At 47.1% G+C, this 131,945-nt stretch overlaps 1 protein-coding gene across 1 annotated transcript; it reads left to right on the top strand.

The window, feature by feature from the left end:
* Positions 1–25,397: 25,397 nt before the first annotated feature.
* GATA5 (GATA binding protein 5) lies at positions 25,398–80,659 on the top strand. Its single transcript, XM_060230621.1, is given in 8 exon segments — positions 25,398–25,631; positions 35,019–35,698; positions 62,737–62,906; positions 71,921–72,046; positions 76,692–76,779; positions 78,239–78,328; positions 78,331–78,362; positions 80,027–80,659. Coding segments are annotated over 7 exon segments (1,197 nt in total). The 5' UTR covers positions 25,398–25,631; positions 35,019–35,163; the 3' UTR covers positions 80,183–80,659.
* The last annotated feature ends 51,286 nt before the right edge of the window (positions 80,660–131,945 follow it).

Here is a 131,945-nt window from a genome sequence, read left to right as displayed (position 1 = left end):
AGATCACTTGAAGCGATGGTTTTGCTTCATTCTGCTCTGGTAAAACCTCACCTGGAGTCAGGGACGTAGACTTTTCATTTTCTGGGGGGCATTTCATTTTCTGCAGAGGCATTTGATCCAGTGACATCATAGGGAGGAGTCAGTGACATCACAGGGAGGTGCCTCCGTTATCACTACCTATGAATTTATAGAGAAGCTCCCTCCCCATACATTTAGGGAGCACCCCTCCCCAACAATGCCCTTGGACTGGGCCAAACCCAGGAAAAGGTGGGACTTTGCCAGTGGTTCTAGTGGTATCTCAGAGGTCTCTTGCTGTGCCCTGTTTTTGAAATTCACTTTTAGAATAGTCACTTTAAGATCTGCAAATATACATATCATGCGCATAGGACAAACCAACGGTCACAAATTCGACAGAAAAAGGCAGTGCAGAAAAGCTTTAGGGGAATATTTTATAAGTTTCCCTGGACGTTCACTTACAGGTGTCTTGTTTCTGCCTCATTAATAAAGTACAATTGTACTGAAATTGACAAAACTATGGCATCACAGATACCTTTGTTTGATACATTCATGGGCCTCTGACCCAGGGCAGAATACAAAACAGTTTCTGGGTGCTCAATTTCTGAGCAATGTACAAAGTTCCGAGTTAGTGGCAACGCTCTTCTCACTTCAAACTCATATCCTACAAAGTGAGTACAAGTACATTTTGAGGCAATTCAGAACAGGGCCCATGGCCCATGACCCCCTACCACCTAGGATTTTATATACCTTGGCCTCTTAGAACACTGCTTCAAATTCCATCTTAAAAACACAGATATTCAGAACAAATCATTAATGAAAATCACATGATTCAATCTATGGGAAATGACTGCATTCCTATGCAGGGTATATTTCCGCTCTTCGGGTTCAACTTGCAAAGCACATCGGGCTTCAACAAATGATCTTCAGACAGCTGAAATACAACTTTAACTTTTAATTAAAATGCAAACTGTTTCTTTAGAAATTACACTACAATCAAATATTCTCCCAACCCCCGTTACCCCTTCTGCTACCACAGCATATGCTACAGTTTACAGCTGCTGTTGACACCTAAATCATTCAGTTTTCACTTAAACTCAGAAATCAAACTTTCATTTCATGTATTCAACATATCCTGCCCTACCCACAAAATGGGCTCAGGATGGCTCACATCATAAAACCAACAGCAGCAAAACAATAAATAAGATCAATGATTAATAGCAAAAAAAAAGGCTCACGTCAGATAAAATAAGTCTGTGTGTGTGCAATCGAAATGAAACAGTGTACATGCACACAAAAGCTGATGCTCAGAATAAAACTTGGTTGGTTCTTAAAGGTGCCACTGGTCTCAAATGTTGTTCTTAAAGGCCTCCGATCTTCATGGCCACACTCAATCTCACTTTCCCCCCCAAAAGTAAATTGGAACCAAGCAAGTATTTTGAATCTGACGGTTGGTACATTAAAAGTGGGTGTAGCCACCAACCAGGCTTTATTTCCCAACAGACACCAAACTTATAAGGATTGATATGTGCCGGATATCGATACTTTAGTAATTAATCTTTGAACAGTTCTTTGAACAGGGACTTTGAACAGTTCCGCAGGGCCTTCGCCAGCTGAAACTGCCAAACTGCTAAGCAAACTTGCCAGCGATCATAGCACCAAATACACTAATGTTCTTTTTTAGAATTTTAATAGATTTTAATCAATTGTAGTTAAATGTTATTTATTGTACAATGTATTCATTAAGTTCTTGTTGTTAGCTGCCCTGAGCCACTTTGGCGGGGAGGGCGGGATACAAATAAAATGTGACTGACTGACTGACTGGCTAATCCAGAGAATCCAAAGATACAAGTGAAAACTTTTGCAGATCTCCCAATTACCTTACAATATCAAGAGAGTCCGTCAGCACTCTAGACCAGCGGGATGGGTCTCAGAGAGGTCTGTATCTCATGTGTGCTGCGAGAGCTATGATCTCCTCCCCCTTGACTCTGGTCTGCCAATGTATTGATTTACCAAATTAGAGTTTACCAACACTGGTTAATCTGCATATTGACACCTAGCCTCTGGCGTGGGGGAAGTTCAATTCGCATTTCTAAGGAACTGAGGTTGGGTTGTAAAGTCATTCATAAAGTCATTCACGGACTTTGAAGCTCAGAGGGAAAATCACACACAGCCTTTATCACCCCATTCATGCCTTTGAAGCCCCAAGTCCTGTGTTGGTTGCCCACTGGGGGCTTAGCCCCGGGTGGGAAAATCCCAGGGGGGCTGCAGCCTCCCAGTCCCCGCATACGTTACGCCTATGCCTGGAGTATTGTGTTCAGTTTTGAGCAGCATATTTTAAGAAAGATATAGACAAGCTGGAATGGATCCAGAGGGGGGCGATGAAGATGGTGAGGGGTCTGGAGACCAAGTCCTATGAAAAAAAGGTTGGAGGAGCTGGGCATGTTTAGCCTGGAGAGGAGGAGGCTCTCGATCCAGAGACGCAAAGCTACCTCTTTAAAGCATCATAGGGGGAGACAAAAAGGTCTACAAATCAAAAGAGGAAGGAGGGGGGCTTCTAAGGGCACCACCATGTCTCTCCTAAGGACCATGGAGCGGGGGGACTCACCTCCTCAATGCACCCACCCACTCCCCGGTGTGTATTTTGGTTGCCCTGCTGTGGATTATTAATCCCTACGACTGGGAATTTTTTTTGGGGGGGGGGTTGCACTGTAGGGAGATTTACGGTAATTGCAGTCCTTCCTCTAGTGCTACTTTGTGAAAGTGAACCACAGAGGGGAGGGGCTTTTTAAAAGACACTGTGCCCTTTTTTCCCCCCACAGCAAATTTTAAAAGATTTGATACGTAGGTATTTGAGTCCCTCTATCCCAGTTTGATTGTGGGAAAGGCGCTTTGCAAAGAGAGGAGTCAGGACGCAGAGGTATGATGCAAAGCTTGATCAGCGCAGAGGCAAGAATGCTTCAGGACAGAAAATTAGCATTTGTAAGTGAGATAAGAATCTTATCTACTGACTACTGAATATTGAATATGGAACACCGGAATGCTGAAGACAGTATACCGAATCAGTATTTGAAGTTGAATAGAGTGTAGCTTCACAACCGCTGTCTGATTTTTAATGATATGTATATTTATAACAAATGTTGGATTTTAATGATTTAATATGAAATGTTAATTTTAAAGTGTAATTTATTTTTATGTTAGTTTTACATATGTTGTGAGCCGCCCTGAGCCACTCGGTGGGAAGGGCGGGATATAAATCCCAGATAAATAAATAAATAAATAGATAAATAAATAAATAAATAAATAAATAAATCTCTTTATCCCGTGCATGGGGCGGAGGTTTTGAACTTGTGAATGAACTGAGTTCCGCATCTCACATTGCAATCTCCCCTTGAGGTTTCTGTGCACCAGGGCTGCCACTCTTAAATCAGCAACAGAATGAGCTGGAAGACTGAAATCTTCCCCTGCTGGATTTGGACTGTTGCACTTTTTAATGTTGGATTTATGTTCGTCGGAACCTGAGCTAGCATGGCTGGTGTTGTTAGGTCCAGTGATAGTGCTGTCAGAGGGAATAGGGGGACAGAGTTGGCATCCTGATCTGTTGCAGGCCCTGGTCCCAGTGTCCTTTCCCATGGGGAGAAGGAGGAGGAAGAGGAAGAAGAGGAGGAGAAGCAAAAGAAGACTGCAGATTTATACCCCGCCCTTCTCTCTGAATCAGAGACTCAGAGCAGCTTACAATCTCATATCTTCTTCCCCCACAACAGACACCCTGTGAGGTAGGTGGGGCTGAGAGGCCTCTCACAGCAGCTGCTCTTTCAAGGACAACTTCTGCGATAGCAAGAAGCTGACCCAAGGCCATTCCAGCAGCAGCAAGTGGAGGAGTGGGGGATCAAACCGGTTCCCAGATAAGAGTCCACGCACTTAACCACTGCATCAAACTGGCTCTCATTTCTGAGGGCGTTGTGGATGAGAAGTGGCTTGAGGTGAGGAGGTTAATCCTAACAGGGAACAGAACAGAAGTACTTCCTTTTATCCGTTTTAACCTGACTGCTCGGCAATTTCATCAAATACCCACGAGTTCTTGTATTGTGAGAAAGGGAGAAAAGTACTTATTTCTCTACTTTCTCCATCCCATGCATTATCTTGTAAACCTCTATCATGTCACCCCACAGTTGACGTTTCTCCAAGCTAAAGAGCTCCAAGCATTTTAACCTTTCTTCTTAGGGAAAGTGTTCCAACCCTTGAATCATTCTAGTTGCCTTTTCTGGACTTTTTCCAATGCTATAATATCCTTTTCTGAGGTGCGGTGACCAGAATTGCACACAGTATTCCAAATGAGACCACACCATCGATTTATACAGGGGCATTATGATACTGGCTGATTTGTTTTCAATTCCCTTCCTAATAATTCCCAGCATGGCGTTGGCCTTTTTATTGCAAACGCACACTGTCTTGACATTTTCAGTGAGTTATCTACCATGACCCCAAGATCTCTCTCTTGGCCAGTCTCTGCCAGTTCACACCCCATCAACTTGTATTTGTAGCTGGGATTCTTGGCCCCAATGTGCATTACTTTGCACTTGGCCACATTGAACCACATCTGCCACGTTGACGCAACTCCTCGACGAGCTTACAGTAGGCCCTGGAAGAAGAGCCCTGGAAGGACACAAACACAATTAAAGATTTTTTTTTAAAAGCACCTTAAAAGATTAGTACTTTTGCGATATTTTGTTTAACAGTTTCTGATAACTGACACCTCTTGTTCTGAATTATTGCATCAAATTATTGCATCAAACCCTCTGAATCATTGCATCAAAACCTGCTGGGCACTCCATTATACCCCATGGAGACCAATTTCCATAGGGCATAATGGAGAATTGACCCGTGAGTATCTGGAGCTCTGGGGGGGGGGCTGTTTTTTGAAGGAGAGGCACCAAATTTGCAGCATAGCATCCAGTGCCTCTCCTCAAAACACCCTCAAAGTTTCAAAAATATTTAACCAGGGGGTCCAATTCTATGAGCCCCCGAAGAAGGTGCCTCTATCCTTCATTATTTCCAAATGGAGGAAAGGTGTTTGAAAGATGTATAGTCCCTTTAAACGTGATAGCCAGAACCCCCTCCGGAGTTCAATCCTGCTTGTCACACCCTTGCTCCTGGCTCCAGCCTAGTCTCCTGGCTCCACCCCCAAAGTCCCCAGATATTTCTTGAATTGGACCGGGCAACTCTAGCCAATGAAGAAAAAAGAGGTTTTGCTCTGTAGCTCTTGTGCAATTGAACAAGCCAGACAGAGCCACGGCCAGCGTGTGAGAGTGGGCCAAGTAGGCGGACGCCTGAGGTGCCACTTGGCCTAGGGGAACCACAAGGTGCCCCCCCTCCCCGCACCCAGTGCCCGCTGCCGTCCTGACTTTGCTGAGGCTTCCGGAGAATTGGACGGCCTCAGCAAAGTCGGGGGGCATGGCAGCGAGCGTTCTCTGAGCACGCCCACTGCCTTTGGGACTTGGCCGAGGCCTCCTGAGGCTCGAAACTGCCCCGTGGCGCAGAGTGGTAAAGCTGCAGTACTGCAGTCGGAGCCCTCTGCTCACGACCTGAGTTCGATCCCAGCGGAAGCTGGTTCAGGTTGCCGGCTCGAGGTTGACTCAGCCTTCCATCCTTCCAAGGTTGATAAAATGAGTCCCCAGCTTGCTGGGTGAAAAGTGTAGATCAGGGGTCCTCAAACTTTTTAAATAGGGGGCCAATTCACTGTCCCTCAGACTGTTGGAGGGCCGGACTGCCGTTACTGTACAAGGCCGCGGGCCATCAGTTCTCCGTCTTCTGCATCTCTCTCCCTTCCCCACACCACACCCCCCGGCCTGGGAATTCACCTCACCTCAGTATCACCTCACACTCTGTCTCCGCTGCCTCAGCCCAGTGCCGGAAGTGTGCGTTGCTAACGCGAGTTTAGGTCGAACGTCACTTCCGGTCTGATCTTGCCATAACCCGGCGGGCCGCATAAACATCCTCAGCGGGCCGCATCTGGCCCGCGGGCCGTAGTTTGAGGACCCCTGGTGTAGATGACTGGGGAAGGCAGTGGCAAACCACCCCGTGAAAAAGTCTGCCGTGAAAACATGAGAGCAACGTCACCCCAGAGTCGGAAATGACTGGTGCTTGCACAGGGGACCTTTCCTTTTCCTTTCCTGTAGAGCTATATGGGAATATATTGTTTATTATTATTATTATTATTATTATTATTATTATTATTATTATTATTATTATTATTATTATTATTATTATTATTATTATCACCTTTAATTTATACCCCCAGTATTGTCTACCCAGACTGGCAAGCGGACTCAGGGCAGCTAACAATCAGTTCTAAATTTCAGACAATAAATACAATTAAACGATCAAACTTCAAACAATAAACACTATTAAAACATTTTAAAACTTTATATCTCTGCTCTGCTTTTATACTGGGCTCTTTAATTTGGATTCATTTAACCTTCTAAGTTCTTAATTTATTCTTTTGGGTTAAGTTTTCTCCCCCCCCTTTTTTTTTTGGGGGGGGGGTCATTTTTAGACTAATATCCTCCAACCTTCTTGAGATATAAATTATACTGAAATAATGAAGACTAGGGGCACCTTCTTCGGGGATCATAGAATTGGGGCCCCTGGTTAAATATTTTTGAAACTTGGAGGGTATAATTAATATCTCAAGAAGGTTGGAGGATATAAGCCTAAAAATGACCCCCCCCCAAAAAAAAGGAGGGAGAAAACTTAACCCAAAAGAATAAATTAAGAATCTAGAAGGTTAAATGAATCCAAATTAAAGAGCCCAGTATTAAAATAGCTAAATATAAGTACATAAATGTAGATAAATTATACAAATATACATGGATTTACAGAATAGTTTAGAAACACTTATAAAGCCCAAATATGAACATATGAAGCTGCCTTCTACTGAATCAGACCCTCGGTCCATCAAAGTCAGTATTGTCTACCCAGACTGGCAGTGGCTCTCCAGGGTCTCAAGCTGAGGTTTTTCATGCCTACTTGCTTGGATCCTTTTTAGTTGGAGATGTCGGGGACCTTCTGCTTACCTTCTGCTTCCTTCTGGGACCTTCTGGGACCTTCTGCTTACCAAGCAGATGCTCTACCACTGAACAACTTATCTCAAGAAGCAATTGAAGGTAGATGCTGGGGATTGAACCTGGGACCTTCTGCTTCCCAAGCAGATGCTCTACCACTAAGCCACCGTCCCTCCCCGCAATAATTATCTGCAATAATTCAGAACAAGAGGTGTCAGTTATCAGAAACTGTTAAACAAAATATTGCAAATATAGCCACTATTCAGATCAAAATAATACTATAATCTCAAACATAGACCTTACGCAACCCTGAAGGAATGTGTTTCAGCCTAATAGCTTTCTTCAGTGGTCAAGCACAGTTATTGCACATTAGCTTCAGACATTGTGATAATATTCCAATAATTAGTCAATAAAGGGCCAAGTTGCAATTGTCATCTAATCAATATCTGTGTCTCAAGGCAGAGAGGTACTTAAGAGACCTCATTTGAAATCACCTACAGTACGGAGTCAAGGTAACATGGTAGCGCATGCTGCATTTGGAATTGATTTTCTTTGGACCAGAATGGGAAGGTACACAATTGAATTGCCATTCACAATATGTGTACCTGACCAGGCCAGAAGGTGATTTCAAATGAGGCCTCTTAAGTACATATCTGCCTTGAGTCAAGGATGTTGATTAGATCACAATCCCAACTTGGTTCTGCATTGACTAATTATTGTAATATTAATTGCAATGTCGGGAGCTAATGTATAATAACTATGCTCGGGGGGGGGGGGGTTGGTAGAAAAAGCCCAGCAGAAACTCACTTGCATATGAGGCCACACCCCCTGACATCACCATTGTTGCACACAGGGCTTGTTAGTAGGAAAAGTCCAGGAGGAACTCGTTTGCCTATTAGGCCATACCACCTGACATCACCATTGTTGCACACAGGGCTTGCTAGTGGGAAAAGCCCAGCAGGAACTCATTTGCATATTAGGCCACACACCTCTGACATCACCATTGTTACACACGGGCTTGTTAGTGGGGAAAGTCCAGCAGGAACTCATTTGCATATTAGGCCACACCTCCTGACATCAAGCCAGCCAGAACTGTGTTCCTGTGCTGTGTGGTCCTGCTAAAAAAGAAGCCGTGACTATCTTTGACCACTGAAGAAGGCCAAAAGAGGAGGAGTTTTTTACATTGTTATTGTGGTCCTTAGATCAGACATACAAAAGGAAAATGCAAACATACAAAGTTTCCAGGATTTTAAAAAACTTAAAACAGTTTAAAATTTCATCTAACATCTATTTCATTTCATCTACTAACTGCCTATTTTCTAACTACCATGCATTTTCCGTAACCTGAGTAGCACCATGCAGAAACTGGCTACTTGGTAGGTGATCTTGGTGTATCTATCAGATAGAAGGAATTCATGTTTAGCTTTTTTTTTTTTTTGAAGAGTTGGATTTATACCCCATCCTTCCCAGAGTCTCAGAGAGGCTTACAATCTCCTTCCCCTTCGTCTCCCCACAACAGACACCCTGCGAGATAAATGGGGATGAGAGAGCTCTGAGAGAACCGCTCTGGAGAGAACAGCTCTGAGAGAATTGTGACTGACCCAAGGTCGCCCAGTTGACTTCATGTGAAGGAGTGGGGAATCAAACCCAGTTCTCCAGATTAGAATTTGCTGCTCTTAAACTCTATTGGCGTTAGGCCAAAACATGTTTGATCAGGGTCACATAAGGTCTATATTTGAGAGTACTGTGCGATATTAATGTGAATTAAGGCTATATTTGGACCTGTATGGGTTTTTTAACACTATTCTGTAATAAATACATGGGGTTTTTTTAAATAATTGATATATATTTATGTTCTATATTTAGCGATTTTATTTGTGGGCCCTTCAGTTTTGATGTATAAGCCTAACGTCAGAAGATCTTGCAGCACCTTCATGACTGGTTGACTGTGCCATAAACTCCCCTGGACTAGAACTCTCCGTCCGATGTATGAAGTGTGATTTTCACTCGGCAGATAGATGGCGAGACGTGAGTGAAGAGAGAAATGTTTTTGCATAGCAGAGGAGGGTGAGCGGATCCTAAAAGAAGCGAGAGAGGCTGAAATCCATTTACTCAGAGCGGACCTCAGATTCCAGCAGGAGCACAGCTCCTGAACCTTTCTGACAGTTCCCCCTCCTCCTTCCCCTCTACCTTGTCCATTGAATAGTAGGTGCAGCTGCATAACAATCCCTGGCTTAGGAGAGCGGGCAGCCAGCCAGTCACCAGGGGCTTTGCCATGCCCCCAGCAGCCCTCCTTAACCCCTGGAGAAGCCCACACCACCCTTTCTCCACTTCTGATGTGATTTTGGGCAGTGGGTGGCTTGTTGGGCTACGACTGGGGGAGGGGGGGTGGCCAAGGAGAGCCCCAGGTGAGCGAGGCCTGTTTGGGCTGATTGGATCTCTAGCCTTGCCCGGGGCTCTCCTTTCTTGCGTCGGGTTGCTTTTGGCTAGGGGGCGGCAGTATATGTTAACGAGATATGCTGATGAGCTCCACCACCTGTTTTTCTACAAAAGGACCCCTGCTCCAGAGAAACGGCATTCCAGCCAACAGGGAGGGCTTGGTGCTGCAGGAACTGGGGTTTGCCACTTTACAAAACAATCCAGAACAGATTTCCACTCTGGTCAACAATAACACAACAGCCTGGTTCACACAGATACGAATCTCGTTTGATTTACCCACACTGCAGGAAACCGTGATGAAGCCGCTTGACAGACGGGAGGAGATGACTGACAGCACAATGTATGTAGCAAAAGGGATGAGATGGGAAGAGGCGGGAAGTTTCTAGAGAGCCGATTCCCAAATGCAATCTGTCCTCAAGCGAGGAAACTTGCATGTATGAACCAACAGATGCTCAGAGGTGTCAAACTCATTTGGGTCCGAACCTGACATAAATGAGACCTTGTTGGACTGGGCCAGGTCGGATCATATTGGACTGGGCCATGTGTGTACCTATTTGAGATTAGGTAGCAAAGACATTATAAAGGACACAGGCACACATAATTAAAGGGTTTTTTTTTAAAAAAAACAAAAACAAAACATGCTTAAAAGATTAGCATTCATTGGTCTTAAAGGTGCTTTCTTTGTAGCATGGGATCCAGGGAACTGGGCAAAGGAAGCTCTGGCTCTTTCCTTCCTTCCCCAGGGGATGAGGAGGAGGAGCCTCAGCCAACAGAAGGAAGAGAGGCTTGACTCAGTAGCTCTGCTTTGCGATTGAGACAGCCTGGCAAAGCAAGCTCTCCCTCCCCCCTTCCTCCCCCAGGGAGGAGCCTCAGCCAATGGAGAAAATAGAGGTTTTGCTCTGTAGCGCCTGTGCAGTTGAGCAAGTTTTGCAAAGCAAGCTGTTATGCAGAAGGAAGTAAGAGAGAGGGAGAAGGAAGCAGAAGACAGCCAGTTGCCTGAGGGCCTGATTCGTCCCCCAGGCCGTATGTTTGTCACCCCTGTTCTAGCATTTAATAGAAAGAGCTGGCTTTCTCATTGCATTAAGTAAGGGGGGTTTCTGGCAGCCGAATCCCTAGCTTAATACAACAAGAAAGCCAGCTGTTTCCAACAGCTGGCTCATGACCAGGGCTTTTTTTTTAGCAGGAACGCAGCGCCGGCTGGCTTGGTATCAGAGGGTGTGGCCTAATATGCAAATGAATTCCTAGTGGGCTTTTTCTACCAAAAAAATCTCTGCTCATGACAACTCATAAAGTTCACAGCCAACTCATGGCAACCTCACTAAGCTCCACTTTTCTGGGTTTTCAAGGCAAGAGATGAGCAGAAGAGGTTTTCCCTTGCCTATCCCTGTGGCTTTCTAAGATGTTTAGAGCAGGGGTGTCAAAGTCATTTATGATGAGGGCCGGATCTGACATAAATAAGACCTTGTTGGGCCCAGGCCAGGTGTGTCATAAAATGTAATCCCAGGTAGCAGAGATAGAAACAGTTGGAGAGCCAGTTTGGTGTAGTGGTTAAGTGTGCGGACTTTTATCTGGGAGAATCGGGTTTGAGCCTGCTTCGGCGGGGGAAGGGGGATATAAATAAAATTTTACTTACTTACTTTACTTACTCCTCCACTTACAGCTGCTGGAATGGCCTTGGGTCAGCCATAGCTCTGGCAGAGGTTGTCCTTGAAAGGGCAGCTGCTGTGAGAGCCCTCTCAGCCCCACCCACCTCACAGGGTGTCTGTTGTGGGGGAGGAAGGTCAAGGAGATTGTGAGCCGCTCTGAGACTCTTGAGTGGAGGGCAGGATATAAATCCAATATCTTCATCTACCTCACAAGGTGTCTGTTGTGGGGGAGGAAGGTAAAGGAGATTTGAGGCGCTCTGAGACTCTTCGGAGTGGAGGGCAGGATATAAATCCAATATCTTCATCTACCTCACAGGGTGTCTGTTGTGGGGGAGGAAGGTAAAGGAGATTGTGAGGCGCTCTGAGACTCTTCGGAGTGGAGGGCGGGATATAAATCCAATATCTTCTTCTTCTTAAGCAGGCCTGTAGCTACGGGGTGGGGGGAGGCCACTCCATTCAACCCCCCCCCCTTCAATCTCTGTGGCCCCTCCATTGGGCCGAGACCCAGCTGAGACTCCATTGGGCGAAGACCCCAAGCAGACGCCCCCCACTGCACCCCAGCTGATCAGCTGAATGGTGGGTAAAACGCTGCTGCTTCTCCTGAGGGAGTAGAACGCGGAGAGGCATGGGCCAAGTCTAAAGGTAGGGCCGATTCTAGCCACACCCAGCACACACACAGCCACAGAAGGGGAGGGAGAGAGTGGCAGCTGCGGAAAGCAGCATTTTACCGCCAATCAGCTGATCAGCGGGGGTGCTTTAAAGAGGCCGTGAGAGCCTCTTGTGACATCATTCTGGCCCCCCCCCACCTAAAAATTTATCTGCTGGGCCCCCCCCACCAAAATTTTTCTGGCTACGCGCCTAGGTATAAACTTTATAAAGAACACCGGGAAACACAATCAAATACTTCTTTTTAAAACTTAAAAAATGCTTCAAAGATTAGCACTCTTGCAATATTTTGTTTATTCAACAGTCTCTGCTAGCTCTCTTGCTCTGAATGATTGCATCAAAATCTGGAGATAGTGTCTGTGCTGCAGCAATCTTGAGTAGGCTGTTCAGGTGTTGTTCAGGGGTGTGTCTGTAAGCTGCAAACCTACTTTTGATTTATTGAGATTCATTACAGAAAACTCATGGTCAATGCTTTGAGCCTAAAACCCAGGGGCAAACATGAAATGGCTGGGCATTGCGAGCTTTTGTACATAAGTAGCTTCATGCGCTGGTCAGCCAATGGAGAAAATAGAGGCTTGAGCAGGCCTGGCAAAGCAAGCTGCATTATAGAAGGAAACAAGAGAGAAAGAAGGAAGTTGTGAGTTTCTCGCGAGCCTGATAGGAGCCCTCCAGGAGCCTGATCTGACCCTTGGGTTAGTTGCCCTGAGCCTGCCTCGGTGGGGAGGGCGGGATATAAATAAAATGATTGATTGATTGATTGATTGATTGGGTAGTACATTTGATAACCCTGCATTAGAGGAATTTCCAGGGAATAGGGTAGAAAGCACAGTCCAGTAGCACCCTTAAGGCTAACAAATTTTATTATAGCATAAGCTTTCGAGCAACACAGTTCTCTTTGTCAGATGCAGGGGATAGGGCTAATTGATACATTACAGTTTTAGCCGTCCCTCTCCTAGGAGCCCAGAGCAATTAGTAAGATAACAAGGGGAGGTCCTCCTGACTGTCTATCAAAGTAGTAGAAGAAGAAGACCGTAGATTTATACCCCGCCCTTGTCTCTGAATCAGAGACTCAGAGCGGTTTACAATCTCCTTTATCTTCCTTCCCCACAACAGACACCTGTGAGGTGGGTGGGGCTGAGAGAGCGCTCACAGCAGCTGCCCTTTCAAGGACAACCTCTGCCGGAGTTATGGCTGACCCAAGGCCATGCTAGCAGCTGCAAGTGGAGGAGTGGGGAATCAAACCCGGTTCTCCCAGATAAGAGTCCCCACACTTAACCACTACACCAAACTGGCTCTCAAAGTAGCTCCTCTGATAAGTATACGAGAAACGGGATTTTCAGCAGCAGCTCCACAATTAAGGAAAACCTCCCTAGAGAAGTGGTGTGCCTGGCCCCTTCATTCTCAATCTTCAAGAGGCAATGGAAGGCAGTTTTACTTAGGACCTCGTTTGTTGGCATTGCTGGCAATGGTGGAAAGTGTTGTCAAGTCACAACTGACTTATCAAGTAAACCCAACTGACTTATCAAGTAAACTCAACTGACTTATCAAGTAAACTGACTTATCAAGTAAACTCACCGTGCTAGCAAATTATTACATCTATTAAATAGTATACAATTCTTTATGGGAGGGGTAAGGAACCTTTTTTTCTGCCAAGGGCCATATGGATATTTATAACATCATTTGCGGGCCATAAAAAATGATCAACTTAAAAACAGTGCTCCGCCGAGGGAGAATGATTCAGGCCAGCAAAATTAATGCAAATAACTGTTTTTCTATTTGAAGTCATGTGGGGAGAGCCTAATCTGGCACGCACACACACCTGGCCCACCACCCTAGGCAAATGCATAGGTCCAGGGCTTTTTTGTAGAAAAAGCCCAGCAGGAACTTAGTAGCATATTAGACCACATCCCCTAATATTAGCATATTAGGTCACACACTCGTTAGCGAATTAGGCCACACCATCTGGGATAATCAAGTGCAAACTGGACTGTGACAGTAACTTTTCCAGGCCCTGCAGCAATTCTGGCCGGCCAGCCAGGCCCCAGGGAGGCTGCCGCACTGTACATCTGGGCCCTGTGATCCCTGTCTGGCCCTGGGGAGGCTGCTGTACAGCATGGCTGGAGCACACGATCCTCGCTGGCCAGCCAGGCCCCAGGGAGGCTGCCGCACAGTGCATCTGGGCCCTGTGATCCCTGCCTGCCCCTGGGGAGGCTGCTGCACAGCGTGGCTGAGCCCCATGATCCTCGCTGGCCAGCCAGGCCCCAGAGAGGCTGCCACATGGCTTGGTTCGGCCCAGCAATCCCCAAGGGCCACACCAAGGGTCCTCAAGGGCCATATACGGCCCTCGGGATGGAGGTTCCCCACCCCTGCTTTACGGTTTTATAAACACCTCAGTATTTTACAGCACGGCTTTTGGATAACACCGGTGTAACGGACACTTGACAATTGTTACAAACAATTTTCCAAGAGCGCTGTGACAATGTTACATGAGCATGTGACTTCAATGTGGTTGCTGTGCTTGCAGAATTCTCTCGGTATTTGCACTGAGTATTTGTACTGAGAGAATTTTGCAAGCACTGCAGCCACATTGAAGTCACATGTGGCTCTTTCGCACTTTTTGTGCGGCTCTCCAAGCCCTCCCTGCCCCGTCAGCTGACTTGGTGTTGGGTATTCTTAGAGAAAAATACTATTTAGCAGAGTGAGAAACGAGTAGCACAGCAGAGAATATGCAGAGATCATTTGTGCGTTTAAAAGAATATGATTGCTTTACTTAAAACTACAAGGGAGGGTAAACTGGGAGTAAAGAGAGCCAGTTTGGTGTAGTGGTTAAGCGTGCGGACTCTTATCTGGGAGAACCGGGTTTGATTCCCCACTCCTCCACTTGCACCTGCTGGCATGGCCTTGGGTCAGCCGTAGCTCTGGCAGAGGTTGTTCTTGAAAGGGCAGCTGCTGTGAGAGCCCTCTCCAGCCCCACCCACCTCGCAGGGTGTCTGTTGTGGGGGAGGAAGGGAAAGGAGATTGTAGGCCGCTCTCTGTCTTTGAAAGGGCAGCTGCTGTGAGAGCCCTCTCAGCCCCACCTACCTCACAGGGTGTCTGTTCTGGGGGAAGGAGATAAAGCAGATTGTGAGCTGCTCTGAGGCTCTTGAGTGGAAGGCAGAATATAAATCCAATGTCATCTTCTTCTAAAATAACAGACGCTAGCTTCTACACCTTTACATCTTGAGAACAAAAGTAGGAATGGCCTCTCTTCCCCAAACTTAGACAAAGGCAGAAAGAGTTGCCATAAAATGCAGAATAGGCAATACATTGATTTCCAATCACAGCACTCAATTACTGGTCATTTAACTGAGACCTCCTACAGACTTTTGCAGGCTTTCTCTCTAGCTAACAGATAGGTTACAGTAAAAACACGTGACTTCCTGTTGACTAACAGTACCAGCAAAGCTAACTCTATAATTTCTGAAGTGTTGCAGACGTGCGAGTCCCAACACTTGGAGAAGGCATTTGTCTCTCTAAATCGCTCCTCCAAGCCAAGCCAGCCAGCAGCTTGGGAAATGCATTTAAAGTTAAAGTTGCTTTCTTTCCTCCTCTCCCTCTCTGCTCCCTCTCCCCGTTTATTTGCTTTCTTTCAACTTTTATTTCATTTTTTCCTTCCTTCCAGCTCTCAAACATCTGACATTCATCCTATGTGGCTCTTTCATTAAGCCAGCTTGGTCACTCTTACCTTATAGAGTTGGCTTCTCTGATTCTACCGTAGAATGTCTGTTTGGGGACAGGGCTAAACTAGGATTAAAGGTCTAGTTTGGAATTAGTCATGTCAGTGAACAACACAATAAGACGAGGGTTGTAGAAACAAAGCCAAAACTAGAAACAGAACTGAAGCAAAAGCATCAGGGGACATTAACAGTGCAATCCTAAAGAGAGTTACTCCAGTCTGAATCCACTGAAAAGAATGGGTTAAGAGTGGAGTAACTCTCTCTAAGATTGCGCATTAAATGACGCGAAAAACTACATAGCAGGATTCTTACATACCTCAAACTATACGCAGTAGCATAGAACAGACCACAGTCCCTAAGAATTTATTCAAGTAACACTGTGAAGCATTTATTTTAGTATAGTGCTGCCCAATTGCTCGCACAGAAAAGCCCTCTTGGGTATTTCAGTTTTGCATCGTTTGCAGAAGGGCACTGCTCGTTTTCACACTTTTGAGCGGCTGAACTTTTACAGTTTTAATTCGGATAGCCCCCGTTTGGCGTTTCGGAGTTCCACGGAAGTCGCTGGCAATGACTTAGGAGGCGATTTTGCAGAGGGTCGACCTGCGAGGCTAGGCACCGGGCGGGCCTCAGGTCAAAAGCATCGATCTGGCAGAAGGGAAATTGACGCGGCGCGCGGGTCTGTTCAGATCAGAGATTCTCTGCGGACTTCTAGAGGGCAATTGCTCTCCGAGCATCACAAGAGACAGGATCCGAAAGATTCCCCCACCCCTTTTTAAAGTCTAGTGCCGATTTCGCCACATAGAATAAACGTCAGATCTTTTAAGAGCCGCAAGTCATGAACATCAGATGTAGGGAGGGAGGGAGGGAAATAGTTGGAGGAGAGAGAGGTGGAAAGAAAGCAACTTTAACGTAAAATGCATTCTCCAAGCTGCTGACTGACGAAGAGTTTAGGGCAGGCGAGATGGGCTCCCTTATTTTATCGTCATAACCCTATGTAGGGTAAGCTATAGAGCAGGGGTAGCCAGACTTGCTTCACATAGCCAAATAGAATAAACGCCAGATGTCTGAGAGCTGCAAGACATGAATATCAGATGAGGGAGGGAGGGGGGAAGGAAGGAGAGAGGGAGGAAGAAAGGAAATAGATGGGGGAAAAGAGGAGAGAGGGAGAGGTGGAAAGAAAGTCAATTTAACTTTAAATGCATTCTCCAAGCCACTGGCTGGCTTGGCTTGGATAAATGATTTAAAGAGAGAAATGCCTTCTCCAAGTCAGTCCACGGAGCAGTGGGGGCTTCGAGAGCCACACAATATGTGTGAAAGAGCCACATGTGGGTCCCGAGCCACAGTTTGGCCACCCCTGCTTCAGACCAGCAGGGTTACTCTTCTGAGTCAATAAAGAGCTAGTTCTCATAGGCTGGGATCACACACACTAAACGGTGCGCTTTCAATCCACTTTCGATGCATTTTCCAACTGGATTTTGCCTATTAATCTGGTAAATTCAGTGGGAAAGGGCATTGAAAGTGGATTGAAAGTGCATGACTGAATGTGTGCGATCTTGACTTAGCTTCTATAAATGTTAAAAAGTATCTGCGTGCACCAGTCAATTCTTTGATTGGCCCTGCAATATCTGAGAATACCATCTCTAGACATTGTTCGTTGTGTACAGTATTTTTGCCCATGTATCTTGGGGCAGTACCTTTTGCCTTAAACATATATCACAACCAGATTACATTTGATCACAATCAATAACATCAACAGTACATTCTTTCAACAATTTTTGCACACTTTGCACACTACGGTGCCCCATAGTTATATGCCGTTTAAGAAGACATGATTTATGCTTACATACAGATTGCATTGTATAATACACTGGCCCAACAGCATTTGTTACATCAGAAACATTTTCAGCATCATTTTGTACATCATCATCATCATCAAGCTTTAGATAATGAAGACCATCAACTACATCAAGCATAAGTTCAGTTCCAGATTCAGGATCAACAATACTTCCATTTTCCTTTCTGAGTACAATCTCATGATTTCTTCTGATAATTCTTTTTGTTGAAACTAGGTTGCTGACTGCCTCAGGGGCATATGCACACTTTGTTAGTGTAACCTTTTTAATTTCTTGACTTTCATCCATAACTTTTAAGATTACAGTCCCACTTCCTTCAACTTTCAGTATATGTCCATTGGCTTGCTCTAATTTAGGGCAGTTGTTCTCATCCAATTCCACAAAAGATTTCTTATCTTTACAGACATGAAAATAAGTTCCAGAATCTATCATCCAATGATTCTCAAGATTTGCATTTCAAGAATTGCATATGTAGGATTCCTATCAGACACATTCTTAGCCTTGGTTGCTGGCTTTGCAGATTTAAATTCATGTTTTTGTTGGTTGCTATTCTTCACTTGCCCATTGGGTGTCGCTGCTCCAGTAGAAGCATTTGCACTTTGATTTTGTTTGAATTTCTTTCTACAAGAATATTGATAGTGTCCTTTTAAGCCACAAAAATGACATAAAATTTCCTTTTTCCCAGGATGCACTCTAAGTACAGACATCTTATTCTCAGTTTCAAAAAGTTCCCTTCTTCTGGCCTCATCTCCCAAGGATTCCAGAATGCAGTCAAGTTCCTGTTTCTCTCTCATCCTCAAAAAGGATGCAGTACTTTTATAGCTTTTAGGAAGAGATTTAAATAAAGCAGCTATTACTTCTTCATCTTCCACTGTGGCTCCAATTCTCTTAAGCTCTGAAACCACTTCCATTATCTGATTCAGATGGGTAGCCATTGAATCTGTATTTTTCATCTTAAAACTGTACAGCTTTTCTCTGAGAAATATTCTCTGAGTCATAGAAGGCTTAAATGATTGCTTTTCTAAGAATTTCCACATTTCTGCACTTGTCTTACAGTCCAGGACCAGAATGGATTCCTGTTCTGATATGACATTCAAAATTATTAATTTTGCACGGTTATCTTTAATATCAAAATCTGAGATTTCATCCTTATTTTCATTGAAAACTGCTTCAAAGCAATTTTTTTCATGAAGGAGCAGTTGCATTTTAATCGACCAGAATCTAAAATTGCTTGCATTTAAGCATGGAATTTTAACATTAATCGGATCAGTACTCACGACATGTATCATTGCGTTTCCTTGGGCGTCGGTCATTCCTTACAACAGCTGATGTTGTTGGAATGTCCTCTTGTGTGTCAGACATCTTTGAATGCAGGCTGCAGCAGGTCAGAAGAAGAAAGCGGCCTTTGAGGAATGCAGTGTTTCCAGCTTCTAATTGAAATGCAGATTTTCACTCAGTCGGCATCGAGCAAGGGAATTAGGCTCTAGCAGATCCTTTGTTCCTCTCCATCGTTCCGGTAGCAAAAAATACAACCTTTTCAAACAGCTTCTGGTCACTTTAAAATACTTTTCACTGTCTTCCTGTTCTGTCTTTAAAAAATCACTTTTCAATATGCCAATCTCCAATATAAGCCATCCTCTGCTACCATTTTGATGGGAAATACACGTTAAATTCAGAGGCGTGGAGTGGCAATAATTGGAGACAAGGCTTAAGCTTATCAAAAGAAAAAAAGTTTACTAGAAAACATCAGGATAGGGTACTTGGGATAAAAAAAGAAAAACAATTTAGCATACCAGCTAGTCTAACTATGTCTGTCCTCTCCATGGCTACATTCTAGCAACTCCTTTGTCTAACAGTTCTCCTTCCCAAAGAGCATTTCGCCACGAAGAAGAGCAATTCAGCTTGCATACAAGATCAAAGCATTTCACACCTAACATCCTTTCTGACCAATGTTGTGTTTACATCTTTGGCGGGTAAAGAAGATTCCGCTCACAATTGGGTTTAGGTTACAATACATCATTTCCTCTTTCAGGTAAACAGTTTATAATGGCTGGAATTTAAATAACTTGTATTCCAACAGTAAGGCTACAATTTCGCACTAGACCTTTAATCCTGATTTAGCACTGTCCCCAAACTGACATTCTACACTAAAATCATAGAATCAGAGAGTCATAGACTTGGTTTCTTTGATTCTATTATTCTAGTGTAGAATATCAGTTTGGGGAAAGTGTTAAACCAGGATTAAAGGTCTGGTGCGAAATTGGTAATGTACCAATTTCGCACTAGACCTTTAATCCTGGTTTAACGCTGTCTCCAAACTGACATTCTACACTTGAATCAGAGAATCGCAGAAACCAACTCTATGACTCTCTGATCCTATGATTCTAGTATGGAATGTCAGTTTGGGGACAGGGCTAAACCAGGATTAAAGGCTTAGTTGCACTTCTAATCCACTTTCAGTGCACTTTCCAACTGGATTTTACTGTGTGAGCTGGCAAAAACTAGTTAGAAAGTGCACTGAAAGTGGATTGAAAGTGCATTACAGTTGTGGCATTCCAGGCCTCCGAGCCGGGAAAGCTTTTGCACCCGGTAAATTCAGTAGTCTTTGAGCAGCTTGGGCTGCTTGCCACCTCACAAGGTCACCACCCTGGAATTCCCCATTCCTGCCTGAGAGAGCCTTCTGTTTGCATGCAGAATTCCCCACGAAGCTCATGGAACTTCCTTTCAAGGGTCTCTAGCAAGCAGTGTGCCCTTGAAGCTGAGTTAGTGTGAGCTAGCTCACAGTATTTTAGCCTCTTGCTCACAGATTCTTAGTCTTAGTTCAGGAAAAAATGGCCCCAGAGCACACTCGTTTACGCAGGAGCTCACAACTGTCTCATTACATATACTAACCCACCTTCCATTATATTTTAATGCACCCTGTTTTTCTAATGGCTAACTTACATTATTTCTGATACGCTTTTAGAACAGTGTATCGGAATATTTGGGTTTTTGGGGTTTTTTGTATTGACATACTCAAATGGGGGATATTGGCTGCTTGTCTTATTGCATATACCGACCCATCCTCCGCTGTATATTAATGTCTTCCTTTGTTTCTAATGGCAAACTATAATAGATGTTATAACCTCTTGAGAAACCATGCCCTCTATTTAAACTAGCAAAGCCAGAATGTTACCTATATTTATGGCACTTCGCACCTACAACAGCAGTCTACTTTTTATCACCCTCCAGTGTTGTTTCAGCCCTGCTTTGTTCTAACACTAACAAACACAGATCCCTATTTGTGATTCTTTTAATCTGCTAAAAACATTCCCATAATTCTACGCACCGACTCACTGCCCACTTATATTAAGAACTGCTGCTTGCCATTCCCATTTTGTCTGATGAAGTCTGCTTAGAGCATACGAAAGCTTCCATCCTAAATAAAACTTAGTTGGTCTTAAAGGTGCACTTGTCTACTGCTTCTATAACTTTAATGCCCATAGCTCACAAAGTAGCGTTTTTACTCACAAGACTCCACAGCTTAGAGGGAATATTGCTAGCAAGTAATTGTAGCTGTGAACAACTCATTTTTAAATTCTGTTTTTCTGTGGATTCTTCCCCCCCCCCACACACACACACACAGTTTAAGGACAAACTCCCTCCCCCCCCCCAAAAAAAAAAGCTTAGGGACAGTCTAACAGGCTGGATGGCCATCTGACAGCAAGGCAGATCCTGTGAATTTAGGGGGGGAGGGCGGTATTTGTGAATTTCCTGCACTGTGCAGGGGGTTGGACTAGATGACCCTGGAGGTCCCTTCCATTAATCAAAACGTGTCCAACTCAAAATTGGCTTCTAGACAAACATCAGGGTACAAGTGCTCTCAAAAGAGCTGGGAACACACACCCCCTGGGGGGGGGGGGAGAAACGAAGTGAAAAGCAAAAGCAAAAAAAATGCATACAGATATCAGGGGATAAACCGAGACCAGTCCTGCACTAGACCGTTAATCCTGGTTTAGCCCTGTCCCCAAACTGACATTCCACACTAGAATCAGAGAATCCAACTCTATGACTCTCTGATTTTACTGTAGAGCGTCAGCTTGCGGGGGGACAGGGCACCTGGCTTGTAGGCGTTCCTTCAAATATGCTGGCTGCTTGGCCTAACACTTAAGAGAAATTGCTAAGAGGATTGTTGCAGCTTGAAGAAGCTCACGCGAAACAAGGGTTCAGTACGACCTTGTCCTTGGAAACTTGGATTATTGGCTGCATCTTTGGACAGGCATTAAACGTCTGGAGTACCACACCAGGATTGCATGGAATGAGATGGGAAGTTTTACCATAGGATGAAAAGGAAGACTCTTGGTGTTATTGCTTCCTTTTCTATGAAGGACTAAAAGTTATGGTTGTTTTGTAATTTATGATGGTGGAATTTGTATTTATTTTTGTTGACCTTGTATAATTTAATAATAGAAGCTGGTTTTCACGGTGGGTTATGTACCTTTGATTTTTTTTTTTTTTTTGTCCTTTTGCTGTGTTACTCTCTGTGTGTTGTATAGCCTCCAGACAGGGCCTGGAGATCTCCCCCAACTGATCTCGAGAAGACAGAAATCAGTTCCCCCGGAGAAAACGATTGCTTTGGAAAGGGGAACCTCTGTGGCATTATACCCCGCAGGGATCTCTCCCCTCCCCTCCCCAAACTTCACCCTTAAAACCTCCAGGTACTTTGCAGCCTGGAGTTGGCACCCCTATTACTTCTCTCAAAGTAAATCCTCCCAATGGAATTCAGATGGGTTTAACTCCAAACCGACGTGCGTCGGTCTGAGCGGGCCGTGTAAACGGCTGGCTCCTGGAAAGCAGGTTTCATTCCGAAGTCCTTTCCAGCGTGTTTTTTTAATTAGAAGGCAAGGCGAACAATAAAACATAAAACGCTAAACGATGGCATCAGCTTGACACGCAGTTGATTCATAATAAATATTAATGGCATGGGTTGGGTTGATCCGACCCTCCTCTCTTGTTATATAAAAGGAAATGGGATTTGCTGGTTTTAAAACAACGTCAATCTTGTCCTTGCGCCCCCAGCGCATTGTCGCCAAAATCTTTGGATTTCAACCCCTTGAAACCAATGGGCCGCACTCATTCAGTGCAATCTTGTCCGTGTATTTACGTTATGTATAGTCCGCCTTTCTCGCGGGGACTGAAGGCGGATTACAATACAAACGACGGTTGGGACACCCAATGAACGATGCAATAGCCTAGGGTTAGCGTTGTAGAACCAACCGGAGGTCTACTGCAACTGGAACTGGAAGCAAGACATGAACATTAACAGGACACATGAAATGATGCAAAAATTACATCGCCCGCGGCGGGATCCAAATTAACTGCCAACTGTGCCCAGTTGCATAGACCCGATAGGTTACGCATTAAATGATGCTCAATTCTGTAGTAGGGTCCTTGTTTCAGCAAACTATACGCGGGAGTATAGACCACACAATTCCTAATTCCCCCCCCCGTCCCCCAAGATAGATCCAAGCGGGCGGCGGTGTTGGCATGAAGGAGTAGAACAGAGTACCTTTAAGACCAACGAAGTTTTATTCAGAACGTCAGCTTTCGTACGAATGCATCAGACGAAGGGATAGGGTACCTTTAGAATAATTTAGTGTAGTACGATGGATCGGTTACCTTTTAACTCTCTCTCTAGCTCCTTTTAAAGAGATCCTTTTAAAAAGAATAATAATCTTTTGCACCGTTGTTGTTGGAAAGGAGAGCGCCAGCCGCTTCGGGCCCTCTGGGCTTTTGAAAGAGGTTTTTGAACAGCTCTCAAAGTCTGTCCTTGGTGGCTCCCAGTTCCAAAACGGGAAGCCCAATAGAAGATACCAATTGTAAATGATATATAGATTGAATTGTGATTGAACCAGACAAGAAAGAAAATGTAAGTAGGAAATACATTTGTTCTCTTCCTCCAACCCTGATTTTCCCATAATTTCCTATAGAATCTTCCCTTTCCCCTTTCCTATACCTGAAATTCAATAAAACTTTTCTTTGAGAAGCAAAACGTCAAGCCCAGAACAGCCGGACTGAAATTGACACGTTGCTTGAAATCGACATGTTCTTTCCCTCACCTTCGAACCGCAGCTACTGCGCCCTTGGCCTGGCTAACCGGCTGAGGGAGGGCTAACAGTGGCACATTAATATCGGATTTTTATTTCTTAATTAAAAAAAGAAGAAGTATGACAGAGGTGTCCCTGTGAAGAGGGAAGATGATCAGCAGCCGGTCAAACGGGAAATATGGATCCAGGATGAAACAGCAGATCAAAATTCTGCTAACCTTTGCACGAGCCTTCTCCATTGCAGCTCCGCACCTATGGAACCAGCTCCCGGAAGAAGTGCGGGCCCTGCGGAGCCTCGAACAATTCCGCAAGGCCTGCAAGACCTTCCTTTTTGGGATGGCCTTCGCCTGACCGAACGACTGATGATTCGCCTTAAGTGATTCCGCCATAGTATTTACACCTAACAGAGTAGCACTGGGAATGTTAATTTTAAGTGGAATGTTTTTTAAGTGAATGTGATTTTAAAACCCGTTGTATAATTTATTGTATGGATCGATGTTGTTAGCCGCCCTGAGCCTGCTTCGGCGGGGAGGGCGGGATATAAATAAAATATTATTATTATTACTAACATTTTTTTAAATAATCAGAGTCGAGCGTTTTTCTCCACTAAATAATAATAATTTTCCCCACTGAATAATAATAATTTTTAACAATCCAATCGGCCATATTACATATCAGGCTTCCTTCATTCTTTCGCCTAAGAAAATATATTACTTATGTGCCAGATGGACGAGAAGACGCATATAGGTGCCCAGGAAGACTGGTCGCTTGTTGACTATTAAAACGATTTCAAGTTTAACTTTCAGTGAGCGGGAAACAAATCAAGTTGTGAATTGTTTCTATGAGCACTGGAAGAAACGGGCGCTTTTTCCCCCTTTTTTTTTTGCTTCCCTTCGCGAAACAAAACTTTTGGAACAAACCTACCCATTTTAAACTTTTAGAAGGGACGGGATTGGAAGAAAATATCTGGAGAAATGGATGGAGCTTTTAAAAAGGACATGAAAACACCGGAGAGGGGAAAACGAAAGAAGGAAGATGAGGAAGGGAGAGGTGGAAAGAAAGCACCTAAACGTTAAACCAAAACCAGCTGGTTTGGCCTGGAGAAGTGATTTAAAGAGGAAAATGCCTTCTTCAAGCCGGCCAATGGAGCCGTGGGGACTTCGAGAGCCACACAATATATGTGAAAGAGCCACATACGTTTAAATAGACTGGCAGAAGGAAGGAAGGAGTTTGCGCCGGATCCTGGCTCCAATCCTTCATGCCAAGGCGACTTTCAAAGAATCCTGCCCCCAGTCTGATCCCCTATACATCAGCTGCAAACCCTGCTGATTTGAGTAGGACCTTTCCCACGTAAGGACACGTAAGGAGCGCACTCTTCAACTGTCTCCAGCCTGGAGATTTTTTAAGAGAACGCCGATCTCATAAACGGAACCTTTGGACGGACCCAGCAGCCGCTGCGATTCTCGAGCAGAAAAGTCCAAGCGGGGCCCTTCAGAAACCGTCGAAGCGAAAGACCATTTCTAATTGGCAGCCGAGTCCTAATGATTAACCATACCCCACCCCCACCCTCCAAGAAAAAAGGCTCCCAACCAAGCCATCGGCCAAGGGGAAACTACCACCACCCTTTTAGATCCACAGGAAAACCAAAGAATCGCAGACCTTTCCTCTAAAGGGGGGGGGGGGGGGCCGCCCCACGGCTCCTTGGACTCCAACCCCTCCCTTCGAGCAGCCACCCAGTTTTGCTGGGAAGGGAGGGGGTCACGTGACGCAGCCCCATTCTCTTTCCACCACCACCCCCCGTCCCCGCGGTAAAGGGGCCGAGCCACAGATGAAGGGGATCACTTTAAGGCCGAGATTAGGCGAGAGAGGAGCTAGTTAAGACCAGATAGGAGAATCGGGTCAAAAGGAGCTATCAAGGAAAAGGGGGTGGGGATTGGCGATAACAGGGCGCAGAAGCCGCCGCGGGTCTCTGGCTTCAAAGGGCGGGGGGGCGCTTAAAAGCTTGGCTTGGGGGGCGGCTAGAAATTACCCCCCCCGGTCTATTTTTTTTTTTTTTACTTTGATTTTCTGGTTGGAATTTTTTTTTTTTTTTAAAGAAAGGCGACCCACCTCAACATGCAAGATTTCTCTGCTTGTTCACTGCGACGTAAGTATCTGTGTGTGTGTGTGTGTGTTGCGAACTTATCTCTTTTCCAACCGGGTTTATCTGGCGAGATAATGACCCGCTTGGGAGGCGAGGCACGGTGCGGGGGAGAGATTAGCTTTCCGAAGCCCAGCCATTGATAACCGGTCCTGTGTGCGATTTAAAGGGTGCCTGATTTAAATCCCCCCCCCCTCCCTTTATAACAAACAACAGCAAACGTTTTTCAGAGAGACCCAGGTGGGCAGCCGTCTCGGTTTGAAGCAAGAGAACGAAGTTAAGAGTCCAGTGGTAGACTCAAAAGACCAAGAGAGTTTAATTTTGGGTACACGCTTTCTTTCTTCCCGGAATATTTATCCCCAAAATAAAGCTTTGCAGGTTTGAAGATTCAAACTGCGATCTTTTCAGATTGCTTTGGCAAAACAGGGGGAGGTTCTCTTCTCCCGCCCTTCTATGAAGTTAGTTAACCGTTGCATCAAATATCTTATAAAATCCCTCTCTTTTTTTTTTAACAAACAACAACAAAAAAAAAAACCTCTTTTCCGAAAGTCTTTCTCTTCCACACGCAGACCTTACGAGCAAAGTGTTATCCTACCGAAAGGGGCTTTCGTTCTAGAATGTGGTTTAGAATTGCAGGCTTTCCCTGTGTTGAAAGACACGTCGGAACGTGCAAGTCTGACCTGGGTTTACTAGTCCCAAGTAAGTGCACAGCTTCCCCCCTCCCCCCCCCCAAAAAAATCTTATTTCTCTAAAAGGTTTTCCCAACAGGGGGATTTCCAGGGAATTCTAATTGCCCTCTTATTTCTCTAAAATCCCCCCCCCCAAAAAAAATCTTATTTCTCTAAAAGGTTTTCCCAACAAGGGGATTTCAAGGGAATTTTGATTTCCCTCTAAACGTGCGGTTCCATACGAAACACGTTTACGTAGAAGACGGACCATTCGAAAGGATTTGCTGGGAAGCAATCCCGGAGAATTTCTTCCCAGAAATCGTGCGTTAGGATCGGGCCCTAAAACCGGTTTCGATTCTGCTGTTTCCGTCTTGGGAGGTAAACGTCGATTCAGGGACTTTTTCGCCGCGCGCAAGGTTATAGCCAGATCCGAGTGGGCAGCCGCGTTGGTCTGAAGCCGTAGAACAAAGCAGGAGTCAAGCCCACCTGTAAGACCCAACAAAATTTTATTCAGAATGTAAGTTTTTGCGTGCTCCAAGCACTTCATCAGACGAGGAATCGGGTCCAGTGAGCAGGGCTGCATCTAGCCGGTAGGCAGCGGTTTAGAATGCAAAATGGTGCAAATTTATGCTCCAGTGACAGAATAGCAAAATTGACAAATCGAGCAAACCTTTGATCTGGGTAGCCCTTTCTGAAACCAAACTGACTCCCAACTAAAAATGTTTCTCTATCAGCTGCCCGAGGGTACCCCAGGTCGCAGGAGAACTTCGCAGCCCCTTGGGGGAGGGGATGTCGCAGATGAGAAGGTTTACTTCTGAGTAAGAGCCCCTTAAAGTAAGCAGGCAGCTCTGAGTTCCAGCCCGCCGGCCCCGGTCCCCTCTTTCCCTATCTACCCCTGGCGCGGAGCTCTTTGGCTGTTTCTTGGAAGTCAGTTTGTAATACTTACTCGTAAGCAATGCTCCGTCTAAGCTGTGGTGTCTCGTGAGCAAAAATCCTACTCCAAGAGCTACTGGCGTTAAAGTTGTGAGTTACTGCAAAAAATGAGTTTGCTCTAGGGCCGTTTTTCCTGAGCGAAGACAAAAAACCGTGTGAGCCGGAGGCTAAAAAACCCCCTGTGAGCTGGCTCACGCTAACTCAGCTTAGAGGGAAGCAAGAGTCAAGGTGCGCCTTTAACACCAACGAAGTTTTATTCAGAATGTAAGCTTTCGTGCGCTAGAAGCCCGCTTCAGCACACCATAGGATGGAATGGCAAGCTGTCCTTCATATAGGGAAAGTGGGCAGTGAATTAGTATGGAAATGTTTGTTAGCCGATTAAAAGAATCACAATTGGAGGTCTGGTGATTGTTCCTTGATATTGTTAACTGGGCTGCGTCAACAAAGGGGCAATATAAATCAAAATAGCAGATTGATGTGTATGTCATTAGGTGCGAAGTGCCATAAGTAAGAGTCTGTGGTAATGTTAGCTCTGGGTTTAAAATGAGGGCGTTAGGTTCTCAGAGATTTAATTTAAACATATAACACGCATATAAACATCATTCTAGTTTACCATTAGGGGTGGGGGGAAGAATACATTAAAACATAGCGGAAGATGGGTTAGTACATGTAATGCGATAAACAGTCAATATCCCTTATTTGAGCATGTCAATACAAAAAAAAATTATTCTGATACGCTATTCTAAAAGAGAAATACATTGAAATACTGTGGATATATAGTTATACTCGGTGAGAGTGGGTTTAACATATGTAGAGATTAAAGAAACCAATATCCCTGTTCGGTCCTGGGGAGGTGTTTGTTCCAAGTTTCATAATAATTTGTAATTCAGCATTTTCTCTCTCCATTGTGTTCTTGAAGTTCCTTTAAAGTTGTGACCTACTGCAAAAAATTAGTTTGCTCTGGGGGGATTTTTTTTCCCCCTGAGCTAAGACAAAAACCGTGTGAGCCGGAGGCTAAAAACCCCTGTGAGCTGGCTCACACGAACTCAGCTTAGAGGAAACACCGCTCCAGAGGCCTGTGAGGAACGCCTTTAAAATGCGGTCTAAAGTTTTACAAAGTTTTTTAGGACGGCTCTTTCTCTCAGGTTTATAGCTCGCGCGACTCCGTTCGAATCCCTGGTTTAGGGGCGACTTGCAACAAAATCGCTTTTTGGTTACTTGTCAGTTCCGCGTGTCTCTCTTTAAAAAAAGGAAATGTGTCTACATGGATCTTGACGAATAACTTCGTGGTCCCGAATTTCCACCAAAGCGCTCGCAGCCCTGGCCTTCTCTTCCCAAGGGGGACCAATTTCGCGCTAGACTTTTAATCCCGGTTTAACTCTGTCCCCAAACCGATATTCTACACTAAAATCAGAGAGTCACAGAGTTGGATTGATTCTAGTGTGGAATGTCAGTTGGGGGCCAGAGCTAAACCAGGATTAAAGGTCTAGTGCGGGACTGGTCTCGGTCCCCCCCCCCCCGATATCTGTAGGCATTTTTCTGTTTTTGGTTCCCCCCCACCCCAATCGTGCTTCCAACAACGCCCTGGGATAGGCTACGCCTGAAGGGGGTGAGCGGGATTAGAAGTCGGGTCTTCGCTAGCCCCGTGGACTCGGGTTCTTTTTCTGTCCGAGGGCTGCTTGGGACCGGTTGGAAGTTTTTGTTCTCCATGGTCTGACTTGATATATAGAGCCCGCTTCTGGGTTCCGTTGGAAACAGAGGCTACAATCGCGCGCACTAAAAAAAACGCACTTCCAACCCACTTTCAATGCACTTTCCAACTGGATTTTACTGCCTGAACGGACAGAATCCAGGTGGGAAGCGCATCCACAGCGGGTGGAAAGTGTGTTACTTACCTTTTTTTCCTGTTTGAACAAAGCTGGAGTCAAGCAATTGGTTGGCCTTAAAGGTGAAGCTTGACTCCTGCTTTGTTCAACTGCTTCCGACCAACACGGCTGCCGGCTTGGATTTGTGTGTGTGTGTGTGTGTGATCGCAGCCCAAAGGGGAGATCACTGAAACGCGCTTCTTCGGGGATCTGTTATCTTCCAAACGACCGCAAGAGAAAACTTTCTGCACAGGGCAAAGGAAAAGGCGACTCTGGACTGCGTCGCTCTGTTTCTTTTCTTCCCTTTTTAAAATTTGCTTTGCCTTCTAACTGCTCACCCAGTAACTGGCTGTGACTTTGAAACTCAGTGACTTTGAAACAAAGACCGCCGCGTTCAGAATGTTTGCTGTACTCCTAAGTGTGTTAAGGATCGCAGCCCCCGGGACATTGAGGTTAGAGTCGGCCTCATTACTTCCCTCGTAGACGTACCTAGAATCGGGCCTTGAGACATCTTACGCTGGGTATTGTAGCCAGCTTGCTGGGGAGGAAGTGTAGAGGACTGGGGGAAGGCGATTGAACAAAGCAGGAGTCAAGGGGTGCCTTTAAGACAAACCCATTTTTATTTAGGACGTAAGCTTTCCTGTGCTCTTAAGCACACTTCATCAGACGAGGAAGGCGATGGCAAACCACCTCGTCAAAAGTCTGCCGAGAAAACGTTGTGAAAGCAAGGTCACCCCAGAGTCGGAAACGACTGATGCTTGCCCAGGGGACTACCTTGACCTTTTTTATTTTAAAAATTGGAATTTGTGCCGATCTTTCATGGAAGGAAGGAAGGAAGGAAGGAAGGAAGGAAGGAAGGAAGGAAGGAAGGAAGGAAGGAAGGAAGGAAGTCCACTCCTGTGACCTTTTAGGTCACGATGTCCAACGTTTACTTCTGAGCAGGGGGTCAAAAAAGAGGTGCCGGAGCTCATTGGCACAACTCATTTGCATATGCCACGAGTCCCTTGACATCCCCAGAAGGTGGACTCGATTCTGTGAACTCAGCGTCTACCTTCAAAGGCTTCTTGAAGTGGAATTGGCATCCTAAAACCTGACTCGCATCGTACTTTCCCCAATAACTTTTCTCCTATGTGGCCACAGTGGCACCAGGAAGGTTTCCATCGGCCTGCTTGACATGTTTTGGTTAGAGAAAGTCATTTTCTAGCCCTGCTCCTAAATAGGAAGAAGAATTGCAGATTTATACCCCACCCTTCTCTCTGAATCAGAGACTCAGAACGGCTTACAATCTCCTATATCTTCCTCCCCCACAACAGACACCCTGTGAGGTGGGTGGGGCTGAGAGGGCTCTTACAGCAGCTGCCCTTTCAAGGACAGAGAGCGGCCTACAATCTCCTTTCCCTTCCTCCCCCACAACAGACACCCTGTGAGGTGGGTGGGGCTGAGAGGGCTCTTACAGCAGCTGCCCTTTCAAGGACAACCTTGATGACGTTGGATTTATATTCTGTCCTTCGCTCTGAATCTCAAGAGTGATTCACAATCTCATTTATCTTCCTCCCCCACAACTAACACCCTGTGAGGTGGATGGGGCTGAGAGAGCTCTCACAGCAGCTGCCCTTTCAAGGACAACCTCTGCCAGAGCTATGACTGATTCAAGGCCATTCCAGCAGTGGGGAATCAAAACTGGTTCTCCCAGATAAGAATATGTGCTCCCAGATAAGAGTATGTGCACTTAACCACTACACCAAACGGGCAAATGGGAAGGTCTTTCCCGTTCCTTCAGTGGTATACAGCTTCTGGAACTGGAGGTTTGATTTCCCTATTGTGACCAAACATCACTGAAGGTGCGTTCATACTCCGCTAAATAATGCATTTTGCATCCAGATTTTCAACTCTGTAAGGTCAATTCTGCACTGAGAGCCACTTTGGTGTAGTGGTTAAGTGTGTGGACTCTTATCTGGGAGAACTGGGCTTGATCCCCCACTCCTCCACTTACAGCTGTTGGAATGGCCTTGGGTAGGCCATAGCTCTTGTAGGAGTTATCCTTGAAAGGGAAGCTGCTGTGAGAGCCCTCTCAGCCCCACCCATCTGACAGGGTGTCTGTTGTGGGCGGGGGGAAGAAGATATAGGAGATTGTAAGCCACTTTGAGTCTCTGATTCAGAGCAAAGGGTGGGGTATAAATCTGCAGTCTTCTTCTGCAGTCTATCCTGGTTCATTCAGCTCTGTCCCCAAACTAGCGTTCTGCACTGAAATGATGGAATCATAGAAATTCTCCAAGTTTATGATTCTAGTGTAGAAAATCAGTTTGGGGACAGGGCTGGACCAGGATGAAAGGTCTAGGACGGAAAAAGCAAAAGTCCTGATGTAAGATGCATTATTTAGTGTAGCATGAACTCTCGCCGTAAAAGTCCTTACCTTCTTTGAACGCGTCCCATCTTTTTAAAAAAACATGGCTCTAAGACAGTGCCTGTTATCAACCGCATTCTGGGCAGTGCAGGGATGGAATTCTAGCAGGAGCTCCTTTGCGTATTAGGCCACACCTCCCTGATATGTAGCCAATCCTTCAAGAGCTTACAAAAAATAGCCTTGTAAGCTCCTGGAGGATTGGCTACATCAGGGGTGTGTGGCCTAATATGCAAAGGAGTTCCTGCTAGAATTCCACCCCCGGGACAGTATATTCTGTGATGTGTAAAATATTCCTCTGTGCCAGTCCTGACTGTATTGGGGTGAAATTAAATTTATTTCGTTCATTTATGGGGATGCAAAGTGGCTTACACTGTTCCCTTCTCCGTTTTATCCTCCTCATAGCAACCTTGTGAGACTGAGGCTGTGACTGGCCGAAGGTCACCCAAGCGAGCTTCCATGACCCAAGTGAGGATTCAAACCTGGGTCTCCCAGACCCTTAGTTGGTCTCTCTTACTACGCCACTCTGGCATAAGGCAGGGGTGTCGAACTCCTAAGGGCCGGATCTGACGTAAATGATACCTTGTTGGGCCAGACCATGTCAGGTTGAACTGGGCCATTTAAGATCGGGGAGCAGAGAAATAAACTTTATAAAGGACACAAACACATACAATTTATATATATATATATATATATATAAAAACTCATTGGTCTTAAAGGTATATATATATATAAACTAATTGGTCTTAAAGGTGCTTTTTGTATTTCTTCCATGGGATCCAGGGAATCGGGCAAGGAATTTCTGGCTCTTTCCTTCCTTCCTCAGGGGACTGGGGTGGGGGAGCCTCAGCCAATAGAAGAAAGAGGGACTCAGTTCAGTAGCTCTGCTGTGCAACTGAGACAGCCTGGTAAAACAGACTCTGCTTTCCGCCCCCCCCTTCCTCCCCAAGGGAGGAGTCTCATCCAATAGAGAAAATAGACGTTTTGCTCTGTAGCTTCTATGTGATTGAGCAAGCCTGGCAAAGCAAGCTGTGATGCAGAAGGAAGCAAGAAAGAAGGAGAAGGAAGCAGATGACAGTCAGTTGCTCAGAGGCCTCATAGGAGCCCTCCGGGGGCCTGATTTGGCCCCCGGGCCACATGTATGACACCCCTGGCATAAGATATTGTGAAGATATGCCCTAGCCCTGTTGTATCCTGTGCATTCCACCTGAGTTACAGCAAACATGCTTCAACACTCAAATAATGGGTTTTCGCTTATCGGAGGCCCAGGAGAGTAACTCGCAGAATCACTGGGTTTCAGTCAGATAGCCTTTTAAAAAAGCAGCTGGACCTCAGTGTCCCAAAGACACTTCCTTGGGATAAAGTCCAGTTGCTTTAATTTGGTCCTTCTTTTCAGAGGAGTACGTCTTTAAAGTCCCTGGCTTTCCACTGTGGTCCTGCGCCTGTTTTGTAGGAAATGCCCCATGCCAGAAACTTGACGTGTTCCAGACGGATTTTGGTCTATTGTAGGAGAGACAACAAACAATCTGTTTCTCCTCTCCCCCCCCCCCCAAATAAATCTTTCAGGCTTTTATCTGTTGTGGGTTTGTTGGACTGATTGATTGACATCATTCATTGTCCACTTTTCTGATTTCCCTGATCTACTGAGACTTCTGGATGTGCAAAAACAGGTATAATCTTCTGGATGTGGAACAGGCTTCTTCGAGAGGTGGCGGGCTCTCTGGCCTTGGAGGTTTATAAACAGAGGCTAGATGGCCTTCTGACAGCGATGAAGATCCTGTGAATTTAGGGGGAGGGAATTGTGAGTTTCCTCAGTGGAACAGGCTTCCTCGAGAGGTGGTGGGCTCTCCTTCCTTGGAGGGTTTTAAACAGAGGCTAGATGGGCCATCTGACAGCAATGAAGATCCTGTGAATTTAGGGGGAGGTGTTTGTGAGTTTGGTTTTTTTTATTTTTCGTATTTATATCCCGCCCCCTCTGCCGAAGCAGGCTCAGGGCGGCTTTCATGCATTGTGCAGGGGGTTGGACTAGATGGCACTGGAGGGCCCTTCCAACTCTATGATTCTATTGTTCTACATACTTGAAGGGCTGTCATACAGAGGAAGGTGCAGAATCATTTTCTGTTGCCTCAGAAGGTAGGATCAGAGCCGCCCTGAGTCCGCTTGCGGAGAGGGCGGGATATAAGTCGAATATAATAAATAAATAAATAAATATTCTAAGTACTTGAAGGGTTGTCATACAGAGGATGCTGCAGAATCATTTTCTGTTGCCTCAGAAGGTAGGATCAGAACCGACAGGCTGAAATCGAAAGAGTTTCTAATTAAACATTAGGAAGAACTTCCTGACGGTTAGAGTGGTTCCTCAGTGGAACAGGCTTCCTCCTTGGGAAGTGGTAGGCTCTCCTTCCTTGGAGGTTTTTAAACAGAGGCTAGATGGCCATCTGACAGCAATGAAGGTCCTGTGAATTTAGGGGGAGGTGTTTGTGAGTTTCTTCAGTGGAACAGGCTTCCTCAGGAGGTGGTGGGCTCTCCTTCCTTGGAGGTTTTTAAAAAGAGGCTAGATGGCCATCTGACAGCAATGAGGATGCTGCGAATTTAGGGGGAGGGATTTGTGAGTTTCCTCAGTGGAACAGGCTTCCTTGGGAGTTGGTGGGCTCTCCTTCCTTGGAGGTTTTTAAACAGAGGCTAGATGGCCATTTGACAGCAATGAGGATCCTGTGAACTTAGGGGGAGGTGTTTCTGAGTTTCCTCAGTGGAACAGGCTTCCTCGGGAGGTGGTGGGCTCTCCTTCCTTGGAGGTCTTTAAAAAGAGGCTAGATGGCCATCTGACAGCAATGAGGATCCTGTAAATTTAGGGGGAGGGATTTGTGAGTTTCCTCAGTGGAACAGGCTTCCTCAGGAGCTGATGGGCTCTCCTTCCTTGGAGGTTTTTAAACAGAGGCTAGATGACCATCTGACAGCAATGAGGATCCTGTGAACTGAGGGGAGGTGTTTGTGAGTTTCCTGCATTGTGCAGGGGGTTGGACTAGACGACCCTGGAAGTCCCTTCCAACTCTGTGATTCTTATGGTAAGCTATGGCTCCCACCCCATGGCTCTGTTAAAGTAGAGTAGGAAGGATGAGTGGCAGTATACGACTTCAACAGGAGCCAATTTTTAGAAACCGTAACTGGTGGTTCTTCAGCTTTTACAATTGGTTAATTTATCCCTGCCGGGTTCCAAGGAGCACACTGTGCAGACGCCGTCCATTTTTGCATTTCCTGGGTCTGTAACAGTGAATGCAAAACCGTCCGGGCAGCGTCTGTGCTCCATGGAGCCTGCTTTCCATTGTGGGAGGCAGGCTCCAAGGGACACACATGCTGCATGTGGGGAGAGGAGGCATCCGGCGGCACCCCTAAGCCAGACGGCACCCTAGGCAGCTGCTTACTTGGCCTATTCCCACGCACCAGCCATGCTGGGACATGCAATTTGGAGGAGGACCCCCCCCCCCCTCAAGCTCAGAACCTGATTTCTCTGCTCTCCATTTTTCAGGTGCTTGAAAGTTGCCTCCACGGCAACCGCCCCCACCCCCCAAGAACCTGCTGAGCTCTCAATGTCCTGCTTCCTGGACTCGCCCTGATTGCACCCTGGCTGCTGCGGCTTCGCCCTCTCCAGCCCCTGCTTTGAAGGATACAAAATGTACCAGAGTTTGGCTCTTGCCCCTAACCCCGGCCAGTCGGCGTACTCCCACGACTCCAGCAATTTCCTGCATTCGCCGCCCAGCCCGGCCGTCTACGTGCCCACCAGCCGGGTATCCTCCATGCTGCAGAGCCTGCCTTACCTGCAGAGTTGTGAACCTGCCCATCAGAGCCATCCCCTGAGCGGCCACCCAGGCTGGGCACAGGCAGCCGGAGCCGATGCATCCCACTTCAATGCCAACAGCCCTCACCCGCCGTCAAGCTTTTCCTATTCGCACAGTCCCCCGTTGGGTGGCAACGCTGGGCGGGAGGGGAGTTACCAGAGCTCGCTCTTGCTCGGCGCCGGCGGCCGCGACCAGTATGGCAATGCCCTGGTGCGCTCCGTCAATGGATCCTATTCTGGTCCTTACCCCGGCACCTACGTCAGCCCCGCGGAGATGCCGCCATCTTGGACAGCGGGGCACTTTGAAAGCAGCGTCTTGCACAGCCTCCAGACACGGCAGGGGACCTTGCCTTGCAGGAGATCCACGTTTGGTATGTACTGGTCCGCTTTTTAATAGACTTGGGGTTTTGGGGAGGGGGGTTGTCTGCACCTGGTACTCACATTGACCTCTACTGACCCCTACTGGAGGCCTAGAGGATATTCAGAGAGGTGGCGGAATAAAGCGTGCCCTGTCCTCCTGACTGGGTATTTCAAAGAACTCTCCCATCTGAGTACTAACCACAGGTGACCCTGCTTAGCTTCTGAGCTCTGATGAGACCAGGCTTGCCTGGGCTATCCAGGTCAGGGCTGGACAGGTCCTCCTTGAAAGAAGGTATTCCAGCTTCTTTTTCCCTCTAACTTATCAGGGATCATAGGCTAGAGCAGGAGTGGCCAAACTGAGGCTCGGGAGTCACATGGGGCTCTTTCACACACCGTAAATAAATGTATTGGGGTTTTCGGAGAGCCAGTTTGGTGTAGTGGTTAAGTGTGCGGACTCTTATCTGGGAAAACCGGATTTGATTCCCCACTCCTCCACTTGCACCTGCTAGCACAGCCTTGGGTCAGCCATAGCTCTGGCAGAGGTTGTCCTTGAAAGGGCAGCTGCTGTGAGAGCCCTCTCCAGCCCCACCCACCTCACAGGGTGTCTGTTGTGGGGGAGGAAGGTAAAGGAGATTGTGAGCCATTCTGAGACTCTTCGGAGTGGAGGGCGGGATATAAATCCAATATCTTCATCTAACTCACATGGTGTCTGTTGTGGGGGCGGAAGGGAAAGGAGATTGTGAGCCGCTCTGAGACTCTTCGGAGTGGAGGGTGGGATATAAATCCAATATCTTCATCTACCTCATAGGGTGTCTGTTGGGGGGGGGGGAAGGGAAAGGAGGTTGTGAGCCACTCTAAGGCTCTTCAGAATGGAGGGCGGGATATAAATCCAATATCTTCATTTACCTCACAGGGTGTCTGTTGGGGGGGGGAAGGGAAAGGAGATTGTGAGCCGCTCTGAGACTCTTCGGAGTGGAGGGCGGGATATAAATCCAATATCTTCATCTACCTCACAGGGTGTCTGTTGTGGGGGAGGAAGGTAAAGGAGATTGTGAGCCGCTCTGAGACTCTTCGGAGTGGAGGGCGGGATATAAATCCAATATCTTCATCTACCTCACAGGGTGTCTGTTGTGGGGGAGGAAGGTAAAGGAGATTGTGAGCCGCTCTGAGACTCTTCGGAGTGGAGGGCGGGATATAAATCCCATATCTTCATCTACCTCACAGGGTGTCTGTTGTGGGGGCGGAAGGGAAAGGAGATTGTGAGCCGCTCTGAGACTCTTCGGAGTTGAGGGTGGGATATAAATCCAATATCTTCATCTACCTCATAGGGTGTCTGTTGGGGGGGGGGGAAGGGAAAGGAGGTTGTGAGCCACTCTAAGGCTCTTCAGAATGGAGGGCGGGATATAAATCCAATATCTTCATTTACCTCACAGGGTGTCTGTTGGGGGGGGGGGAAGGGAAAGGAGATTGTGAGCCGCTCTGAGACTCTTCGGAGTGGAGGGCGGGATATAAATCCAATATCTTCATCTACCTCACAGGGTGTCTGTTGGGGGGGGGGGAGGGAAAGGAGGTTGTGAGCCGCTCTGAGACTCTTCGGAGTGGAGGGCGGGATATAAATCCAATAGCTTCATTTTCTTCTTCTTGAACCAGCTTTTTGTTTCCCCCCGTACGGGTCTTCAAGGTGGTTTCCCAAAACTACCAGTCTATTTCTATTTATTTATAGTCTGCCTTGTTCACTGCAAATACAATGGCAGACCACCTGTCTGGCATGCAGAATGTCCCAGGTTCAATCCCTGGTATCTCCAGTTGAAAAGATCTGGCAGTAGGTGATGGGAAAGATCTCTGCCTGAGACCCTGGAGAGCCACCGCTGGTCTGAGTTGACAATACTGACTCGGATGGACTAAGGCTCTGTTCCAGCATAAAGCAGTGGGTGTTAAATATAAAAAGGTAAAGGTAGTCCCCTGTGCAAGCACCAGTCTTTTCCACTCTGGGATGACGTTGCTTTCACAACGTTTTCACGGCAGACTTTTTACGGCAGGGGTGGGGAACCTCTGTCCCGAGGGCCGTATGCGGCCCTCGAAGTCACTTGGTGTGGCCCTTGGGGATTGCTGGCAGCCTCCCTGGGGCCTGGCTGGACAGTGAGGATCGTGGGGCTCAGCTGCACTGTGCGGCAGCCTCCCTGGGGCCTGGCTGACCAGCCAGAATTGCTGCAGGGCCTGGAAAAGTTACTGTCACCGTTCAGTTTGCACTTGGTTATGCTAATAAGTGTGTGACCTAATATGCTAATATTAGGGGATGTGGTCTAATATGCTACTGAGTTACTACTGGGCTTTTTCTACAAAAAAGCCCTGGACCTATGCATTTGCCTAGAGTGGCGGGCCGGGTGTGTGTGTGTCAGATTAGGTTCTCCCCACATGACTTCAAATAGAAAAACAATTATTTGCATTCATTTTGCTGGCCTAAATCATTCTCCCTTGGTGGAGCACTGTTTTTTAAGTTGATAATTTTTTATGGCCCGCGAATGATTTTCCATATGGCCCTTGGCAGAAAAAAAGGTTCCCCACCCCTGTATTACGGAGTGGTTTGCCATTGCCTTCCCCAGTCCTCTACACTTTCCCCCGGCAAGCTGGGTACTCATTTTACCGACCTCAGAAGGATGGAAGGCTGAGTCAACCTGGAGCCGGCTACTTGAACCAGCTTCCGATGGGATCGAACTCAGGTCGTGAGCAGAGGGCTCCGACTGCAGTACTGCAGCTTTACCACTCTGCGCCATGGGGCTCTTTACGTGTTAAATATAGCCCATTATTAATTTAGTAATCCTTTCCAACAGACTCGTCTGAACAGTGTTCTCCCTGAAAGAACAGTTGCTTGATGCATGTTTATGTTTGTTGTTAATATTAATGGGACATGCTTGCTTGTTAGGTCTGTGCATTCATTTGCTGGCTCAGCATCTCTTTCTGTGCTGTCTCACCAGCCCATGCCTTTGTAGCTTTCATAACAAGCAAACTGGGAGGGGAGTTGGGAGATCAAATTTTGGAATGGTGGCAGGAATTTGGCCTCACTTTGTGTTGGGTGTGGAACTGTTCGCAGAGACGCAAAGAGACTCCCTTCTTACTGAGTATGCAGCAGCATTTCAGCGACCTCCCATCAGTCCATTAAAAATGATTTTTTTAAAAAAATGATGAAGCAATTAAGTCAAGAGGACTAGCACCTTTGGAACCTGTATAGATCCAGCTCATCAGGTTGCAGGACCTTATCAATGTTTAAGCCCAAGTGCTGTAAGAACGTAAGAGAAGCCCTGTTGGATCAGGCCAATGGCCCATCCAGTCCAACATTCTTTGTCACACAGTGGCCAAAAAACCCCAGGTGCCATCAGAAGGTCCATCGTGGGGCCAGGACACTAGAAGCCCTCCCACTGGGCCCCCCCCCCCCAAGCACCAAGAATACATAGCATCACTGCCCCAGACAGAGTTCCATCAATACACTGTGGCTAATGTGCTGTTGTTAGCCGCCCTGAGCCTGCTTGGCGGGGGAGGGCGGGATATAAATAAAATTTTACTTACTTACTTACTTACTAATAGCCACTGATGGACTTCTGCTCCATACGTTTATCCAGTCCCCACTTAAAACTGTGTGTGCTTGCAGCAGCTGCCACCTCCCGTGGCAGTGAATTCCACATGTTAATCACCCTTTGGGTGAAGGACTTCCTTTTATCCATTCTAACCTGACTGTTCAGCAATTTCGTTGAATGTCCATGAGTTCTCATATTGTGAGAAAGGGAGAAAAGTATTTCTTTACTTTCTCTATCTCATGCATAATCTTGTAAACCCTATCACGTGACGTCACCTCTCTGAGCCAAGGTTTCTCCAAGCTAAAGAGCCCCAAGCATTTTAACCTTTCTTCATAGGGAAAGTGTTCCAACCCTTGAATCATTCTAGTTGCCCTTTAAGTCAGGTTTCAAGTGCCAAAAAAAGGTTGAGTACAGCGGCACCTTTAAGACCAACAAAGTTTTATGCAAGGTATAAGCTTTCGTGTGTGCGCGCACTTCTTCAGAGACGACACTTCTTCAGGTTTCAAATGAGAGTGAGATGGCAGTCAATTTCTTTCTGGAGGGGAGGCCATTAAAGAGAATCTTGGGAGAGAGTTTTAGCTACCCCGTAACACTTAATATCTCAGTCGTCGCCGTCAACTACCCATCAAATCCAGGTTGTAATATCAATATAGAACCTGTGATGTTCTTTTAAAATTATGAATGGGGTTTTTTCCAAATGCTTAATAAAAATAGAACAGCCTCCGGTTTCTTTAAATGTATCCATGGCCTTCTGAATGTATCAGGGAGTAAAGGAAGGATTTTCCAGTTTCAGGGAATCTTTCATGCCTCTTCGTGTTTTCTTTCGGCTAGCTTCTATTGTGGGCTTCTGCTTTTCTTTTTTCTACATCTCTTTTTGAAGACTCTGATCTGTTGGGTGAGGAGATGGCTGAGGAGTTTTAAGAGCCCCGTGGTGCAGAGTGGTAAAGCTGTAGTACTGCAGTTCGAGCTCTCTGCTCGTGACCTGAGTTCGATCCTGGTGGAAGCTGGGTTCAGGTAGCCAGCTCGAGGTTGACTCAGCCTTCCATCCTTCCGAGGTCAAATGAGTACCCAGCTTGCTGGGGGGGAGTGTAAAAAGACTGGGGAAGGCAATGGCAAACCACCCCATAAAAAGTCTGCGGTGAAAACATGGTGATGCGACGTCACCCTAGAGTAGAAAACGACAGGTGCTTGCCCAGGGGACTACCTTTACCTTTTTTAGGAAGGGAAGACTGGCAATTCCAGAAGGAGGTGCTAGTCCTCAGGGTTTTGGGGTTAATTTTCACACATACCCCATTTGAACGTGCAAAAACTTCAGTCTCTCTTTCTCAGCTGTGAAATCTATGCATAGAACGGGGGCTTTTTTGAGCAGGAATGCACAGGAACACAATTCCGGCGGGCTTGGCATCAGGGGGTGTGGTCTAATATGCACAAGTTCCTGCTGGGCTTTTTCTACCAAAAATCCCTGTGTGGAACAATGCTGATGTCAGGGTGTGTGGCCTAATATGCAGATGAGTTCCTGCTGGGCTTTTTCTACCAAAAAAGCCCTGCATAGAGCAAATTCTCTCAAGTTCAATGGAAGTTACTTAACGGTGCCTGGGACTGCACTCCAATAGTTTACTGAGATCATATTCCTTGGGCCTTTAATCCATTCCGCCCCCCCGCCCCCCCCAAGAAATGGCCATTTTTGGATGCTTTTAAAATACGGTTTTCCTGAAAAGGTAAGAAAAAGGAATGTTTGTTCGTTTGAAATGGGTAGCCCTATTAGTCTCTGTAGCAGCAGCCAGGAGCTAGAGTTCAGTAGCACCTTTTAAAGACTAACAGGATATGTGGCAGGGGAATGAGCTTTCTTGACTCATTGCTCACTTCAGATACAGCTAGAACAGGGGTGGCCAAACTTGCTTAACATAAGAGCCACAAGACATAAACATCAGATGTTGGAAGGAAGGAAACAGATAGTAAGAGGCAGTAGGAAACCAATTTAAATGCATAGGTAGTAACTTTAAATGCATAGGGGAGGTAAAAAGAAACCAACTTTAAATGCATGCCCCTAAATGCAACTTTAGAGCCCCATGGTGCAGAGTGGTAAAGCTGCAGTATTGCAGTCCTAATCTCTGCTCACGACCTGAGTTCGATCCTGGTGGAAGCTGGGTTTTCAGGTAGCCGGCTCGAGGTTGACTCAGCCTTCCATCCTTCTGAGGTCGGTCAAATGAGTACTCAGCTTGCTGGGGGGAAAGTGTAGAGAACTGGGGAAGGCAATGGCAAACCACCCCGTAAAAAGTCTGCCGTGAAAACGTTGGGAAAGCAACATCACCCCAGAGTCTGAAACGACTGGTGCTTGCACAGGGGACTACCTTTACCTTTTTAAATGCAACTTTAAATGCTGCCAGCTGGCTTGGCTTGGAGAGGAGATTTAAAGAGACAGATGTCTTCTCCAAGCTGGCCAACAGGGCAGTGGAGGCTTCAAGAGCCAAACAATATGTTTGAAAGAGCCTGAGCCATAGTTTGGTCACCCCTGAGTTAGCATGTGAGTCCATCTATTCTTACAATTGGAGAGTGGAGTGATTTCAGATGCTGAATGGCAACAGCAGGCATAATTGGATTAGGTGTGATATGTAGAGGGGGTAGCAGGTGTGGAGAAATCAGGACTGGCAACCAGACAAGGGGTACATTCACACTACACTAACAAATGCATTTTACATCTGGATTTTTACTGATGTGAAATGCATTCGTTAGTGTAGTGTGAATGCATCCAGGAAACCTAGGTCTTGATTTGATCCAGGAGGCTGCGTTGGTTTTGAGCTTCATTATCAGGTGCAATTCGGTCGTCTCTCTAGCTCCCTTTGCTACTCTTCGGTCAGCAACCGAATGTCCTGGAAGGTTAAATTGTTTCTTCATTTAAATCCAGGCGGGTCGCTGTGTAGGTCTGAAGTGAGAGGGCAAAACTTGAGTCCGGTAACACCTTTCTGACCAAAGTTTTCTTCTGGGTATTTGATTTGTGCATGTACAATGAAACTTGCGGCTGTGGCCTAATTAGTTGTCTCCCACCTGAAATGTTTTATTGTTTTATTTACTTCTAATTTTATTGCCTATTGTTATTTAAGTCTGTTGTGATCTGCTGATGTGAAATGCATTCGTTAGTGTAGTGTGAATGCATCCAGGAAACCTAGGTCTTGATTTGATCCAGGAGGCTGCATTGGTTTTGAGCTTCATTATCAGGTGCAATTCGGTCGTCTCTCTAGCTCCCTTTGCTACTCTTCGGTCAGCAACCGAATGTCCTGGAAGGTTAAATTGTTTAATTTCTAGGGCGCACTAGAAATTAACATAAATAAATAAACTTCTGTTGGTCTTAAAGGTACTACTGGACTCAAAGCTGTCTTACTTTTTTCTGACTTTCTGTCTTTCTTTGACCAATTTCGCACTAGACCTTTAACATTGGTTTAGCTCTGTCCTCAAACCGATATTCTACACGAGAATCAGGGAATCAGAGAAACCGACTCTATGACTCTGTGATTCTATGATTTTAGTTTAGAATGTCAGCTTGGGGACAAGGGCTAAACCAGGATTAAAGGGCTAGTGCAAAATTTGTCTGTCTTTCTTTCTCTCTCTCTCTCTTTCTCTCTCTTTTTCTCTTTCTCTCTTTTTAGATCCAAGTGAGCAGCCATGTTGGTCTGAAGTAGCTGAACAAAGCAGGAGTCAAGTGTCACCTTTAAGACCAATCAAGTTTTATTCAGAACGTAAGCTTTCATGTGCTCTCTAAGCACACTTCCTCAGAGCAGTGGATCAGGTATTGAGAGCCAGTTTGGTGTAGTGGTTAAGTATGCGAACTCTTATCTGGGAGAACCAGGTTTGATTCCCCACTCCTCCACTTGCACCTGCTAGCATTGCCTTGGGTCAGCCATAGCTCTGGCAGAGGTTGTCCTTGAAAGGGCAGCTGCTGTGAGAGCCCTCTCCAGCCCCACCCACCTCACAGGGTGTCTGTTGTGGGGGAGGAAGGGAAAGGAGATTGTAGGCCGCTCTCTGTCCTTGAAAGGGCAGCTGCTGTGAGAGTCCCACCTCAGCCCCACCCCACCTGTTGTGGGGGAGGAAGGTAAAGGAGATTGTGAGCCACTCTGAGACTCTTCGGAGTGGGAGTGGAGGGCGGGATGTAAATCCAATATCTTCATCTACCTCACAGGGTGTCTGTTATGGGGGGGGGAGGAAGGGAAAGGAGATTGTGAGCCGCTCTGAGACTCTTCGGAGTGGAGGGCGGGATATAAATCCAATATCTTCATCTACCTCACAGGGTGTCTGTTGTGGGGGAGGAAGGTAAAGGAGATTGTGAGCCGCTCTGAGACTCTTCGGAGTGGAGGGCGGGATATAAATCCAATATCTTCATCTACCTCACAGGGTGTCTGTTGTAGGGGAGGAAGGGAAAGGAGATTGTGAGCGGCTCTGAGACTCTTCAGAGCGGAGGGCGGGATATAAAGCCTATATCTTCTTCTTCTGATCTCCTCGTCTGATGAAGTGTGCTTAGAGAGCACACGAAAGCTTGCCTTCTGAATAAAACTTGATTGGTCTTAAAAGTGCACCTGACTTCTGCTTTGTTCAATTTCTTTCTTTTTCTCTCTCTCTCCCTCTCTCTCTCTCCCTGAATGCACTTTCTATCTTCTTGGTAAGAAACCTCCAGGACAAATCACAAGGAGGGGTAATTTCTCCGCGCCCCCCCCCGCCCCCTCCAGTCTCCAAATTCTCAGCCTGTTGAATGCGCCCTCCCCCCGCGGTACCTGCCTGCCTCCCCTTCCGACAATGTCCGCGTTGTCCTGGGCTTCTATAGGGAGGCTGGTGTTTAAACCAAACGGGCAGATTTATAGCCGGGGTGGCTTTTAAAAGTAATTTATGGCGGCAAATGAATTTCAGTTCGAGGAGAGACTCCGGGGCTCCTAAGTCGCCTTCGCCCAAACAAATCCACCCCTCCACCCACCCCCGGGGTGGAGGGGAGGCTGGCTATGGCATCCATCAACCGAGACACTCCAAAGCGCCCATCAAGAGCCGCTTCGCTTTGGCTTTCCGAGCAGCGCGCCCGGCCTTTCCCACCCGGCTGGGCCCAGGCGAAGGGAATTCCCACGCGGGCCCGACGAGGAGAGCTGTGACTCTCGAAGGCTTATGACGCCCTAGCCCCCAAATCGGGTTTGTCTCCCAGGTGTTCCCGGACTCGAGGGTAACCTTAATAATTCCCGAAGTTCCTGACTGGATAACGTAAATAACATGTAACAAAATTGATCTGGTTCATGGAAATGGAACAGACTTTCACGTGGGCCTAACTTTTTTTGTCTGTCTGTCTCTCTCTCTTTCTGTCTCCTCTTTTTCTCTCTCTCCTCTGTCTCTCTGTCTCTTTCTGTCTCTCTCTCTCTCTGTCTGTCTAGTTCTCTTTCTTCTGTCTCTCTTTCTCTTTTTCTGTCTCTCCCTTTCTGCCTGGTTCTCTCTCTGTTTTCTACTCTCTCTCTTTCTATCTCTCTCTCTCCTTCTCTTTCTCTTTCTCTCTTTTTCTCTCTCCTTCTCTCTCTTTCTGTCTGGTTCTCTCTCTGTTTTTTTACTCTCTTTCTATCTCTGTCTCTCCGTCTCTGTCTCTCTTTCTCTCTCGTTCTCTCTTTTTCTGTCTCTCTATCTCGTTCTCTCTGTTTTTTACTCTCTTTCTGTCTCTGTCTCTCCTTCTCGCTCTCTTTTTTCTCTCTCTCTTTCTATCCTGTTTTTTTACTCTCTCTCTTTCTGTCTCTGCTTCTCTCTCTCTCTTTCTCTCTCTCTTTCTGTCTCTCTCTCTGTCTCTCTCTCTCTCTCTCGTTCTCTCTGTCGCTCTCGTTCTCTCTCTCTCCTTTCCTTTCGAAAACCCTCTTTAAAATTAACGAAACCGTCTCGCCTTTCCTTAGGCCGGTCGGTGGCCTCCCCTCCCCAAATCTCTTATCTTTATAACAAGAACAGAACTCCCCCCCCCCGCCCCCGTGTAATCTTTTCTGCTGTCAAACCGCGGCGGACAGCCTCGTAGCCTTTTCTCTCCACCCAAGAGCCGGGGCTTACTCTCGAGTAAACCTCTTGCCGTGGATGGACAGGCTTGTTCCGAAAGGAAGGCTGCGGCTGACTTGCCTTCGGGACCGCGGGTCCCAGCTTTCAGCTCCCGCCGGACTGGGAGGGGGGGAAGGGAGAAGAGTTTTCTGTATGAAATGCCACCACCCAGAAACATAAAGTTGCTTCTTAGGATCTTTCCCCTCCTCTTCTAGTCTCCTCCACCGAGCGCAGCCTGTCTGGGATATCTAGATGGACAGCCGTGTTCAAAGTTCAAAGTATTTTATTGTTGTAGCCACGGGCCATAACAACCCAGCAACCCCCTCCCCCCTCCCCACGTATACCGTGTACTTCTAGCTACAGAAATTAAAACATTTTAAAAACATAGTAAAATACAGAACTATGAACAAGATTTAAAACGTAAATAATAAAACAACGTGACAGAATGAGACTATAACTTGGTCAAAATTCTTGTAGGGTTAAGGGTCTGGTGTTGGCCTGAAGCAACAGAACAAAAGTTCAGAGTCCAATGACACCTTTAAGCAATGTTCTCTCTAAGCTGGGGAGCCCTGTGAGCAAAAATTCTCCTTTGTGAGCTACTGGCATTAGAGTTGTGAGCCACTGCATCAGTTATTGTGCTCTGGGGTCATCCTTCCTGAGCTAAGACAAAAATGTGTGAGCAGGAGGCTAAAAATCTGTGGGCTAACTCATGCCAACTCAGCTTAGAGGGAACACTGCCTTTTAAGACCAACGAAGTTTTATTCAGGGTGTGAGCTTTACCTTTATCGTTTTGTCTATTAGTTTCTTTGACCAGTGGTCTTCTCAAACTAAAACAAGACCGGAAAGACAAAACAAATGACAAATCATTTAAAACCGAGCAAGGAAAGAGAACCACTCACCATGAGCACAAGAATAATTAAAAAACAGAACATCTAATCTTAATCTAAAATTCCCTAGAACTCTTTAACGTTATAGAATTCGACTTTAAAATCTCAGGACATAATGACAGCACAACGAATTTCAGAGGTGTTTTAGAGAAAACGCTATCGACGGATATTTTGCCACTGAATAAGTTATTTCAGGGTCCACATCTGCCAACAGTAGGGTTGTCACTCAGGATTCCAGCGGAAGTGGATGTCTGTGTAAAACAGAAGCAATCCAAAAGGATCTGGGCAAGGTCCACTGCTGGCAGAATAACACAAGGCGAACTAATGTCTCTATTTATACCTGATGCACAGTTTGGTGAGTGCCAGTTTGGTGTAGTGGTTAAGTGTGTGGACTCTTATGTGGGAGAGCCAGGTTTGATTGCCCACTCCTCCACTTGCACCTGCTGGCATGGCCTTGGGTCAGCCATAGTTCTGGTAGGAGTTGTCCTTGAAAGGGCAGCTGCTGTGAGAGCCCTCTCCAGCCCTGCCCACCTCACAGGGTGTCTGTTGTGGGGGAGGAAGGGAAAGGAGATTGTAGGCCACTCTCTGTCCTTGAAAGGGCAGCTGCTGTGAGAGCCCTCTCCAGCCTTACCCACCTCACACGGTGTCTGTTGTGGGGGAGGAAGGTAAAGGAGATTGTGAGCCACTCTGAGATTCAGAGTGGAGGGCAGGATATAAATTCAATATCATCATCTTCTTCTTCACACCATCGGTCTAAATAAGGAATTTTAGCAAAACGCCCCCCGCAAAAAATGCTGTCGGTCAAATCAAGTTTAATACGGTCAGAGACCCATCCAAAAAAAAGAAAGAAAAATAAGTTAACAAGTGGCATTAAAAAAAACCCCAAGGTGTACAATTCAGCTTGGGCAAAGTATAAAATATGATCCATTTCAATTTCCATTTCTAATTATAAAACCAAGTCAATTGAAATATTTCATAGACTTTTAAAATATTTTTTTTATCAATTAGTGACGGGATGGGGTGGGAAGGGAGAAACAGAAGGGGAAGGCACTGATAAGGCAAGGGAAAAAAAAAGTAAGGCTGAGAAATACTGTCGGACTTAAAGGTGCCATTGGACGCAACCTATTTCTGGGATCTGTTTTTCCTGTGGAGGGGAGATCATCTTCTTCTTGTGCTTTCACACATGCTGGATAATGCCCTTTCATTTCACTTTGGAGGCACTTTAGAATTGGATCTTGCTGTGGGAAACAGCAAAACCCACTGAAAGTGCGTTATTCGGGTTGTGTGAATAATTTCAGCTTGATCTTAATAAATCAGTGGTGTAAGGTTTCCAAGCGTGAAGCAGGAGACTGAGGCTAGGGTCTCACCCATTGCTTCAGAGGAAATTGACCGATTGGTTTCTCTTTGGAGTAAAAAGAGCAAAAGGTTGGCTTGCCCAGCTTGCTGCTTTCTCTTTAAGATTTCCTGGAAATCCTAGCCCCTGTTTTGGCTGATAGTTTTTTGAGTTGGGGAGCAGGAGTTACATATATCAACTCCCAGGCACACAACACCTCCCCAAATAATTGCTTATAGGTACTTACAGATACTTAAATTGCTTGGCAGGAAGGTTTCTTTAAATAAGGGCCCTATATAAAAGCAAGTCATATTAGCGATGCGATATGGTGTTGGCACACTTACTCTCGTGGTCATTTCGTAGAAAAAGATGTGCCGGAGCTCATTAGCACAACTCATTTGCATAAGTAATTTGCATATGCCACACACCCCCTGACATCACCGGAAGGTGGACTAAATTATATCAGCTCAGCATCTGCCTTAAAATGTTTCTTGAATTAGAATGGTTATAATTAAGCCTTACCCCCATCATACTTTTAAAATGATTTTCTCCTATGTGGGCACAGTGGCATGATGAAGATTTCCACCTGTCCGCTTTCTCTGTTTTGGTTATTTTCTCATTTTTCGTGGGGGAAAATATTAGAAAGTTTGTCAGATCATAGGGTTCAGCGAAACTCTCACGGGGGGTGGGGGGGTTGAACCATGGAGCCCAGAAGCAAGTATTTGGAAGGGGTCGGGGGGAGAGAGAAAGAAAGAACACAATAAAATTTAGAGGTTTCGGAGTTCCTGCCCAAAATGAGGCCTGTTTATATCAAACCCCATCCTCCTCCAACACACACAACACCTCCCCAAGTAATTGCTGAGAGGTAGTTTACTTAAATCGCCTAGCATGAGCATTTCCTTAAATAAGGGATCTATTTAAAAGCCAGTTATGTTAGCGATGCATGCAATATGGTGTTGGCACACTCACTCTACATCTCTAAGCCTTGAAATTGTCAGAAAGTGGGTATTGTCTTGTCTTATCTAACTTTTTAGTTGAAAAACGTACTACAACATTGTACTGAGTGGGACAGGGGTTATTTCTTTCTATAGTTCTGTAAGGACTAGATTCAGAGACAATTAATGCAGAAATCCTAATGGTGAGCTAGGTCATTGCATGAGCAGAACTGGGCCAGCTTGGGAAACATACTTAGAATTTGTCTGCAGTCCAAATATATATATATATATTTTCGTTATTTATTACAGTCCACCTTTCTCACCTGGAGTCAAGAAACATTACACTAAATGAGTCCATCCAATTAACTGGATGGGACAATGAGTAAGCAATGCAGTTGGATTAGAGCTGTGGAACCAATCAGAAGTCTAAAGAAGTCGAGAGCCAGTTTGGTGTAGTGGTTAAGTATGTGGATTCTTATCTGAGAGAACCGGGTTTGATTTCCCACTCCTCCACTTGCAGCTGCTGGAATGGCCTTGGGTCAGCCATAGCTCATAGGAGTTGTCCTTGGAAGGACAGCTGCTGTGAGAGCCCGCTCAGCCCCCCCCCCCACCTCACAGGGTGCCTGTTGTTGGGGAGAAAATATAGGAGATTGTAAACCTCTGTGAGTCTCTGATTCAGAGAGAAGGGCGGGGAATAAATCTGCAGTCGTCTTGTTCTAATTACAGAGTTCATCTGTCTTCTGATATCAAAATGTGTCTTAATAAATGCATATTTCATTGAAACCAATGTGTCTGGGTTTTAACAGATTCAGTCCCCATGGTTTTTAGGTGGGGTTGAAACTTGAGGGTCTCTTTCTGCATTGAACACCCTTCTGATGTTGGGAAATCTGTAAATGGAATTTGCCTCATCCCTGAAGAGTTCCTCCTTGACTAACATCACTCTTCTCAATGATCTTTCATCTGCTAAACCTTAGAGGGGATTAAATAAACATCTGGAGCAGAGGGCTATCAGTGGCTCTTAGCCACAAGGCATAGATGGAACACTGTGTCTGGGGCAGTGATGTTCTGTATTCTTGGTACTAGATGGGTAACCGTGGGAGGACTTCTGGAGTTCTGGCCCTGCTGGTGGACTTCTTGATGGCACCTGGTTTTTTGGACACTGTGTTTTGCACAGTGTTGGATTGGATGGGCCATTGGCCTGATCCAACATGGCTTCTCTTATGTTCTTCTGCCTCTGCATCAAGGGTCCATTTGAGAAGTGTCCTTCAGAGTGATGCGATCCTCTTCCCTAGCTCTTCTAGGAAGTTAAATTTGGGCTATTACTGTGTAGCAAAAAGTATCTTCTCAACAGAAGGCATTCTACTGTTATTTGGCTTTAACCCCTCAAGTAGAGTAGCAAGCTGGTTGGGGTGGGGGAAGATCCTGTCCCTTGAAGACAGCCTTGATGTAGTATGTGTAAAAAGGATCTAGGGGTCTTAGTGGACCATACACTGAACGTGAGTCAACAGTGTGATGCAGTAGCTAAAAAGGCAAATGCTATTTCGGGCTGTATCGACAGAAGTATAATGTCCAGATCATGTGAAGTGATGGTATCGCTTTGCTCTGCTCTGGTAAGACTTCACCTGGAGTATTGAGTTCAGTTTTGGGCACCACAGTTTAAGAAGGATATAGACAAGCTGGAAGGGGTTCAGAGGAGGGTAACAAAGATGGTGATGGGGCTGGAGACCAAAACCTACAAGGAAAGGTTGAAGGAGTTGGACATGCTTAGCCTGGAGAAGAGGTGGCTGAGAGGTGATATGATCACCATCTTCAAATACTTGAAGGGCTGTCATATATAGGATGGTGCAGAATTATTTTCTGTGGCCCCAGATGGTAAGACCAGAACCAATGGGTTGAAATTACATCAAAAGAGTTTCCAGCTCAACATTAGGAAGAACTTTCTGACTGTCAGAGTGGTTCCTCAGTGGAACAGGCTTGCTTGAGAGTTGGTAGACTCTCCTTCCCTGGAGGTTTTTAAACAGAGGCCCGATGGCCATCTGACAGCAATGCGGATCCTGTGAATTTAAAAAGGTAAAGGTAGTCTCCTGTGCAAGCAACAGTTGTTTCCGACTGTAAGGTGACGTTGCATCATGACATTTTCACAGCAGACTTTTAATGGAGTGGTTTGCCATTGCCTTCCTCAATCATCCACACTTTTCCACACACACACACACACACACACACCCAAGCAAGCTGGGTACTCAATTGACCGACCTCGGAAGGATGGAAGGCTAAGTCAACCTTGAGCCGGCTACCTGAACCCAGTTTCCGCTGGGATCGAACTCAGATTGTGAGCAGAGAGCTCAGACTGCAGTACTGCAGCTTTACCACTCTGCGCTGTGGGGCCTGTGAATTTAGGGGGAGGTATTTGTAAATTTCCTGCATTATACAGGGGGTTGGACTAGATGACCCTGGAGGTCCCTTCCAACTCTTTGATTCTATGTGTTGGTTTGAGGTTTTTATGACAAAGAGGTAAATAATTTATTATTAATAACATTATGTATAGTCCCCCTTTTTCACTTGGACTCAAGGGGGATTACACAAAATGAGTCAATCCAGTCAAGGATTACACAAAGTGAGTCAATCCAATAAACAATGCAGTAGTGCCAGGGTTGTAGAACCAACCGGAAGCCCACAAACAGAAGGAACGTGTAAGTGTTCACATGACACATTAAATAATGCAAAAAAAAAAAATCCATAGTAGGGTTCTAGCTTCAGTAAGCTCTTCACAGTAGTATAGACCTCAGCCCCTAATAATTTACCCAAGTAACTTTTGTGAATCATTTAGCACATAAGAGAAGCCATGTTGGATCAGGCCAATGATCCATCCAGTCCAACACTCTGTGCCACACAGTGGCCAAAAAACTCAAGTGCCGTCAGGAGGTCCACCAGTGGGGCTAGAAGTCCTCCCACTGTGCCCCTGCCAAGCACCAAGAATACAGAGCATCACTGCCTCAGAAAGAGAATTCCATCTAGACCAGGGGTTGGGAACGTTGACTCTCCAGATGTTTTTTGCTTACAACTCCCATCAGTCGCAGCCAGCATGGCCAATGGCTGGGGCTGATGGGAGTTGTAGGCAAAAAACATCTGGAGAGCCAACGGTCCCTACCCCTGATCTAGACCTTGTGCCTAATAGCCACTGATGGACCTCTGCTCCTTATGCTTATCCAATCCCCTCTTGAAGCTGTCTATGCTTGTAGCCACCACCACCTCCTGAGGCAGTGAATTCCATGTGTTAATCACCCTTTGGGTGAAGGACTTCCTTTTATCCATTCTAACCCAACTGCTCAGCAATTTCATTGAATGCCCATGAGTTTTCGTATTGTGAGGAAGGTACTTCTTTCTCTTCCTTCTCTATGCAACTCTATTGCCTGCATAGGAAAAGCCCTCTTGTATAATTCCATTTTGTATCCTTTGCAGAATGCCAGCAGTGTGGGAGCCTTTTTGACCTCCTCAGGAAGGCCATTCCACATAGTGAGGGCCACAACGTAGAAGGCATGTTTACAGACAGTTGTTGATTTTGCATTCCACGCCCCCCCCCCAGCCCTTTGGTAACCCTGCTTTCAAGGAAAGCAGCTACCAATCAAAATTAAATTGCTGCCGAGTTGGAATTCTGTTCCATTTGCTAAGAAGAAACCCCTCAACCCTTGGATAATTATATGCTATTTACAATTTTAATGGCTATAGGCATATAAATATTTGCAGAAATATCTTTTGATGTCAAGGATAAGACACTCTTTCACACCCAGAAATAAGGCCAGTCTGGAAACAAGAAATTAAAAACTGTTCTATGTATTAAAATTACAGGCACTTGGTTTTCTTGGCCACTGTGTGACAGAGTGATGGACTGGATTGGCCATTGGCCTGGTCCAACATGGCTTCTCTTATGTTCTTATATGGAGCAGAGGTCCAACAGTGTCTATTAGCCACAGTGTATTGCTAGAACTCTCCGTCCGGAGCAGTGATGCTCTATATTCTTGGTGCTTGCAGAAGGGGCACAGTGGGAGGGCTTCTAGTATCCTGGCCCCACTGATGGACCTCCTAATGGCACCTGGGTTTTTGGCCACTGTGTGACACAGAGTGTTCGACTGGATGGGCCATTGACCTGATCCAGCATGGCTTCTCTTATGTTATTTATTTTTATTCACTGACACTCTTCCTCTCCCCCCAATGTGGAGCTGCCAAAGTGTCTTATTTTGTCAGCCTCCATTTTCTCCTCACAATAACCTCTGAGGTAGACTGTGGGAGTTGTGTTTGGCCCAACTGAAAACTCAGAATGCGTGGACAATACTTAATTCAACAAACGCTCATAATACATGATACATAATTCAACAAACGTTTGAATCAAGTTTCTTTTTCCAGTCGCGTTTGTTGAATCATGTATAATGAGCATTTGTTGAATTAAGTATTATGAGTAGTTAACTAGTTACTAATGATGACTATTGATATGCATGTATTTTGATAAATGTAGGTTGCTTGGGAGGACAGCTATGGCAAACCTGGGCAGTAAAATAAAAAGTAGAAACATCACCCTGCCAACAAAAAACCGTATAGTCAAAGTGATGGTATTTCCAGTAGTAATGTATGGCTGTGAGAGCTGGACCATAAGGAAGGCCGAGTGCAGAAGAATAGATGCTTTTGAACTGTGGTACTGGAGAAGAATCTTGAGAGTCCCTTGGACTGCAAGAAGATCCAATCAGTCAGTCCTAAGGGAAATCAACCCAGACTGTTCACTGGAAGGTCAGATGCTGAAGCTGAAGCTCAAATACTTTGGCCACCAAATGAGAAGGGAGCGCTCACTGGGGAAGATCCTCATGCTGGGAAAGACAGAAGGCAAAAGAAGAAGGAAACAGCAAAAGAGGAGATGGCTGGACAGCGTTACTGATGTAACAAACACGAATTTGAGCAGACTTCGGAGGATGGTGGAAGACAGGAGGGCCTGGTGTGACTTGGTCCATGGGGTCGCAAAAAGTCGGACTCGACTGTGCGAATGAACAACAAAGGTTGCATATACACTATTTGTGTATAAGTGTTACTGTCATTCTGGTGATTTTGGGCTTAATTATTTTCTCCAGGGAAGCTGATCTCTGCCAGTTGGATATCAGTTGTCAAAGCGGGAGATCTCCAGACCCCCACCCTCCACTTTTGTGTATATGCACATTATCTATTGTCCACTTATTCACCAAGATTACATAGAGTTAGACAATATAGCCCACAAGATGGGACAAAAAAAATGAAATAGGATTTGGATTGTAGAACCAACCAGAAGTCTAGGAAACAGAACTGCGGCAAAGTGTGTTAACATGATGCATTGAATCAGGGGTGGCCAACGGTAGCTCTCCAGATGTTTTTTTTGCCTACAACTCCCATCAGCCCCAGTCATTGGCCATGCTGGCTGGGGCTGATGGGAGTTGTAGGCAAAAAAACACCTGAAGAGCTACCGTTGGCCACCCCTGCATTAAATGATGCAAAATTACCCAGTGGGATCCAATCCACAGCAAAGTAGCCCCTGCAGTTCAGACCACGTTCCCCAGTAGTTTATCCAAGTAACTTTGTGAAACCCGTTGTACAGTGCTACTCTGTTGCACACATAGAAAAGCCCTCTTGAATAATTCAATTTTGCATAGATTCAGGTGGGCAGTCGTGTTAGTCTGAGGCAGCAGAACACAGTTTGAGTCCAGTAACACTAAGATCATGGCATCTGGCTCTATCACTCCTTGGCAATTAGAAGGAGAAGACATGGAAGTAGTGACAGTCTTTGCATTTCTGGGATCCAAGATCACTGCAGGTGGTGACAGTAGCCATGAAATTAAAAGATGTTTGCTCCTTGAGAGGGCAGCTATGGCGAACCTGGGCAGTATAATAAAAAGCAGAGACATCACCCTGTCAACAAAAGTCCGTATAGTCAAAGTGATGGTATTCCCAGTAGTAATGTATGGCTGTGAGAGCTGGACCATAAGGAAGGCTGAGCGCAGAAGAATAGATGCTTTTGAGCTGTGGTGCTGGAGAAGACTCTTGAGAGTCCTTAGGGTTTGTAGAATCTTTCGGGCTCAAGTGCCGTGTTCTACTGGAGAAAGTTTTCCTTCCAGACGTTTCGTTCTCAGCTGCGGAGAACATCCTCCCACTCAATGCACAGCAGCCAAGAAGGTCAGAGCGCCTGCTCCGGCTGCAACGCCACTGAGGATGTTCTCCACAGCTGAGAACGAAACGTCTGGAAGGAAAACCTTCTCCAGTAGAACACGGCACTTGAGCCCGAAAGATTCTACAAACCCTAATGATGTTACCAGCTGTGAAAACCTGAAATCTTGAGAGTCCCTTGGACTGCAAGAAGATTCAATCAGTTAGTCCTAAGGGAAATCAACCCAGACTGTTCCCGGGAAGGTCAGATGCTGAAGCTCAAATACTTTGGCCACCCAATGAGAAGGGAGCACTCTCTGGAGAAGATCCTCATACTAGGAAAGACAGAAAGCAAAAGAAGAAGAAAACAGCAAATGATAAGATGGCTGGACAGTGTTACCAATGTAACGGACACGAATTTGAGCAGACTTCGGAGGATGATGGAAGACAGAAGGGCCTGGCGTGACTTGGTCCATGGGGTCGCAAAGAGTTGAACTCAACTGTGCGACTGAACAATAACAACAAAGCACCTATAAGACCAACATAATTTTATTCAAGGTAGAAGTTTTTGTGCAAAAGCTTAAACCTTGAATAAAACTTGTTGGTCTTAAAGGTGCCACTGGACTCAAATTTTGTTCTGGTTTGCATTGTTTGCAGAAAGCCTTCCTAACTTCCTCAGCAGGCAGATATATTTTGATTCTCCAGCGTCATGCCAAGGAATGAGGGAGAAACAAATTCATGCGCCCTTGGCACACAATTCTCAACAGGCATACCAATCAAATCTCTGTTTGATGAATCCAACCGATTCACAGCTTGGAGCACTAATGCTTTCTGCAGATGATGAACAAGGTAGGAGTCAAGTTTCACCTTTAAGACCAACAAAGTTTTATTCAGAATGTAAGCTTTCGTATGCATGCAGACTTCTTCAGACAAGGGAACGGGGTACAGTGAGCAGAACTACATATAGATGATGGGTTAAGAGTGTAAAGTGAAACAAAGTTAAGATCAAATGGCAAAATAGTGTAATAAATTGGAAGACCATTTGGTCTGGATAGCGTTTGCATGGGAAACCAATAAAAGGTAATGAAAATTACCTGTTAATTGCTCTTGTTACACGTCTAGGTAAAGCAAAAGGACATGTATTTCCTAGTGATGTTTTTGTCCATATAATTTATAACATGTAACATATTCTAACATCATTCCATAAATTATAAAAATTATTCTAGTTTGGCTTTAGAAAAAAAAGAATACAATAAAATATAGTGAAAATGGGTTAAGTATATGTAATGAGAAAAACAGCCAATATCCCTTATTTGAGTATCTCAATACAAAAAATATTATTCTGATACACTATTCTAAAAGAGAAATACAATGGAATACTTTGGATACATAACTATACTCAGAGATATTGGGTTTAGCATATGTAATGAGATAAGAAACCAATATCCTTGTTCAGTCCTGGGTAGGTGTTTGTTCCAAGTTTCATAATAGTTTGTAATTCAGCAATTCCTCTCCCCATTCTGTTCTTGAAGTTCCTTTGCAGTAAAACAGCTACTTTGAGGTCACCCATCGAATGCTCTGGAAGTGTTAACGTGTTCTTCCACAGGTTTCTCAGTTCTGTAATTCCTGATGTCAGATTTGTGTCCATTTATCCTTTGGCGTAGGGTTTGTCCTGTTTGCCCTATGTAGAGAACCAAAGGGCATTATTGGCATTTAACGGCATATATAATGCTGGAAGACAAACAAGTGAATGAGCCTGAGACGGTGTAGTTGATGCTGTTAGGTCCAGTGACTGGGTGTATGCGGCAGCAAAGTTGGCCCTGGGGTTTATTGCAAGCTCTGGTACTGGTGGCAACACACATTTCCTTCTGATCCTTCTCTCCAAACCCTGTGTTCAAGTTCTGTGTCTTTGATGGGGGTCAGGGTTTGGCCGAAGTTAAAGCCGTAAAATGGACTTGGAGAGAAGGGGTGGGGGACGACCCCCTTTCTCCGCTGCGAGTCTGTCGTTTGTCAGCTTGGAGCTGTAGGAGTGATTGATAACTGGCCCGACTCTATCTCCCCCCTACCCCCCAACCTTCTCCATCAGCCAAAGACATTCCAAGCGGCCTGGCCCAGTCTGCCTGTCGCCACCAGTCAACGAGCAGCGCTGTTTGATTGAAATCAGGGAAGTCTCCTCGTCCTCCCCCACCTCCTCTTTTATCATCTTACAATAACATCATCCCCAATCATTTATTTTTACAACCATTCCGGGCTGCACTTCTTTGGCCTGGCTGGAGTTGCCTCAGACGAGGTTTCTGAGGGATAAATTTAGCCAGGCCGAAGCCTCCAGAGAAGTCAGTGGCCGTTTAGTTACTGCCTCATCCGTCACCTTGGTATTTTATTATTCCTGATTCAAGAAGAAATTGGTTTAAAAATAAGTGTGTGGGTATAGGAGAACATTTTCTAGCTTCTAGCCCCACTGGTGAACCTCCTGATGGCACTTGGGTTTGTTTTTTTTATCACTGTGTGACAGAGTGTTGGACTGGATGGGCCATTGGCCTGATCCAACATGGCTTCTCTCATGTTCTTATTTTCTTAGGTTGTCTGGTTCAGGGAGGTCGGGGGAGAAGAGAGATATAAGGAATTAAATATATTTATGCAAAGATTCGTCCATCTATGTGTGCGCCTCATTCCTCTTGGCATTTTATTCTTCTTAGGCTTTTTTAAATAGCAGGAACACACAGGAACACAGTTCCGGCTGGCTTGGTGTCAGGGGTGTGGCCTGTTATGCAAATGAGTTCCTGATGGGCTTTTCCTTTTAAAAAGCCCTGTGTGAAACAATGGCAGGGTTTTCTACTCCCCCCCCCCCAAAAAAAAGCCCTGATCATATTTATGTAATTTCTGCACTGCTTACCATGTCATGTGAATACTTATGCAACACTTCAGTTATTTCTTCCAGTCTTCTAAAATCCTAAATGCACTGGTTATTGAATGCCCAGTTTAGTTGACTGTACTGGTTCACAATCTGCTTTGACTCCCTGTGAGAAAGGAGGACTGTAAAAATAATGCAATAAAAATAATAAAAATGGCTAGATGTTTATCGTATCTCCGTTTGTTTGTTTTTTTGAGATTGGGGGAGGTTAGGCCATCAAATCACAGCTGATTTCTGGTGAACCTTTTCAAGGCAAGAGAGGTGATCAGAGGTGGTTTGCTATTGCCTGCTTCTGCGTAGCAACCCACTGCTTCCATGGTGGTCTCCAGGAGTGGAATTCTAGCAGGAGCTCCTTTGCATATTAGGCCACACACCCCTGATGTAGCCAATCCTCGAAGAGCTCACAAAAAGAGCCTTGTAAGTTGTTGGAGGATTGGCTACATCAGGGTGTGTGACCTAATATGCAAAGCAGCTCCTGCTAGAATTTTACCCCTGAGCATCCCATCTGAGCACTAACCAAGGGCAACTCTAGGGTTGCTAATTCCCCTGCAGCTAATGATGGGGGACTTTTTCTCGCTTATGTGCAGTGTGATGACATCATCCAGAAGTGATGTATCATGCCGGGCACCTTCCACGGGACACTCTAGGAATTCACTTGAAACTCTATGGTTTCACACGGGGATGCTCTAGCAAATTGGGGGAAGATCTTTCCCCAAATTGCTTGAGCATCCCTGCACAAAACCATAGAGTTTCAAGCAAATTCCTAGAGTGTCCTGTGCGACATGCCCAACGCAATATGTCACTTCTGGGTGATGTCATCACACCGCATGGTGACAGAGTGCAGATTTCCCCCTGGCAGCCTCCTCCCTCCTCCCTCAAGGACAACTCCTAGGAGAGCTATGGCTGACCCAAAGCCATTCCAGCAGCTGCAAGTGGAGGACTGGGGAATCGAACCCAGTTCTCCCAGAGAAGAGTCTGCACACTTAACCACTACACCAAACTGACTCTCAGGAAGAAAAGGAGATTGTAAGCCATTCTAAGACTCCAAGTGAAGGGGGGGATATAAACCCAACTCTTTTTGCTATGTGTAAACTCAAGATGTGATCTAGATGTCTGAACTCTAGACGCAGTTGTTCCCCTCATGTACCCCTGCAGGCTATGCCTCAATCTTCTGCAGCAGGCATGATTTCTGTAGTAGGATAGGGTTCAAGGTGGGGCGGGTCTGTAATCCACACTTTGTCTTTTATTGCTAGGCTCTCCTTTTAAGCTGCCCAGGGCATTTGGTTGATTTGTCTGGGAAACAGCCAGGGGTGGAATTCTAGCAGGAACTCATTTGCATATTAGGCCACACACCCTGATGTAGTCAATCCTCCAAGAGCTTACAGGGCTCTTTTTTGTAAGCTCTTGGAGGAATGGCTACACCAGGAGGGTGTGGCTTAATATGCGAAGGAGCTCCTGCTATAATTGCACCCCTGGAAACAGCACAATGGATCTTCAGTCAGATCCAGCAAGTTCTATCTACTTTTCAAAGCTTTTATTTAAAAAAGTTATTTAAAAAGTTATTATATTATATGTGCTTACTTCTCAAGAATATCTACATTTCTGGTTTCTATCATGAAGGGATGCCATCCTCCAGATAGAACCTGGAGATCCCCCGGTGTTATAGTTCATCTCCAGATTATAGAGATCAGCTTCTCTGGTTTGGAGATCAGTTCCCTTAGTTCAAGGATGTCAAACGCATATGTTATGAGGGCCAGATCAGACATAAATGAGACCTTGTCGGGCTGGGCCATGTCAAGCCATGTCGTGTGTGTTCCTATTTTAAGATTAAGTAGCAAATATATAAACTTTATAAAGGATGCAGAGAACGCAATTAAAGATTTTTTTTAAAATACTTAAAATAAAACCTGCTTAAAACGTTAACGCTCATTGGTCTTAAAGGTGCTTTCTTTGTGTCTTTCCCATGGGATCTAGGGAACTGGACAAAGGAAGCTCTAGCTCTTTTCTTCCTTCCCCAGGGACGGGGGTGGGGGGGGGCCTCAGTCAATAGAAGGAAGAGAGGCTTGGCTCAGTAGCTCTGCTATGCAATTGAGAAAGCCTGGCAAAGCAAGCTCTCCCTCTCCCCTTCCTCTCCAAGGTAGGAGTCTCAGCCAATAGAGAAAATAGAGGCTTATTGCCCAGTGCCCCACTTTGCTGTGGCACCCCTGGGCCACCCCCCCTCCACAGAAGCACCCCTGGTCCACCACCTCCCCTCTTCTCTGTGGTGCCGCACTCCGCCCCACCACCACCACCACCACCACGCATGCACTCAGAGGGGTGACACCAGCCTTGTGCTTACCCGCTTTGGCGGGCTTCACAATAGAGCATTCTCTCTTAATAGAGAGCAGAATGAGGCTTTGCTCCCCCTCCCTTCTGGTTCTGGAAGAGAGGGGGGAGCAAAGTCTTGTTCTGCTCTCTATTAAGAGGACGACGACATTGGATTTATATTCTGCCCTCCACTCCGAATCTCAGAGTCTCAGAGCGGCTCACAGTCTCCTTTACCTTCCTCCCCCACAACAGACACCCTGTGAGGTGGGTGGGGCTGAGAGAGTTCTCACAGTAGCGGCCCTTCCAAGGACAACCTCTCCCAGAGCTATAGCTGACCATAGGCTATTCCAGCAGCTGCAAGTGGAGGAGTGGGGAATCAAACCCGGTTCTCCCAGATAAGAGTCCTCACACTTAATCACTACCCCAAACTGACACTCAAGAGAACACTCTACTGCGATGCCTACCAAAGTGTGTAAGCCCAAGGCTGGTGTCACTCCTCTGAGGGTGCCGGGGGGGGGGGGTGGTGGAGATGACCTGCTTGCTGCTGTTGCCTTATTGCCATTGCCAGCCAGTGACCGCGGCTATTAGGCATTTGCCTTGGGTGCCGGGGGGGGGGGGAGAGCCCAATTCAGCACCCCCCTCCTGGGGCCCCCCCTCCCCCGGCAACCTAGGCAAATGCCTAATTGGCCTAGTGGGCAAGCCAACCCTGATGATGAGACCAGGCTTACCTGGGCTATCTCGGTCAGAGCTGAGCAATACTCCCTCTAAGCTGTGGAATCTTGTAAGCAAAAATTCTAATGTGTGAGCTACTGGCATTAAAGTGGTGAGCGACTGCATAAATTCGTGTACTCTGGGGCCATTTTTCCTGAGCTGAGAGAGAAACGTGTGAGTAGGGTTGCCAATCCCCAGGTGGGGGCAGGGGATCCCCCGGTTTGGAGGCCCTCCCCTCGCTTCAGGGTCGTCAGAAAGCGGGGGGAGGGGAGGGAAATGTCTGCTGGGAACTATGGAGATTTATTCCCATAGAAAATCATGGAGATTTGATCCGAGGGTATCGGGGGCTCTGGGGGGGCTGTTTTTTGGGGTAGGGGCACCAAATCTTCAGTATAGCACCTAGTGCCTCTCCCCAAAATAGCCCCCAAGTTTCAAAAAGATTGGACCAGGGGGTCCAATTCTATGAGCCCCAAAAGAAGGTGCCCCTCTCCTTCATTATTTCCTATGGAAGGAAGGAATTGAAAAGGTGTGCCGTCCCTTTCAATGTGATGGCCAGAACTCCCTTTGGAGTTCCATGATGCTTGTCACAGTCTTGATCTTGGCTCCACCCCAAATGTCTCCTGGCTCCACTCCCAAAGTCCCCAGATATTTCTTGAATTGGACTTGGCAACCCTACGTGTGAGCCAGAGGCTAAAAAACTGGGAGCTAGCTCACACTAACTCAGCTTAGAGGGAACACTGGGGCCAAGCCCCTCGGTTTCTTGGCACTTTCATCTTCTGATCTTTGTACCATATACTCAGTTGAACGTGTGCATGTTATTTCTTCAGTGTCTCAACGGCTTGGTTTTCTGGGATTCCGAGTCTCTGATCACACACACTAAGTAATGCACTTTCCATCCACTTTGAGTGCACTTTCCAACTGGATTTTGCCAGTTCACACAGTGGACTAAAAGTGCACTTTTTAGTGTGTGTGAATGAAGCCTGAGAGCCACAATCATATTTTTCTTGCATTAAGGGAAACAAGACAAGGGTTTTGAAGATCGTGACAAAGATAGCATTGTGCGGGTATTCTTGGAGGCAGTTCCAGTCATGAGGAGGAACACTGGGGAAAGGATGAAGTTATGAGAGCATAGGAAGCCAAGGTTGTTGGAGATGGAGGGTGAAGACCACAGGGAGGAAAATATTAGGCTATCGAAGTGGAGAGAGAAAGGGAAGCAAGCCATACAGGTCCTTGAAAAGTAAGAATGAGGTGTTCATGGAAGATGGTGGAGATATAGGGTGACGATCACTTGAAGGGAAATATTACGCTATGAAAGTAAGAAGAGAAAGGGAGGCAAAGCTGTGGATGTCCAGAAATAAAAAATGAGATGTGCTTGGAAGCTAGAGGGTGAAGTTCACAGGAAAGGATACTTCAGGATACAAAAGTAGAGAGATACAGGGAGACAAAGCCATAGAAGTCCTTCAAAGGTAAGAATGAGATGGAAGATGGTAGAGATGGAGGGTGAAGATCACAAGAAGGGAAATACCATGCCATGAAAGCAAGGAGACAAAGGGAGTCAGAGCCCTGGAGGTCCTTCAAAAGTGAGAATGAGATGTTCATGCCGGATCTGAGAACAGACAGAAAGACAATACAGGAATTCAGGAACATGGAGGAGAAGGAGAAGACGACTGCAGATTTATACCCCGCCCTTCTCTCTGAATCAGAGTCTCAGAGCGGCTCACAATCTCCTTAATCTTCCTCCCCCATAACAAAGACCTTGTGAGGTGGGTGGGGCTGAGAGGGCTCTCACAGCAGCTGCCCTTTCAAGGACAACTCCTATGAGAGCTATGGCTGACCCAAGGCCATTCCAGCAGGTGCAAGTGGAGTGGGGAATCAAACCCGGTTCTCCCAGATAAGAGTCCACACACTTAACCACTACACCAAACTGACTCTCAAGATGACAAGAGGTGACTTTTGATTGAGGACAAGGGGATCAAATGTACCAGCAGATGTCCAAAGAGTGTTGTGGTAGTCAACAAAAAGTGACCAGGTCCAGAGCTTGAACCAGGGTTTTCACCGTGGAGATAGAGAGGAAAGAGTGTATTGTAAAGAACAGCAATCCAGAGTAGAAGTTCAGTAACTTATACATACTTCTGTGCTTCTCCAATTAAGCAGTGAGCCCTTAACAAAATCTGTCCTGTTCTTGGATTTTTCCATTTCAGAGTTTTTGGAAGAATTCCCAGGCGATGGCAGAGAATGTGTCAACTGCGGGGCAATGTCCACCCCGCTCTGGAGGAAGGACGGCACCGGGCACTACCTGTGTAACGCCTGTGGGCTCTATCACAAAATGAATGGCATTAACCGGCCCCTCATCAAACCACAGAAAAGACTGGTAAGGCTGACAAAATGCTTTTTCCTATCAGCCAATCTAGAAACCTGTTGAATTCACAGATTGTCTTGTCAGATCAACATATTTGGGGTCAAGGGGGAGAGAGAAGTTTTCTTCCTTACCTTACAATTGCGTGGAGCAATGATCCTGCACTGTTGTTGTTTTTTTAATGAATATACACAGCTGTTTGTCTAGCATGCTCTTATCTTGTCGTTCCTCCAAAGAGTTTAGGGCAAGAGAGAAGGGCTCCCTTATTTTATCGTCGTACCCGTATGTAGGGTAAGCTATAGAGCAGGGGTAGCCAAACTTGCTTAATATAAGAGCCAAATAGAATAAACGTCAGATGTTTGAGAGCCTGGAGGGAAGGAGGAGGGAAGGAAGGTGAGAAGGGAAGAAGATGAGGAGGGAGGAAAAGATGGGAAAAAAGCAACTTTAAATGCATTCTCAAAGCCTCTGTCTGGCTAGGCTTGGAGTAGTGATTTAAAGAGACAAACGCCTTCTCCAAGTCACTTGACAGGGTTGTGGGGGTTTCAAGAGCCACATGGCTCCTGAGCTGCAGTTTGGCCACCCCTGCTGCAGAGTGTTACAAAAGATCGCATCCGTTGAAATAGTGCCTGCAACTTCTACGTGAGTAGTTATTTGAGTTAGTGAGGTTCAACAAATTTGAATTGTTTTAGAGCACCTGCATGCACCTAATGACAAAAGACTATCTCCTTGAACTACTGTCTGCGAGTCCATTCTTGCGACTTCTGAATGATTATTTCTGTTAGGGTGGGTCAATGAAGTGAACTGCTTTAGAGGGCCTGTGTGCACCCTATGACAAAAGTCAGGCTAATTTAGGATTGCCAGCCTCCAGATGGGGTCTGGAGATTTCCTGCTATTAGAACTCCCCTGGAGAAAATCGCTGCTTTCGAAGGCGGGCTCTAGGGCATTGGGCCATGCTGAGGCCCCTCCCCTCTCCAAACCCCACCCTCTCCTGGACCCACCCCCAAAGTCTCCAGGTATTTTTCAACACCGCCTTGCCAACCCTAGTTAAACCAGTATCTGTGAGCACAATTCTATGACTTTTAAGTGACTGTCAGAGTGGTTCAGCAAACTGTATAAACATTAAGGGATTGCATATTCCAGGGGTGGCCAAAAGTAGCTCTCCAGATGTTTTTTTTTGCCTCCCATCAGCCCCAGCCAGCATGGCCAATGGCTGGGGCTGATGGGAGTTGTAGGCAAAAAATCTGGAGAGCTACCATTGGCCACCCCTGGCATATACAAAGAAATTACAAAGAGACTTCAGTAGTATTAAATCAGTATTTTATTTTATGATATTGCACCTTTGGAGTATTAATGGTGAAAGTTAGTTCCTTCCTGCTCAGTGTTATTGTAGCCTGCTAGTTTCTCATGCCAAGGGTCCCGATTCTTGCACAGAATGGAAATAGTATCAGAGTTCTCTTGGTGCGCCCTCTCCTTTCAGGGAAAGGGGCAGCCAATTTTTTTTTTCCTGCCTCAAATGGGTCAGGAACCAATTCACAGGCACCAACATTTTCTGAGTTGGACCCGCCAACCCTAGTTGGAAGTGACTCGATGGCGCAACACCAGGGCCGGCTCGCCCACTAGGCAAACTAGGCGGTTGCCTAAGGCGCCGGAAGGGGACGTCAAATTAGGCTCCCCCCCAGTGCCCAAATCAAATGCCTACATTTGCCTCTGCAGACCCCCCTGCTGCTGCCACCGCCAGCTCCCTCCCTTCCCTTCCACTGTGCTATGCTCCACCACCACCCCACCACCCCGTGTGATTGGAGGAGCGTGCCATGACAAGGATTGTGCCTACCGGCTTCGAGACGGCCGGCACCTGAGTGTTCTTTGAAGACAGCACTGGAGGAGACTTTGCTCCCCGCTCAGTTCCAGTTCTGGAAAGGAGTGAGGAGAAGCCTCTTCCAGCACGCTCTTCAAAGAAGACTCAGATGCCGGCCACCTCAAAGCGGTAAAGTTGATCCTCGTCGCGGCTCACTCCTCTGATTGATGGGGGGGGGGGCGCACAACAGAGCCTGGCGTTGTGGAGGGAGGGTGGGAGGAGGCAGCAGGGGGGTGGGCAGGGAGCCTGCCTGGGGCACCATGTGCCCTGGGGCTGGCACTGCTTAACACACACACGTTTGGAAGAGCTATGTCCGCCAATCTCTGTGCTCTGTTTCCTTCCAGTCACGATGTGGCAGGACTCTCGTTCATGCCTCTGACCCATGTACAGCCAGCCAGCAGGCCAAGGGTCTGTCGTTAACAGCAAAACACTTCTCCGTAGGAGTCAGATGCTGCTGGCCACCCCTTTGGCCTTGCCCCTTAATTCCACACAATCTATTTCTTTGTCGGCTTTTCCTGCATTCCCAGCTGTCGTCTGAGATCTGAAACAGAAAGAATTGGAAAGTTACAACAGAAGAGGGAAGTGTGCAACATGGGGAAGGAGGGAGTTGGTGCCCTCTTTTCACTGTTTATTCTTTTTACTGCCATGTATTGCTTTGTTTAGAAAATTGGTGCAAAGGTAAATAGTGCAGAACTATTCTGCCAGCAGCTGAATGACCTCCCCATTTAGAGTTGCCGGGTCTGCGTTGGAAAATACCTGGAGACTTTGGGGGTGGATCTGGGAGAGAGTGGGGTTTGGGGAGGGGAGGGGCCTCAGCATGGTCCAAGCAGTCATTTTCTCCAGGGGAGCTGATCTCTGCCAGCTGGAAATCAAGTGTAAAAGCGAGAAGTCTCCGGGCCCAACCTGGAGGCTGGCAACCATACTAGGGTTGCCAATCCCCAGGTGGGGGCAGGGGATCCCCCGGTTTGGAGAACCTCCCCCCGCTTCAGGGTCGTCAGAAAGCAAGGGGAGGGGAGGGAAATGTCTGCTGGGAACTCTATTATTCCCTATGGAGATTTATTCCCATAGAAAATCATGGAGAATTGATCCGCAGGATCCAAGTCCAATTCAAGAAATATCTGGGGACTTTGGGGGTGGAATCAGGAGATATTAGGGGTGGAGCCAAGATCAAGGCTGTGACAAGCATAATTGAACTACAAAGGGAGTTCTGGCCATCACATTTCAAGGGACGGCACACCTTTTCAATGCCTTCCTTCCATAGGAAATAATTAAGGATAGGGGCACCTTTTGGGGCTCATAGAATTGGACCCCCTGGTCCAATCTTTTTGAAACTTGGGGGGGTATTTTGGGGAGAGGCACTAGATGCTATACTGAAAATTTGGTGCCTCTACCTCAAAAAACAGCTCCCCCAGATACCCGTGGATCAATTCTCCATTATTTTCTATGGGAATAAATCTCTATAGGGAATAACAGAGTTCCCAGCAGACATTTCCCTTCCCTCCCCCCGCTTTCTGACGACCCTGAAGCGGGGGGAGGGCCTCCAAAACGGGGGACCCCCTGTCCCCACCTGGGGATTGGCAACCCTAGCGGGGGATCCCCCGTTTTTACAGGCTTCTCCCCGCCCCCAGCCAGCTGGCGGTGGGGGAAGCCCCGCCCCCCACAGTCACCATGTAGTTTTAGATCTCCTGCAAGACCGTTTTTAAAATATGTGCCTTTAAGACTGAGCAGGAAGCAGGAAACAGGAAGGGCTCTGGGGGGGCTATGTTTTGAGGTAGAGGCACCAAATTTTTAATAGCATCTAGTGCCTCTCCCCAAAATACCCCCCAAGTTTCAAAACGATTGGACCAGGGGGTCCAATTCTATGAGCCCCAAAAGATGGTGCCCCTATCCTTCATTATTTCCTATGTAAGAAAGGCATTTTAAAAGGTGTGCTGTCCCTTTAAATGTGATGGTCAGAACTCCCTTGGAGTTCAATTATGCTTGTCACACCCTTGTTCCTGGCTCCACCCCCAATGTCTCCTGGATCCACCCCCAAAGTCTCCTGGCTCCGCCCCCAAAGTCCCCAGATATTTCTTGAATTGGACTTGGCAACCCTACCAATGACAGAATAGTAAAATTAACAAATTGAGCAAACCTTTGATCAGGGTAACATGAGTGTGAGAAATGACATCAGAATGTAAGCTTCCATGTGCAGGCCTGCTTCTTCAGATGAGGAATGAGGTACAGTCAGCAGAGCTACAAATAGCTGGTGGGGTTTAGAATGCAAAGCGGTACGAAGTTAAAATCCTATAGCACTTTGCATTCTAAACCCCACTAACCATACATAGCTCTGCTCCCTGTACCTCATTCCTTGCCTGAAGAAGTGTGCATGCACATTCTGAATAAAACTTCGTTGGTCTTAAAGGGGCAACTGGACTCCTACTTTGTTCTACTGCTTCAGACCAACATGGCTGCTCACTTGGATCTATCTACAAGGAAGAGAAAGGGTTAAACATCATCGCCCGCCCTTCCCCACCATGTCATTTGAGGGCGAGTGATAACCGGAAGGGGCAGCTCTTTGGGTTTAACGGCACTTTGGGGGCTGTGGCACTTCTCTGACACATTTTTCATAAATGCATTGGAGTCCGCTCTGCTGATGGCTTATCAGCTGCTTTTGGCTGTCAAAGGAGCTCTCTGTTGAAAGGCCCAGCCTCGTTTTGTATAAACAAACACTGCAGGGAGGCACGTTGTTGAAGTCAAAAACTTCCTAGGCAAAACTCTCTGGAAGCAGAGGACAGGACTGGAAGAGGCAGCCGTTCATCTTCCCCTTATGAAAAAAGGGTAGATCTGTGCAGTGGCGGACTGGCCAGGGTATCAGCTTGCCCAATGGCAAGCAGGCCCCTGGTAAAGCGGGCCCTCTTAAACATGAGACAATATGTTAACAATCTTAATGACCTTTTAGTAGCTTGAAAATATAATAGACGTTCCAATATTAGTGTAATGCAACTAAGATTAGTGTAACTAAGATTTATGTTATATTGAACATATGAAGCTGCCTTCTACTGAATCAGACCCTCGGTCCATCGAAGTCAGTATTGTCTACTCAGACTGGCAGCGGCTCTCCAGGGTCTCAAGCTGAGGTATTTCACATCTATTTGCCTGGACCCTTTTCAGTTGGAGATGCCGGGAGTTGAACCTGGGACCTTCTGCTTACCAAGCAGATGCTCTACTACTGAGCCACCGTACCTCCCACAACAGACACCCTGTGAGGTGCGTGGGGCTGAGAGGGCTCTCACAGCAGCTGCCCTTTTCAGGACAACTCCTGCGAGAGCTATGGCTGACCCAAGGCCATTCCAGCAGCTGCAAGTGGAGGAGTGGGGAATCAAACCTGATTCTCCCCGATAAGAGGCTGAGCACTTAACCACTACACCAAACTGGCTCTCAGAGCCAGTATTTAGGTTGGTAGCCTCCAGGTGGGGCCTGGGGATCTCCCACTTTTACACTTTTACAACAGCTGTCTCCAGCTGGCAGAGATCGGCTCCCATGGAGAAAATGCAGTCTGTATTTACATTTAGTATCCACTGCATACTGTGGATGCAGTATGTACAATATATGCACACTGTACTTACTAAAATACATATACTTTTTTTTGCAAGTTTGTAATGTACCTTTTTTCCACTTACGTATTTTTGAAAATTTTATTTATTTCTTATACAAATAAAATGATAGCCTTCTAGTTGTGGGTGGGCCCCCTATATCTCCTGGGAACCAATATTTTTAGACCTAGTCCACCACTGGATCTGTGGCAGCAGCACAGTATCGGAGAGGAGCAATGTACAGTTTTCCTCTGCCCTCTGGAGAGTAGCTTTATCCCTAGGGTTGCCAGGTCCAACTCAGGAAATATCTGGGAACTTTCGGGGTGGAGCCAGGAGCAATGTTGTGACAAGCATGTTTGAACTCCAAAGGGAGTTCTGGCCATCACATTTAAAGGGACCACATTTCTTTTAAATGCCTTCCTTCCATTGGGGATCTTGGAGGATAGGGGCACCTTCTTTGGGGGCTCATAGAAAAAGGCCTGCATGGTTAACAAAGTAATGGAAGCTGTAAAAGGTAAGAAGGATTCCTTTAAGTGGTGGAAAGCTAGTCTAAGTGAGGTTACTAAAAGGGAACACAGGCTGTGGCAAATAAAATGCAAGTCTGTGATCCGGCCGGCAAAAAAGGGACTATGAGGAGTATATTGCAAAATATAAAAACCAGCAATAAAAATTTCTTCATATACATTAGAAGCAGGAAACCAGCCAGAGAGGCAGTGGGGCCCTTGGATGACCAAGGGTTAAAGGGATTACTAAAGGAGGATAGGAAAATGTCCAAGAAGCTGTATGCATTTTTTGTTTCTGTCTTCCCTGTGGGAGATGAGAGGTGCTTGCCCACTCCAGATCCACTGATTTTGGGAGGGGTGTTGAAAGACTGAGGTGACGAGAGCATGAATAAAACTTTATTGGATTTAAAGGTGCTACTTGACTCCTACTTTGTAACTGGAATAAATTTGGATAATCCAAGAATGGCTGTATAAAGGAATCAGATGCATTTGGTTTGGGCTTCAATCAGTTAATATCTCATTAGAACAGCCCCCTAAACGCTGAGAAAATGCCCATGGCCAGCGCCTAATTAAGTGTGCTTTCTGTTTAGTATTCCAAAAGCCCCACTACCGTTGCGACATGATCCACATTATTCATGCCAGAAAATTAATTTACCTCTTTCAATTTCGGGAAAATGGAATGCAATCAAAGAGCCATCGCTGGCTGCTGCTTAGTGAGAAGAATATGTCCCCTCGGCAATCTAATACTGGGTAACACGGTCACCGAAAACATTCTTTAGCTGTTCCTACCCTAGATTCTGAAATACCTTTTGTTGGCCAAAATCCATTTAAGTTCAGTGGAAGGGATTAAAGGGATATTACCAAGCTTTGTTGCAGTAGGTTTTTGTGGGGGAGTTTTTTATATATATTGCAAATAGACGTGATCTCAGCAGAAAGTGATTTTGTCCAAACGAATCTGATTATCTTTTTCTGTCTAATGGACATTTTCCATCTTCCAGGAAATGGGTTTAAAGTGGTGATTCCATCCTCATGCTTTATCTAATTTAGTCATTCCGCCTCCCTCGGGTGGGTGTGCAGACAATGCCTAAGGCAGGGGTGTCAAACTCATTTTGTTATGAGGGCCGGATCTGACATAAATGAGACCTTGTTGGGACGGGCCATGTCGGGTTGGTCCCTGTGTGTACCTATTTAAGATTAGGTAGCAGAGATATACACTTTATAAAAGACACAGACAAACACAAATATATATATTTGTCCTCTTCCAGTTAGCATAAGAACATAACATAAGCCATGTTGAATCTAGGGTTGCCAAGTCCCATTTTTAAAATATCTGGGGACTTTGGGGGTGGAGCCAGGAGACTTTGGGGGTGGAGCCAGGAGACACTGGTGTGGAGCTAGGGGGAGGGGGGGAACGGCGCCGGGGAGCGTCGCTGCGCTGCCGTGGCTGCTCCTCCGAGATGGGCTCAGGCTGGGCCCATCTCGGAGGAGCAGCTGCTGGGGGGGGGGGGGCGTCGCGGCGGCGTCGCGCGCTCCGCCTCTGCGTTGGAATGGGGGGGTGGAGGCGGGCCAGGAGCGTAGCAAGCCGCGAGTCCGGGTCCTAGAAGGGCCCGGATTCATGGCTCGCCATGCTCCTGGCCCGCCTCCACCCTCCCCTTCTCTGGTTTGGCTGTTCCTCCAAGATGGGCTCAGCCTGGGCCCATCTCGGAGGAGCAGCTGCGGGGAGGGAGGGAGGGGGCGGCAGCAGCGCAGCAGCGTCGCCCGCTCTGGGATGGGGTGCCCGCCGTTTCCCCCCTCCCCCCGCTTCCGTTTTTTGGGGGAGCGGGGGAAGAGGGTGGAAATCCTGGCATCCCCCGCCACAGCGGGAGGGTTGGGAAGGCTAGTTGAATCAGGCCAATGGCCCATCCAGTCCAACACTCTGTGTCACACAGTGGCCAAAATTTTATATATATATATATATATATATATACACACACACTGTAGCTAATAGCCACTGATGGACCTCTGCTTCATATTTTTATCTAAACCCCTCTTGAAGGTGGCTATGCTTGTGGCCGCCACCACCTCCTGTGGCAGTGAATTCCACATGTTAATCACCCTTTGGGTGAAGAAGTACTTCCTTTTATCCGTTTTAACCTGTCTGCTCAGCAATTTCATCGAATGCCCACGAGTTCTTGTATTGTGAAAAAGGGAGAAAAGTACCTCTTTCTCTACTTTCTCCATCCCATGCATTATCTTGTAAACTTCTATCATGTCACCCCGCAGTCGACGTTTCTCCAAGCTAAAGAGTCCCAAGCATTTCAACCTTTCTTCATAGGGAAAGTGTTCCAGCCATTTAATCATTCTAGTTGCCCTTTTCTGGACTTTCTCCAATACAACTGTCTGGCATTTAAGAACTTCGGAGGAAACCCGTCACCATAAGAATAACACCAAATTAATAGACTGTCTCTGTTCCTTCTGTCTTAATTGTTTTAACTACTGTAAATCATTGAATATGTATTTTGATATTTATTAATTTTATTGTTCTATGTTTTTGTGTTGTAAGCCGCCCTGAGCCCGCCTCGGCAGGGAGGGCGGGATATAAATCAAATAAATAAATAAGTTTTTTAAAAAAAACCCTTAAAACATGCTTAAAATGTTAGCACTCGTTGGTCTTAAAGATGCTTTCTTTGCATTTCTCCCATGGAATCCAGGGAACTGGGTAAAGGAAGCTCTGGCTCTTTCCTTCCTTCCCCAGGGGACTTGGGAGGTGGGGGGCGAGGAGCCTCAGCCAATAGAAGGAAGAAAGGCTTGGGTCAATAGCTCTGCTATGCAATTGAGAGAGCCTGGCAAAGCAAGCTATTCCTCCCCCCTTCCTCCCCAAGGGAGGAGCCTCAGTCAATGGAGAAAATAGAGGCTTTGCTCTGTAGCTCCTGTGTGATTGAGCAAGCCTTGCAAAGTAAGCTGTGATGCAGAAGGAAGCAAGATATCAGGAGAAGGAAGCAGATGACAGCCAGTTGCTTGGGGGCCTGATAGGAGCCCTCCGGGGGCTGATTCGGCCCCCAAATTGCATGTTTGACACCCCTGGTCTAAGGGGATTGTTTGCTTTCTTTTTTCCAGTCCTCCTCGAGACGGGCAGGTCTCTGTTGCACCAACTGTCATACCACCAATACGACGCTCTGGAGACGAAATGCCGAGGGGGAGCCTGTATGCAACGCGTGTGGATTATACATGAAACTCCACGGGGTAAGGAGACAGCAGCTTCAGGAATGCCTCCTTTTCTGCCTGTCTTGCTGCCAATCTAGGGTTGCCAAGTCCAATTCAAGAAATATCTGGGGACTTTGGGGTTGGAGCCAGGAAACTTTGGGGGTGGAGCCAGGAGAAAGGTTGTGACAAGCATAATTGAACTCCAAAGGGAGTTTTGGCCATCACATTTAAAGGGACCGCACACCTTTTAAATGGCCTTCCCTTCATTGGAAATAATGAAAGATAGGGCCACCTTCTTTTGGGACTCAAAGAATTGGACCCCTAGGTCCCCTAGGACTCCTAGGAAAGCCAGTTTGGTGTAGTGGTTAAGTGTGCGGACTCTTATCTGGGAGAACCAGGTTTGATTCCCCACTCCTCCACTTGCACCTGCTAGAATGGCCTTGGGTCAGTCATAGCTCTGGCAGAGGTTGTCCTTGAAAGGGCAGCTGCTGTGAGAGCCCTCCCAACCCTACCCACCTCACAGGGTGTCTGTTGTGGGGAAGGAAGGGAAAGGAGATTGTGAGCCGCTCTGAGACTCTTCAGGGTGGAGGGCGGGATATAAATCCACTATCATCTTCTTCTTCTTCAATCTTCTTGAAACTTGGAAGGCCCTTTGAGGAGAGGTGTTGGATGCTATGCTGCAAATTTGGTGCCTATATCTAAAAAAAACAGCCCCCCTAGAGCCCCATGGATCAATTCTCCATTATTCCCTATAGGAATTGGTCTCCATAGGGAATAATGGAGTGCCCAGAAGACATTTCCCTCTTCCCTCCCACTTCCCAATGACCCTGAAGTGGAGGGAGGGCCTCAAAACCAGGGCATCCCCTGCCCCCACCTGGGGATTGGCAACCCTATGCCCATCTGTGGTTGCTCCTTGCCAGGAGGGTTGTGGAGGGGGCTGTGCCCCAGGAAAAAAACTTTTAAAAGAAAAATAAGCCCTCAGCTACTTACTGCAAGTTCTGACCATAGAATTCCTGGCAAATCCTGGAAATAACAAAAGTAGCTCTAGGAACCACCAGGATCTCTATGGTCAGATACCCCGAAATCAATTTTTCATTATACCCTAATTGAATCGGTGTGCTAGGGAACAATGGAGTGCCCAACAGACATTTCCTTCCCTCCCCTCGCTTTCTGAAGCGGGGGGAAGGCCTCCAAACCGGGGGATCCCCTGCCCCCACCTGGGGATTAAGCAAAAGCATCATGTGCAACAGACTCCTGAAGCAAAATAGGCACTTAAAGGTGTATAACTCAATAATTCTTGCTTCAAAAAAAGATGTACAAACCAACTTCATGTATTCATTCCATATGAATTGCGTCAGCAACTAGGTGTGGAAATTCAATCCATTCCATACATCATGAATAAGGAGTAACTGGAGGGGAGGGATTTGAACACCCCACAGCACCCACAAAAACACAAAGCCGACAGGCAAAACCGGTCTATTGTCCTGTTTCGCTGTAAGCTTTATCTAAGCCGTCGTTTGCTCAATCATTACAAATTAACTTCCGCTCTCACATAACGTTTCTCTCTACACTCTTGAAAGTGTCAATGTCAGGGTGTGTGGCCTAATATGCAAATGAGTTCCTGCTGGACTTTTCTGCAAAAAAAATTGGCCCTGGTTTCATCTATACCTTGTTCAATACAGTATTCTGATTTGTGACAAAAAAGCCAAATCAGCAGCCAATGTCCTTGATATACAAGGGACAGATCCCCCCCAGAAGATCTAGTTAAGACCTGACTGCCATATTTTTTGCACTAGCTGAAATTTCAAGACCATTTCCCAAAGTGTCGTATGCTTTGAAAGCATTATATAATTCATCTTTAACCAGGGAAGCAAAAATGTTGCGTTGAAATGGTTGCTCAAGTCAGGGACACATTCTCAAGTACCCCGACACTACTGAGCTGTAGCCGATGTGAAATTTCTGCTGGAGACGCTCTGCATCCCTCTTTTTTGAAAATTATGTAAAGAATCGATATAATTGAATCAATATTGGTCCCAGGTCTGATGAAGACTGGAAAGAATCGATTAGCTTGTCACCACACTACATTGGGACTTGAATATACATGTTTTGGACATTTGGACATTCTATATACTTCTTAGTAGATTGGTCACTAGCTTGCATTTTTTTTTGTTGTGTTATCCATTATAGCGACCTCTCTCGGATTGTATTCTATTCCGTTTTGGAGAGTTATGGCACAATATTTTTTTCACCAGCTGAAATTTCAAGACCGTTTCCCCAAGTGTCGTATGCGCTGAAAGCGTGATATAATTCATCTTTAACCAGGGAAGCAAAAATGTTGCGTCGAAATGGTTGCTCAAGCCAGGGACACGTTCTCTTCGAGTACTCCAACACTATTGCTTTGATTCTGCTCTCAGTTTTGAAGAAAAAAAAAAGCCATAAAGAATCTCAAGAAAGGGCGATGGGAACTTAATTCCTCTTCATCTTTTTAAAAAATCAGAAGGCATGAAAACATGGAGTGTGGGTAATTTGGATTTGAGCGTCAATGCATCTCTCTCAGGGACAGAAGAGTATTTTATTTCACAGCTAATTCTCCAAAGCCGTTACAGGGGATGGGGTGGGGGGATTAGGAAATGAAGAACATCTATCAGGAAGTTCTCCAAACATTGTGTCTCGTACGTCTGTTACCCAAGGACTGCCGATGAGAAAAATAGCCTCCTGCGAAGGACAAGGACGTCCTGTCGTTCGAACAATGCACAGTATAGAAGGAGGGCAGAGAACGTATGTACAGAAATGCTGATCCCAGCCAAGAAAGGATCTTGGGGTACCTTAAAGATTTATTGTGGCGTAAGAGTTCATGGGATATTTGGAACCTTCCCTGTCGACAGATAGAGACGCATGGGGAAATTGTGAACCGTTGGGTCAAAAGCCAGTAAAATGTCAGAAGCCTCGTTTTGTTTTCACTTGTTCGGTGCGCACCGAAGCAGTAGGGTTGCCAATCCCCAGGTGGGGGCAGGGGATTCCCTGGTTTGGAGACCCTCCCCCTGCTTCTGGGTCATCAGAAAGCAGGGGGAGGGGAGAGAAATGTCTGCTGGGAACTCTATTATTCCCTATGAGATTTATTCCCATAGAAAATCATGGAGAATTGATCCGCAGGTATCTGGGGCTCTGGGGGGGCTGTTTTTTGGGGTAAAGGCACCACATTTTCAGTATAGCATCTAGTGCCTCTCCCCAAAATACCCCCCAAGTTTCAAAAAAATTGGACCAGGGGGTCCAATTCTATGAGCCCCAAAAGAAGGTGCCCCTATCCTTCATTATTTCCTATGGAAGGAAGGAATTGAAGAGGTGTGCCGTCCCTTTAAATGTGATGGCCAGAACTCCCTTTGGAGTTCAATGATGCTTGTCACAGCCTTGATCTTGGCTCCACCCCCAAAATCTCCCGGCTCTACCCCCAAAGTCCCCAGATATTTCTTGAATTGGACTTGGCAACCCTACGAAGCAGGCCTGTAGCTAACCAAGAGCTGACGGGACCTGGCCCCCTGACAGGTTTTGGGGGCCCCCACTCCCTTTCCATGGCCACCCCCTCCTATCTGATTTAAATTGCACCACTGCCCCTCTCATGCCATTTGAAGGGCCTGCCGATCAGGTGATCGACAGGCTCTTTAAATCACACAGGAGGGAGAGGGATGCCGCCCCGCCTCTCCAGCTTTCTGCACTCACCCCATGGGACCCTCCCATGGCCCCCCTGAGGCCCCCTCCCCCTGTGGCCCCTAGCTACAAGGCTGCATTGAAGGTGTACAAATAAGCTCTGGGTTGAGGCAGTAACGGTCGCTGAGATCTCCTCCTAGGGTTGCCAATCCCCAGGTGGGGCAAGGAAAAGAAAGCAGCGGGGAGGGAAATGGCTGCTGAGCACTCCCATTATTCCCAGTGGAGACTGATTCTCAGATGGTATAATGGAGAATTGATGTGGGTAACTGGGGCTCGGAGGTTGGGGGGCCTGTTTTTTGAGATACCAAATTTGCAGCATAGCATCTAGGGCCTCTTCTCCAAACACCCTCCAAGTTTAAAAAAAAATGGACCAGGGGGTCCAATTCTATCGAGTCCCCCAAAAAGGTGCTCCTAGCCTTCATTATTTCCAAATGGGGGGAAGGCATTTAAAAGGTGTGTGGTCCCTTTAAATGTGATGGCCAGAACTTCCTTTGGAGTTCATTTATGCCTGTCACAGCCTTGCTCCTGGCTTATGGGGAGGGACGATGGCTCAGTGGTAGAGCATCTGCTTGGTAAATAGAAGGTCCCAGGTTCTATCCCCGGGATCTCCAACTAAAAGGTTCCAGGCAAATAGGTGTGAAAAACCTCAGCTTGAGATCCTGGAGAGCCACTGCCAGTCTGAGTAGACAATACTGACTTTGATGGACCAAGGGTCTGATTCAGTATAAGGCAGCTTCATATGTTCATATGTTCCACCTCAATGTCTCCTGGTGCACCCCCAAAGTCTTCTGACTCCACCCCCAAAGTCCCCAGATATTTCTTGAATTGGACCTGACGACCCTATCTCCTAGCTATGTTAAGCTCACTTCCAACGTACTGCAAGAGAATCCTCCGGTCTCGACTCAGATCTAAATTAAAGGCATCAAATTGCTAATAAAACCAGGCCTCACTAGTTACTCTCATCTTTGTTCACGTCAAGGTGCCGAGGCCTCTGGCAATGAAGAAGGAAAGCATCCAGACAAGGAAGAGGAAACCTAAAAATATAGCCAAAGGCAAATCTTCAACAGGTAGCGATTTTCATGACTTTCTCTCACAGCTGGTGTGCTCGCAACAGCCGCTTCTTGACTCAAGGAGCAATTGAACGGTGGGCTTCCCTACTAGACAAGGACCGGTGGGAGGGTTGCAGGCGGGGACATGACGGTAGGCAGTGTCAGCAGTGTGATGATGTCACTTCTAGGGAAAACCCCAGAAGTAAAGGCGGGTAGCTCTTGGAATTCTCAGATTCCTAGGGTCGCCTATTCTCACTTGTGGGTGTTTGCTGGAAGTGACATCATCTTGCTGATGCTGCTGCTAGATTTTTAGATCCCTCCCTTTCTGTTTAGAGTGGCAACATGGGCTCAGGGCAAGGAATTCCCCTGACCCCAATGGAGCTTGGCAGTTCTACTGCCAGAGGAGGTAGTGATGGCCACAAGCATAGCTTCAAAAGGAGGTTAGACTCATTAATGGAGGAGAAGTCCATCAGCAGCTATGAGTAGCCACAATAACTAAAGGGGATCTCTGAATAGTGGTGCTAGGAGGCAACATGAGGGAAGGCCTTAGCCTCTATGCCCTATTTGTTGACACTCCAGGGTACAGAATGTTACACTACAACCACTGGTCTGATCCAACAGGGCTGCTCTTATATTCCATGGCAGGTATTTCCTTTACCTTTTTCTACTACTGAGCCACTGCCTCTCCATGAGGAGAAGGTCAGCTCAGCTCACGTCTCGCAAAGTTGGCAGAGATGGATGAATAGAGACAGGGCTTTTTTTGTAGCAGGGACTCTTTGCATATTAGGCCGCACCCCCTTGATGTAGCCAATCCTCGAAGAGCTTGCAGGGCCTACTATAAGCTCCTGGAGGATTGACTACATAAGGGGGCATGGCCTAAAATGCAAAGGAGTTCCTGCTACCCCCCAAAAAAAGCCCTGGAGGTTGTGCCGTCCAATACATGAGTGCTTCACCCCAGATTTCCAGACTACCTTTGTCAGACTACCTAGTTTCATACAATCGTTATTCTTTAACACTTTATAAAAATGAAAATTTGGGGCATACATGCAGATAGGGGCAAGACCTGAATGGTGATTGGCTTGGGAAGGGCTTATAAGGGCATGAGAAGATCTGAAAGTCAATCAATAAGGGTAAACATACAGAGCAGAGGTCCATCAGTGGCTATTAGCCACAGTGTATTGTTGGAACTCTCTGTCTGAGGCAGTGATGCTCGGTATTCTGGGTGCTTGTTGGGGGGAGGGCACAGTAGGAGAGCTTCTAGTGTCCTGGCTCCACTGATGGGCCTCCTCATGGAATCTGGGTTTTTTGGCCACTGTGTGACACAGAGTGTTGGGCTGGATGGGCCACTGGCCTGATCCAACATGGCTTCTCTTGTGTTCTTCTGTCCTTAGGGTGGCAGTCCTAGAGCCATAGCAATGATAATATTTTGCTTTGTGTCTTTGTTGCTGTCTAAATCTTTTAAACCACCATCTTTCAGGGTCCACCACTTCAACCACCGATTCTCCTTCTTCCATTACAAACTCTGAAAGCACCGTCACTTTAAAAACAGAACCCACTGTGACATCACAATATCTGGACAATCGATAGTGTCCACTGCCCAGGTAAAGTATAACAGGAACCACTGAACTCTTAGGCTACGGGCTTACATAACTGGGTATTTTTTTTCGAAGTGAAATCCCATTAAAAATTAAAGTGAATCCAACCACTGACATTGAAAAGAGCAAACACATGAACATTAACTGCCTGATACTGAACCAGACTCTTGGTCCATCGAAAAGCCAGTTTGGTGCAGTGGTTAAGTGCTGTGGACTCTTATCTGGGAGATAAGAGTCCACATACACCTGCTGATATGACCTTTGGTCAGTCACAAGTTCTCACAGAGCTATTTCTCTCAAGAGCAGAGTTTTTGTCAGAGCTGTCTCAGCTCCACCTACCTCACAAGGTGTCTGTTGCGGGGAGGGGAAGGGAAAGGAGATTTAGGGTTTGTAGAATCTTTCGGGCTCAAGTGCGTGTTCTACTGGAGAAAGTTTTTCTTCCAGACGTTTCGTTCTCAGCTGCGGAGAACATCCTCAGTGGCATTGCAGCCGGAGCAGTGGCTCAGTGGTAGAGCATCTGCTTGGTAAGCAGAAGGTCCCAGGTTCAATCCCTGGCATCTCCAAAAAAGGGTCCAGGCAAACAGGTGTGAAAAACCTCAGCTTGAGACCCTGGAGAGCTGCTGCCAGTCTGAGTAGACAATACTGACTTTGATGGACCAAGGGTCTTATTCAGTATAAGGCAGCTTCATATGTTCATATGAGCAGGCGTTCTGACCTTCTTGGCTGCTGTTCATCACTCAATGCACAGCAGCCAAGAAGATCAGAGCGCCTGCTCCGGCTGCAACGTCACTGAGGATGTTCTCCGCAGCTGAGAACGAAACGTCTGGAAGGAAAACTTTCTCCAGTAGAACACGGCACTTGAGCCCGAAAGATTCTACAAACCCTAATGATGATGCCAGCCGTAAAAACCTGAAATCTTTGGAAAGGAGATTGTTTAGCTGCTCTGAGACTTCTTCGGGTAGTGAAGGGCGGGGTATAAATCCAATTTTCTTCTTCCATTATCTACTCAGATTGGCAGAGGCCCTCCAAGGTCAGGTAGAGGTCTTTCACATCACCAATGTGACAGACCTTTTTTGGTTTTAACTGGAGATGCTGGGGATTGAACCTGGGACCCCCAGCATGCCAAGCAGATGCTCTTCCTCTGAGCCATGGCCCCTCCCAACATTAGTTTGTCATCCAATGGCTGTTAACTCAAAGGATCAGGGCCGGCCCTAAGGCATATGGTGCCCCAGGCGGACTCGCAGCCCACTGCCCCCCTCCGTGCACCTCACCAACCATGACAAACAAGTGACAGGGACGAGATGGGGCAGGCAAGCTACAGAGGATGGGAAGAAGTGGGCGGAGGAAGATGACAGGCAGCAGGGAGGTGGGGTGGGCAAGCTATGAAAGAGGAGAAGGGGTGGATGGAGGGAGATGACAGACAGCAGGGAAAGAGGCAGGGCGGGCGACCCACGAAGGAGGGGAAGGGGTGGGCAGAGGAAGCAAGAGAGAGGAAGAAGGAAGCAGATGACAGCCAGTTGCTCGGGGGCCTGATAGGAGCCCTCTGAGGGGCTGATTTGGCCCCTGGGCTGCATGTTTGACACCCCTGGCTTAGAGGGTGCCCAGGAGAAAAAAAAAAAAGCTTATAACCACAACAAATGTGTTTGTTTCCCTGCTGTCATTCCTTGTAGGGTCCAAACCAGCCTGAGGATACCCTGGCTGACAGCCATACTCAGTTCAAGTACGAGCCGGAGGATTACGCCTTCTCTTCGGCCCCCGTGCCCCAGCAGCCAGGACTGAGTGTTGCTCTTCGCCAAGACTCGTGGTGTGCGCTGGCGCTGGCCTAAAAAAAAAACAACAGTCTTCCATTTTGAAACAAGTGTGCTTCAGAACAAGCTTTTGGTTCGTTTTAGGCTGCCGGTGGACAGCGAGCGAAAGGGATCTCTTGCCTTTGTCTTTGAGTCTGTAATCAACACAGTGCTTCTTTTGTTAAAAGATGGGTTTTGTTCTCTTCTCCCTCCGTGGAAGGCATCCGCTCAAGCAGCAGCGGAGAATGGCCGTGCGCATTCTTCCTGACCCGCCCGGCTCTCTTGGTACTTGGTTGTCTCCGAGCTTTAACTCTCACCTTCACAAATGGAAAAAAACGGGAGAAATGGGGACTTCTGTCATTGGGAGAGGGGCTTCTCTCTTCCCTCCATGATGCGTTCTAAAGCAATAAATTTCAGGATCTGTTTTATTCACGCTGATTGCCTCCCTCCCTCTTTTTATGACTCCCCTATGTGCAATTTTACTTCACTTCCCAATAAAGACTACGATAGATTGTGGCACCAAGTAACTTAATTTTATTGAAATGCAAATGGCGTTGCTTTCCTAACGCTTGTTGGTGATGGTGGGGTAAAGAGGAGAGGAAAACCCTATACCATTTTCTCACACAGCTTACCTTGCAGTCACAATCCTGTTCCCTCCGCAGCATCTGGTCGTATTTCCCACCATCTGCGCCGGAGTTACAGGAAGTGCCGCAGCTTCTGCGTAGCAAACGTAAACTGGGTTTTAGCGGTTTACGTTTGCTACGCAAAAGCCACGGCACTTCCTGTAACTCCGGCGCAGATGGTGGAAATCCGACCGGACGCTGCGGAGGGAACAGGATTGTGACTGCAAGGTAAGCTGTGTGCAAAAACGGTACCCATTTTAAAAAAAAACCAAACCCCACATATTTGCTGTTGTATATGGAGAGCCAGTTTGGTGTAGTGGTTAAGTGTGCGGACTCTTATCTGGAAGAACCGGGTAAGATTCCCCACTCCTCCATTTGCACCTGCTAGCATGGCCTTGGGTCAGCCATAGCTCTGGCAGAGGTTGTCCTTGAAAGGGCAGCTGCTGTGAGAGCCCTCTCCAGCCCCACCCACCTCACAGGGTGTCTGTTGTGGGGGAGGAAGGTAGAGGAGATTGTGAGCCGCTCCGAGACTCTTTGGAGTGGAGGGCGGGATATAAATCCAATATCTTCTTCTTCTTCTTCTTCTATATTAAAAATCCTCCTAATAGCATGTTAACTTCTGGAGCGTCTTATTTAGTAATGTTAAAAATAGGGCACATGCAGAAATCCTGAGAGTGTTGGACTGGATGGGCCATTGGCCTGATCCAACATGGCTTCTCTTATGCTCTTACGTTTCCAATGGTTCAAACTGGTATAAGGACCCTTCATGTGTTGTTCATTTACTCAGGGCTTTTTTTGGAGCCAGAACTCCTTTGCATATTAGGCCAGACAACCCTGATGTAGCCAATCCTCCTGGAGCTTACAGGAGACTCTGTAAGAAGAGCCCTGTAAGCTCTTGGAAGATTGGCTACATCAGGGGTGCGTGGCCTAATACACAAAGGAGATCTTGCTACAAAAAAAGCCCTGCATATACTGTTGGAATCCTTCCACAAGATGTAAACCAAGAGTGGTGGCGGAGAATCAAGGAATCATCTTTATTCATTGTGAAGTGCTCCGATATAGCAATAGCTATTTTTAACCAGGAAGCTGTCAAGCCCGTTTGCTATGGAAACAAACTGGTACTGGGCTTCCTGCCTGGGTCCTTTCCCTGTCAAAGAGAAATAAATCATTTGTCTTGAGAAGGAGGATGTGCAGAATTCCCAGGGAACTATAGAAGCAAAGTTATGGTCAGGTGATCTCTGCTCTTGTAAATTAGGGATCCACGAGTTCAAGGCACTGCCTGGAAGTCTTATAAGAACATAAGAGGAGCCATGTTGGATCAGGCCAATGGCCCATCTAGTCCAACACTCTGTGTCACATAAGAACATAAGAGGAGCCATGTTGGATCAGGCCAATGGCCCATCTAGTCCAACACTCTGTGTTGCATAAGAACATAAGAGGAGCCATGTTGGATCAGGCCAATGGCCCAACACTCTGTGTCACATAAGAACATAAGAGGAGCCATGTTGGATCAGGCCAATGGCCCATCTAGTCCAACACTCTGTGTCACATAAGAGAAGCCATGTTGGATCAGGCCAATGGCCCCTCCAGTCCAACATTCTGGGTCACATAAGAACATAAGAGGAGCCATGTTGGATCAGGCCAATGGCCCCTCCAGTCCAACACTCTGTGTCGCATAAGAACATAAGAGGAGCCATGTTGGATCAGGCCAATGGCCCATCTAGTCCAACACTCTGTATCACATAAGAACATAAGAGAAGCCATGTTGGATGAGGCCAATGGCCCCTCCAGTCCAACACTCTGTGTCACATAAGAACATAAGAGGAGCCCTGTTGGATCAGGCCAATGGCCCCTCCAGTCCAACACTCTGTGTCACACAGTGCAATATCTGTGTGTGTGCATGTGTGTGGGGGGGTGGGGGGGAAGCTAGATCCAGGGTGGGAAATCCCTGGAGATTTTGGCAGTGGAGCTTGGAGAGGAGAGAGTTTGGGGAAGGACCTTGTCAGAGTATATACCATAGAGCAGGAGTGGTCAAACTTGCTTAACATAATTTATATTAGGATTTATATAAGAGCCACATAGAATAAATGTCAGATGTTTGAAAGCCACAAGACATCAGCGTCAGGTGTTTGAGAGCAGGGGAGGGAGGAAGGGAGGGAGGAAGGAGAATATTTGGGGAGATAGACATGGAAAGAAAGCAACTTTAATTTTAAATACATTCTGAAAGCTGCTGGCTGGCTTGGCTTGGAGAAGTGATTTAAAGAGACTGATGCCTTCTCCTTTTTGAGGTCCCCGCACCTCAAAAAAGAATATTATAGCATTGGAAAAAGTGCAGAAAAGGGCAACTAGAATGATTAAAGGGTTGGAACACTTTCCCTATGAAGAAAGGTTAAAACGCTTGGGGCTCTTTAGCTGGGAGAAACGTCGACTGTGGGGTGACATGAGAGAGGTTTACAAGATTATGCATGGATGGAGAAAGTAGAGAAAGAAGTCCTTTTCTCACTATACAAGAACTCGTGGGCATTCGATGAAATCGCTGAGCAGACGGGTTAAAACGGATAAAAGGAAGTACTTCCTTGGCATGTGAATTCACTGCCACAGGAGGCGGTGGCGGCTACAAGCATAGACAGCTTCAAGATGGGGTTGGATAAAAATATGGAGCAGAGGTCCATCAGTGGCTAATAGCCACGGTGTGTATATATATGTGTATATATATATAATTTTTTTGGCCACTGTGTGACACAGAGTGTTGGACTGGATGGACCATTGGCCTGATCCAACAGGGCTTCTCTTCTGTTCTTATGTTCCAAGCTGGCCGGCAGGGTGGTGGGGGCTTCAAGAGGCACACAATATGTGTGAAAGAGCCACATGTGGCTCCCAAGCACAGTTGGGCCACCCCTGCTATAGAGTCCACTTCCAAAGCAGCCGTTTCTCTAGGGGAACTGATCTCTGTAACCTGAAGGCTGGCGGTAATTCTAGATGTTCAGCCACCGCCTAGAAACTGGCAACTCTAGGGGGCAACCAGAAAGTGGGTGATGATACCCCATGAAGACATGGCCATACCAAGGGTGTGAGGTGCACTGTACACAGCAGACATGCTTGCAAGCATGGGACACGGACAGGGCTTTTTTTGTAGCAGGAACTCCTTTGCATAGTAGACCACACACACACCCCGATATAGCCAATCCTGCTGGAGCGTACAGTAAGCCCTGTACTAAGAGCCCTGTAAGCTCTTGGAGGATTGGCTACATCAGGGGAGTGTGGCCTAATAGGCAAAGGAGTTCCTGCTACCAAAAAAACTCCCCTGGAGCTATGCCTAAGATTTACAGGTTGCAGATCTGTGGGGCGGCTGATGGGGGGGTTGTGGGGCCTCGGAGGAATTGATGGGCCTTCAGACCGGAGGGCAGGCAGCAGATCAAAGTGCAGGGCCAAGGCAGACACACCTGGGACACGGGGAAAGTGAATCACGCATGGCAGGAGGATGGATTGGTTTTTGAACTGTTTGAGCCCTGCCGATCGGAGAAGGGCTGGAGGCAGCGGCCAGCCTCATTCATCAAACGGTTTCATAAATGCAAAAAAGAAAAGTCCATCAAATATTGGTTAAGAACAGGGCTTTTTAAAAAGCAGAAACGCACAGGAACGGAGTTCCTGCTGGCTTGGGGCAAATGAGTCCCTGCTGGGCTTTTTCTCCACAAAAAGCCCGGGGCGAAACTATGCTGTTGGTGGGGGGTGTGGCCAAATATGCAAATGAGTCCCTGCTGGGCTTAAAGCTCTGCTGGCATTCCTATGTGGAAATGCATTTTTACCACCAGCACGAGTAGTAGAGAGGTTTGATGCTTTTCAGCAACACTGGCACCCTAGCAAATATGCCTAATATGCAAATGAGTTCCTGCTGAGCTTTTTCTACAAAAAAAGCCCGGTGTGAAATGATGTTGTCAGGGGGTGTGACCTAATGTGCCAATGAGTTTCTGCTGAGCTTTTTCTACAAGAAAGCCCGGTGTGAAACAATGGTGATGTCTGGGGTGTGGCTTAATATTCAAATGAGTTCCCGCTAGACTTTTTCTACAAGAAAGCCTGGTGTGAAACAATGGTGATGTCCGGGGGTGTGGCCTAATATGCAAATGAGTTCCTGCTAGGCTTTTTTTGTACAAGAAAGCCCGGTGTGAAACAATGGTGATGTCAAGGGGTGGCCTAATATGCAAATGAGTTCCTGCTAGGCTTTTTCCTACACAAAAGCCCAGTGTGAAACGATGGTGATGTCAGGAGGTGTGGCCTAATACGCCAATAAGTTCCTGCTGAGCTTTTTCTACAAAAAAGCCCGGTGTATAATAATAGTAATATCAGGGGGTGTGGCCTAATATGCAGATGAATTCCTGCTGGGTTTCTTCTAAAAAAAGGCCCTGGTTAAGAATAAAAGGCTGTTCCATTAACACAATAGTAGACCAAACAATTTTTAAAAACCCACCCCAATATTTTCTGTCTTCTGTAATATATACAAGCCCAGCATGGCCAAACAACAGAAAACGTAGATGCCCTCATCAGCAAAAAGCACGTGGAGGAAGAGAACTCTTACAGGACTCCCACCCCCAAAAAAGTTAAGGCCTCAAAAGCTGAGTCAGGCAATTAATACTCCCTCTAAGCCGTGGAGTCTTGCGAGCAAAGAATGTACTTCATGGGCTACTGGCATTAAAGCTGTGAGCTGCTGCATAAATTAATTTGCTCTGGGGCCATTTTCCCTGAGCTGAGACAAAGATGTGTGAGCTGGAGGCTAAAAAACTGTGAGCTAGCTCTCACTAACTCAGCTTAGAGGGGACACTGCAGTCAATCCTCAAGAGCTGGGGAAACATAAGGTGGGGACCCCAGTGTGGTACCCCACATGCCACACAGTCACTTTTCCTAGTATCTGTGTTGCGAAATACCTGGAGACTTTGGGGGTGGATCTGGGAGAGGGTGGGGTTTGAGGAGGGGAGAGGAGGGGTCTCAGCATAGTCCAAAGCCCTAGCGTCCACTCTTCAAAGCAGCCCTTTTCTCCAGGGGAGCTGATCTCTCGTCAGGTGGAGTTGCCAGGTCTGTGTTGGAAAATATGTGGAGACTTTGGGGACGGATCCAGGAGACAGCAGGGTTTGAGAGGGGAGGGGCCTCAGCATGGTCCGGTGCCATAGAGCCCACCCTTCCAAGCAGCCATTTTCTCCAAGGGCAAGCAAGAATTAACAGCGGGATCACAGCGGAGATACATTCCAAAAACAAACAACAAGGAAAGGAAAAGAAAGGTCCTCTGTGCAAGCACCAGTTGTTTCCGACTCTGGGGTGACGTTGCTTTCACAACGTTTTCACAGAAGACTTTTTACGGGGTGGTTTGCCATTGCCTTCCCCAGTTATCTACACCAGGGGTGGCCAATGGTAGCTCTCCAGATGTTAAGAACATAAGAGAAGCCATGTTGGATCAGGCCAATGGCCCATCCAGTCCAACACTCTGTGTCACACAGTAGCCTATACACACACACACACACACACACTGTGGTTAGCCACTGATGGACCTCTGCTCCATATGCTTATCCAATCCCCTCTTGAAGCTGGCTATGCTTGTATTCCACATGTTAATCACCCTTTGGGTGAAGAAGTATTTCCTTTTATCCGTTTTAACCTGACTGCTCAGCAATTTCATTGAAATGTTTTTTTGCCTACAACTCCCATCATCAGCCCCAGCCATTGGCCATGCTGGCTGGGGCTGATGGGAGTTGTAGGCAAAAAACATCTGGAGAGTGACCGTTGGCCACCCCTGATCTACACACTTTCCCCCGCAGCAAGCTGGGTACTCATTTTACCGACCTCGGAAGGATGGAAGGTTGAGTCAACCTTGAGCTGGCTACCTGAAAACCCAGCTTCCGCTGGGGATCGAACTCAGGTCGTGAGCAGAGCTTAGGACTGCAGTACTGCAGCTTTTAACACCTGTGGCATAAATAGGCTAACATACTTACATATATAATTACTAAAGGATTGACATACTTTTAAAATATAAAACTACTTTTAAACGTCTTTGATACAAAAATCCACAGTAACGGTCAGAGGAGACAATTTCAACAGAGCCCTAGTAATTTTAGTGGTGCAGCATACCAGTTTCGTGTTGCCCCTTCATCAGTAGAATATATGTCCTTGTTTCGTTAAGCTGTATAGGATGGAGTAAGCCAGTTTCATTTACTCAAAGCAGGTGCAAAACCTTCCAATTCATTGCTGGCCAAACACTTCCCAGACAAGCACTGAGGCCTCCTGAAGGAACCACCCATTGCTGCAATACACTTTTCTATAAGAAGCAAGCCTATTTTATCTGGTTCCAAAACCTTCCATTTTAATATTGGCACGATGCTCTCAAGTTGCAAGCTACGCAGCAATGAGACAAATCTCTTATAAAGAGAAAGCCATGAACATATGAAGCTGCCTTATACTGAGTCAGACTCTCAGTCCATCAAAGTCAGTATTGTCTTCTCAGACTGGCAGCGGCTCTCCAGGGTCTCAAGCTGAGGATTTTCACACCTACTTGCCTGGACCCTTTGTAGTTGGAGATGCCAGGGATTGAACCTGGGACCTTCTGCTTCCCAAGCAGATGCTCTGCCACTGAGACACCATCCCTCCCCTGCTCTCCAGGGTCTCAAGCTGAGGTTTTTCACACCTACTTGCCTGGACCCTTTGTAGTTGGAGATGCCAGGGATTGAACCTGGGACCTTCTGCTTCCCAAGCAGATGCTCTGCCACTGAGACACCATCCCTCCCCTACTCTCCAGGGTCTCAAGCTTAGGTTTTTCACACCTACTTGCCTGGACCCTTTTTAGTTGGAGATGCTGGGGATTGAACCTGGGACCTTCTGCTTACCAAGCAGATGCTCTGCCACTGAGCCACTGTCCCTCCCCATTCTTCATCTTGAGCAGGAACAAAGCCCTTTCTTCTTATTGCTGGCCAAGAAACAAAAGAATATATTTTGAAAGTATGGTTAAAAAACGAAAGGTAAAGGTAAAGGTGGTCCCCTGTGCAAGCACCGGTCGTTTCTGACTCTGGGGTGACGTTGCTTTCACAACATTTTCACAGCAGACTTTTTACAGGGTGGTTTGCCATTGCCTTCCCCAGTCTTATTACACTTTCCCCCCAGCAAGCTGGGTACTCATTTTACCGGCCTCGTAAGGATGGAAGGCTGAGTCAACCTCGAGCCAGCTACCTGAAAACCCAGCTTCCACCGGGGATCGAACTCAGGTCGTGAGCAGAGCTTAGGACTGCAGTACTTCAGCTTTGCCACTCTGTGCATATTCATATCACAGTTTGTTGTTTGTTTTTGAAATTTTCTCCAGGGGAGCTGATCTCTGCCAACTGGAGATCAGTTGTCAAAGCGAGAGACCCCCAGGCCCCACCTGGAGACTGGCAACCCTAGCAGGTGCCTACAAGCTCAAAAAAGGTTGGGAGCCTCTAACATAAGGATAAGCTGCAGGCCGTAGGCATGGTTTCTGTTTTAGGTCAAATGAGCAAAAAAAGGGGAAGAAACTGAATGCTGGTTTCAGGAGGCCCACAAAAAGGGAAGCCCTAACTTAGGGTCGCCAACCTCCAGTTGGGGCCTGGAGTCCTGCTGGAGTTATAACTGATGTGCAGGACAAAAAAAAAAAAAAACTCCTTTGCAGACGATAGAGATGAATTTCTCTGGCAACGAGGCTGCCAAATCTGGGTTCTGAAATCCCCCAGAGATTTAGGGGTAGAGTCTGGGGAGGGCACGGGATGCAGAGGGGAGGGAGCTCAGCAGAGATGAAATAAAATAGATCCCACCCTCCAAAGCAGCCATTTCCTCCAGGGGAACCGATCCCTGTAGCCTGGAGATCAGTTTTAATTCTCGGAGATTTCCAGGACACACGCGGAGGTTGGCAGCTTTACCTGACAAGCCCGGCAGCTTTGCAGGGTGGACTCCATGGCCTGGCATTTCTGCTGTGCTCCCTCCTCTCCCCAAACTCTGCCCTGCCCCAGACTTGGCAGCTCCACATCTTCAAACAGGTGAGTCCTCGCTAAAGAGCTTTAAAGGTAAGACCCTCCCCTTTGAACAGAGATCTCCAGCCATCACCTGGAGATTGGCAACCAGGGGTTTTTGGAGCAGGAACACACACCGCCAGGCTCGGTGCCAGGGGTGTGGCATAATATGCAAATGAGTTCCTGCTGGGGGTTTTGTACAAAAAAGCCCTGTGCAAAACTATGGTGATATCAGAGGGTGTGGCGTAATACGGAAATGAGTTCCTGCTGGGCTTTTTCTACAAAAAGCTCAGCGTGAAACTATGGGGATGACAGGGGGTGTGGCCTAATATGCAAATGTGTCCCTGCTGGGCTTGTTCTCCAAGAAAAGCCCCGTGCAAAACTATGGTGTTGTCAGGGGGTGTGGCCTAATATGCAGATGAGTCCCTGCTGGGCTTTTTCTCCAAGAAAAGCCCTGTGTGAAACTATGGTGTCATGGGTGTGGCCTAATATGCAAATGAGTCCCTGCTGGGCTTTTTTTACCAATAAAAAGCCCCGTGCGAAACGACGGTGTCATCAGGGGGTGTGGCCTAATATGCAAATGAGTCCCTGCTGGGCTTAACACTCTGCTGGCAACCCTATGTGGGAATGCATCTTCACCACCAGCGCAAGTAGTAGAGAGGTTTGATGCTTTGCAGAATCACCGGCATGCTAGCAAAAAAAAAAAAAAAGCCAACCGAGCCAAAAGTAGAAGGTACAACTCCAGAAGAGCTATTTCTACCCCACAACCCAGCCTAGGCCGTAGCAGGCTGATGTCCTCAAACAGCCACGTGTTCTTGATGTTGTGTGCAACCCCAATGGGAGGACTCCTTTCCCAAGCCAGGCTCAGAGACCAAAAACTCCGCCAAGAGCCCGACACCCATGGCTCCAGTCGAGTTATTTATGGGCTGACAGTAAATGAAGTCCACAAGCTCGCAGCTCCGCAAAAGAGACAACACAGCCGGAGATGAAGCAGTCGCTTTGCGCTTCTGACCTACTGCTGAATCATCTGGAAAAGAGTTACAGAGCGAGAGGATTGTGAGGGCTGGCTTGGGAAATACCTGAAGTTTTGTGGGGGCGGAGATTGAGGAGGGGAACATAAGAACATAAAAACATGAGAGAAGCCATGTTGGATCAGGCCCATCCAATCCAACACTCTGTGTCACACAGTGGCCAAAAAACCCAGGTGCCATAAGGAGGTCCACCAGTGAGGCCAGGACACCAGAAGCCCTCCCACTGTTGCCCCCCCCCAGTCTCCAAGAACACATCACTTCCCCCAGACAGAGTTCCATCAATACCTTGTGACTAATAGCCACTGAAGGACTCTGCTCCATGTGTTTATCCAATCCCCTCTTGAAGCTGGCAATGCTTGTAGCTGCCACCACCTCCTGTGGCAGTGAATTCCATGTGTTAATCACCCTTGGGGTGAAGAAGGACTTCCTTTGATCAGTTCTAACCCGACTGCTCAGCAATTTCATTGAGTGCCCACGAGTTCTTGTATTCTGAGAAAGAACATAAGAACATAAGAGAAGCCATGTTGGATCAGGCCAATGGCCCATCTGTGTCACCATAGTGGCCAAAAAACCAGGGGCCATCAGGAGGTCCATCAGTGGGACCGGGACACTCAAAACCCTCCCACTATTGCCCCCCTCAAGCACCCAGAATACAGAGCATCACTGCCCCAGACAGAGAGTTCCAACAATACGCTGTGGCTAATAGCCACTGATGGGGAGGGTTTGGGGAGAGGAGGGGAGGAGCAGGGGAGCAGGGGCAGCCCTTGACTGTCACCCTAGGCAAGGCTAACTTCTGCCCCTCCCACCCCCCGCACTGATAACATCACCAAGTCACATGGGAGCACCCAATTTGGTGCCCTAGAAGGCCAGCGCCCTAGGCAATTGCCTAGTTTGTCCACTGGCAGGGCTGGAGGGGAGGGATTTCAGCAGGGTCCACCTTCCAAAGTGGCCATTTTCTCCAGGGGAACTGATCTTTGCAGCCTGGAGATTAGCAGAGAGTGAGTATAAATGGGCAGTCTTCGCAATGGAGGATGGTAAGCAGTGGGGTGCCGCAGGGCTCGGTTCTGGGTCCCATGCTCTTTAACATGTTCATAAATGATTTAGAGTTGGGAGTGAGCAGTGAAGTGGCCAAGTTTGCGGATGACACTAAATTGTTCAGGGTGGTGAGAAGCAGAGAGGATTGTGGTGGCCATGCTTGTGGCCGCCACCACCTCCTGTGGCAGTGAATTCCACATGTTAATCACCTTTTGGGTGAAGAAGTACTTCCTTTTATCCGTTTTAACCTATCTGCTCAGCAATTTCATCGAATGCCCACGAGTTCTTGTATTGTGAGAAAGGGAGAAAAGTACCACTTTCTCTACTTTCTCCATCCCATGCATTATCTTGTAAACCTCTATCATGTCACCCCACAGTCGACGTTTCTCCAAGCTAAAGAGCCCCAAGCGTTTCAACCTTTCTTCATAGGGAAAGTGTTCCAGCCCTTTAATCATTCTAGTTGCCCTTTTCTGGACTTTCTCCAATGCTATAATATCCTTTTTGAGGTGCGGCGACCAGAACTGCACACAGTACTCCAAATGAGACCGCACCATTGATTTATACAGGCGCATTATGATACTGGCTGATTTGTTTTCAATTCCCTTCCTAATAATTCCCAGTATGCGTTGGCCTTTTTTATTGCAAACGCACACTGTCTTGACATTTTCAGTGAGTTATCTACCATGACCCCAAGATCTTTCTCTTGGTCAGTCTCTGCCAGTTCACACCCCATCAACTTGTATTTGTAGCTGGGATTCTTGGCCCCAATGTGCATTACTTTGCACTTGGCCACACTGAACTGCATCTGCCACGTTGACGCCCACTCACCCAGCCTCAACAGGTCCCTTTGGAGTTCCTCACAATCCTCTCTGGTTCTCACTACCCTGAACAATTTTGTGTCATCCGCAAACTTGGCCACTTCACTGCTCACTCCCAACGCTAAATAATTTATGAACAAGTTAAAGAGCATGGGACCCAGTACCGAGCCCTGCGGCACCCCACTGCTTACTGTCCTCCATTGCGAAGACTGCCCATTTATACTCACTCTCTGCTTCCTATTACTCAGCCAGTTTTTGATCCACAAGAGGACCTGTCCTTTTACTCCATGACTCTCAAGCTTTCTAAGGAGCCTTTGATGAGGAACTCTATCAAAAGCTTTCTGGAAGTCAAGGTAAACAACATCTATCGGGTCTCCTTTGTCCACATGTTTGTTCACCCCCTCAAAGAAATGTAGCAGGTTAGTGAGGCAAGATCTTCCCTTACAGAACCCATGCTGAGTCTTCCTCAATAACCCGTGTTCATCAATGTGCCTACTCATTCTGTCCTTGATAATGCTTTCTACCAATTTTCCCGGTATTGAAGTCAGACTGGTCCAATCGTTTTGAAACTTGGGAGCTATTTTGGGGAGAGTCACTGGATGCTATCCTAAAATTTTGGTGCCTCTCCCTCAAAAAACAGGGCCCCCCAGAGCCCCAGATGCCCACAGATCTATTCTCCATTATTTCCTATGGGAATAAGTCTCCATAGGGAATAACAGAGTTCCCAGCAGACATTCCCCTCCTCCCACCCTGCTTTCTGATGACGCTGAAGCGGGGGGAGGGCCTCCAAGCCAGGGGATCCCCTTGCTCCCACCTGGGGATTTATACAAAAAACAAAAACATGGGGATTGGCAACCTTAGGGTGGGACCAGGTGGAGCTTTTGCCCAGCAAGCCTTCTGATTGGACACTGGAGATCTGATTGGCTGTGAAGGTTTTTTAAAACGTGGCTTTGGCAGCAGCTGCCACCAGAGCATGAGGAACTTCACTGCGTGGCTGAAGAGGAGCCATTTTGTGGCAGCCATTTTTGTGGCTGCCCCCCACCATACCGTTTCGCAATTCCAAGGTGCCTGCAGGCTCAGAAAAGATTCAGAGATGCCCCCGCTCCTCCTCCCTTTCATCGAACACGCAAAGCATGAAGGCGACCCATGCAATCGCATCCATGCGCACTGGACATCCTACGTGCGCAGCTATTCTCTTTGCGGCAGTTGCACAGACACCTCCGGGCCATCCATTGCCGCTGTCCAAAGGCCACCCGCACAGATGGTTTTACAACCTAACGGGGGAGATCCATTCATCCTGCCCTTTATACCGACGCCTCTGCATTTTTACCAAGTCAGCAAGTCGAGTAATGAAGCGCTGGCATCTATATCAACACAGGTTGTTCTTGTTTATGGGCACATTAACGGCGCAATAAATCCTGCGTTAACCTGTCAGACTGGCTTTTTTAAAAATACCATCTCCGGGAATGGAAAACGGAGAGTCGCACTTTCAGTGCCAGCCTGGTACCTTTGCACTTTCAAAGTAATTCCTGCATCTCAGATTCAGCAGGGGGGGGGGGCAGCCGTGTTGGTATGAAGGAAGAGGACAAAGTTTGAGTCCCGTGGCACCTTTAAGTTCAACGTGCACTTGCACACCTTATCAGACACCTCACGCGCACGCACATGAAAGCTTATACCCAGAATTAAACTTGGTTGGTCTTAAAGGTGCCACTGGACTCAAACTTCCATGCAGAGGAGGAGGAGCAGCAGAAGATGATGATGATGTCGTCGTTGGTCTTAAAGGTGCCACCAGACTCAAACTATTTTCCATTCAGAGAAGAAGAAGATGATGATGATGTCGTTGGTCTTAAAGGTGCCACCAGACTCAAACTATTTTCCATTCAGAGAAGAAGATGATGATGATGTCGTCGTTGGTCTTAAAGATGCCACCAGACTCAAACTATTTTCCATTCAGAGAAGAAGATGATGATGATGTCGTCGTTGGTCTTAAAGGTGCCACCAGACTCAAACTATTTTCCATTCAGAGAAGAAGATGATGATGATGATGTCGTCGTTGGTCTTAAAGGTGCCACCAGACTCAAACTATTTTCCATTCAGAGAAGAAGATGATGATGATGTCGTCGTTGGTCTTAAAGGTGCCACCAGACTCAAACTATTTTCCATTCAGAGAAGAAGATGATGATGATGATGTCGTCGTTGGTCTTAAAGATGCCACCAGACTCAAACTATTTTCCATTCAGAGAAGAAGATGATGATGATGTCGTCGTTGGTCTTAAAGGTGCCACCAGACTCAAACTATTTTCCATTCAGAGAAGAAGATGATGATGATGATGTCGTCGTTGGTCTTAAAGATGCCACCAGACTCAAACTATTTTCCATTCAGAGAAGAAGATGATGATGATGTCGTCGTTGGTCTTAAAGATGCCACCAGACTCAAACTATTTTCCATTCAGAGAAGAAGATGATGATGATGATGTCGTCGTTGGTCTTAAAGGTGCCACCAGACTCAAACTATTTTCCATTCAGAGAAGAAGATGATGATGATGTCGTCGTCGTTGGTCTTAAAGGTGCCACCAGACTCAAATCTTTTTCCATACAGAGAAGAAGAAGAAGAAGAAGATGATGATGTTGTTGGTCTTAAAGGTGCCACCAGACTCAAACTATTTTCCATTCAGAGAAGAAGATGATGATGATGATGTCGTCGTTGGTCTTAAAGGTGCCACCAGACTCAAACTATTTTCCATTCAGAGAAGAAGATGATGATGATGATGTCGTCGTTGGTCTTAAAGGTGCCACCAGACTCAAACTATTTTCCATTCAGAGAAGAAGATGATGATGATGATGATGTCGTCGTTGGTCTTAAAGGTGCCACCAGACTCAAACTATTTTCCATTCAGAGAAGAAGAAGAAGAAGAAGATGATGATGATGATGTCGTCGTTGGTCTTAAAGATGCCACCAGACTCAAACTATCTTCCATTCAGAGAAGAAGATGATGATGATGATGTCGTCGTTGGTCTTAAAGGTGCCACCAGACTCAAACTATTTTCCATTCAGAGAAGAAGATGATGATGATGATGTCGTCGTTGGTCTTAAAGGTGCCACCAGACTCAAACTATTTTCCATTCAGAGAAGAAGATGATGATGATGATGTCGTCGTTGGTCTTAAAGGTGCCACCAGACTAAAACTATTTTCCATTTAGAGAAGAAGATGATGATGATGATGTCGTGGTGCCACCAGACTCAAACTATTTTCCATTCAGAGAAGAAGAAGAAGATGATGATGATGATGTCGTCGTTGGTCTTAAAGATGCCACCAGACTCAAACTATTTTCCATTCAGAGAAGAAGATGATGATGATGTCGTCGTTGGTCTTAAAGGTGCCACCAGACTCAAACTATTTTCCATTTAGAGAAGAAGAAGAAGATGATGATGTCGTCGTTTGTCTTAAAGGTGCCACCAGACTCAAACCTTTTTCCATACAGAGAAGAAGAAGAAGAAGAAGATGATGATGATGTCGTCATTGGTCTTAAAGATGCCACCAGACTCAAACTATTTTCCATTCAGAGAAGAAGATGATGATGATGATGTCGTCGTTGGTCTTAAAGGTGCCACCAGACTCAAACTATTTTCCATTCAGAGAAGAAGATGATGATGATGTCGTCGTCGTTGGTCTTAAAGGTGCCACCAGACTCAAACCTTTTTCCATACAGAGAAGAAGAAGAAGAAGAAGAAGATGATGATGTCGTTGTTGGTCTTAAAGGTGCCACCAGACTCAAACTATTTTCCATTCAGAGAAGAAGATGATGATGATGTCGTCGTTGGTCTTAAAGGTGCCACCAGACTCAAACTATTTTCCATTCAGAGAAGAAGATGATGATGATGATGATGTCGTCGTTGGTCTTAAAGGTGCCACCAGACTCAAACTATTTTTCATTCAGAGAAGAAGAAGAAGAAGATGATGATGATGATGTCGTCGTTCGTCTTAAAGATGCCACCAGACTCAAACTATTTTCCATTCAGAGAAGAAGATGATGATGATGATGTCGTCGTTGGTCTTAAAGGTGCCACCAGACTCAAACTATTTTCCATTCAGAGAAGAAGAAGAAGATGATGATGATGATGTCGTCGTTGGTCTTAAAGATGCCACCAGACTCAAACTATTTTCCATTCAGAGAAGAAGATGATGATGATGATGTCGTCGTTGGTCTTAAAGGTGCCACCAGACTCAAACTATTTTCCATTCAGAGAAGAAGAAGAAGAAGATGATGATGATGTCGTTGTTGGTCTTAAAGGTGCCACCAGACTCAAACTATTTTCCATTTAGAGAAGAAGAAGATGATGATGATGATACGGGGTCATTTTGTAGAAAAATATGTGGTGGAGCTCATCCAGGGATTATTATGCAGCTGCACATACTATACAATGGACAAGGAGGTGGAACTCTCAGAAGGGTTCAGGAGCTGTGCTCCTGTGAGCTCCCACTGAATCTGAGGCATGATGATGATGATGTCAGTCTTAAAGGTGCCACCAGACTCCGAAGAAAAAGAAGAGGAGGAGGATATTGGATTTATATCCCACCCTATACTCTGAATCTCAGCGTCTCAGAGCAGTCACAATCCCCTTTAACTCCCCCCCCCCACAACAAACACCCTGTGAGGTAGGTGGAGCTGAGAGAGCTCTGACAGAAGCTGCCCTTTCAAGGACAAATCCTACAAGGCCAACCCAAGGCCACTCCAGCAGCTGCAAGTGGAGGAGTGGGGGAATCAAACCCGGGTTTCCCACATAAGAGTCTGCGTGCTTAACTACTACACCAAACTGGTAGAGGTTTATAAACTTATGCATGGTGTGGAGAGATTGGGAAAAGAGAACTTTTTCTCCCTCTCCCAAAAGATTAGAACTTGAGGGCATCCAATGAAGCTGACGGGCAGTAGGTTCAGGATGGACAAAAGGATATACTTAGAATCATAGAGTTGGAAGGGAGCTCTAGGGTCATCTAGTCCAACTTCCTACACAATGCAGGAAACTCACAAATACCTCCCCCTAAATTCACAGGATCTTCATTGCACAAAGAGTAATTAAAATGTGGGGTTCGTGCTAGAGGACGTAGTGATAGCCATTGTTCACCTTGAAAGCACAGAAGCTTTACAAAGTATCCCCAGTCCACCACAGTTTCCCAGTTAAGGGGGAAATGCTGTTCAATCAAATGACAAAGATGACCTGACTCCAGCGGTAACAAGAGAAAGAATTTTTACTTACAAAAATAGAACCACATCTGACACGACATAACAGGGCTTTTTTTGTAGCAGGAACTCCTTTGCATAATAGGCCACACACCCCGATGTAGCCAATCCTCCAAGAGCTCTGCTCATGACCTGAGTTCGATCCCAGCAGAAGCTGGGTTCAGGTAGCCGGCTCAAGGTTGACTCAGCCGTCCATCCTTCCGAGGTTGGTCAAATGAGTACTCAGTTTGCTTAAAAGTCTGCCAAGAAAACGTTGTGAAAGCAACATCACCCCAGAATCGGAAACGACCGGTGCTTGCGCGGGGAACTACTTTTACCTTTACTTTTTACATTTAACTTATTGTGAACAGATTCACTTCAAAAAGGTTAACTGGTTACTGGTCCAAGCCCAGGTAAGAGAGAGAAGAAGAGGGGTCTGATATAAGATAAAACACAGAAGGCAACTAAAAGCCAAAGACTGTTCAACATCTAACAAATTAGAGGGTGGGGCCAACCTCCAAGTGTACAAGAGAGAGAGAGAGAGACAGACAGACTTCTCTTATCCCTTTCCGGGCCTCAGATTCAGTGAGAGCTCACAGAAACACAGCTCCTGAACCTTTCTGAGAGTTCCACCTCCTTGTCTATTGAATAGTTTGTGCAGTTGCATAACAATCCCTGGATGAGCTCCGCCAAATGACCTCTGGCCCTTTCCTTCCCAGATCCTCTTACACCATTTTGGTGTATTGGTTAAGTGCGCGGACTCTTCTCTGGGAGAACTGGGTTTGATTCCCCACTCCTTCACATGCAGCTGCTGGAATGGCCTTGGGTTAGCCATAGCTATCACAGAAGTTGTCCTTGAAAGGGCAACTGCTGTGAGAGCCCTCTCAGCCCCACCCACCTCACAGGGTGTCTGTTGTGGTGGGGAGAAGATATAGGAGATTGTAAGCAGCTCAGAGTCTCTGATTCAGAGAAAAGGACGGGGTATAAATCTGCAATTGTCTTCTTAGGCGCAGGGTTACAGTATCCAATGGTTTGATCCATAGTATGGGAACAAGGAGGGGAAATCATGACTTTTTGTGTCTTAATTTCTTGCCAACTGATGCCCCCTAAAGACATCATACCTGCTAATCTGGCATTTCGTTCACGACTCTCTTCTTTTCACACACTGCCTCGCTTGTTGTAGAGGAGCTGCGATTCTTCCTACGTCGAGGCGTGCCGTGCGAATGAAACGTCCATCTTTGACCTTGTCATCTTCGCTCTTTTGATTAATAACTCTCCGGCCCCAAACTGAAGGGAAGAATTTCCACGGTAGACTGTTGCTAATGTCATTTAGACATTTAAAAACAAATGATAGTGTTTCTCTTAGCCTGACAGCTTACATGGGAATTGACTCAGAAGTCTGCCCGTTTGTTTGGGGGGCTGTCAGAAGGCATTTAAAATACATTCTATCATTCTCGATTAAGGGGCCATAAACTTCACTCTGTTTTGGCCACAAGATCATTGGGAGCCTCCTTGCAGGGGGTGGGACAACTTGCCAGGCAGTTTCTGGGCTGTTGTTGTCCTGCAAGTTTGGGGAAAGTAACATATTCCTTTTAGAACTTTCAATAACTCAACCGGGATACCATCATCTCCGCTCGCTTTGTTGTTAGTAATGCTTTCTAAGGCCCATTTGACTTCACACTCCAGGATGACTGTCTCAAGGTCAACAATTTCACTGTCATGGTTGTCAAGGACATTGAGATCGTCCTTGTATAATTCTTCTGTGTGTTTTGCCACCTCTTCCTAATCTCTTCTGCTTCTGTTAGGTCCCTACCGTTTTTGTCTTTTATCATGGCCATCTTTGCAGGAAACGTTCCCTTGATTTTTCCAATTTTCTTGAAGAGCTCTCTTGTCCTTCCCATTCTATTATTTTCCTCTATTGCCTTGCATTGTTCCCTGGAAGGTCAGATGCTAAAGCTGAAGCTCAAATACTTTGGCCACCAAATGAGAAGGCAGCACTGCCTGGAGAAGATCCTGATGCTGGGAAAGACAGAAGGCAAAAGAAGAAGGGGACGGCAAAAGAGGAGATAGATGGACAGCGTTACTGATGTAACTAACACGAATTTGAACAGGCTTCGGAGGATGGTGGAAGACAGGAGGGCCTGGCGTGACTTTGTCCATGGGGTCACAAAGAGTCGGACTCAACTGTGCGACTGAACAACAACAACAAAAAAACATATTCCTTGGATGCTTTCTCTACATAAAGTGAGTTCTGATATCTCGGTCACGCTCCGGCGTCTGCCAAATAGACCTAAGCCATCATGTTCTTTGGGTCCAACCAAGAATTCAAAGGCAAGAGCCTTCGTACAGGGCCCTTTTTGTAGCAGGAACTCCTGTGCAAATTAGGCCACACCCCCTGATGTAGTCAATCCTCCTTGAGCTTACAGTAGGCCCTGTACGAAGAGCCCTGTAAGCTCTTGGAGGATTGGCTACATCAGGGAGGTGTGGCCTAATATGCCAAAGAGTTGTTCCTACAAAAAAAAGCCCGGGTGACCAATGTTCCCTCTAAGCTGCAGAGTCTTGTGAGCAAAAATTCTACTTTGCGAGCTACCAGCATTAAAGTTGTGAGCTACTGGTATTAAAGCTGTGAGCTACTGCATCGATTAGTGTGCTCTGGGGTCATCCTTCCTGAGCTAAGACAAAAATATATGAGCTGGAGACTAAAAAAAAATTGTGAGCTAGCTTACATGAACTCAGCTTAGAGGGAACACTGCTGGTGACAGCTAAAATAGGTGGGAAACAATACTCCCTAAACTGTGGAGTCTTGTGAGCAAAAATTGCACTTTGTGAGCTACCGGCGTTAACGATGTGAGCTGTTGCATCAGTTAGTTTGCTCTGGGGCCATTTCTCCGGAGCTAATGTGTGAACAAAAATGTGTGAGCTGGAGACGAAGAAGCTGTTAGCTAGCTCACACTAACTCAGCTTAGAGGGATCACTGGTAGGAAACCCTATGGACGGAAACCTAAGTAAGGCACAAAGGGCAGTTTCTTGACCTTTGTTGTCCCATGACTGTGAGGGGGAAAGTAACGTATTTCTTGGACATTCTCTCAATGTGAAGTGAGTTCCAAGATCTTGGTCACACTCCACAGTCCAGGGTGACCAAGAACCGGCGTAGGCCATGAGCTATTTCAAGAAGCAGCGTCTTGATTGTTAGCAGCTGGAGTCGTGGGGCTCACAAGGAATAGGGAGGAGACAGAGTCTGTTCCCTCGGGGGTTGAGTGCCACTTTTGACTCTCTCCCGTATAGGGTTGCCAATCCCCAGGTGGGGGCAGGGGATCCCCAGGTTTGGAGGCCCCCCCCCCGCTTCAGGGTCATCAGAAAGCGGGGGGAGGGGAGGGAAATATCTGCTGGGAACTTTATTATTCCCTATGGAGATGTATTCCCATAGGAAATAATGGAGAATGGATCCGTGGGTATCTGGGGCTCTGGGAGAGCTGTGTTTTGAGATAGAGGCCCCAAATTTGCAGCGTAGCATCTGGTGCCTCTCCCCAAAATACCCTCCAAGTTTCAAAAAGATTGGACAAGGGGGTCCAATTCTATGTGCCCCAAAAGAAGGTACCCTTATCCTTCATTATTTCCTATGGAAGGAAGGCATTTAAAAAGCGTTCAGTCCCTTGAAATGTGATGGCCAGAACTCCCTTTGGAGTTCAATTATGCTTGTCACACCCTTGGCTCCTCCCCCAATGTCTCCTGGCTCCACCCCCAAAGTCCCCAGATATTTCTTGAATTGGACTTGGCAACCCTACTCCCATAGAAGTGAATGGCTACCAAAGAGCGAGTGTCCAGTACAGAGGTGGCCAAACTTGCTTAATGTAAGAGCCACATAAAATAAATGTCAGATGTTTGAGAGCTGAAAAACATGAAGGGAGGGAGGGAGGTGGAAAGAAAGTGAATAGACGGGGAGGGAGGAAAAAGGGAGAGGTCTGAAAGAAAGCAACTTTAACTTTAAATGCATTCTCCAAGTCATGGGGTGGCTTGGCTTGGATTTAAAGAGACAAATGGCTTCTCCAAGCTGGTCAACAGGGCAGTGGGGGATTTCGAGAGCCACATGATACGTATGAAAGAGCCACATGTGGCTCCTGAGCCACAGTTTAGCCACCCCTGGTCCAGGAACACTTTAAAGACTAACAACATTTGTGATAGGATATGAGCTTTCATGAGGCCTTGCTCAGTTCTTCAGACTTCTTCGGGTTACCAAAGAGTAAAGTACTATTTTGAGGACCCCAGGGCAGTGACAGCAAATCTTATCCTTCAAGCCACCGTGACCTCCAGGGCTTTTTTTTGTAGCAGGAACTCCCCCCCTCCCCCCCATGTAGCCAGTGCTGGATGAGACCCTGTGGAGGAACCTAGGCAGTCAAAATCTCTGGGGGCCTCTCCCAAATTATCTCAGAGTCAGAACACCCCTCCCTCGGTCCACCATCCGTGGCCTCCACTGCAGCCTGCAGGCACCTTCTCAAAAGCCCCTTTGGCAAAGCTATGGGGAAGAGGCAGAGACAGGCAAACGTGGTGCCAATGCCAGCAGTGTCTGCAGCAGGCAGGTAAGGCAAAGAGCGGCTCTGTTGCTGGCTGTGCGTGCAGGCTGGGAGGGCCGCAAGCAGGGGGGAAATGGGGGGGGGCTGGCCCAGGGCCCCTAAAGGCATGGGGGCCCATAGGCCAGTGCCTACTTGGCCTAATTGTTAATCCAGCCCTGGATGTAGCCAATCCTCCAACAGGTTAGAGCAGGGGTGGCCAAACTGTGGCTCGGGAGCCGTACGTGGCTCTTTCGCACATATTGTGTGGCTCTCCAAGCCTCCACTGCCTTCTCAGCTGCCTCGGAGAAGGCATTTCTCTCTTTAAATCACTTCTCCAAGCCAAGCCAACTGGCAGCTTGGAGAATGTATTTAAAGTCAAAGTTGTTTGCTTTCCACCTCTCCTCCCTCTATTTGCCTTCCTTCCCTCCTTTGGGGCTTGGAAACGTCTGACGCTCTTGTCTTGTGGCTCTCAAGCACCTGATGTTTATTCTTTGTGGCTCTTACGTTAAGCAAGTTTGGCCACCCTTGGCTTAGAGGGTTCTTAGTACAGGGCTTACTGTAAGCTCCAGGAGGATTGGCTACATCAGGAGGGACGTGGCCTAATATGCAAAGGAGTTCCTGCTACGAAAGAAGCCCCGCATGGGACCAAGAGTCTCCACCATTCTCTCTAGCAGGCTAGCACTCAGACAGCTCAAGGCTTTGAGGATATAAAACGGACAAGGGGAAAAAAAAATATAAACTGCTTTAGGTCCCCACTGAGGCAGAAAGGCAAGATATAAATAAAGTAAATAAAATAATAGAATCATAGAGTTGAAAGGAACCTCAAGGGTCATCTAGTCCAACCCCCTACATAATGCAGGAAGTTCACAAATACCTCCCCCCCCCATGCCCAGTGACCCCTGCTCTAAGCCCAGAAGATACAATGAAAAAACAGGGACGGGGAGAAAGACTAAACAACCCTAAAACACCAGATATCTCCCTTATATAATGAAAACAATGTACTTAGTATCTCCAACACATAAATAATACACAAAACATTAGTATTACTTATGTGCTACAACATTTTCAAAAGAGCTCCCTGGTGCAGAGTGTTAAAGCTGCAGTACTGCAGTCCTAAGCTCTGCTCATGACCTGAGTTCGATCCCCGGCGGAAGCTGGGTTTTCAGATAGCCAGCTAGAGGTTGACTCAGCCTTCCATCCTTCCAAGGTCGGTCAAATGAGTACCCAGCTTGCTGGGGGGGAGAGCGTAGATGACTGGGGAAGGCAATGGCAAACCACCCCATAAAACGTCTGCCGTGAAACCGTTGGGAAAGCAATGTCACCCCAGAGTCGGAAACGACTGGTGCTTGCACAGGGGACCTTTCCTTTCCTACAACATTTTCAATTTTTCTAATAAGTAATACTAGTGTTTTGTGTATTATTTATATGTTGGAGATATTACAAGGGAGATACCAAGCCCAGAAGATGGCAAATTAAAAATGCTGCCTGACCCCAAAGCGGTGAACAGCAGTTCCCTGGGTGTGTAAGAAGGAGCCACAAGCACTGATGCAACCCTTCCTGGACTCCTGCTCATGATCTGCCTAATCCACAGAGTCCACATTGCTGTCAGATGGCCATCCAGCCTCTGTTTCGAAACCTCCAAGGAAGGAGAGCCCACCACCTCCCAAGGAGGAAGCCTATTCCACTGAGGAACTGCTCTGACTGTCAGGAAGTTCATAGAACCATAGAATTGAAAGGGACTTCCAGGGTCATCTAGTCCAACCCCCTGCACAATGCAGGAAACTCACAAACACCTCCCCCTAAATTCACAGGATCTCCATTGCTGTCAGATGGCCATCTAGCCTCTGTTTAAAAACCTCCAAGGAAGGAGAGCCCACCACCTCCCAAGGAGGAAGCCTGTTCCACTGAGGAAACTCACAAATCCCTCCCCCTAAATTCACAGGATCTTCATTACTGTCAGATGGCCATCTAGCCTCTGTTTCAAAACCTCCAAGGAAGGAGAGCCCACCACCTCCCCAGGAGGAAGCCTGTTCCACTGAGGAACCGCTCTAACAGTTAGGACGTTCTTCCTAACTTTGAGCCAGAAGCTATTCTGATTTAAAACATCACAGAAAACACTTTTGAACCAACGCTTGGGGGAAAAAAATCACAGAAAATAAAGAGGGAGAGGGAACGGATCTTTGCTTGCCCGGCTAGTTATCTTTTTGGAAGGGGGGTTTTCTGTGCAAAAGGACCTTTAAAGCTTGACTCCACCACCTGCATTGCAAAGTGGAGCAATCTATTCCATCACCAGTGTTCCCTCTAGGCTGAGTTAGCGTGAGCCAGCTCACAGATTTTTAGCCTCCAGCTCACACAGTTTTGCCTCAGCGCAGGAAGGATGGCCCCAGAGCACACTAATTGATGCAGGAGCTCACAACTCGAATGCCGGCAGCTCACAAAGTAGAATTTTTGCTCACAAGACTCTGCAGCTTAGAGGGAACATGGTCCATCAACTCCATAAATTTGGGCTTTCGTTTCTAAGAAATAAGCTTCCAAGTTTCAAGTTCAAGTTTCAAGTTTATTTAAGTTTATATCCCGCCCTTCCCACCGAGGTGGCTCAGGGCGGCTCACAACATATAAAAATCTAACATCCAAAGCCTTCTGGTTGGCCACTTTCAGGGAAAGACCGCAGGATCTGATATTCTGACACCCGTGGCTGTGGACAAAACCATAAGGAAATGTTGGCGACATCTTCCTGTTGGCAGCATGTCCAGAACAGACGCTGAGGAAATGAAGTCTTCGCAAAATCAACTGATGAGATTTGCTGCTATAGAGACGAGACACTCAAGGCTGATAGGTCTCTCAGTGGCCATCAGCCACAGCTCTAAATAGAGCCTTCAGGTTCACAGGTAGTCCATCGTTGGCTGCTAGAGCCCAAATAATACTGTTATGCCCTGCTGACAAGAGCAAGGGGAGGAAAGGCGGCATGTCATAGCCCAGAGTCAGTGATTGGATGGAAGATCACCAAGGAAGGCTCTGCAGAGGAAGGCAATGGCCAACCACCTTTGCTTCTCACTTGCCTTGAAAGCCCCTTGCTGGGGTCACCATAAGTCAGAAGCTAAGCAGGGTCAGTGCTCGGAAGGGAGACCACCAAGGAAGACTCTGCAGAGGAAGGCAATGGCCAAGCACCTTTGCTTCTCACTTGCCTTGAAAGCCCCTTGCTGGGGCACCCTAAGTCAGAAGCTAAGCAGGGTCGGTGCTTGGAAGGGAGACCACCAAGGAAGGCTCTGCAGAGGAAGCCAAAGGCCAACCACTTCTGCTTCTCACTTGCCTTGAAAGCCCTTTGCTGGAGTCACCATAAGTCAGAAGCTAAGCAGAGTCGGTGCTTGGAAGGGAGACCACCAAGGAAGGCTCTGCAGAGGAAGGCAATGGCCAACCACTTCTGCTTCTCCCTTGCCTTGAAAGCCCCTTGCTGGGGTCACCATAAGTCAGAAGCTAAGTAGGGTCGGTGCTCGGAAGGGAGACCACCAACGAAGGCTCTGCAGAGGAAGGCAATGGCCAAGCACCTCTGCTTCTCCCTTGCCTTGAAAGCTCCTTGCTGGGGTTGCTATAAGTTGGTTGCAACTTGACAACATACGACCAAAGGCAGGATTTGGATGGCTGCAGCTGAAAATGAACTCGATGACCCAGCAAAACACTTCTTAAATCCTTGTGCCCCTAAGGAGCCCATGCATCTAATTTAAACCCCACGTCAATGTGAATGTAGCTAGTCTTTTACTGTGTATTATTCCCTGCCCCGCCCCCTCCCAAGATCCTTGCTGGATAGAGGCTAAGAAAGGGTCACCTATTGCCTCATATTAATAGATCGGGCCTTACAGCAAGCTAAAAATGGAAAACTTGTTCCAATTTCTCGGCAGCTTTTATTAGCTGGCTGCCTGTCCCGCCTGATTAATGATCACTTCCCCTCTGAAAGTACAGGAGGCCGTTTCGAGACACCCAGAATAAGTGGGTTCCTTTCAGGGTCCGGCTTCCTCTAGGATTTACCGTAGAAAGATTTAATACAATTCAGCGCGAAACATTTTAACCTTTCCGTCCAAAGCGTTGGATTCAACCGTTTCCTGAATGGGCATAATTTAAACTCGCCCGGGGTCAAGTTCTCCAAAGCGTTTTTCTCTGCGCTCGGCTGCGCTCCAGCCCTTTAAGGAAACACGGAGTGAGCCTCATTCAGATAAATCAGCCGTGTTTATTTTATGAATGAAGGAGGAAACTAAATACTCAAATAAAGTTCAGCATCTCCATGCTAGGAGCGAATGGCCCTTTTAAATTTCCCTGCTGCTCTTGAAGGAGGCTTTAAAGGTGATTTACGGCGCAAAGAACCTTTGCATACTGCTGACTGGGATCTCAGGGGGAGGCTCCAAGTTAAAATGCAACACTTTCAACTTTGTTCGCCTAGGGAGAACACTGCATGAATACTGCTGGTATCATGGGTGAAGGGGAGGAGTTTTTCCTACAAAGTTGCACTACCTGGGCCCATCTCTAGAGGGGGACAAAAAGCTGAATTTATTGTGCCCGTATTTTCTGCCCCTAAGCATAATTCATCCTGACCCGGATAGCTCAGCCTAGCCAGAAGAAGAAGACTGCAGATATATACCCCGCCTGTCTCTCTGAATCAGAGACACAGAGTGGCTTACAATCTCCTATAGCTTCTCCCCCCACAACAGACACCCTGTGAGGTGGGTGGGGCTGAGAGAGCTCTGACAGAAGCTGCCCTTTCAAGGACAACACTGTAAGAGCTATGGCTAACCCAAGGCCATTCCAGCAGCTGTAAGTGGAGGAGTGGGGAATCAAACCCGGTTCTCCCAGATAACACTTAACCACTACACCAAACTGGCTCTACACCAAACTGATCTCGTCAGATCTCAGAAGCTAAGCAGTGGTCAGTAGGGGTGCCAATCCCAGGTGGGTAAATATAGGAAACAACCAACTGGTTATAGTGACCACATAACTCATAAACTGCAAAAATAACACATTGTCATTTAAAGGTACAAGACCCAATAATTGTTCCAACAGGAAGTCCCAATGTACAAGAAGTTGACTTGAAAGTTCCTGTTTTGATCACTCTTTCAGCATAGGGTGATCCATTAAGTATACTAATAAAAGACATCAAAGTTCAACTAAATTTACAGCGGTATTTCCAATGCATTTCACCAACTATCAGAAAACTTCCAATAGATATCAGGGACCCAAGAATCTCCAATGTGATTTCAAACTGGCACTACGCTCAAAAACTGCTCTCTCTTGCTTCCTTCTGCATCTCAGCTTGCTCAATCGCACAGCAGCTATAGAGCAAAACCTTGATTTTCTCCATTGGCTGAGGCTCCTCGCCCTCCTGGTCTCCTGGGGAAGGAAGGAAGGAAAGAGCCAGAGCTTCCTTTACCAGTTCCCTGGATCCCATGGGAGAGATACAAAGAAAGCGTCTTTAAGACCGAGTGCTAATGTTTTAAGCATGTTTTTGTATAAACAACTTTTATTATTCTGCAACATATTGTAACAATAATATTCGTCTATTAATAAAAACTTCATACCAATACATCACATTTTCCACCTCTCTCTCCCCCCCTTTTCGTGACCTCCCCCTGTGCATTTTAAAAATTTCAAAACAAACTAAAAGGTAATTTTCAAATTAAGAATCTTCATAAAAAGAAGAAAGAAAAAAATAGAAAAGCTATAATATACCTATGGCAGAATAACTATACCTTTCAACTATAATCCTTATCAAACTAAGTTGGAAAAAACCCTTAATTAATAGTTTCATTATTAACTGTAGTCCATTTGTTATCCCTCTAACTTCAAATATTATCAAAAATCACCAAATGGCCTTTAACTTTCCATTGTTTTTCAACATATTTTTGAAATTTACCCCTCTCAATTTTAAATGTCTCTAAGTCAAGTTCTTTTAAGATTCTTATAAGCTTGTCCATTTCACTGTTTTAAGCATGTTTTAAGGTGTTTTTTTTAAAAAAAAAAAAACATATTTAGTCGTGTTTGTCTGTGTCCTTTAAAAGGTTTATATCTCTGCTAAAAAAAAAAAAAGTAAAGGTAGTCCCCTGTGCAAGCACCAGTCGCTTTCACAACATTTTCACGGCAGACTTTTTACGGGGTGGTTTGCCATTGCCTTCCCCTGTCATCTACACTTTCCCCCCAGCAAGCTGGGTATTCATTTTACCGACCTCAGAAGGATGGAAGACTGAGTCAACCTGAGCCAGCTACCTGAACCAGCTTCCGCTGGGATCGAACTCAGGTCGTGAGCAGAGTGTTCAGACTGCAGTACTGCAGCTTTACCACTCTGCACCACGGGGCCATCATATCTCTGCTACCGAATCTTAAATAGGTACACAGATGGCCCAGCCCAACATAGCCTGGCCCAGCCCAACAGGGTCTCATATATGTCTGATCCGGTCCTCATAACAAATGAGTTTGACACCCTTGGCTTACAGAGAACACTGGTGCTAGGGTGGGCTCTTTTTCTAGCAGAAGCTCCTCTGCATATTAGGCCACGCCCCCTGATGTAGCCAATCCTTCAAGAGCTTAGAGGGCTCTTAGTACAGGGCCTACTGTAACCTCCAGGAGGATTGGCTACATCAGGGGGGCATGGCCTAATATGCAGAGGAGCTTCTGCTAGAAAAAGAGCCTGCCTCCGTGTGCCAGAGGGAAGTGCTAACTGAGCAGATTCACAGGATCGAACCCAGCGAGTCTAATCCATGAACGGGTTCAAGGCTGCAGGCCTAACTCCGCAGTTTTAGGGAATGGAGTTATCATTCTGGATATGCCCCAAACTACACAGCTGTGGTATTGGATGTCCTTCAACTGTCAGCAATAAAAGCCACCTGTGGTGCAGTGGTTAAGAGTGGCGGACTCTCTGGGGTGGAATTCTAGCAGGAGCTCCTTTACATATTAGGCTACACACCCCTGATGTAACTAGGCCACCCAATCCCCAGGTCCCAGCGGAGGATCCCAAGTTTTTACAGGCTTCTCCCCGCCCCCAGCCAGCTAGCAGACAGGGGAAGCCCCCCCCCAGTCACCATGTAGTTTTAGAGCTCCTGCGGGTCCGTGTTTAAAATATGTGCCTTTAAGGCTGAGCAGGAAGCAGGAAACAGGAAGGGCTTCGGAGAATGGCCCCTCCCTTTGAGCAAGTAAAGTTCTGCAGGAACAAGATGCAGTATTTGTGTGTGAGGGAGAGAGGGGGGGCAGGGGATTCCCTGGTTTGGAGGCCCTCCCCCCACTTTAGAAAGCAGGGGGTAAAGGGAAATGTCTACTGGGCACTCTATTATTCCCTATAGAGAACGATTCCCATAGGGAATAATGGGGAATTGATCCGCAAGTATTGGGGGCTCTGGGGGGGCTATGTTTTGAGGTAGAGGCGCCAAATTTTCAGTATAGCATCTAGTCCCTCTCCCCAAAATACCCCCCCCAAGTTTTAAAACGATTGGACCAGGGGGTCCAATTCTATGAGCCCCAAAATATGGTGCCCCTATCCTTCATTATTTCTTATGGAAGAAAGGCATTTAAAAAGGTGTGCTGTCCCTTTAAATGTGATGGCCAGAACTCCCTTGGAGTTCAATTATGCTTGTCACACCCTTGTTCCTGGCTCCACCCCCAAAGTCCCCAGATATTTCTTGAATTGGACTTGGCAACCCTAGATGTAAGCTGCAAGTAGAGGAATGGGGAATCAAACCTGGTTCTTCCAGAGAAGAGTCTGTGCACTTAACCACTACACCAAACTGGCTCTCCAGACCACAGCCCTCTGGCAAAAATGGCTGCTTTGGAGTGTGGGCTCTATGACATTATACCCCACTGGGGTCCCTCCCCTCCTCAAATCCTGCCTTCTCCAGGTTTCATCCCCACCCCCAAATCTCCAGGAATTTCCTAACCAGAAGTTGGAAACCCTATTTCAAGCCATGAAGCTACTTAAAAATCCAACTACCCTATAGGGAAGGATAGGTGGGGTTTTTTGCAGAAAAACCCCAGCAGGAGCTCCTTTGCGTATTAAGCCACACCCCGTGACATCACCAGGGCTTTTCTGTAGCAGGAACTCCTTTCCACATTAGGCTACACCCCCAGTGTAGGTAATCCTCCAAGAGCTTACCAGGCTCTTAGTACAGGGCCTATTGTAAGCCCTTGGAGGATTGGCTACATCAGGGGTGTGTTGCCTAATATGCAAAGGAGTTCCTGCTACCCCCCTAAAAAAAAATCCCACTTGGATATCACCATTGTTTCACACCAGGCTTTTTGTAGAAAAAGCCCAGCAGGGACTCATTTGCATGTTAGGCCCCACCCCCTGACACCAAGCTAGCCGGAATTACGTTCCTGTGTGTTCCTGCCCAAGAAAAGCCCTGGGGAAGGATACCAGTCCATCCTAGAGTTGCCAGCCCCCAGGTGGGGAGAAAAATAAAGGTACATAACCCACCATGAAAACCAGCTTCTATTATTGAATTATACAAAGTCAACAAAGATAAACATACTCATATAAATTCCACCATCATAAATTACAAAAACAACCATAACTTTTAGTCCTTAATGAAAAAGGAAGCAATAGCACCAAGAGTCCTTCTTTTCATCCTGTGGTAAAACCTCCCATCTCGTTCCATGAAATCCTGGGGCAGTGCTCCAGATGTTTAATGCAGCCAATAATCCAAGTTTCCAAGGACGAGGTCGTACTGAACCCTTGTTTCGGGTGAGCTTCTTCAAGCTGCAACAATCCTCTTAGCGATTGAGGTTCTTCAAGCTGCAATAATCCTGAATGACATAAATAATATACAATAATATACAATGAAACCATGTGCACACAAGCCATAAAAACGTTTTAAACCCTGAATAAAATCAGCAAACCTCTTAGCAATTTCTCTTAAGTATTAGGCCAAACAGCCAGCATGTTTAAACGAACACCTACAACACCTTTATTTTTCTGTCCTTTTGCCGTGTTACTCTCTGTGTGTTGTGTAATCCCCAGGTGGGGGCAGGGGATCCCCCGGTTTGGAGCCCCTCTATCCACTCCAGGGTCATCAGAAAGCAGGGGTGGGGAGGGAAATGTCTGCTGGGCACTGATTATTCCCTATGGAGACCAGTTTTGAGTTAGAGGCACCAAATTTTTCAGCATAGCATCCAAGACCCTCCAAGTTTCAAAAAGATTGGACTGAGGGGTCCAATTCTACGAGCCCCAAAAGAAGGTGCCCCTATCCTTCATTATTTCCAGTGGAGGGAAGGCATTGAAAAGGTGTGCTGTCCTTCTAAATGTGATAGGCAAAACTCCCTTGGGAGTTCAATCGTGCTTGACACAACCTTGCTCCTGGCTCCACCCCCCAAAGTCTCCTGGCTCCACCCCCAAAGTCCCCAGATAATTTCTTGAATTGGACTTGGCAACCTTACTCCGTCGCCATCCGTTGCCCTTCCTGGACGTTTCCTTGCAGTTATCTCATGAGTTGCTACAGTCAGGGCGGCTGTGATTGACATGTGAAACGGCTCCACTTGAGCCAAACCGATTACGGGATGATAAATATCCCAAGGCCTGTGTAAATGGTTTGGATTTCCTTTCCTCCAGCCCCTGCGGCTCGGCGTGCTCCTCGCAACGGGGTCAGGCTGGGTTCGCTCCCTGGCTCTCCCTGCCAGATCTCCAGCCAAGCCTGGCGGATAAATGAGGCTGCTGCGGGGACTCCAGAGCGGTTTTGGCTGCAGAGCTCCTCGCCCGGCACATATGGCTTTAATGTTTATAAGCTCGTCATTTGGCACATGATATTTCAGCGGCGTGTCCAAACACAACACTTTGACGTATAGCCGTATTTATGGAAAGGGATGGTTTCAAAGTCTTTTTTCCCCCCGTCCCATTGGCTGCCAGTGACTTAGGCTAGCCAAAAGAGGTGGGTTTCGCCTCTGGGGTCAGACCCTCACACTGTTCCTGCAGTTCCCAGAAGGTTCAATTATCCCGCCTTGGTTGCACCAAGAAAGTCAAACTTTAAAAAAGAAGTCGTTTCCAGCCACACTGGCCCAAGCAAAGGTAGATGAGTGTGACACATACCAGGGTGTGTCTTGTGTAGTGCAATGAGGACCCGCTGCCTTAAAACCGGGGGTGCCACCACCCTGTTTCCCCACAACAGACAGCCCTTGTGTACAGACAATTCATCCCGACGGGATACAAATGCAGAGAACTCTGACCCCACCCGGGCCGCTGGCCATCCCCTCCACACCCAGTCCAGGACCCGCGAGAGAGTCTTGTCTTTCCTGGAGCATCAGGCAATGTCTGTAGCGTGTACCGGGCGGTCCGGAAGGGACTCCAACGACATGATCTGGTAAGCCGGGGCAGGATCTTGATCCGTGGAAGGCAGTGGCAGTCGGCTCAACGTGTCCGCGTGGCCCATCACCTTCCCCGGGCAGTAGCACAGGCCGTACTGGTACCCCACATGGAAGATGGACCACCGCAAGACCCACGGTGAAAGCATTTGCGGCATCTGGCAGTCAGGGGCAAACAGTCCTAGCAAGGGCTTGTGGTCTGTGTGTATTGGGAAGGGCCAGCCGTACAAATAGTCATGACATTTCTTTGCCCCTGCAACTATAGCCAGTGTCATGGGTGTTGGGGACCCCGTAGAAGAAGCTGAGCCTGCAGAAAAAACTGTGCCCCTGCCACCTGCACCAGTGCCCCTGCCTCCTGCGGGAGAAGACCCAAGCCCCCCTGCCTCGCCCTCTCGGGTGGCTCGGGTGCGTGACCGCCTTCGTCAGGACCTCAGGGATCGGAGGAGGGCAGCACGCTCATGAGCAAGACACTCCCTGAGCCCTGAGTTTTGAAAGGATCCTGGCTCTTCTAGGAGTGAGGATGCTTGAGTCCCAGCAAGATCCTGGCCGCCCTCTGAGTCAGCACTTAGCCCAAATGGGCAACAGACAGCAGAGGGCTATATAGCTGTGGGCTTTGGAAGGAGGCTTTGTGGAAGCAACTAGTCTCTTACCTGACGCTCTAGCAGCCACCTCGGCTTCTGACTCTGGCTTCTGGACTCCCTGACTTTGGCTTTGACTTCTGGACCCCCCCCGACTTCAGCCCCTGGACTCCTGACCTGCGATACCTGGACTGTGATTTGGTTTTGGCGCATCGGACCCTCTTTGCTCACCAGCTACAGACTTTGGACTGCCCCTGGACTTCGCCTGACCCGGCCCCAGCCCGTGACAGCCAGACCCTCCTTGTCAATCTGCGTGTAGTTGCGCTCCGGTTTTTGCAACGTCCGGGAATAGTATGCCACCAGGACCTTGCAGCCATTCAGCAGCACGTGAGCTCAGACCGCCCAACTGCAGCCGTTTGACCCTGAAAGCCCCCCTGTGTGTGACAACAGTCTGTGCGTCTGTGATGGCGGAGTCTACTGGAAGCTGCTAATAAGCCTGGGCCAAATCAAGCTTTCCAAAAATCTTGGCTCCTGCCAGAGAGGTCAACACGTGACCCACCACCAGCGCCGGATAAGCGTGGCCTGGCAGGGCCTTGTATATTGTACATTTGTAATCTGCACAAGTGCGCACGCTTCTGTCGGGCTTTACTGGAGTGACTATGGGGGTTTCCCATTTGGCGTTCACCACCGGCTCCAGTACCCCTTGAGCCACGAGGCGGTGACCCTTGTGAGCAATGGCGGTGCAATGCACGGAGCAGGAGCTTGCCGCGAGGCGCGGTGCATTGCCGGTTGCTGCGTCACCTACCAGGATCCCATCCTCATCGCCACTATAATATAGTGGGTTCAAAGCATTGCAGAGACGAGATCATAGTGAGGACAGCTCTTTGTTAAGGGAAGCCTGGTGAAGGCTGCTCCCAACAAAGAAGAAGATGAAGATATTGGATTTATATCCTGCCCTCCACTCTGAAGAGTCTCAGAGTGGCTCACAATCTCCTTTACCTTCCTCCCCCACAACAGACACCCTGTGAAGTGGGTGGGGCTGAGAGGGCTCTCACAGCAGCTGCCCTTTCAAGGACAGAGAGCGGCCTACAATCTCCTTTACCTTCCTCCCCAACAACAGACACCCTTTGAGGTGGGTGGGGCTGGAGAGGGCTCTCACAGCAGCTGCCCTTTCAAAGACAGCGGCCTACAATCTCCTTTACCTTCCTCCCCCACAACAGACACCCTGTGAAGTGGGTGGGGCTGAGAGGGCTCTCACAGCAGCTGCCCTTTCAAGGACAGAGAGCGGCCTACAATCTCCTTTACCTTCCTCCCTCACAACAGACACCCTTTGAGGTGGGTGGGGCTGGAGAGGGCTCTCACAGCAGCTGCCCTTTCAAAGACAGCGGCCTACAATCTCCTTCCCCTTTCTCCCCCACAACAGACACCCTGCGAGGTGGGTGGGGCTGAGAGGGCTCTCACAGCAGCTGCCCTTTCAAATACAGATAGCGGCCTACAATCTCCTTTCCCTTCCTCCCCCACAACAGACACCCTGCGAGGTGGGTGGGGCTTAGAGGGCTCTCACAGCAGCTGCCCTTTCAAAGACAGAGAGCGGCCTACAATCTCCTTTCCCTTCCCCCCCACAACAGACACCCTGTGAGGTGGGTGGGGCTGGAGAGGGCTCTCACAGCAGCTGCCCTTTCAAAGACAGAGAGCGGCCTACAATCTCCTTTCCCTTCCTCCCCCACAACAGACACCCTGTGAGGTGGGTGGGGCTGGAGAGGGCTCTCACAGCAGCTGCCCTTTCAAGGACAGCCTCTGCCAGAGCTATGGCTGACCCAAGGCCATTCCAGCAGGTGCAAGTGGAGGAGTGGGGAATCAAACCCGGTTCTCCCAGGTAAGAGTCCGCACACTTAACCACGACACCAAACTGTCTCTCCCTGTGGGCCAAAGGCTATATACAACTCTAATCTCCCACGCTAGCCTGCCATTGGTTCATTCAAACAGGCAGGGGTCTGCGATAGGTGCAGGGCGGCAGGTATTTGGATCCCACTACGCATTGTTATACAGTCCCCAAGCTCTGCTTTCCTGGCTCCAATGAGCCGGCAGGAGGTACATACTTTAAGGCACATACATAACACATCCGATCTCCTCCTCCTTTTTCAACAGCTTGACTAGGGTTTCTACCCTCTAGGTGAGCCTGGAGAGCTTGTGAAATTACAAATGATCTCCAGTTGTCGAAGATCAGTCCCCCTGGAGAAAATGGCTCCCCAGAACCCCATTTACCCGCAGATCAATTCTCCATTATTTCCTATGGGAATAGGTCTCCATAGGGAATAATGGAGTGCCCCCCCCACACTGTTTTCTCTGGTTAAAACAATTTTATTTGGTAACATATTGTAACAAATTACATTTCTTGCATCATTAATAACTTCTTTTATCTATCCCATATATTACTTTCTACCCACCCCTCCCCCGTTACTTGACCCCAGCCGGCGTTATTTACTTAAAGTACTAATGTTTAAAGGTACCCTTAACTAATAAAAACAAAAAATAATAATATTCTTTTTTCTAAGACTTAATCATTATCAAAAATTGTCCAATGTCCTTTTATTTTCCACTCTTTTTCTACATATCTTCTGAAGTTTTCCCACTCCGTCTTAAAAACTTCTAAATCATAGTCTCTTAAAATTCTTGTTAATTTGTCCATTTCACTCCATGTCATAACTTTTGCAATCCAATCCCATTTCTTTGGCATCAGGCCTCCAAGCAACTGGCTCTTGTCTGTTTCCTCCTCCCTCTCTCTTGCTTCCTTCTGCATCTCAGCTTGCTTTGCCAGGCTTGCTCAATTGCACAGGAGCTACAGAGCAAAATCTCCATTGGCTGAGATTCCTCCCCCTTCTGGTCCGCTGGGGAGTGAGGGAAAGAGCCAGAGCTTCCTTTGCCCAGTTCCCTGGATCCTACGGGAGAAAGAAGGCATTTTTAAGACCAACAAGTGCTAATGTTTTAAGCATGTTTTATTTTAAGGTTGTTTAAAAAAAATCTTCAGTCGAGTTTGTCCTTTAAAAAGTTTATATCTCTGCTACCTGATCTTAAATAGGTACACAGATTGCCCGGCCCAACACGGCCTGGCCCAACACATTCCAACAAGGTCTCATTTATGTCAGATCCAGCCCTCATAACAAACAGGGTTGCCAAGTCCAATTAAAGAAAAATCTGGGGACTTTGGGGGTGGAGCCAGGAGACTTTGGGGGTGGAGCCAGGAGACATTGGGGGTGGAGCCAAGAACAAGGATGTGACAAGCATAATTGAACTCCAAGAGAGTTCTTGCCATCACATTTAAAGAGACAGCACACCTTTTAAAATGCCTTTCTTCCATAGGAAATAATTAAGGATAGGGGCACCATATTTTGGGGCTCATAGAATTGGACCCTCTGGTCCAATCGTTTTGAAACTTGGGGGGGTATTTTGGGGAGAGGCACTAGATGCTATACTAAATATTTGGTGCCTCTACCTCAAAAAATAGCCCCCCCAGAGCCCCCAATACCCACGGATCAATTTCCTATTATTCCCTATGGGAATCGTTCTCCATAGGGAATAATAGAGTGCCTAGTAGACATTTCCCTCCCCCCCCCACGCTTTTTAAAGGGGGGGAGGGCCTCCAAACTAGGGAATCCCCTGCCCCCTCCCTCTCACACACACACACTTAACAGATCTTCCTCCGGACAACTCTACTTCCTGTGAAAACGAAAGCAAAGAAAGGGAGGGGCCGTTCTCAGAAGCCCTTTCTGCTTCCTGCTTCCTGCCCAGCCTTAAAGGGGCAGACATTTGACAAACGGCTCAGGAGCTCCACAACATGAAGCCTAAAGGTATGTTCTCCCCCCCCTCCACCCCCAACCCCCGCTTCCGGAGTTTTGAAGAGCGGGAGATGAGGCTGCGAACCCAGAAGTCTCCCACCAGAGCGGGAGGTTTGGGAAGCCTAATAACAAATGAGTTTAAATGAGAGCCAGTTTGATGTAGTAATTAAATGTGCGGACTCTTATCTGGGAGAACCGGGTTTGATTCCCCACTCCTCCACTTGCATCTGCTGGAATGGCCTTGGGTCAGCCATAGCTCTGGTAGAAGTTGTCCTTGAAAGGGCAGCTGCTGTGAGACCCCTCAAAGCCCCACCCACCTCACAAGGTGTCTGTTGTGGGGGGAGAAGATATAGGAAATTGTAAGCCGCTCTGAGACTCTGATTCAGGGAGAAGAGCGGGGTATAAATCTGCAATTCTTCTTCTTCTCACACCCCTGGATTAGACCAAAAAAGCACAACTTTTTACTTGAGCCCGTAAAGACCATACAAACGTCAAGCCAAAGTGCTCATGCAACATTCTCAATACCCAGGGGTTGTTTTGTAGAAAAATAGATGGTGGAGCTCATTAGCATAACTGATTAGCATATGCCGCCGCCCCCAGCCAAAAGCAAACCGATGCAAGAAAGGAGAGCCCCGGGCAAGTGAGACCTGCTTGGGCTGGCTAGAGATCCAGCCAGCCCAAGCAGGCATCACTTGCCTGGGGCTCTCCTGGGCTGCCCCTCTCCAGTCAAAAGGCCAGCAAGGCACCCGCCACCCAAAACCACATCAGAAGTGGAGAAAGGGTGGTGTGGGCTTCTCCAGGGGTTAATGAGGGCTGCTGGGGGCGTGGCAAAGCCCCTGGTGGCTGGCTGGCTGCCCGCTCTCCTAATCCAGGGATTGCTATGCAGCTGCACCTCCTATTCAATGGACAAGGTAGGTGGGGAGGAGGAGGCGGAACCCTCAGAAAGGTTCAGGAGCTGCACTGAATCTGAGGCCTGTCAATACTTCCCGGTGAAGGACCGAACTCCCAAAGAGAAATCAAGCAAACAAACAAGAAACCTGTTTCTATTCACATTCCTCTACCCCCCACACCCCACCCCAGGACTTCCTACTTAAAGCAATTAATTGTGCAAGCAGGACAGGCCTCCGCAAGCCCCAGTACGCCACAATGTCCAAGTGGACAATCACAGCTAAAAATATCCCTCTGACAGGAATTTGCCAGTATTGCGTTTGGGCTCAGTAGATGGAGAAGCTAAATATAGTGAAAGGGACGAGAGCAATTGAGAGTGGCTTGTTGACTTGGGTGGAAGAGGGGTTATTTTTAGGCTACAGAGCTAGGTAACTTATATGTATTTTTGAATAATGCCGAATGCTGGGTACCCACTGGGAAAAGCTTCTACGGCAGTTCCTCAGGCTTCCGTGATGCTCCATTTTGCTGGGCAGGCTTTTCTTTAGCTGCACGGGCTCCTTGGGAGGGGACAGTTCCAAAAATAGGGCTGCAATCGCCAAGCTGGGAAATTGCTGGAGATTTGGGGGGTGGAACCTGTGGATGGCGGAGTTTGGGGAGGGGAGGGGCCAGTTGGGTGGAGCGGTCAACTCTTACTTGGGAGAACCAGGTTTTATTCCCCACCCCTTCACATGCAGCTGCTGGAGTGACCTTAGGTCAGTCATAACTCTCTCAGAGTGTTCTCTCAAGAGCAGTTCTCTCAGCCCTTCCTACCTCGCAGCCCATACTCCCTCTAAGCTGTGAAGTCTTGTGAGCAAAAATTCTACTTTGTGAGCTACTGGCATGAAAGCTGTGAGCTACTGCATACATTAGCTTGCTCTGGGGCCATTTTTCCTGAGCTAAGGAAAAAATGTGTGAGCTGGAGGCTAAAAAACTGTGAGCTAGCTCACGCTAACTCAGCTTAGAGGGAACACTGCTCACAGGGTGTTTGTTGTGGGGAGGGGAAGGGGAAGGAGATTGTAAGTCACTCTGAACTCCTTCGGGTAATGAAGGGTAGGGTATAAATCCAAGGTCTTCTCCTTCTCCACAAGGTATACATGCCACAGAGTCCACCCTCCAATTCAGCCATTTTCTCCAAGAGAACTGCCGTCAGCAGTTTGGAGATCACTTGTACTTCCAGGAGATCTTCAGGCTTTACCTGGAGGTTGGCAACCCTATGTAAAACATTGTTTTTATCCTACCTTTCTTCCAATGAGCTCTTTCTGCTTATCCTCACAATAACCATGAGCAGGGCTTTTTTTTGTAGCTGGAGCTCCTTTGCATGTTAGGCCGCATGCCCCTGATACAGCCAGTCCTCCTGAAGCTCACAGTAGGCCCTGCAAGAAGAGCCCTGTAAGCTCTTGGTGGATTGGCTACATCATGGGGGCGTGGCCTAATAGGCAAAGGAGTTCCTGCTACAAAACAAGCCCTGACCATGAGTGGTAGGTTAGGATGAAGGAGACCGTGAGAGTGAGCAACTGGGGCCAACAGAACATTCTGTTCCACATGTGTTTGCACCCTCTAGTGGTCAATTCAATATTGCATCGCTGTATGTCCAACATATTTTCCCTGCATGCTGAAAAGCCCAGATTTAGATTTAAACTGACTGTCACGGTTGTTTGCTCAGCTGTATAGATCATTCCTCAAGGAGTCAGTAGACATTTCCCCTGAACAAAGACAACATGCAATTGTCTGATCAGGTGGCCAAACCATGGAGAGGGCTGGCCAGTACAGCAACTGATCTAGGAAGCCCACTGTGGCCAGAAAGAAGACCAACCCGGTGTTGTGGCTTTCATAACTTTAGTTTAGGGTTCCCAATTCTGGGTGGGAAAATTCTTGGAGCTTTGGGGGTGTATCCTGGAGAGAGTGTGGTTTGGGGAGCAGAGGGACCTCACAGAGTTCAATGCCATAAAGTTTCCGGGGGTACTACAATCTGGCAAGCTTACCTCAGTCTCTCATATGAACATAAGAAAAGCCATGTTGGATCAGGCCAATGGCCCATCCAGTCCAACACTCTGTGTCACACAGTGGCCAAAAAAACCAGGTGCCATCAGGAGCTCCACCAGTGGAGCTAGAAGCCCTCCCACTGTGCCCCCCCCACCTGCCCACGCACCAAGAATACAGAGCATCACTGCCCCAGATAGAGAGTTCCAACAACAAGAGTTCAAACTCTCAAACTGGCCCTGGATGAAATTTATGGATGCATATAACACGGATTTGAGCAGACTTCGGAGGATGGTGGAAGACAGGAGGGCCTGGCGTGACTTTGTCCATGGGGTCGCAAAGAGTCGGACTCCACTGTGCGAGTGAACAACAAAAAACATAATAACACAGAGGCCCAGGGATCGATTGTTTTCCACCATCAGCAGACAATTTTCCAGAGATGACAGGCTTGGTTCAGATAAGAACTGCTACACAGTGGGCTGACGCCAGTGGGAATCAGTACAACTTGACTGGCCTCTCCTTTGAACCTTCAGCGTGCACAGTGAGGAAACGCAACTTTGGGGTGTTTCGACATTTCAGCCCTGAAACTGTTTGCTCACTTTCAGCATCAAGGAGCTGGTTCTTCCGGAACTTGGAAGAACGGTAGAACAAAGCAGTAAACAAGCGCACCTTTAAGACCCAACTAAGTTTTATTCAGAATGTTTAGAAAAACAGTGTGAGACGCCCTCTGCTGGCTGTCTAGGAAAGAGCTTCAAGCGAAATTTGGAGGAAACTTTAGAAATGTGCTTCGGGGGCTTCTCCCCCCCCCCACCACCTTGTTTGTTTTCCTGTGTTGCCATTAAGGTTTTAAAATTATGCCCATATCAGAGCTCGTGTTTCTAATTTGTTTTTTACAGGATTTAGATACACCATTTATGTGGAATTCACACAAAAATAACATGGAGCAAAAATCTGTTCATTTTAACAGGGAAAATTGGGACAAAGAAATAGCAAAGGCACAAAAATATCCACCATCATTATCATCAAGGCTTTTTTTTTGTTGCAGGAACTCCTTTGCATATTAGGCCACATGCCCTTCCTTTGCATATTAGGCCACATGCCCCTGATGTAGCCAATCCTCCATGAGCTTACAGGGCTCTTCTTACAGAGCCTACTGTAAGCTCCAGGAGGATTGGCCACATCAGGGGGGTGCAGCCTAATATGTAAAGGAGTTCCTGCTACAAAAAGCCATTATTATTATTATGAATTATTATTTATTATTATTATTACCTGATCCTGATATGTTTTGCGTATGGCTTCATCAGAGGATCTGTTACAATCAAGAAGAATATACTCGTAAAACAAAAACCATTCTTAAAACAGGTGTAATCGGTACAATTCATCCAGAAGAAGTTTTCTAAAAATTAAGGTTAGAAATCATGGAAAACTGAAAAAGTCTTTTAGAAAAATAGGCATTAATATTATTTTATCTGGCAATCCTAATTTTATTCTGTATGGATTATGTATTCTTTTAATATGTAACCCGGCCGGCCCCCTGTCTTATATTCTTATATAGGCCAATAAAGGCTGTCTTGTGGGGAGGTATTATTTTAAAGGATTCCATAATAATTTTTCATGTGTGCATGCACATTTCTTCAGAGGCAGTATGTGAAGAAGTGTGCATGCACAGCAAAGCTTATACCCAGAATTAAACGTATCCGTCTTATAGGTGGCACTAGACTCAAGCTCTGCTTTCTGAACAACACAAGCTACCCACCCAAATCTGTCTTTTTTTACACCACAATGGTATGATTGGCAATCCAAGAATTCTGGTACTGGTGCACAGATGCTGTTACGTGACAGTGCGATCCTAAACAGAATTACACCTTCCAAAGCCCATCGGTTTCAGCAGACAGAGAAAGGTGTAACTTGGTTAAGGATTGCACTGTAAGCCCTGTTATGTATTGCGCCTTGCTCATAAACTGTTCTGTGTTCTGAACTCACATGCTGTTCTGAGCGTTAGTAACCGAAGCGTACTTCTACCCTCCCCATTTCAAATGCCTACGTTCCGATTGGCTGTTCTGTATGAACCGGCCGCTCGGGGCACTAGGCATGTATCAACGCACATGCAAATGAAGGATCCTGGAGAGACCAATAGGACGGATTCCCGCTAACTAAAAGGGGTGTGTCTTTCCTTCTCGGGAGAACCAGGTTTGATTCCCCACTCCTCCACCTGCACCTGCTGGAATGGCCTGGGTTAGCCATGGCTCTTGCAAGAGTTGTCCTTGAAAGGGCAGCTGCTGTGAGAGCCCTCTCAGCCCCACCAACCTCACAGAGTGTCTGTTGTGGGGGGAGAAGATATAGGAGATTGTAAGCCTCTCTGAGTTCAGAGAGAAGGGCGGGATATAAATCTGTAGCCTTCTTCTTCCCCAACTGTATATATTGCCTGTCTTGCCTGGTTGTTCTTTAGTTCAGAGTTTCTCGATAAAGAGTTATGTTTCTTACCCACAGCTGAACTAACTACATAATAAGCACCTTTTCAATTGACCCGCCACTGCCACAAAACCCAGAGATAAGGAGGGACAGAGTTTGCATTTCCTGTGAAATTCTTCCACGGCTCTTGGCGGAGTTTGCAAGGGTGGCCGTTCCCACGAAACTAGGCATGGTGCCATTTGCCAGTGGACCTAGCGGGGATCCCACCGCACTGCATCCCCAAAAAGCCCCCGCAATGTTCTGTCTCTTGCAGTCTCCCCTGCACTTCCAAGTTATCAATGCCATTGTGAAGAAATGATGGAAGAGTCCTGCCATATTTACCTGGCATGCTCAATTAATTGTGAATTCTTTATTATCACTAGAAGCGGCCAACACCTCCTGGAATTACATCTGTTTCCTTTGGAGGGCCACTTGTTTTAATTATAAATGGTTCCTCGGGCCTCCCCGAAGCCACTTAGAGTGAAATGTGTTGCACTTAAAACAAAAGCGAAAACATTGCCAGGGAGTGTTCCATCGCCATAACTGTTTGTCATGGTAATAGCTTGCGCCAGCATTACATTGTTCCCAGTCCAGGATGGTTTTACTGTGAGCCTTTTCGCACACATACCAGGGACAGAATATAGGGCTTTTATTTTTGTAGCAGGAGCTCCTTTGCATTAGGCCACACACCCCTGAGGTAGCCAATCCCCAAGAGCTTACAAGGCTCTTTTTGGTAAGCTCTTTAAGGATTGGCTACACCAAGGGGTGTGGCCTAATATGCAAAGGAGCTTCTGCTAGAATTCCACCCCTGCTTCTGCTTTGCTCCACGTCTGGTTGGTTTCCTACAAGTCAAATCCACACCCCCTTGATGTAGGCAATCCTCCAAGAGCTTACAGGGCTCTTCGCACAGGGCCTACTGTAAGCACCAGGAGGATTGGCTACATCAGGGGGTGTGGCCTAAGTCCCAGGTTTCTGTTCCTTGCTATGAGTGAGACAGGTGACATGTCACTATGAAAACCAGTCTCCATGGAGTAAAATGGAGTGCCCAGCAGACATTTCCCTCTGCCCACCCCCCTATTTTCTGATAATGCTGAAGCGGGAGGAGGGCCTCCAAACAGGGGATCCCCTGCAATAGCAATAAGATTTTACTTGTAGGAAACCAACCAGATGTGGAGCAAAGCAGAAGCAGGGGTGGAATTCTAGCAGAAGCTCCTTTGCATATTAGGCCACACCCCTTGGTGTAGCCAATCCTTCAAGAGCTTACCAAAAAGAGCCTTGTAAGCTCTTGGGGATTGGCTACCTCAGGGGTGTGTGGCCTAATATGCAAAGAAGCTCCTGCTAGAATGCCACCCCTGAGCAGAAGTATTAGCATGACATATTAAACAAATGCAAAAAAAAAAAAAAACCCACCACAAACAGTAGGAACATTTATAGGAACACACCGTATACACAGTGGTTCAGTCAACAGTTCTCAGCTCTTAAAATCATAGAATCATAGAGTTGGAAGGGACCTGCTTTGGAGGGTGGATTCTCCTTTCCTTCTCTTCCCTTAAAAGTTCATTGGTTCACAAATCTTGAACAGCAGAATAAACTGATTTATTTTCTTCTTTTTTGATACAAGGGCTAAAAGGACTGAGACAAATTTTGCAAAGGTAGAAAGGTAAGATGAAAATTTACTAGATAGTTGCTAAGATAGTTCCAGTTACACCTTGCTCACAAAATTAGCTCCCTACTTGGACTCCTCCAACCTACTTTAACTTCCTGGCTAGACTACTGTAATGTATTTTATATGGGGCTGCCCTTGAAGACAGTTCAGGAGCTTCAATTAGCATAGACTACAGCTGCCCACTGCACGGCTAGCTGATATGAATGTATTAACCTGTCACCTGAAAGAAGTCCACCAGGCTCCCTTCAGTGTGCTGTTGCTTAGTCCGGATAGGCTGGACCTTCCACTAATCAAATTAGGCAATTGCCTAGGGCGCTGGCCTTTGGGGAGCACTGAATTGGGTCCTCCCTCCATGTGACTTGGTGACGTTATCAGTGCAGGGAGGGGGATGCCAGAAGTTAGCCTTGCCTAGGGTGCCAGACAGTCTGGGGCCAACCCTGCTTCCAACTGTATCTATTACAGCGGATCTTTATTTCCTGTGCAAAAAAACTGTCTTGGATATGTCAAGAGATATTGCAGAGAGCCCTGACCTGGATAGCTGAGGCAAGCCTGATCTGGTGAGATCTCAAAAGCTAAGCAGCAAGTAGTTGGATGGGAGACCTTGGAATACCAGCAGTTGGGAGGCAGGGGCAGGCTTCGTTCAGCCATCGCCCCGAATATCCTCCAGGCCCCCAGTAGGGGTCAGTCACCAGAGATCGCCATGACTTCCAGGGGTACAAGCACATATGCACACAGGGGTGGAATTCTAGCTTAAGCTCACTTGCATATTAGGCCACACACCCCTGATGTAGCCAATCCTCTAAGAGCTTACAAGAAAGAGCCTAATATGCAAAGGAGCTCCTGCTAGAATTCTACCCCTGAATATAACGGATACAGAAATACCCCCAAAAAAGGAGAGATTGCAGACTGATCACTAGTTTTAAACTATGATCTCCGTAACCATTATGAAAAATGTTCATCCCCCACAAGAGGAGAAGAAGGAGCAGCATGACGACAATGAAGATCCTGTGAATTTAGGGGGAGGTGTTTGTGAGTTTCCTGCATTGTGCAGGGGGTTGGACTAGATGACCCTGTAGGTCCCTTCCAAGGCTATGATTCTATGACAATGACACACATTTCCCTGTGATGCCGGGGTGGTAAAAATGACACTCTTTGGGCACCACTCTGAACACTTTGAAGAAAAATCCAAGCGGGCAGCCGTGTTGGTCTGAAGCAGTTGAACAAAGCAGGAGTCAAGTTTCACCTTTAAGACCAACCAATTTTTATTTAGAGGAAAATTTAGAGAACTTTGGAGAAAAGTCAGGGCACAAAAATAAAAGATTCCTTTCCAGCAGTGAAATCCCCACATTACAGAAGCACGCAAGAATCCACCCTCCAGCTGTCTTGTGTTGAAGTTCAAAGTCCTTTTCTTTTTTCAAGTTCTGGCACTGTCTTGTACATCCCTGCGGGATATCTGCCTGCAGCCATCTGTGTGATCTTTTAGGCACCAGGCAAAATCTGTCCTGTTGATCCCAGCCTTTGATGGTTGAGTATTGTAAGGTACTGCGAATGGCTGATGGATCGGAAAGGTGACATAATTTTTAAAAAAACCACAGTTCATCTCAGCCTGCGGATGTATATGAATGTCCAGCATCTGGATTTTAAATTTCTCATACAACCTTGTCCCAAAGATGCAGAGAGAGGTGGAGTTTTCACAGGCTACCCAACAAATTCATGGTGAGCGTGGATTTGAACTTGGGTTTCTCCGGTTGCTGTTCTACTATTCTTCCCCACCACAGAGAAAGTCCCAATGAAAACTGCAAGACCTGAAAATGTAAGAACATAAGAGAAGCCATGTTGGATCAGACCAATGGCCGATCCGATTAGGGCTGCCAAACCCCCTGTCTGGGTGGGGGTTCTCCCACCTGGGAGGTTCCCAACCTGCCGGCCTACACTGGGCTGGAAGAGGGAACCTCCCCTGATGTAGCCGGCGTGATGACATCACCCACAAGTAATGCCATTGCGCTGGCAATGTCCCACACCAGCAGCACGAGGTATTTCCGGGAAAACTCTATGGTTTTCTCGGATGCTCTAGCAATTTGGGAGGGAAAGCTCTTTGGTAACTCAGAGACGGGGGGGGGGGGGGGGCAGACTTGGCAATCCTATATGCAGTCCAACATTCTGTGTCACACAGTGGCCAAAAACGCAGGTGCCATCAGGAGGTAGTTGTGAGGATAAAAACGGAGGAGAGAAGAATGATATACGCCACTTAGGAAGAAAGTAGCATATAAATAAAGCGAATGAAATTTAAAAGACCCATCTAAAGTTTTCAAAAACTTTTGCAAGTCTCTCTATTGGACAGATAAAAGAGCACAGTGTCCAAAATTTCTGCTGTAAAATCGATGTCCCATCCAAGTCATGCAAATGGAGATAACATGCATATATTTTATTACTTATGTGTATTATCTACTATGAATTGTGGTGCTGAAGAAGACTATTGGAGTGCAAGAAGTTCCAATCAGTCAGTCCTAAGGGAAATCAACCCAGACTGTTCCCTGGAAGGTCAGATGCTGAAGCTGAAGCTCAAATACTTTGGCCAACCAATGAGAAGGGAGCACTCACAGGAGAAGACCCTGATGCTGGGAAAGACAGGAGGCAAACGAAAAAGGGGACGACAAAAAAATGAGACGGCTGGACAGCGTTACTGACAGGGCTTTTTTAAAGCAGGAATGCTCAGGAACACAGTTCCGGCTGGCTTGGCATCAGAGGGTATGGCCTAATATGCAAATGAGCTTCTGCTGGGCTTTTTCTACAAAAAAGACCCCGATTACTGATGTAACTAACACAAATTTGAGCGGACTTCAGAGGATGGTGGAAAACAGGAGGGCCTGGCGGGACTTGCTCCCTGGGGTCGCAAAGAGTCAGACTCGACTGTGCGACTGAACAACAATTATCTACTTTGCTCCTGCTAGATGCAAGGGTGGGGAGAGTTTAGTTTAGTTTATTTGACTTATATCCTGCCCTCCGGGACAAGCAGACTCAGGGCCAAGCAGAGGGCTGGCAGGTCTTCTCCACTCCTCCTGCTCCATCCTGACATTTCCCCAGAGATTTTGTGTATTTATTAGTTTCAATTTTTATACTGTCCTTCCCTGTAAACATGGCTGTGCAAAGAAAGGTAAAACAACCATATTTGCACTAACGTAAGATTAAAACATTAAAATTACAATGAAATCACAACCGTCGATTTTTCAAGCTTCGCTTCACAGTCCTGAGGACTAGAAACTTATTTTTTTTTCATTGTTTTCATGAGGCTTAATTCTGAACCATATACCATTTCGACTTGATGCTTTTAGCCAGAGGTGCCAGGGACAAGACCTTGTGCATGCAGGAAAGAGGCTCTACCACTGAGCTATGGCTTCCACCCCATGGCTCTGTTAAAGCAGTGTAAGAAGGACGAGTGGCAGCAGACAACTTCAACAGGAACCAATTTTTAGAAACTGTAATTGGCTCTTCTTCAGCTTTTACAATTGGTGACTTTATCCCTGCCGGGCACCCAGGAACACGCTGCGCAGGCGCTGTCCGCTTTCGCGTTTCCCAGGTCTGTAACAGACTGGGGGAAGGCAAAACCGGTCGGGCAGCATCTGCACTCTGTGAAGCCTGCTTTCCATTGGGGAAGGAGCTGCGCGTGGGGAGCGGGGGCACCAGGCAGAGCCCCCTAGGCCAGGTGGCACCCTAGACGGCTGCCTGTTTGGCCTGCTCCCACACACCAGCCATGCCACTAAGATACAAGGTTTTCACACAAACGCAGGAGGTACTTAAATGAAGGGCTCCTGTCATATGCATTCTGATGCGGTACAGTCATAAAAGAGGACTGTACCACATCAGTACCAACATGGTTGGGTTGGCTGTGATCTAGGCTCAGAAATACCTGGAGATTTGGGGATGGGAGGGACTGAGGTGTGATGCCATAGAATCCACCTGCCAAAGCAGCAGCCCTTGTTTTGGGCAGGACTCACAGGAGCAGAGCTCCAGAACCTCTAAATTTTATTGTGCCCTTTCTTTCTCTCTACCCCCCCGCCCCCAAACACTTGCTTCTGGGCTCCATTGTTCAACCCCCCCCCCCCGTGAGAATTTGGCTGAACTCTTAAGATTTGACAAGCTTTTAAATATTCAACCCCCCCACCCCAAAAATGGGGAAATTAACCAAAGTGTATAAAGCAGACAAACGGAAATCTTCCTCATGCCGCTGTGGCCACATAGGAAAAAGTCATTTCAAAAGTATGATGGGAGTCTGGTTTTATTATGCCAATGATAATCCAAGAAGCATTTCAAGGTAGATTCTGAGCTGATAGAATTGAGCACACCTTCTGTTTCTGTCGGATGTGTGGCACATGCAAATGAGTTGCGCTAATGAGCTCCAGTACCTCTTTTTCTATTAAATGACCCCTGCAAAGTAGCCATTTTGTAATGTAATGTAATGTAAAATTTTTATTTATATCCCGCCCTCCCCCGCCGAAGCAGGCTCAGGGCGATCTCTGTTGCTGGAAGATCAGGGGTCGTTCTGTAGAAAAATAGGTGGTGCAGCTCATTGGCATATGCCGCACACCACCACCACCCAAAAGCAACCCGACGCAGGAAAGGAGAGCCCCAGGTGAGCGAGGCCTGCTTGCCAGCCCAAGCAGGCCTCACTCACCTGGGGCTCTCCTTGGCCAACCCCCCCCCCCCGACAGTCAAAAGGCCAGCAAGCCGCCCACCGCCCAAAATCACATAAGAAGTGGAGAAAGGAGGGCATGGGCTTCTCCAGGGGTTAATGAGGACTGCTGGGGGCGTGGCAAAGCCCCTGGCGGCTGGCTGGCTGCCCGCTCTCCTAATCCAGGGATCGCTATGCAGCTGCACCTACCGTTCAATGGACAAGGTAGGTAGGTGGGGAGGAGGGAGGGCTGTCAGAAAGATTCAGGAGCTGCACTCCTGTGAGCTCCTGCTGAATTCAAGGCCTGGTTGTAATCCCAGGAGATCTCCAGCCACCACCTGGAGGCTGGCAACCCCACATGAGTCTGCAGGGCAACATCTCTTGTTCACAAGGCTCAAGGATTGAGTGGTCATGCTCTTGGTAGGTATAATATAGCGGGTTCAAGGCGAGGAGGAGACAGGGTTGCAGTGACCATAGCTCTCTTTATTATTTATAGCGTGGTAACGGCTGAACTCAAAGACTGCTCGACTGGGCCGACGGGTCCCCGCGCTGGGACGCCATTGGATCATTCAAACCAGCATGGGTTCTGTGATTGGTGCAGGGCAGCAGGGGTTTGGATCCTACTGCCTATTGTTCCTGAGTCCCCATGCTCAGTCCTCAAGGCTCCAATGAACCAGGCAGGAACATTAGCAATAGCAACTTTAGTCTGCATACACAACAGTAGGGTTCAACCTCATTCTCAGAATTCCAAGTGATGTCCTTCGGAGGTTCTGTAAAATGAGTTCAAAGGTTCCCCCCGTGCGCACTCGAGATACACCGTCATAAACCAAAGTGCAGCGCCAACTGGGAGCCATATTAATTATCATCAAGGTAGCAATAATGCCTCGTGGGTTAATAACAGGAAATTAAGGTTTATTTAAGGTAGCGCAGAAGACCATAAACTGCCCTTCTCTGCCCACCGGGAAGCGATCGGTAGCTGCAACAGGCATGCCAGAGGCATAAACGGCAACGCTGGGGAGGTTGGTTGATTGGTTGGTTACTGGATCCCCACACTGGTCACCTTTCACAACAGGCTTTGCTTTGCTTTTGGAATGAGGGGGAAATCCATGCACAATCTCCTCCCCACCCACCCCCCACCACCACCGTGCTAGATCTGTAATAGAAGGTACTTCCACATAGAGGTTTTTTCCTGGATAGTTAAACATAGACCCCTGTGCAAGCACTCGAGTCATTACCGACCCTCTCCTCTGCTGCCAACTTTTCTGCTCATCGCTTCCACTCTGACTCAATCAGAGTGTTGAGCTCTTTAAATGAAATAATCAGGAGGAAAGCGAGTCCACTGGATAGGACATTTGTGCCAAGGGGCCAGGGCCGGCTCTGCCACTAGGCAAACTAGGTGATAGCATAGGGCGCCAGCCTTCTGGGGGTACTGAACTGGGCACCTGCCATATGACTCGGTGATGCTATCAGTGCAGCGAGGGGGGCAACAGAAGTTAGCCTTACCTAGCATGCCAGACAGTCTAGGACTGGCCCTGCAAGGGGCGAAATCAAATGAGAAGGTGGCCATTTTCTTATCAAGAGGGGATTGGATAAGCATCTGGAGCAGAGGTCCATCAGTGGCTATTAGCCACAGCTTATCATTGGAACTGTCTGGGGCTATGATGGTCTGTATTCTTGGTGCTGGAGGGGGGCACAGTGGGAGGGCTTCTACTGTCCTGGCTCCACTGGTGGACCTCCTGATGGCACTTGGGTTTTTTGGCCACTGTGTGACACAGAGTGTTGGACTGGATGGGCCATTGGCCTGATCCAGCATGGCTTCTCTTAGGTTCTTATTTCTGAGGCAGTGATTCTCTGTATTCTTGGTGCTTGTGGAGGACACAGTGGAAGGGCTTCTAGTGTCCTGGCCCCACTGGTGGACCTCCTGATGGCACTTGGGTTTTTTGGCCACTGTGTGACACAGAGTGTTGGACTGGATGGGCCTTTGGCCTGATGCAACATGGCTTCACTTAGGTTCTTACGTCTGGGGCAGTGATGCTTTGTATTCTTGGTGCTTGTGGGGGACACAGTGGGAGGGCTTCTACTGTACTGGCCCCACTGGTGGACCTCCTGATGGCACTTGGGTTTTTTGGCCACTGTGTGACACAGAGTGTTAGACTGGATGGGCCATTGGCCTGATCCAACATGGCTTCTCTTAGGTTCCTACGTCTGGGGCAGTGATGCTCTGTATTCTTGGTGCTTGTGGGGGACACAGTGGAAGGGCTTCTAGTGTCCTGTCCCCACTGGTGGACCTCCTGATGGCACTTGGGTTTTTTGGCCACTGTGTGACACAGAGTGTTGGACTGGATGGGCCTTTGGCCTGATCCAACATGGCTTCACTTAGGTTCTTACGTCTGGGGCAGTGATGCTTTGTATTCTTGGTGCTTGTGGGGGACAAAGTGGGAGGGCTTCTACTGTCCTGAACCCACTGGTGGACCTCCTGATGGCACTTGGGTTTTCTGGCCACTGTGTGACACAGAGTGTTAGACTGGACGGGCCATTGGCCTGATTCAACATGGCTTCTCTTATGTTCTTATGTAACACAGAGTGTTGGACTGGATGGGCCTTTGGCCTGATCCAACATGGCTTCTCTTATGTTCTTATGTTCTAGGAGTGGAGTGACTCTTAGGGTTGCCAGCTGCCAGATGGGATAAGAAAGAGGGTGAAGGTTACAAAAGAGGATACATAGAAAATACCATTGGTATAATTACTCCAAATAATGAAATACACATATCCAAAAATATAGGAACTGTTAATGGCGTCAATGAATTCTTATCCAAATTAGTTAACTGTCATGACATAAATCCAAAGGAACCCTGTGTGTATTCACAAATCCAAAAGACTTTTCTCCAGTTCAAACTCAGTTCATACTTTCCAATTCAAGTGCAGTTTATACATGAATGTTGCAGAAAGAGGGATAAATCCCATTAATAATAAAGTATTATATCTTCGCTTTTAAGGTACCAAGACCACATCTGAGGGAAGCTGCAAATATAGCCCTGAACATGACTAAGAACTTGTTTCATGAATGGTAGATTTGTTAATATTGCTGCAGTCTGAGCTTTCTGCTCACGACCTGAGTTCGATCCCGGTGGAAGCTGGAGTCAGGTAGGCGGCTGAAGGTCAACTCAGCCTTCCACCCTTCTGACGTCGGTCAAATGAGTCCCCAGCTTGCTGGGGGGAAAGTGTAGATGACTGGGGAAGGCAATGGCAAACCACCCCATAAAAAGTCTGCCGTGAAAATCTCATGATGCAACGTCACCTCAGAGTCAGAAATGACTGGTGCTTGCACAGGGGACTACTATATATATACCCCAGCTTCCGTCGGGATTGAACTCAGGTCGTGAGCAGAACAGGTCCTGCTGGGAAGAAGTGGTGCACAAAACAAGTCCCACCAAGGTGGGAGCGGGGGATCCCCCAATTTCACGGGCTCCAGCCCACCACTGGCCAGTTGGCCAGCAGGGGGGAACTCCATCCCCAACAGCCACAACCCAGCATGACATCCTCACTGTGATGACATCATACGGAAGTGACATCATCAAGCCAGGTGTATTGCACGACAACTCTCTGGTATTTTGGGCAAAACTCTGGGGTAACCATAGAGTGCAACATCCCCAGCATGGTGACATCACTTGTGTGACATCACCACATTGAGGATGCCCTGCCCATCACTCCGGGGAAGTTCCTCCCATTCCCCGCTGGCGAAAGACTCGGACCTAGCAATGCTACTCCAAAGCAGCCATTTTCTCCAGGCAAACTGATCTCTATTTTCTGGAGATCTGTTATAATGGCTGGAGATCTCCAGGCCCCACCCAGAGACTGGCAAACCTAGCCACGTGCTATAGGGTTGCCAAGTACGATTCAAGAAATATCGGGGGACTTTAGGGGTGGAGCCAGGAGACTTTGGGGGTGGAGCCAGGAGACTTTAGGGGTGGAGCCAGGAGACTTTGGGGGTGGAGCCAGGAGCAAAGGTGTGACAAGCATAATTGAACTCCAAAGGGAGTTCTGGCCATCACATTTAAAGGGACCACGCTCCTTTTTAATTCCTTCTCTCCATTGGAA

This window comes from Heteronotia binoei, chromosome 2 (assembly GCF_032191835.1).
Source record: "Heteronotia binoei isolate CCM8104 ecotype False Entrance Well chromosome 2, APGP_CSIRO_Hbin_v1, whole genome shotgun sequence".
NCBI classification, from domain to species: Eukaryota; Metazoa; Chordata; class Lepidosauria; order Squamata; family Gekkonidae; genus Heteronotia; species Heteronotia binoei.
Note: the sequence above shows the minus strand (reverse complement) of the source record. Positions and strands in the feature narration are given on the sequence as shown.